Raw genomic sequence first — 144,179 nt, forward strand, 5'->3', positions numbered from 1 at the left:
TACCCCCCTCCCCCGCCCTGTCCCTAAAATTATCAAAGAACAATATTTGAAACTCCAGCATATATAGAGCGCGCTCTCTCTCTCTCTCTCTCTCTCTCTCTCTCTCTCTCTCTTTCTCTCTCTGTGTGTGTGTGTGTGTGTGTGTGTGTGTGTGTGTGTGTTTAAGCAAGCAGTATGTGTGTTTTTTAAAGCAAGCAGTGTGTGGACCATGGAAGACTTTGGAAGCAGGTTTTGAGTTTATACTTAAGCATGAGAGCTTCAGAGATTCATGGAAGGGGACTGCCATGGTCAAATTTATGTCTCAGAGAGATCATTCTTGCTGCAATTTGGGGAAAGGAGAATAGCCCATGGCTGTGGTCCTTTTGTGGTAATAAATACATATTCGCATGGGACATCTTATCTCTGCATAAACTTATATAACGGGAGGAAAAAATCTTCTTTTGCCCATTAATTTGTTTTGTTTTGTTTTTTGATTGCTGTGTGTGTGTGTGTGTGTGTGTGTGTTTGAAAAAGTGAAACATGAAATTAATATAACAGGGTCCTTCAAAACTTGCAAAGATGGAAATAACATTGCATGTACTTTAGATTTATTTGTATAATTAGTGCTTGCTAGATCATAGCAGAGATGGGCAAAGCTTTCTAAAATTTAAATGACTCTGGCCAGAACAAGCATTTGTCTAAATGCAAAAAGTTATCTTAAAAGAGAATTGATCATCCTCATAACCCCAGGCAAAGGGAAATAAGCAAGGCAAATCCCGGTGTTATGATTCAACCACCATCCAGGAGACATAGTGTTGCCCAATGGACTTTGGGCAATATGGCATCATTACAAAACCATTTCTGTTGTGGAAAGAAATATGTGTCACATAATGGTCTTAACCCCAACTGACCAAGAGAATCACATGTAGAGTTTTTAAGAAATAGTACTACAAATGCCTGGCCCTAATCTTAGATCTAGGACGGATCCCAAGCTTCTGAAAATTTCGTCAAGTCCACTGGTCCCAGAGACCTAGCCTGACATTGGAATTAATTTAATCTTTTTATACTGATTCCATGCTCACCATACAATCTCTGGGTATAGTTTGGTTTAAAATGTAGGTCTCTGTACAGAGAAAGAATGTACAGGTTCTTGACACACAAGTATTCCATTTCAAATAATTATTACATTTCCTCTTGTGAATTGATAAACTGACATTGGCAATTTACACAGCAATCTTAATATACCTCATCAATATAAGGATGTCTTTGAGAGAATAATAGTTCTCCCCTGGGTAATGACAAATCAGGTTTCAGAGACTATAAGCCTAGAAGACTAACTTCACCAAGATAACAGCATCTGTTACTGACTTCTTTTGTTGTTGTTGTTAATCCTCACCTGAGGATATTTTTCCATTGATTTTTAGAGAGAGTGGAAGAGGGGTGAGACAGAGAGAGAGAGAGAGAGAGAGAGAGAGAGAGAGAGAGAGAGAAACACCATGAGAGAGACACATTGATTGGTTGCCTCCCTCACATGCTGTGATCGAGCTTGCGACCAAGGTACATGCCCTTGACCTGAATCGAACCCATGGCCCTTCAGTCCAAGGGCCGACGCTCTATCCACTGAGCCAAACCGGCTAAAGCAGTGTAGCTAACTCTTCATTAACCTTACTCAAATGGTTTAACCCCTACCCCCACCCCTTCCCCTGAAATTATCAAAGAACAATATTTGAAACTCCAGCGTATATAGTAGTCGTTTAGAAGTAAGAATCCAGGTATTGGGACATTGAACACATTCCTTAATGAGTCCCCTGATTGTACTTAAACTAAAAGCCCCACTTACCTTAAAAATATTGTTTTCATCATCAAGGGAAAGTATTCCCTGCAGTGTATTAAGCTGCTCTGGGGCCAGAGGGAAAATATTAGAATTTAAACATGGAAATGAATATAAAACATGCATCATAAACTTCACAGGTCCAGCAGTGGGTACTAAAAGAGGTCTTTATTTTATTGGAATATTAAAGGACTACTCAATGGAATAAGTGGGACTGAAGCTGAGCCTCCGTTGGTATTGTTGTTGGTATTGTTCTGGCTTTCCAACAAAGCTGCTACCCTTTTTCAAATGTAAATGGAGAGTATCTTTTGTCACCAACAAAAGTTACAAGGAACAATAGAGAATGGAAGAAATGTCCTAAGAGCAAATGGGAGAAGGCACAGAGGTGGATAATTCAGCTGCAGCACCCTTGAAAACATGCCAGAAATCCTTATCTCCTGAGGGAGCTGCAGTGGAGAATGAGAAATCTCTTACCCCAGAAAGGAGGGCTCCTTGTTTGCCTGTGGGGAGGGCATTGGGCCAGAGTAGCCATCCATCCAGAGGAAAATAGATCACGGTTTGCTAGAAGGAGGCCCAGGTGAAAACAGAGGGACTTGGGAGTGAAAAGGAAGAAGACAATTGCTGGCTGTTTTCCAGGGTCCCCTGAGGCAGGGCGGCACTAATGCAGGCTGGGCGCCTGAGGGTCCCTGGGGCTTCTGTAGGAGACACCCCCAGTAGCTAAAAGAAAAGCTGACACCTCTGCGCGGGCTCACATAGCAATAGGAAGCTGGGCCTCTGAACAGTCCAGCCATCCGGGCCCCTTTACTACATAGTCGGGGTCTGCGCTACAAGGGTGTTCACATACTGTACCATACCATAATGTATTTTTCTCCACTTTTTCTTCACTCTCCATTCTCAATTGATTATAAATTTGAGCTACATTTTAGAGAAAATAAGAATGCAAATAACCAATCGGTGTGAGTCATGAAGGCAGAAATCATATCTATCTTGTTCTCTGATAAACCCATAGCCAGCCTCGTGTCTGATTCATAGTAGATCTCTACTCATGCACTTATTCAGTCAGTCAGTAAGTCAGTCACTCCACAAGTATTTACTGAATGCCAACTATACACAAGATACTTTTCTAAGAGCTTGATATACAACAGGGAACAAAATAGATAAAGTCCCTGCTCTCGTTGCATTTACATTCTGATGGATTGATTCAAACAAGAAACCAATAAAGATAGAAAATGTCAATTATTGATAACTACTTCAGAAAAAACGAAGCAAAATAATGTGACAGAAAATGTTGGGCATGGGGGAGCTAGATAGTGAGTCTAAGGTGCATATTGTCTGAGATGGTCAAAAACCTCCCTGACAAAATGACATTTTAACCAATAAACTGAGTCAGGGAGTGAGTCATGTAGTCTAAAGCCAGAGTGCCCAAGCAAAGGGACAGCTAATCCAAAAAGTACTGAAGAGGGCCTGTGCTTTATATGTTGACAGAACAGAAGAATAGTATAGTTGGAACCAGCTATAACCAAGCCAGGGTGGACGTAGGTAGACCAATGGAAAGACTGATAAAATACCAAGTCAGAGGAAGTAACGCATGAACCAGGGGAATGTAGGAGAGTGGTAGGAAGTTGTTTGATTCTGGCTATATTTCAAAGATAAAGAGCTGACAGAATATGTGGATGGGTTGGAAATGGGGTGTGAGAGAAAGAGAGGAGTTAGGGATAACACTAAGATTTTTACCCTGAGCAACTAGAAAAGTAGAATTGCCATTTCCAATGTGGGAAGACCATGGGAGAAGCAAATTTTGGAAGCAGAGGCAGCCATGTGAAATTTGAGTTGTTCATTAGACACCAAATGTCTATTAAATAGGGGGTAGAATATAGAAGTCTAATGATGGAGTGGTCTGAGACAGAAGTATAAATTTTAAAGTTAACATCATATGAAGGGTATTTAAACACACAAGACTAAATAAGTAAATGAAAAACTTATTGTAAATAGAGAAAAACACCAAGAGCTAAAACTAAGGACTAAACCCCACAATTTAGAAGTCTGGGGACTGAGAAACAGCAAACGGAGACCAAGAAGAAATGGCTGGTGAGATAAAAACAAACAGACAATAGAGAGGACTCCAATATTTATTTTTGTTGAACACGAATGAACAAAATCATGGGTTCTCGGGCAAATACCAAGTGTGGTCATTCTTGTGTTGCTTCGTTCATATGGTCTTAAAAGGACAAATATAATCATGAAGGCCAGTATTCCTAATAGTAAAGTTTCAAAGACGAACTATCCCAGGAAACTCACAGTCCCAGTTCTGGGGCTCAATCTCTCAGCGGAAGCTGTAAAGCTTCTCAGTTAAGAATGCAGGCACTGGAATCATCTCTGAGAGTTCTCATTCCAGCTCTACTATTTACTAACTATATACTTTGACCAAGTCATTTAGCTTTTCTCTGCCTCAGTTTCATCATCTGTAAAATGAGCATTTACTGGTATCGATCTCACAGGACTGTCAACAAGATTAAATGCCAAGGCATATGAACCCTCGGAATGGTCCCTGGCACTCAGCAAGTACCCAGGTAGCTGTTATTACTATGTGGCACATGCCAGGTGATCAATGACTGGTCCAAATTTGTTTTCATCCAAGAATTCCCTCAAAAGAAAGAAAGAACTAGAAAGGTCATTGTGAGGCATTCCAATGGAGCCCCAAATTTTCTGCTTAGGAATATTGTATGCCTGTTTTAATTTTTAACTTTTTTTCTTTTTCTTTTTTGAATTTTTATGAGTTTATTTGACCCAAACTGGCAACATAGGCTAGACAGCAAGATCTCAAATGCTCCCTGTTTTATTTTTTAGCAAATGCCATACCTAGGGCCCTTCTGCTAATTTGATATTTCTATTTGCATCATGTACATACTCCCCATATTTTAAAAAAATCTCTTATGGGTGCTAAGGAAAGCCCTTGTGTCTTATTTTGTTCAGGCTGTTAGAATAGCATAGCATAGACTGGGTGTTTATAAACACAGAAATTAGTTTCCACAACTCTGGGGGCTAGGAAGTTTAAGACCAGGGCTATTGCATATCTGGTTTCTGGTAAGAACCCATTTCCTGATTCATAGACAGCAGTCTTCTTGCTGTATCTTTACTTGGCAGAAGGGTTAAGAAAGCTCTCTTTTATAAGGGCACTAATTACATTCTTGAGGGCTCCACTCTTATGACTTAATGACCTCCCCAAAGGTCCTACCTCCAAATACCATCACATTGGGGATTAGGTTTCAACAAATGAATTTTGGGAGAACATAAACATTCAGTCTATAGCATCTTATTAAATTGAAATGCCACACTTTAAAATTATCCTCCCTTGCTTTGCCAACATATTAAGGGTTAGATGTTCCTAAAAAAACTAATCTAACAAGAATCAGATCTTTTTTCCATTAGGGAAGAAAGGGGAAATGAATATTTTTTCTATGACAAATGGAGGTGAGAAGAAAATCCCATAGTAATACTGCTTTCTATATTCTTTCCCTTCACTCCCACTGAGTACTTTAATTTTGTTTTTCTACTTAGAATAATTTTTCCTTGAAAAACCACTCCTTTCTACTTGTTTTGCTTCATCTCATAGCCAGGGAAGGCAATTGAAATTGAACCCTATATTCCTTCTTACATGTGTGGTACACAAAGAAAATTCAATACACAGATTATCTAATCAAGCAGATCAATCAGAGGATGATTTGCTTTCTAAATGATTCTTTTCAAAAGAAGGTTCCAATAGAATTTCCTTAAATAGTTTTCATCTGCAAGACATTGCTACTACAATCGATTGTTGAGAACTTGGTTCAGCACATAGTAAATACTTAAGGAATATCTATTTTTGTTGATGATTATGATCTGCATAGTACTAGAGGTATTGTGTATATAACTGTCCCTCCCCTGGAATCAGAGTGGCAAATGGATTTTATTGCTTGTTCCAACTCAGATTGATTGGAAAGAGATGCCTAGAGCATTTTGTTTAAAAGGATTTTGAGACCAAATCCAGGTTCAGACAGAAGGAGCACCATGATCGATTAGAAATGTCTAATGTGGGAGCAAGACAGGATACTGACTACACATGTGTTTACCAACCTGCACTAGCAGTGAGTATCTTCAGGGAAAGATATTATGCATCTTTGAATTACTCAGAGAGCATAGCACAATTTATGGCTTGTGTACATGTAGTGTATAGTCATTAATTCAATTAAATGGAAGAATCATGACTTTCGAGACTATTTGCAATAAATCAAGTGTCTTCCTTATTTATGTCTCATGCTTTTGTCACCAACCAACACAGCTATTGAGCATCTACCAGTTGAAAGTTCCTCTATAACTGCAATGTTAAATTTCTTTCCTCCCTCCTTGAAAAGATCAGTGTTCTCACACACACACACACACACACACACACACACACACACACACACTCAAGTCATAAACTCATGTTAACGGAGATTTTGATTTTGCTGTATGCTTGTAGAACCTAGGTGACTCTAGGACTATGCCTATAGTTACCTGCCCTAAGTTCATGATCATCCATGAGCCCTTTTGTCTGTTCTATTTACCAGAGTCATGACAATAGGCAAATAAAACACAAGTAAACAGATCTGGCCTGGAGGTTGTATCATTACCATGTCACACCTCTGCCTTCTGCCTCCTAAATTAAAGGGTTTTTGTAGCCCTTTAACTAAACCAGATCATAATCACTGAAAAAGTATACAATTCAAAGGCTTTCAAATCATCAATCAAATGGTCACAAGATTAGGAGAATTTTGACAATAATAACGATGATAAAAATTTCTGTTCATAAAGATACTCTAGCCTTTTAGCAGGAAGCTTCCTATCTTGGGTGACATGATGAAGCAATGCATAAAACTCTGGGTTAAGGTCAATAATCATCTGGGAAATCTTATAAGTAGCACATTGCATGCTTTCTTTAGCAGCGTAAATGTTTCTTAATTTCACCCAAATATATCACAAAGCTGGGTTGCATGAAACGCCTTCTGTGAGTGTGTGTACATACTCTAAAATTTCAAGCAAAGTGAGTGCATTTTTTTGAGAAGAAATTCCAGAAAGAAAGCCAAAAATTAATTAAGACTTCCTACAGGGCCTTTACTTTGTAATTCATGACCACCACCACCCTTTCCTCTCCTCCGTGCTCCATCTTCATGTATCTTAACTCCAGATACAATCTGTGAAATTGTTAGTTTTTCCCAAAACATATACTATTTATGTTAAGGAGGAGAGAGTAACAGGGTCATATCCCATATAACTATCTTTTCATCACCCATACTAAGCCGAAGGAAGTGCTCAGTAAACAATTGGTGATGGAAGGAATGAACCATCTATTTATAACAGTGGAGTCATTGAGCTGTTAAGTAAGATGATTATAGGCCTCTGAGTTAGGGTTTGATTTGGTGTCACTGTTCACAACTTGACTTTTTTAGGAGCTACAGATGAAGGAAGGAACTCATTCTAATTCTGAATTTAAGTATTACAATAGATAGCAATTAGCACAGACATCAAAGGAGTGGGAAAAATTTCATCATTAAGAGGATAAGGATGTCATTATCATAACCAAAGAAAGATGATCAGATGCAAACCTATTATAGAAGTTGCTAATAAAATAAGGCTTTATAAAGTGGGTTAAATTACCTCCTTATTATTATAAACACACGGTTTTACAGAAGTATCTTGCTGGAACTGAAATGAGGGCAAGTCATGGCACATTAGCTCTCCTGTTCCTGCATTCCATGACAAAGAGAGAAAATAAATAAATAAATGTAGTAATGCTCATAGCAATATTTATGGAGCCTCATTCACCAATAGCTTTCACACATGTTCTTGTTCCTTTATTAGACTAAAGGGAATATCAGGTCAGGGTCTGGGTGTTTAAGATTCAAATGCAGAACTCACTGGAATCTATAGTTATTTTACTGATAAGCTATCACATGCAGCCCCTGGCAATCTTTGGGGTTAAGACCTTGCCTCTGTAAGAAGGAGTGTTAAATTCTCATCGCATTTCCTTCTCCCATAGACACATGGATCTCTGTGACAAAATCTTCATGTCTCAGTGTCATTCTTTAGCACTGGAGGGCAAGTAATAAGGTTCTAAAATAGTTCCCACATAGTATGTCGGAACAGCCTTTCATTCATGTGAATTACCTGAATTCATACAATGTCTTAACTGGTCAAAATTATTATTGAACTCAGCAAAAAGTACATAACCTTTCAAAAGAAAGAGAAAAATGGCTTACAAATGAGGTGACATCTCTGTTTAACAGCCAAGGGCAGCAGTGTAAAATAATTTAGGTTGGGAAGCAAAGCCTACCTTATCCAATGGAAATGTGCAGGGGAACTCAAAGTTGTCAGAATGCAATTCTCCCTGCTGGAATTGGGTGGGCCAGCATCTGACACTTCCAAGTAATGCTATAGGCTCTTTTAATGAACATGAGGCCTCCAGATAATGGATTTTACCTCAATTCAAGGTATAAAACCTGCACCCTGAGTATATAGAGTGCAGCGATGTTAATTAGTTCACTGCTGTCAGGTTCAAAATTGTCCTTCTAGAGATCAAGGGGTCTAAAGTCTTCATTTCACAGAAGGAAACCGAGGCCAAGAGAATATCACACAATAAAGAAATGAGTTAGCAACTTTGCTTTTTTGTGCTCTCTTTTGTGCCCCTGAGTCTGCAGTTCCCTCAATTCAATTTAATTCAACAACTATTTATTAGTTCCTGCACTGTGCCAGACCCTTCACTGGGGTCTTGGGAATTTGTAGATATGAAGGATACTCTTCTTCCTCAGTAATAGAATTCCTAAATTTTAGCTGGGTATGTGGATGTCCTGAATCAAATCCACATTTCCTAACTGTGTTTCAGATCAATCTAATCACGTGACTAAGTGTCAGCCAATGGATATAAGCCAAGTGTGTCCAACTTCTGGGAAGTGTCCTTAAGCGATAGGGCATGCCCTCCAAGCATTGGTGAAGAAGGAAGATCCATATTATACCCTGAGATGACACTGAGAATGGGGGCTCATGGCAAGAGATAGAAAGAGCCAGGGTCCCTGACACCATGGAATGTCATAGGACCTAGGATAATCTAATTGGACTTTTACATAGAAGTCAAATTTCTAATATATGTAACCCACTGTGCGTTTTTTGTTTTGTTTTGTTTTTTGGATGTTGAGTCACTTGCAGCCAAAACTAATTCTAGAATACATTAAGTCCTATGCTCTTTATACTTTGTTCCACGGCCTCCAGTTTATAATGTCTTTGAATGCATTATTCTTGCCAGGTGGAACTAGAATTTTAAAGGACATTGCATCCTTAGACTGAAATGCTACTATGTGAAAGAGTTTGGCCCTGTGGCAGGCTATGAGAGCGATTTGTTTGGAATGCTCATTTCATCCGACTCCACTGGTTGATATGGCGTTATGTCATCATCTTGATTAGCAGTGACAGTAGCATTACTATTGCAGTAATAGTGGTTACCATTTATAGCAGCGGTTCTCAACCTGTGGGTTGCGACCCCTTTGAGGGTCAAACGACCCTTTCACAGGGGTTGCCTAAGACCATCAGAAAACACACATACAATTACATATTGCTTTTGTGATTAATCACTATGCTTTAATTATGTTCAATTTGTAACAATGAAATTGGGGGTCACCACAACATGAAGAACTGTATTAAAGGGTCGAGGCATTAGGAAGGTTGAGAACCACTGATTTACAGGATGCTCACTGTCTGCCTAGCAGCGTGATATCTAATTACATTCTCAAAACTGCAGCAGGGTTGATTATCTCTATTTTACAGATGAGGAAGCTGAGATCAGAGATATCAAGTGACTTTGAAATAAAACATGTGGCTTGTCAATGACAGAGCTTATCAAAATCCGAATTTCAATCCCAAAGCCCAGTCCCTTAAAAATTGTACCTTACTTCTTCCCACCGAGTAGGACCTGGTAAAAACAGGCTTGTATAAAGTTGATACAACTATCAGCAGCCAGTAAATCCATTCATAAATGTTTATTTCATCACTGTAACAAGCTATCACAAACCTCAGTAGCTTATTTGTACCAATGTCCATATTATATCTGATGATTTTGTGAGATAAGAATTCAAGCAGGCTTAGCCAAGCAGTTCTTTCACTACACATGGCATTGACCTGGGTCACTTGATGGCCTTCAGTTGGGGATGGTTTGGTCTGGAGGTTCCAGGACAGTTTTACTCACATGCCCAGAATCTTGGCAGGGCAAACTGGAAGGCTGGGCTCAGCGGGGCCCTTCTCCATCGCCATGTTAGTCTCACGCCTTTCAAACGATCTCTCCAGCCAGGTGGTTGGACTTCTGACATGGTGGCCCAGGGCTCCAAGAGCAAGTGTTCCAAGAGATAGGAAGAGAAAGCTAAAAATCTATTAAGTCCTGGACCCAGAAACAGCCACAGTATCTTGTTTTATTCTGTTGGTCAAAGCAGGCACAGGGTCCACCAGGATTGGGGGATTGATCCCACCTCTTCATGGGAAAACTGTCAAAGAATTTACAGTCCACTTCAATCAATCCCAATACTAAAACTACTGAAGGAAATTTTACAGAAATAGAAAGGCAAATAATTAGGCAGTTTGGAATATATATATATATATAAGGCCTGTTGCATGAAGAGATTCGTGCAATAGGCCTTCCTTTCCCCTGGCTGCTGGCACTGGTTTGCCTCTGGCACCCGGGGCCCAGGCCTTCGCTCTGGCCGAGTTCTGGCCGGAGCCGGCCCCGGAAACATCAGGCCTCGTTGCTCCACCGGCCCCGGAAACATCAGGCTTCACTGCTCCACTGGCCCCGGGCTGTCAGGCTTCACTCTACCGCTTGGAGCCTACATATGCAAATTAACCGCCATCTTTGTTGGTGGCTAATTTGCATATCGTGCTGATTAGCCAATGGGAGGTGTAGCAAAGGTATAGTCAATTACCATGTTTGTCTATTATTAGATAGGATATTTGTTTTCTAGTGCTGCCATAACAAAATACCACTGACACTAACTGGATGGCTTTAACAACAGAAATTTATTTTCTTACAGTTCTGGAGGCTGGAGATCCAAATTCAAGGTGGCAGCAGGGTTGGTTTCCTCTAAGGTCTCCCTCCTAGGTTTATAGGTGGCCACTCTCTTGCTTGTCCTTACATGGTCTTTCCTTTGGACACAGATGTCCCTGGTGTCTCTCTCTTCTTATAAGGAAGCTAGTCATACTGGATTAGAACCCTACCCTAACATCCTCACTTTAACTTGATCATATCTTTAAAGACTCCCATCTCTAAATAAAGTTATATTCAGAAGTAGTAAGGATTGGACTTCAATATATGAATTGGGGGTGAGGAGAAATACAATCCAGCCCATAACCAATGCAAATCTAATGTCATTATATAAATGGAAAAAACTAGGTCCAGAGAGAGGACCATTAGCCAAGGTCAGACAAAACAATTAGCAATAGAGTCAGAATTAAGAGTTCTTTCCAGGGTAGTCCCTTGCCCAACACATCAGATGATTCCTGATTTACAGGAGGCAGGAAACAGAGGCAGGAGCCACCAAGAAAGACCCAGTGTGGGAGCCAGAGAGTCCTCCTTTTCTCTCAAAATTTTAAGCTTTTTACAATTATCTTCATTCCAAATAACTGGGTTCACCACCCTCTCAAGCAGACCCAGATCTCTGGCTAACTTGTTTCTTTTCCCATTTCTTAGCTGACATTTCTGGCATTCAGGTCACTATTTAGATTCTGAATCACAGTAATATTGGAGAATATGATGTCCTTGTTTCTGCCTCAACATAGATCTGTCAAGACTTTGGGAACATCTCTTCAGGGATTTGTAAACTCAGACCCATTCTGGGACTCTGAGTCATCACATTAGTGCCCCCTAATTTGCAGTGTATACCCCATCTTTGATTTGTAGCTCTTGGATTTCAAGAATAACCTGCATCTTAGAAAGGAACTTGCCTATGTTTTATCTAGGCTTCTTCTAGGATGCATTTGCTACTTTTTAGGATGGAGGTGGGGGAGGGGGAGAGTCCAGAAATGGCTTAAGACTTCCTGAAACATAGTGCAATTAGTGTTCAATACTCTTCCAGTCTCACCTCGCATTCTAACCTATATTTCTATGTTGCATGAGGCTAGAAAACAAGTCTTCCCAGAGATAAAAGGAGCAGTTTAATTCTAATTTTTGTAGCAAAATTATATTAATCTTCAATCATATACCAGCCACAGCATAGCAGATGGAGGGGACAGTTAATTCATTGAGATTGGCTTGTCACAATACTCTAACACAAGTGGACTGCAATAAAAGTAATAATGGATATATTAAGGAGAAAGAAGGCAAGGAGGAGTAAATTTAGTCTAATGATTGAAAGCATAAGCTTTGGAATCTGAAAATCCTAAGTTTTAATTCCGACTCTATCGCTTACAAGCTGTTTGACTTTGGGAAAGTTAGTTAACCTCTCCATATTTTTTCTCCAATAACAGTCATATTATTGAGAGGATTAAACAGAAAAATGTAGATAATGTCTTGAACTCAGTGCCTGGCAGAGAGTTAGTGCCCAGTGGATGGTAACTATCATTTTAATCTGTCTCCACTGCGGCTATCAGAATTAAAAGACCTAAACTGTTGCCCAGCTGGCATGGCTCAGTGGTTGAATATCAAGCTATGAACCAGGAGGTCATGGTTCGATTCCTGGTCAGGGCACATGCCTGGGTTGTGGGCTCAATCCCCAGTGAGAGGACATGCAGGAGGCAGCTGATCAATGGTTCTCTCCCATCATTGATGTTTCTATCTCTCTCTCCCCCTTCTTCTCTGAAATCAAGAAAAATATATTTTTTAAAAATAAAATAAATACAAATTTAAAAAGACCTAAACTCTTGATACCCCCATCCCTCACCTATACTGTAAATCTGCTTTCCTCCAAACTTCTCCACTCAATAAATGATTCCTTCAAACATGCCCTTGCTCATGCTAGAATCCTCTCTCCTCATTCCCAATGAACCAATCAATAACCAAGTCCTTTACCTCCAAAATATATCTCATATTCACCCACTTTTCTAAGTCTAAGCCTTCATTATCTCTCACCTGACCTTTAATAGACTCCTACCTGGATTCCATACCTAGACTCTTCTAATCCAGTCTTCATAGGGCAGCCAGAGGAATCACTTTAAAATGTAAAGTTAATCATGTAACTCCTTCAATTTTATGGTTTTCCAAAGCCCTGAGGACAAAAATCCAAAAAGATCTATGTCAGGGTCCAGCCCCAGCGAGTCCAGGGGTCCCCAAAGGTGTGGACAGAGTTGGCGAAGAAGGAATAACACAGAGGCAGCGTTCAGGTGATCATCATAGCCAGGTTCTCTTGTCAGGGTCTCTAGCCAAGTTCTGTTCAGGATCTCCACTGAAGTTCTGGTTCGGATCTCCAGCCAGGTTCTGTATCCATGTTCTCTTGCTAGGTTCTCCAGCCAGGTTCAGTCACCAGGTTCTAGTCAGGTTCTCTTGCCAATTTCTGTAGTCAGGTTCAGTCCAGGATCTTTTGCCATGTTCTCTCCAGCGAAGTTCTTCTGTCTCTAGGTTCTGTGTAGGTTCTGTCTTCTAAGTTCTGTGTGTAGGTTCTGTCTTCTAAGTTCTGTCTTGTTACATCTGTATTTATACCAGTTGATTCCAATCCTATCAATCTCTATTCCAAAGGTTAGGGCGTTTCTTATCTCCATTCCAGGGAGTAAAAATTATGTAGCTTAAGCATGATTGTTCATAGTTAAAGTGATTAATTACCCGCCTGGCACTTAATTAAGAGGTTTTATTCCTTCCCTAACTTCAGGGGAAAATCCCTACCTGGGGAAACAACCTTTCTCAGAGACCTTGGTTAAAACACATAGTGCCAAGAAGGTGAGCAAACATATTAAGAACAGTATGCCATATATGCCAGGTCCCTTGAAACAGCAAGCATGGACCGGCTCCCGGCAGATCTACAGGCTCTGCATAATCCAACCCACATGCTTATTTCTCCAATCTCATCTTGCACGCCTCCCTCCCTCTTCCACTCTGCCCAAGGTGCACTGCCCTTTTTGGTATTATATACAAGTCAAAGTTTTTCCCATGTGTGGTAATTTATAAAATTCTTTGATAATCTCCCATTTAATAGATGAAGTCTAATTTTATTCTATTTGCAGGTAGGCCAGACTTAGTGACTCACTTTTAACACATAAAATGTGGCAAAAGGGAACCTGTGTGACTTCCAAGACTAGGCAATAAAAAGGAGAGCATCTGCCTGCCTCTTTTCCTTGGACTGCTTGCTTTGGGGGAAGCCATATTGTGAGGACACTCAAGCAGCATGAGAAGAGGTCCACGTAGAAGGAATTGAAGCCCCCACCAACAGACAGCACCAATTTACTTTCCACGTGAATGGCCTGGAAATGGAGACCCCAGTCTCTATCCAATCTTCAGATGATTGGTTTCCTGGCTGAAATCTTGACACAACCTCATAACTGACCTGCTTGCTTCACCTCCAAGCCAGAACTGCCAAGCTAAGCTGATTGATAATTCCTGACCCATGGAAAACATGGTGTAATAAATGATGATATTAATTTAAAGCTATTAAATTTTGGAGCAATTTGTTACACAGCTCTAACGAATACCGTACCTCAGGGGCTTCACGGAGGTTTCTTTCTCTTTTTGGAATACTTTCCTCTTCTATTCCTTGGGCTAATCCTTATTCGGGATGCAGAGGGGTACAAGGTAGTATGGAAGTGGAAATTGAAAATCCCATGTTGTACCGGTGGAGGCAGAGACAGAGATAATAGCATGCATATGGGGCCTTATATCTTTCAAGGAAAAGCTAGAGAAAACTGCCTCCTTCTCCTACTTGCTTTGCTGAATTATTTATCATTAATAGCAGCCTGAGAGCACTTAAAGCAGTGGACCTAGGGCAAACCCCTTCCCAAAGGTTGTCTTATTGAAAAGACACAGAACTAAAAGCTGAATTTTGAAAGAGGACTAGAGTTCTCAGTGAACTCATGATATGACTGATATTTTCCAGACAGTTCATTGGGGGATTTTCAAAGTTTCTGGAAAGTGTATGTATTCCAATACCAAATAAACAAAACTACATAATTATTAACCCTATGAGCTCTATATTCCTCTACTGAGAAATGATGGTGTTGACCAGCAAGTCCTCCTCATCTCTGAACTTCAGGATTCAGATGAAGGATCTCTTATGCAAATTCATGGGCAATGCTTTTTTTCTATCAGCTGAAAAAGAGAATGTTTCCCAGGCCTGGTGCAGAGGATAAAGTAACTTAGAGGAAGAGCCCTGAGTATTGTAACTGATTATTTACATTTCTTTATTGAACTAGTGGAAAAAGTACCATTTAGGGATAAAGAGGAAACAGAAATGTGATGTGTTACAGAAGCAGAGTCCTTGAGTCTGGGGAATGCCGGTAAAGTTCACCATGTGTCCTGAGTGCAGGGCTTCATAGGATTAATTAATGCCCATTTGAAATGTTCTCAGTGAATAAAGAGATAAGAGTCCCCCCTGGCCTACTCACTTTCTGTCTCTCACTTTTTTCCTGATCTAAATCCAGTGTTTACCTATCCTTTGTGACTAGTGGAATTTTGCCAATAGAAACACTGCTAACTGAGGGCCTTTAGAAAAGCTACAGCCATTCTTCTGGCCTTCATTCCTTGCCAGAACCCTTCTACTCTTGTTTCCATAAGGCACTCTTGTCTCATCCTATTACTTCCACCACTTTTAGAATGTTATCACCTCAGTAAGGTACCATCTTTCTCTCCTTACAAAAGAAAACAGACCTAGTTTCTTTAACCTTTCAGCAGAAACAAATTCCCCAAATCCCTCTGTCATTCTGGTTGCCTTCTGCTATGCCTTCTCTAGTTCCAAAATAACCTATTTATAGAAAGAAGACCAGAATGAGCTCAGGACTCATAATATGACCTAACCATTCCTCTTTGCATGACTAGAATAATTTTCCCTGACTCCTTTGCAGATTTGCAATATGCCCAAAATATTCCAAGCTGATTCTCTTGTATTCCAATACTTTTGAAATGACAAACATTCAAACTATGGCCAGTCCTATTGATAATGAGCAGTTGACATCCATTGTGTTCAGGAACTTTATAGAATTAATGGATTCAAGAGTGAGTTTTTGATTTGTGTAACATTAAGTTTAAAAGAATGGGTCTCTTCTTCAAATTATTTTTTGTTGTTTGCCATTCACTTCAGTTAATAAAGGGATTAGCTCATTTTCGATGAAGACATAATGTAAATGATACCATAGGCTGCAGCAGAATTTGCAAAGTATGGTCCAACCTAATCACCTGGGAATTTCGTAAAAATGCCAAATCTTAGTGGGCACCCTAGACTCAGATTCTGCTTTTTAACAAACTGCCCAGGAGATTCATGTGCGCATTAAATTATCATAAGCATTCTTTAGCACCTGTGAAATTTTTCCTCCAGATGTTCTCAGCAGTTTAGATCTCATACATATCTAGTTAGGTATCACTGTGATATAGACTCTACCACTTTTGTTAGTTTTCACTTGCCTTTCCATGATCTTAAGTTATGTGATTTTCTTATTTTATTTGATTTCTAATATGATCTTACACTTAGCTAAGTATATTTTCTTGCAAGTCCTGACCTGACATGTTCTTTATCTGTCTTGATCTCTGATCAACTTTTCATATCAGCAACTTCACTTCTTACCTACTAGCTAACCATACTTCATCTCTTGTCTGCAAAATGGTTTAGAAAGAGTCATTCAATTCTTTTTTTAATATTCCATGTGGTCTTGCTTTGGCCTCATTATGGGGTTGTCTGGTTTTCCTGAAATTGAGTTAAGTCATGTCCAGATCTTCTGTCTCATGCTTACTTGTCGGCTTGGGAATGCACAGAGGTTACTACAACTAAATCACCACTTCTCCTCATCACTTTTCCAAGGTTTTCTTTTGCTTGCATCTTTTTGATGCTCTGATTATTTTCTTCATAACTAAACTAGGTTTGTAGATGGAAGATTCCTTGAGTTCTTTTTAAATATGATCTCAACACCAGGTTCTTGGCAATCATTGCCTCTTCTTGTTTTCAAAAAGCTTTCCAAATTGTGCATCGTGATTCTTTGCCTCTCCTTCTATAGCCTGTGGAGAACCATTAGAGATCAGGAAGTGACTAAGAGAGCCAATCTTTCTTCCTACCTGGTCAGAATCACTCTTCATATCATAAACAGAACTCTTTTGCTATCTGTTTTTCAAGCCTCTAAAACAGCAGTTATGCCACTATCTGAAGCCTCTCTGTGAACACTCTTCTTCATTCACTATAACAAACGATCCTGAGTTAGTGACCAGGAGAAGGCACTATGACATTTTGGCAATAATTAACCAAACATGCTTCAATTATATAATCTTCACCTTACTTCCTAAGTCTTAAGAGATTAGATCTTGGGTCCATTCAACTCTAAGATTCTTCAGGGTAGGGAATTGTTACTATACAGATCACTAGTTCCTATCAAAGTGCCTGGCATAGACTAGGTACTGAAGGGGAGGAGAAATAGGAGTAAGAGGGAAGAAAGGAAATAATCTATCCAGTAATTTACCCAATGCAAGGTGAGATGGAGAGCCTGGTAATTAACTACAACCAAAGAGGTTTGGAAAGAAAAGATGGGAGGAAAAAACACAAGTACTATCTCATCACTGCTGCCTTGATATGGGGGAGAAAGTACCCAAACCATTCCTTTTAATGTGACTTGCTGAATTGCCTTTTAAAAATCAAGAGAGTAGACTTTGTCTCAAGAGATATTCCAAGTACTGTTAATTCCTTAAGAAAAAAGAAAAGTTCTTTCATTTCTGATTTTTTTAGACTACTCTTTTGTTACCTGTCTCCCAGTAATTCTGACTCTTCACACATCTACTTAATGTTATTTTTATGTCTCCTACTCTTTTTAAATTAAAGCATACAATATTATATTATTTTCAGGTGTACAGCATAGTAATTCGACATCTATATACCTTGCAAAGTGATCACCACAACAATTCTAATAACCTTCTATCACCATACAAAGTCATTATGATATTATTGACTGTATTCCCTATGCTTTACATTACATCCCCACTTATAACTGGATCGTGCCACCTAGTCTTGATTAGCCCATAATTAGTATTTGTACCCGTCTTCATAAAGGTACAAGCAGAGGACAAGCTTTCTAACTATGGCTTTGGTAGAAAGCTGCATGTGAACATCAACCAATTCACCTAAGGAACATAATACTCATGGTTTAAAAGCAAAAATCCTTCCTTCTCGGTTATATTAATACACTTTACTTTAAATTTGGCTACATTGTTAGGTAATGTTCTTTAAGAAACAAGAGTTGTTTACTGTTCAGTTTGAAATGCTCTTCCCATTACTAAAAATGAATGGGGTCAGGTAAACCTGGAGAAATGTGATATCCATATAAGATTGTGTGGAGAAAATGAGATGACCTCAGGAATAAGCGCTCCTGAGTTTAAAATTGTGGCAGGTACAGTGGTTGGCATCTATCTCAACAAATGAAATGACTACAACCTTTGCATATAGTAAACACTGCATTTCATCAGATGGGGAAAGAAAGTAAATATGTGAGTAGATGGAGATAACAAGATGGAGAGCTGGTACTGTACCAAGAGGAGAAAATTCTCCCTCAGATCATTGAGAAATCGAGAGAGGGAAAAAAAAGTGTGTCACCACCATCTCTTCACTCCTCTTCACAACTCTCTATGGCAGGGATGGGGAATGTCTGGCCCAAGGGCCATATAAAGACTGAGAAATCATTTGGTCTAGCATTAAGACTGAGTTAATGAAATGTTTGACCAATATAGCAGGCTAATTTTTAAGTTGATAATTTTATATGGCCCATGAATGATGTTATAAATATGCAAATGGCCCTTGGCAGGAAAAAGGTTCCCCACCCCTGCTCTATGGCAATTCTCTATTTATATAGCAACTCTTACCCCTCATCTTGCTTCATATATTGTAGGTGTTAGTAATGACTCCAAGAAAGAAAGACAATGGTCAAGAATATTCCTTGGGAACTGTTTTTAGTGCAATCATATGTGGTCTAAATAATTTCAAATGAATTAGTCATTCATGTTCTGAATCCCTGAGCATCCAAGCTAGCAATTCAGGATACCCCATTATAAAATGGCATTAATTTTCAGAATAAAGACCCACCAGAGAATAACTGATAGTCCCTCTATAGACCACAAACTGTTGAAAAGAAGTCAGATAAATATGTTATATAGATGACAGTGGGGAATAATTATGTCCACATAGTGGTCATCTACCTATGTTATTTCCAAGATTTTAGATCTATACTAGAGTCACTGAGTAGGCAAGGGAACTTAATTATAGTATGATGTATTATGTATTATACTCTCAGGAAACCAGTTTTGTCCACAAAATCTATACCCCAAGACCTCTGAGGATGGCATGTGCCAGCTGTCCCAGTCTTAGGGCAGCATCTGCTGGCTAACTCATGGATCAACAAAAAAGTGGCAGTTTGTGGGCACTCTGAGCAGTCCTTTCAGTTGAAGGGGACTGTTGCACTGGTTATTGTGAGGATGTCTGGCATCCTTCCATGATGACCTACCCTAAGTCTCCAGGAGCCTGGCAAGTCTAGAACTTTCCCTACTGAGGTCTGGCCAGCATTTGTCTATATGTACCTTGGCTGGAACCTAGAATAAGCTAGGTTGGTTCTGGAAACATCTATAGAGCAATCTGAACCAAACACTGAACTTACTTATAGTAATAATAACCTGGTACCAATGGGAGCTCCAATGAACATAGGTCCATATACAGAATTAGGAAGTACAGCCTGTTTTCCATAAGGAAGGCATTTCTGGGATGGGAAGGGGAAGGGATCATGACCTTGAAGTAGCCACTAAGTGCTAATGTTCTGTTGCTTCTGATCATTCTGTCCTGTAACTGAGGTTTTACACATAAGGAAGCACGAATGACACTCAAGTATAGCACTTTTGATTGGCATAAAGAAACTGGAAATGGGAAAGGGCTTGGTAGTCTGAAACTTAAGAGCTATCCACCATCTTCGGCAGCATCTATCTGCTTCATCCCTGCAGTCAATAGCTTCGCAGCCAGGGCCTGTGACGCAGTTGGGAGGCTCTCCTTCGTGGGAACCCGGGGTGGAGAGTAAAATAGTGGTGATGGTGCCAAAACGACGAAACCTGAAATGCGTCTAGAGACTTCCCAGGGCATTTGCGCTCCTCGGAGCAACCGGCATCTCCATAACAACTGGTTTACAGTCATCCGCGGTGCCCATGCTCAGCTGTGCAAGAGCCGGCTGGAGGGAGGCAAAGGGCAGCGTCAGTGGAAAGATACCTTGGGTTAGCGCCTCCCGAGGCTGGGGAAAGTTGCCAATGATCGACTTACACTTTGTTGCCTGAGATTCCCCGAGTTCTCCCCAGGTCTCCAGCAGAGCGAGGCTCCCTTCTCCATTTCTCCCGCCTTTACCTGTATTTTACACCCGGGGGAGAGAGCAGTGATGAAAGGGGGTGGGAAAATGACTTGTTTTATAGTGCTTTTTTCTCCTGGAAGTTCATCTTTTCCCTTCTAAGTTACTTTCTGCCAACACGTGACCTCCCCACTTCCTAGCCTGCGCAGCCTCTGGTGGGGAAGCGCGGGTGCCAACCGCGGGGCTTCCTGGGAGAGCCCCCTCCCGCTGCTCGCAGTCCCAGCCCTGGCTCCTCCTGCGCGCGGCTCCGCTTCCCGCCGCGCTCACCTCGGCTCCCGGGCGGACCTGGAGCCCCCGGATGATGCGGAAGCGACTCCAGGGAAGCAGCACCGGGCGGACGCGGAGCGCCCCGCCGCTGCGGAGGCACCCCTCCCTGCCTGTGCCTGCGGCTCCACACTCCGCGGCTTGCCTGGCCGACCTAGCTGCGTACCCGGGCTGCTCACTCGCCTTGGAAAAGCCCTCACCCACTGGAACGAACGCAGTTACAACTTCATTCAATGCAGCCGCTCCAAAGCTGGGTTTACACAGGTTCCCGTGGGCAACTAGTGGCTCTGCCCGGTGCCTCTCGCCTAGTCATCAGTCCCTAAGACGGAAAGGGAAAGCCGCCGGGCTGATGGAGGCGCGCTGGAACGCACGTAGTTGTTCCCAAGGACAAGTCACTCACCCCCCCCCCCACACACACACAACCTCCCCCCGCCCCCGCCCCCGCCCCCCGCCTGGCCCCCACCCCCACTCGATCAGCACTCACGACCTCATCAGCAGGAGACCCTTAGTCATGATGGGGGAGGGGGAGGGGCACGAACTTTTCTTAGAAGTTTCCCTTATACCAAGGGAGTCACAGTGAGCTGGTCACGTAAACAGGACAGAGAGTCAGTCGTCTTCGTGGCCGCCCCCCCCGCCCCCCGCGCCCCCTCCCCGTGCGTTTTTTCCGGCTTTATTATTAAAGCGATAGCCTGCTGGCGCTGTTCAGCAACAAGTTCCCCAGCGGTCTTCCCGCCCTAGCCTGACGAGACGAAGGTTTTCTTACCTGGCGACAGAGACAGCTCCCCAGCCGAGCTTAGCTTTGCCGGAGCCCCAAGTGTGACCTGAGCAGGGGGCAAGGGAGCGGTGTGCAGGCTGGGCTATTTTTATGAGGGTACCCTGAAACGCCTCACTTTCCCTGGGAACTTTCTGTACCAGGACCCAGTGACGAGCGGTTGGGAGGCAGCTCCAGGAACCAACCACTATAGAGCAGGGCAGTTGGGCAGTCATTGGCATCCTCACTCATTCATTAGAATCACGTAAGAACTCAAAAGGGAACGTGTCTCTCCGAGTGAGGACGTTTGCGTAAATCTATAGGTTTTTCCACATCGATCCCAGTTGCTTTGTCTTCTGTAGTCGCCAAGGTGGTTGAGAGTTTAAGCTTGCGGATATTGCAAAGGGTTATTAGATTCATAAGTCACACCAAGTGGTGGGCGATCCACTGAGCAAAGCCGAACTTCTCACATGATGACTTCAAACAAGACACATTACCTTCCAGCATCTGTTGGGGAGACGGGATTTTAAGACACTTGAGTCTCCAGGACAGCAAAGGCACAATGGTGAGTAGCAATACACCCTGCATTATAATTGAAAAATCTTGACATGTTGCTTAACAACGGGCACACCACAGCTCTTCCGGGCATTTCACACGCCAAAGAACAGCAGCTACTCAGGCCAGGAGAATCGGGTTTTTTACACAGTGCAACTTTAATTGGAATCATTTGCGATTTAACACAGCAATGTGGAACTGCGTGGAACTAACTTGGAGCTGGAGAGGGGTGTGTGTGTGTGTGTGTGTGTGTGTGTGTGTGTGTGTTATATTGGCTGTTCAAGGCTGATGCTTCTCTTCCAGCTTTCCTGCATTTCATTCTTTGCCTCTATGTGTGGTGCATGAGCATATTCTGTGATTTATAGATGGGCATGTAATTGACATTCGCGAGGGGATTAATTGCCATCTAAAAACAATAATGTTATTAGAGAGTGGGGTTGTGGAGGAGTGGGGGATAAGGATGGGGTAGAGACTGGGAGTTTGGGTGTAAATGGGGGTGGAGTTGGTGGGAGAAAAATAAGTCAGAAGAGCTTATCACTGATAAGGAAACGGGTAATCCTCTCATAGAAGAAAAGGGTCTCATCAACATGTGATCAACTATTAACAGGATGGCTTTGGCAAAGCCGTCCGCACGTGACAAAACGTAAGGAAGTGAAAGAAACCGTCCAGAGTAATATCAAGTGTCACTTAATTAGGGATTTTTTTAGCCTTTTCCTCCTGCTGCTCCCGGTGTGTGTAATCGAGGAGAGCCGGGTCCATTCAGCACCTTGGACAGAGCCAACGGGTTTGTCCGAGGTGGTGGCACTCTAGGTAGCCGGCTTGGCCCCACTGTAAAGCCAGCCCCGTGCCGCCCTTAAGAAGCGCCTTTTCTGAGGTTCAGCTCACACTGAAATCGGGACTGAAGAGTCGGATTTTGGAGCGGAGCATTTGGAAAGCGAACCCCAGTTTGGTCCCCTCATTGAGCTCGCTGAAGTTGGCTTCCTAGCGGTGTAGGCTGGAATAGACTCTGGGCAAGCTCCGGGTTGGTATACTGGGTTAACTTTGGGAAATGCAAGTGTTTATCTCCAGGATCTAGCCACCGGGGTGGTGTAAGCCGCAAAGAAGGTAAGCACCGGGGCGGGGACCCCGCAACCCCAATTCTTGAGCTATTTTGATACTCGAGCTTCCCGAGAGGACGCGTGGTGGAGGGGAGGAGGTAGAGAGGTTGAGAGGGGGGTTGTTTCTTGGTATTTGCCCAGTTTGGATTGCCCTAGGTGAGAGCCTTGGGGTAAAGAGAGAAGGGGGGGAATGTGCTGTCTTCCTGTGAATATAATGAGTTTAGTTAACTTGGACCTGCAAACGTCTGATTTCAAATGTAAGATTTCTCCCTCTTTCTCTCTCCTTCATCTCCCTCTTTCCCGTTCTCTTTGCGGGTGTGTGTGTGTGTGTGTGTGTGTGTGTACAGTAGATTCATTACTAATTATGAACCTTTTACACAAGATCCGGTTTTCTAAATTTTTACTTTGTACCATTTAGAATGAGGCGGTGGAGGTTATGTGCGGTGAGGAAAGAGGAGGTTGAGGTTGGGGAGAGGGTAGGAGGTAACGTTACATTTCCAACACAAAATGAATCAAGGTAATTTCAGCTCCTCTAGTGAGAAGGATTCATTCTGTATCCCTCCCTCCCTCCCTCCCTCCCTCTCCCTGCCTCCTTCTCGCCCCCCCCCTTCTTTCACCCCGCCCCCTCCTCCAGCCTCCATCCCTTCCTTATTCTTTCTCTTCCCCTCCATCGCCCTCACGCTTCCCTGGATGTTTCTTTTCCTTTTTCCCTTCCCTCCCCACGAGTTTCGGACACTGCCCTAGAGGGCTCCCGCTTTCATTAGGGAAGGGGAGCCGCGGAGACTGCGCTCCGCTCCCCCGCCTGGCCGGATGCCTCACTGAGCCCAAGTCCGAGTCAGTCGGGGTAACTAAGGAAAGGGGGGCCTCTGCTTGAGAGGAGAAGGTCCCTTCCGGGCCGAAGAGCTGGGAGAGGGCTGGGGAGGGGACCCGGGCGGCTGGAGGAGAACGCTCCGCGCGCAGGCTGCACAGAGCCACCAATCAGCTGGCCGTGCAGACCGCCCGGCCACCGCGAGTTGCTCCGGGAGGCGCGGGAGGAGGGCGGCCGCCTCGCCGCGGGGCCGCCGCCGCCGCCGCCGCACCGGTGGGCCGGGGGCGGAGGAGATCGAAGCTGCTCAGAGCCTCCCAGCCTTCCGTTCCACCTCCCCCGCCTCATCCCGAGGGGACCCGGCGCGGCTAGACCGCGCGGCAGCTTGTCCTCCCCCCTCTCCTCTGGGAGCCCTGGGACTTGTGCGTCCTGCTCGGGGGCCACCGACCTGTCCACACTCCGATCACCCTCAGCCCACTCCTTCCCCGGCCCTTTGTTCCAGTCGCGGAGCCCGGCCCCGGGCAGTTTTCTACCCCAGGGCTTGGGCGTTTTGAACTCCTCCTTCCCGGATCAGTCCTTCTTAATTAAGAGGCCAAGGCTCGGGGTGGGGGGAGCGTAGGGGGAAACTCAAGACCTGACTCGGCTAGCGAGCCAAAGAAAGCATCTCCTCTCTGCTCAGGTGAAAAGGATGGATTCGTAGGTAACGCGAGGATATTGTGGAGATTTAGAAGGGAAAATAAATAAATAAATAAATAAATAAATAAATAAAAACAGGCACTAGGATCAGATGACGGTGATAGGCTGCTCGGCACACAAAGAGAGCGTAGGGCAGGGTTTACGGAGCCTGCCTGCAGTGAGTGGAGCACAGATTGTTCCGAGATCCAGTCGTTTTCTCAGTCACAGCTACGCGAAAGGAGGGGATGGGAGGGGCGGGGCGGGGAGCGCGGCGGGAGGGGCTGGGCTCGGGGGCGGGGGGATTTCTGATCAGTCTGATGCAATTCCAAGCGTGCTGCAAAGGAACTCCAAGGAGTCCGCATCACCATCACCACCCACCCTTCCCAGATGGTGCTGTTTTAAATACGGATCTGCAGGGCTGAACGCAGAACTGGGAGATTTATTGCAAAATCCCGAGAAGGGGGGAGCACGGGGAATGGTGGGGCAGAATTTAAAGGTGCAACGCTTGCTTTTCCCCAGTCAAGCGACAACCAGTCGCATCTTTTTTTTTTTTTTTTCTTTTCCTGTCTGCCAGTCTCTGGATTCTAATTCACCAAGGAAGAGGTGTAAATATTGTGACATTTTGAGGCGTCTTGATGGATGAGAAAAAAAGCATCTGTCACTCTAAATTGTAGAGTTCCCTCTCCTCGCTAGATTCCTTGCTAGCGAATACTCGCTGCTGCCTAATACAGTTGCTAGGGTTTCGAATGAATGCACCCTTAAGGGAATATTATCCTTTTAGTCGACTTGCCAATTTATCTGACAGCGGAAGTGAGAAAATTGTAGATTTCACGTCTCTGGGAGACAAGGAGGGGAAATGCTTAACAGTCTCATTCTTTTAACTTCGGGATTTGTAACAACTTAAACCTCAAAAGTGTCACGTCATCCTCTCTCTCTCTCTCTCTCTCTCTCTCTCTCTCTCTCTCTCTCACACACACACACACACACACACACACACACACACACATCCTCGACTTGTGAGATGAAATGGTTTCACCTAAAGTGTCCTGGAAATGGATGTCACTTTAAAAATGGTGCACCTGGTAGTCACTGTTTATGTATATTTACATAGAGCTTCTCAGCATGAAGGCAAGACATTTCAATACGTAGTCCTCTGAAATCAGGCAGATTAGAAGGTGATAAGAACAGGGGAAATAATTGGAGGGGGTATATTTTTAACCTAAAAAATAATAATAACAGTAACCTAGCTTACTTTTGTCCCCCCTGGTCTTGCATATTTCTGTGTGTGAGATTTTGGCTTGGTCTAGCTTCCCCAATGGAATATATCAGTATTAATTCAGGTGGAAATATATTCACCCTGCCTGTAGCTTTTTCATTGTCAATGATAGTAAGACCTACAACACAGCAATTTTTGGAAGATAGAAGGGAATGTCTGAAAAGGCTTTGCAAAGCAGACACTCCATAAGTGGGAGGTATCACTATGACACTCGCTTTGCATTTTCATTTGACTGAACCAGAAACTAGTTATTTTTAAATATTATCTACTTTGTATGGTCAAGGCAGTAAATGGGGATTTTAAAAACAAGGTGTTTTTTTTGTTGTTGTTGTTGGCTTGCAAAATATCATTTGTCAATTGCCTATCAGGGTAAATTGGAAAGATGACATTTAAAAGATCTAAAATCAACCAGCATACATAAGCTTCTTCATTCACTTGCCTATCACTCTCTCCCTATCACATCTCTGATCTAAATTCTTAATAAGAGGAGAAGCTACTGAATTTAGCTTCTTTCCTTTTCCTGGCCTGTCCTCTAGGGGAAGCTTTAGTAAGAAACAACACTCCCAAATCAGGCAATGTGAGAGGCAAAGGCCTGGATGACCACAAAATAGCTGATCAGCCACAAATAAATAAATAAATAATAAAATAAAAATGAGACAAAGTCGGCATTGAGGCATGACTCACAAAGGATTTTTATTTTTAATTCTGTGATTGAGAGACCAGGCTCCAACTTGCTCAAATAACATTCACTCTATCCAATTGCTTACAATCTGTCAGTTAAAATGATGTCTAACTGAACATATTTTTTATAAAATATACTTCTACCAAATGCCAGTGAAGCTAATCTTTGCTTTTAATTAGGACAGACTAATCCAACCATTTAAATGATTCTAACGAATATGAACTGATATCATCTGATTTTGAAATTTTGCTTAAAACTAAATTTGTTCTGAAAAGCACTGACTTGCCAGAAAAATATTTATTTTTGTAGCTTTCTCTTCACTCTGTGGATAATTTAATGAGTTGCCTATTTTAATTTTACAACTGCTACCTCAGAAGTATCTCAAATTATCTTTCTTTGGCTGGTATCTTTCTCTGCTGAACTGCTACTGCTTATGTGTGTGTGTGTGTGTGTGTGTGTGTGTGTGTTTCCTAGTGGATTTAACAAGCAGTTAGTCTCAAATTTATATGCCATAATCCATGTAAAGAACAGGGAGTAGTACTTTATATATAAAAATAAACATTAACATTTAGTGAGAGCTTACCATTTGTTGAATCTTAAGGAAATGGAAAGGGGGGATGCCTTTATGGGAGAAAGATTAAGTTCTTGAACAATAAAAAGAAATTTCCTCCCCCCCCCCCTTTGGCTTAAGAGTTACCATAATTTTTTTAAAAATGAAATCTTTCTTCTTTTACTTTGGAAGTTAAAGCTACTGCTTTAACAAGTGTTTCTTGAGAAAGATACATGTGTTCCATAGAGACTAACATCCCAAAACCCCACAGTGCAAAAATCAAGATGTTAATTCTTTCTCCCTGCCTTCATTCTCATTTGGCAATTTCTGGAGTGTTCATTCTGAGTTTCTTAAAATTCAGATTGACTTTTTTTTCTCTCTTTTTCTAACATTCCAAAAGAGTTGTGTAAAGGTATAATGCAGATTTTATTTGTATTTCCTAATAACAATAGCTTATATGCATAGAGTGCTTCAAAAGCTCTTTCCAGGTTTCCTTATTTAATGTCTTCAGCAATTGTGTGAGACAGGAATCATCAGTCACCTTTCACTGATGAGAACACTCAGGTTCAGAGTTGCCTAAGAACACATTGCCAGTAAGAGGTGAAGACTGACTTGGAATCTATTTCTTCGAATGTTAAAGACTACCTGTTTCTCTCCAGACCATGTCTCAAACCCTGTTCAGCCATCTCAGGGGGTTATGGGAATTATTTCCTCCTGTCTTGATTGTCTTAATTTTTTTTTTTTTTTAAAAGTGATCTACAAAGAGTTTCCCAAATTTTGCATGCCAAATGAAAAGTTTTAACCAGCCATTCTTTCACTCTTCCACACTTAGAGAGTCAAAGAAGGCAGGAATCTTCCTGGTGCTGACACACCATCTAAGGCACAGTCACTAATTCCACCCCCAAACAACACAGAGAATAAGAAGAGCCAAAGCCAAGAAGTACTTTACTTTTTTACTTGTGAGTCATAGAATCTGAGGGCTGGGAAGGTTCTCAGAGGTCACCACCCCGCACATATCTGACGCATGAATTCATGCTGACTTGTTTCCTTGGAACCCTCTGGAACTTGATGCCAGTCTTGGATGCCTGGGATCTTGCTTATCTTGGTAGATACCCTGACACCTAAGGGAATCATGAGTTTGATTAGCCCAAGAGGTATACTTTCTATAGAATCTAGCATTTATAATTTTATTTCATAAGCATTAATTGACAACCTATTATGTGCCAGGAGTCTGGAGATTCAGCAATGAGCAAGACTGAGTGGCACCTATTTTAGTGGAGCTTACAGCTTAGTCATGATTGGTCCTTTAATTTGCTCTGTTCTCCAGAAGCGGGAAGGCTTCTGGAGTCTTACCTTTTTTAAGAGAACCAGATTAAAAGCCTGAGTTCAAGCTTTGCTCCCAACTAGTTGTCAGTAGCTAGAAAAATCAATTAGTCCCTCTCAATCTCTATTTCCTCACACATACAAGGAGGATAGCCTCAGGATAAATTCTAAATACCACTTTAGCCCTAAGTTTGGGTGATATGATGGCTACCTATTTCTTGGTGGAAAGTAAGGCCTAAATCATCCTAACCTTTGATGATTTACAATTTTGGGATGCCATCAACTGGTGAAGAAAACATTATGAAAAATCAAAGCAGCTTATTTGAACCCAGCATGGAGAGAATCTAGATATTGAACCTATTGTTCTGAGGAATGATGACTTGGAAAATCTTAACTTGAACAACGATCTCAAAGGTCCACAGATTCTATTTTAAAGTGATGAGAGACTCCCTATCACAGCGGTTCTCAACCTGTGGGTCGCGACCCCTTTGGCGGTTGAACGACCCTTTCACAGGGGTCGCCTAAGACCATCCTGCGTATCAGATATTTGCATTACGATTCATAACAGTAGCAACATGACAGTTATGAGGTAGCAACGAAAATAATTTTATGGTTGGGTCACAACATGAGGAACTGTATTTAAAGGGCCAGAAGGTTGAGAACCACTGCCCTATCACATGCCTACTTTCTTTGTGCAAACAGAAGTTCTAATTTTTCAGGTCATTTCCTTTTGAAATCAACTATAATACTTCCTGAAATTGTCTGGGTTTCATGAATAATGCATTATAAACACATGATAATAGACAATTAAATAGACCAACCAGGAGAAACATGAAAGGTAGCTGGTAGCTCAATGATTGCAGAAGGTGTGTGGGCATTTTGACATCCAGGAAATGCTATAGATCTGTCCTTAGCTAACTCAGGCTGGTGGAGATAATTAAGAGAAACTGTGGGTGTAGAAAGGCTGCAAGCCATTCCCTAGGATTGGCTGGCTTGCTGCAGTGGTTCAAAACCAATTGGCACAGCCGCCCACACTGGACATGATTCCCCTTTGATGAGGCAGCTATTGACTCTTAGAAAGATGCCATATTTAAAACAACTTCTGATGTACTAGGCATGACAGACATCATTCTTGGATTCTATTTTAGACAAATGGCAAAATATATTTCAAATAATTAATTTAAAAATAAAAAGCTAGTCTAGTTTCTAAAAAAACCCCAGCAGTTTAGCAACATGTGACCTCTGAACTTAACAGCTCAGTCTGAAGTTAGGAGATACATGTGGCCTCGATGAGACATTTTGACCAGTCGTGGGCATTTTCTGGATTACCACAGGAGACAGAGGGTGCTCTGCTAATTTTTCAACTCTGAGTTCAATGCGCTCCAAAATCTTCTCACACTGGAAAAGGGAAATCTGATCAATTGCCCTAAAGAGCAGGAAAAAAAAATGCTCTGTGGTCTTTGTGCTCAGAGTGCATGTTAGAATGTTACGGAATCTAGAAATTTCTTCAGAATATGCTAAATTCCGAACACATCAGAACCACAAGGAGTTAGAACTGATTTACCTTATCTCCAGCTTCAAGAAAAAATATCAACTACCTACTCTCCAGAGGTAATAAAGTGACTGTGGGAAGAAATACCCAAATTGGGTGACTAGAGAGAGGCTCCACAAATATCTAAAGCCTTTTGAATAGGATATTGCAGAGTGAGTGAATGGAAAAGAGAGGGACTGTGAAGAAAATTAAGCAGAGACATAAAAAGGAAACCAAAATAGGGTTAACATTTATATTGGGTTTTTGAATTGAAGAGTCCTTTCTGAGTATTCCTCAGGGGGCATTTGTCCATTGAGACTGATCTCTACTGTCCATGTTCGTTATGGTTCTGGTTAGTCTGGTAGAAAACAATGGTTTCTTCTGCTTTTATCTCCTCCAGTAAGAACTTCTTTATCCCCCAACTTCCATAATCAGTGTTTCAGAATGGCCTTGTTATTTTTCTCCTTGGGGCTTTGTAACCACTTTTGTACCAGGGACTCCACTCTTGGCAGTTTGGTCAAGTCTGTGTAAACCCTTTTCAGAATACTGTTTCTAAATAAAAATAAAGAATAAGATTATAAAAGAAGCCAATTATATTGAAATACACTTAAAATATAAAAATGGTATACTATGTGACAATAATTTAGTGCTTTTTAAATGCACTTTAAAGGTAAATATTATGATTTGTAAGTGGTGATAAGCATCATTATATTTTAAAATATAACAACTGATATGTGACATGAAGATGTCTGTAATTTCTATTGGTGACAAAATCTACAACTGCTATTTAGTTTCCCAAACATAGTTGACAACAGAACACTTGGGCAGGGGAGCTTGTTACATAGCATAGGTTCAGAAATGTTCATTTAGTCTCTTGTTACCTTTTGGAATTGGCCATTGAGTTTTCCTTCTGGGTAAAAGGAAACTGGCATTTGAAAAAAAAAATGTTAAAACTCACTTTTGCCATTAAACAAGTTGCCAAGTGGAGAACAAACTGAGTGATGAATTGGTTAGGGTATAATAGACATGTTTATATTGACTGAACTTGCTATTACTCTAATGTTTATACTTTTACTATTAGCACTGTCTTAGAAATCCATCACTCTATTGAAAAAATAGAAAAATTCAGACTCTGCTCATTAACTCAGTGAACCTTACCATAGATATCTGGCATGACTTCACTAACCTCAACAGACTATAAAGACATCATTTTTTGTCATCATTATACTACGAAGTATATGCAAATTATGATGGAATGGGACAACATTTATTTTGCATTTGCCCAGCACCAAGTTCTTTGCTTTGCATTTGACATATATTAATTAAACCCCAAAGCAGCTCTCTGAGATAGATTATATTCTAATTGTATAAATAAGGAAACTGGAGCTCAGAGAGTTTAAGTAATTTACCCAAAATTATATAGCAAATATTAATTGGAAAAGTTAAAGTTCAACTTAAAGTTTTCTGGTTCCAAAGTCCATTATAAAATCATGTCTCCCTCTCTAATAGCTACCTCACAGGTTTGATTTGGGTTTCTCATTTTTAGGTTTGCACGTACATTTTGTTACAAGATCTTCACCACAACCCTATGAGATGTCTGAGAATCTCAAAATTAGTGGCCACAAGTGCTGTTTTAGAATTATACTGAATCTTTGCTAACTAATGAAAGACTTTCAAACCACTAATCGTCACCTATAATTTTTGAAGCTCCATTTTCACAGTCACAAAATTGAGAGAGTGACAATATTTAAAATGTTTTGTAAGGGTCAAATAAATGAATAATAAAATCTAACTTTATTGAGTTCACTGTGGTGAGCATTCTACATTTTCATAGTTAATTGAACCCTCACAACAGTCTTTCTAGGCAGAGATTATTGTTATTCCCATTTTAAAGATAAGGAAACAGAGGCATCTGTTAATAAATTAACTATTCCTAAATTAGCAGAGCCATTAAGTAGCAAAACTTGACTCAAACCCAGGTCCGTATATTGCAAACCCCTTTCTTTTAATCAGTAAGTGTATCTATAAATCCCTGTGTGATCTTGGCTGTTATTATTATCATTGTTGACATGTTTAAAACACTAACAGGAAAGAGAATTGTTCAGAAATAAATATATACTCACTGAAGAGAAAGATTAGTATCTGAAACTCTTCACCTGCACATTCTTCCTTCCACTTTATTTTATCAACCGAATGGATAATGTCTAATTCCTTTCTTAACTTGTTTAGGGCAGTTCCAAGTTAATTGACTCCTGGGAGTTATTGAGTAAGAAATGTTATAAATTGTTTACATTAGGATTTAGAGAGTTTAGAGACCATTTCATAAATTTGCCTTTTCAAATTGTTAGTGACTATAGCACTGCAGATGCTGTGAGGAACGCCCTCTCCAAAAACACAGTGAATGACAAATCTCCAAAGCTAACATGTTGTTTACAGATATGGACAAGAAGAGGCTGGACAAGCGCAAAGCTAAACATAATTACAAGGTTCACAGTCCCTGCTGGGGACTGAAATGTTTATTGGATTTCCTTGTGCAATTCAATGTTCTTCCTTAGAAGACTCCACTCCAAACTTGGAACTTCTCTGGAAATAGCATCTCATTTGGGAGAATGCCAAGAATTGGTGTCTGGGTCCTTTGTATATTTGCATCAACTCAGAACTCAGAACACCAACTCTAGAAACTAAGCTGGGACATAGTCTGGGTAAGGGAGTTACATATCTACTTGGGCATCTTCCCGATAAATGTCATCCATCTCCCTCCTGGAAAGCAAATCCTAGAAAGATGTGGTTTTAAACGAGGGATTGGATGCATACTGGTAAGTCTTGGATAGCACAAGTCAGTGATGTTTGCAGAACTGCCAAAGTCATGTAAAGAATCAAAGAAGAGTATGAATCCTTACCTTGGCTTGAGGCTCTAACTTTAGGGAAAATAATTACATAAGATCCAAGTTTAGTTTACCAGATGATATGCAGTTCCTGAAAGGAGTCCAAATTTACATAGCAAAAAGCACCTTAGAGATGATCTAGCTCATTGGTCATCCTGGTGCACTAAAATCACCTGGGTCATCTGTTCTTTCTGAGCTAAGGTCTGAATGTACTGCCAGACTTGACAAGTGGTTATAGCTAATAGCCCACTGCCCTCATTTTATTGATTAACTGAGGTGCACAGCAGTGAAGATCTCTCAACTTCAACCACCATGTCTATGGAACTTACAGTATCTATGTGAACAAGCTTGGGTTAGTGAAGTGACTTGCCTAGGTCACATGGCCAGAAAATAATAGAGTTTAAATGAGGACCCAAATTCTCTTGACTACTATTGACTACAATATGGGCCTTAAAATCATATTTTATTGATATTTCTTCTGTTTTCCAATAAAACATCTTACCTAATAATAGACAAACATGTAAATTGACCATCCCTCTGCTACACTCACCAGCCAATCAGGAGAGTATGCAAATTAAACCAACAAAGATGGCGGTTAATTTGCATATGTAGGTACAAAGGGCAGAGTGAAGACTGAAGGCTCTGGCCAGAGCAGCAAAGGCCTGGGTCCTGTGCCTGAGGAAAACCAGTACCGGCAGCTAGGGGAAGGGAAGGCCTATTGCACGAATCTCTTCATGCAATGGGCCTCTAGTCTATATATAAAAGGCTAATATGCTAAGCGTCCAACCATCCCACTCGTTGCTATGACATGTACTGACCACCAGGGGGCAGAAGCTCAATGCAGGAGCTGCTGAGCTGCAGTGACTTGGCAGAGACGGTTCTTGGGTGACCCACCCCAAAATTAGAGAGGAAGGAGCCTGATTCCTCACAGGGCCACGCGATTCCACCTTCGACCCCCTGGGTTATGTTTTTGCTGGGGCACTGTCGGCCCCAAATCTGGTTTACTGCACACTTGCCTTTGCATTCCACACCCTGTACAACAGCAACTTTGCAGAGTGCCCTCTAGCACTCCAGGACCCCTCGGGGGATAACAGAGAGCCGGTTTCGGCCTGATCCCTGCAGGCCAGGCCCAGGGACTCCACCTGCTGGAGAGACCCCTCTCATTTCACAGATCTGGGGAGGGACCACAGGAGGTTGGCTCCAGGGCCTGTCTGGCTCATCTCGCCCAGTCCTGCCCCACTGGCCACCTTCTAATTAATTTCCTTTCAATGTGCACAAATCCGTGCACCGGGTCACTAGTAAGAAAATAATGGACAGTCTGTACAAGACTTTAAGTATTTTGATTTTCAAAATAAAGTGTTTTGTATTTAACTTGGATTAATTACTAAACTGTAAGCATAATTAACAAAATGTCAACAGCATGCTAAAAAAATTAATTTCAAAATGATAGGACAAAACTAATCATAAAGTTCCTCAACTCTCCATAGTTACTTAATGATTTTTGAGACATTAGCTAAGATTAATTGAAATTTCAAGTTTTCATTAATTCCTTTACTATTCTCTGTGTTTTGACTTACTTCATTTGGTTCTAGATTCTTACCTGATATTTGACAACGACTTTATTTATTTTTCAATAACAAAATTCTTGTAGCTTCCTCTTTTCTTCCCCTAGGAAAACAAAACAAAAAAATTTACTTATTTCTTTCAAAAAGATCAAGAAATAAGGGAGGCATTCTAAAAGTAATTATACTTATTAAAATACCTAGTCTTAAAAATGTTAGGAAATGTTTACTAATTTAAACTTTATATATTTTTAACCCATGTCACTTTCCAAAAAATATTCTTCAAGTCTATTTCTTTGTTCTTCATATGATATCCATACATATAATTCCACTTTTATGATTAATTTATATTATTAATTACTGTTTTGAAGTTGTGTCCTTTTAAACATCAATTAATTGGAAGGTAAATTAGATACTTTATAAGTTCTTCATATAAATAATAACTATAAATTACAAAAAAAAACCCAAAATAATATTAGAACAAATTGGTAATTAGTCAAGCAAATAGTCAAGAATATGTCAAACTTCCAGATATTTTTTCAGATAAATTGGTATCATGTAGGTGAGTTAGCATGATTCTCTTTAATGGAATTCAACTTATTTTTACTTTAATTAGTTTTGTGTGCAGATAAACTGGAAGGCAATGGAAATTTGGCTTGCTAAGTAGTTCTAAGATGATCAACATCCACAATCTGGTTGTAATGCCGTAAGAATATGTTTATTATGTGACAATGATAATTCAAATTAGCATTCGGTATAGACATAAAGCAATGAGCAATGCAACTTAACTTCAGTTGTTTATCCTGAAAACACTTTTTTAAACTAAAGAGGTTAGAAATATATGACTTTTTTATTAGAAAAGTCAAATGTGTGATAGTATTGGCTCACTCTCCCCAAGGCTTCCAGGAAAACTGTACTTATGATATAAAAGATTCTCAATGCTAACCCACATTTGCATGAAGTATGAAACTGGTTATAAAGTTTGGGGTCTTCATTTTTCTAATTCAACATGAAGGTTGTCTTGAGGAAAGCTGACTGTGGTCTGAATTTACATCCCAAAAATACTTTTAATTTGTATGATATAATCAACACCTGACTTCCAAAATTTGATATCTGGCCATATACACTCTCACCTCACATGCATTGTCCCCTCCCCCAGGTCCAAACAGAGAAAAATGAGTTTCCCTGAGTACATATACACAATGACTTAAAAAAATTTTTTTAAATATATTTTTATTGATTTCAGAGAGGAAGGAGAGGGAGAGAGAGAGATAGAAACATCAATGATGAGAGATAATCATTGATCAGCTGCCTCCCATTGGGGCTTGAGCCCACAACCTGGGCATGTGTCCTGACCAGGAATTGAACTGTACTTCCTGGATCATAGGTCAATGCTCAACCACTGAGCCATGCCCAGTAGGATGCGGGGGAGGGAGGGTTGAAAGGAGGTGGAGGGATGTCTTGGAATTTAAGTGCAGGTGCTCCCCCATTCATTTCCCATTTTACCCCATCTCTCTATCCCTCTGTCCTCAACTTTATGAAGCATTGTATTTGTCCTGTCCATCTGCATCGACATTACCCTTTCTGAGGTCCAGCTAGACTCACCACTCTGTGGTGCCCTGCACTGGTAGACTAAGGATCCAAAAGTGCCTACTTATGGCAAACACCCTTGGTCTACTTTTGGTCTCAGAATCCCTTGACAATTTCTCAAAATAATATTATTAAGGGGAAGTAAATGTTCTCCTCTCTTACCCAGTATCTTTTTTGGAGTGCTGATTTTGTTCCATGTCTGGCCTAATTTCTTCTTGGAACTACCTGCTTGATTTTTCAATTACCATTGAATGCCCTAAATATGTCCTAAACAGGCAGCCATGAGTAGTGGGAATGGCATTTCTGCTGATCCCATGCTTTCAGCTAGGCCAGTGGTCGGCAAACTGCAGCCCCTTGAGTGTGGCTCTTCCACAAAATACCACGTGCAGGCGCACACGTACAGTGCGATTGAAACTTCGTGGCCACACTCAAGGAGCCAAAGAGCCGCATGTGGCTCGTGAGCCGCAGTTTGCTGACCACTGAGCTAGGCTATCAAGAATTAGAATTTAGGAAAAAAGTTCAAACTTTTTGTAGACCTTACCTTCTGAAATAAATTATGCATCAAAATAAACACTAACAAAATTATATCAAATTATATTAAAATTATATGAAAATGAATGCTATCCAATTTAACAGTTAAAGGCCCACAACTTGAGAAATTAAGTGGAGTACAGAAAAATCACTTGTTCTTAAGCAATTTTATTGAAAGTAAAAGAAGTAAACGCAAATGTCCCAATCAAGATCTGTTTATTTTGAAAAACGCTTCCTCCAAATACTAAGGTTAGAAGATACAACTTTGACATAAAGGCTCATCTTTTTATGAAACAACCACTTTTGTCTCCAGGTTGCAAGAGGATTTGTCCATCTGATTGAATCTTCCCTTAGTTTTTCCCAACAGCTGTGTTCAGATAATTCATGACTCCCATGTTTCCTGAGCCCTGGATAATTTCACACATATGTCTAGTTTGGGACTCCACGTTTTCAGAAGAATATGGAGATCTTGGAGGAAGTCCAGGGTAGACCAAGGGAAAGATTAATGCATTGGAAGTTGGAGTTTATGAAGAAAGGTTGTGAGATCCGATTTCTTGCTATGAGAAAAGTCTGAGTGGTGACTTAGTAACACCAGGAGGTTAGTAAGCAGCTGTTCTCCATCTTCACTAAGGTTGGATGAAATGTAATAAGATATAAATTACAACAAGAACAAAAATGTGTTACAAGTGGGAACTTCCAAGCACTAGAATTGCTGGATTCTTAGAAAGGTCCTCAGAAAATGGATGAGTAGTCTACTTCCCTGATCTGCAATGATAGGCCCATGAGTAGTGAGGAAGATGAGATGATCTCTTAAGATCTCTTCTGAATCTACTGTTTTACGTCTACCTAATCATACTCAGAAAAAGTTATTTGCCTGAACTGTCTCATTTTCTCCCTTCTAGTCCCTCCATCACCCCCCCCCCCAAACCCCAACCCTTTATCCTTTGTCTATTTCTGTAAAACATTGCTAACCAAGGATAGTTAGAGCCCTGGTCAAGGTGGTGGGCCTTTCCAGGTGTGGGAACAAGTTTCTTGCCCATCACTACTATCCCCTGGCCACTAGGGGCATGCTGATGCTCATCTTCCAAACCCATGGCAAAGCAAAACAAAACAAAATTCCTACCTTTAATTGACAAGTGGCCCAAGTGGATTAAAAAACAAATCTTATATTCTAGAATTTGAGGCCCTAAAGAGTTGAAATGTATTTTATTCATCTGCCTGTATCATTGTCCATAGAATAGTGTCTGGCTGTAAGGTGCTCAGCAAGTTTCATCATCTGAAGGACTATAATTATGAAGGTATTAAACTGAAAGTAAACTGCCATTGAAAAAGTCAAGAGTTTCAGATGTTTCCAAATGGTTCTGAATACCAGACAAATCTAAAGGCTGATCCCTGCTACCACACATATGCTATTGGAGATTTTAATTCCACCATGGCTGTGCTATCTAGGAGACTTGCACAAGAGAGAGCCAGTTGCACATCCTGCCCAGGTCCTTCATCAAAAAGACCATCAAAGACAGGCACTACATTGCCAGTGTGGCTCAGTTGGTTGGGCATCACCCTGTGCATGGAAGGACTGCCAGTTCAATTCCCAGTTTGGGGCACAAGCCCCAATTGTGGGTTCAATACCCAGTGTGGGGCATTCTGGAGGCAGCCTGATCGATGTACAGTGGGGCCTTGACTTACGAGTTTAATTCGTTCTGAGATGGAGCTCATTAAGGAGCTCGTTAACTCAAATTACTCTGTCAACTCAATGCAAAAAATCGGTGGAGAGAAAGCTGATATCTCAAAAACTCATTAGTCGGGACACTCGTAATTCAAGGCCCCACTGCATTGATGTTTCTCTCTCTCCTCCTCTTTCTTCCCCTCTCTCTAAAAATTAAAGATCTAAGAAAAAAAAAGAAAGATAGGCACTGTGTAGATTCAGAACCACATAAAAATAGGCCGAATGTGATTCTTTAATATGACTTTGGGAGTTTCAGTTATTATTTTTTTCTAAATTATCTTTTTGCAAACCTTTCTAGCTTTCCCCATGAAGAATACAAATTTAATGTGAGAAAATCTCTCACCCCAATCATCACACCACCTCAATAGTTGGCTCTCAAAAATAAGATAATCTACTCCTTATAATCTGTTTCAATATCCTGAAACCCTTTGGCTTAAACTTCCTAATTCTTTCCATGGCTTTTCTCCCAGTAAAACCAACCAATACCACAATCATTTATCATTGTCAGCTCTAACTTTTGTCCTAAATTCGCAATCACATCTCTTTTGACCATACTTACAGAAACATCACAACGTGTATTCTTCACCATTAATTTTTAAATGTTCTCAGGGGAAATCTGGTAATGTGGAGGGTTACAAGCTGATGACTCTCATGTGTTTGGGGGTTCGTCTCAGTTGTTTTGTAATGGTTTTTGTGCTGAATTTCTTGACCCAACTCACTATTATTCCCAGATGGGACCGATTTTTGACCTTCTTGTTCTTTTCTCCTAATCTTGGCCCTTCTAACATGGTCTCACTGTGGTTCCTTTCTTTTGTTTGTAAGTAATGGCCATGCCTGGTTACATAGTTCCTGTAACAGGTGTTGACCAATTTGGACACATCTGAAGATGCCATGGAGCTGTCATGCTACATTAAAAGCTTGTGGAGGAGTACACCTCACGCGATGGTGCCGTCTAATGAACAGGGATATGATTTCTCCCTTGAGATTTTTCTCAGGACAGGCCTCAGTAATTTGGAGGATTGTGAGCAACATAGCTCAGTGTTGGATTGGGCCTTTGACATCATCCAGCATGAATTTAAAAATACCTTTGTCACTCTGCTTAGCAGGAGAGTTTTCTGTTTGCTTATTATTTTCCTTATGCTAATTACTTACTCCAATTTTCAGCAGTTTTGAGGTCATTTGATTCCAAACAACTCTTTTTTCTTTTGTTTTGCAAGGAGACTGAAGGCAGCAGTAACTAGGAAGCGTAAATAAACATAATTAAACATAGATGCTTATAGTGGTACTAAAACTGACCTCAGCCAATTAAAATTATTAATAGAAAAAAGTATGTCAATGTCAAATCTGAGCTTACTGACCCTGTTCCCACTTGGATAATGAAGATAAGTATATATTTCCTGACAAGAATAGATGGGAATTCACGTTTCATCCTGAACTTTGTCTTTCTAGAATACTGGGTTAGCATAGTATTAGACCATAATAAAAAAATAAGAAAAGGTCAAAATTCAAAATTAATTTTAAACCCCAAAAGTGAAGTAGGGAGCATTTTCTTTTCAAGCAGTGAAGCTTTTCCTCAGTATCACTCTCGATCACAATGGAAAAAAAAAAAAAAAAAACTTGTAAAAAGTTTGACCTCAGACCTTGAACACTCTAGATCAGTGGTTCTCAACCTTGGCTGCACATTAGAATCACCTGGGAATCTGTTTAAAGTCCTGATTTCTGGTCTCATTCTCCGGAAATTGTTTCTTTGTTATGGGGTGAGGCCACAACATTAGTAACAAAGAAACAGAATTTCCGGAGGATGAGGCCCAGAAATCAGGATTTTAAAAAGATTCCCAGGTGATTCTAATGGGCAGCCAAGGTTAAGAACCACTGCTCTAGATGTTACCTGAATTAAACAAATAAAAACATTTAGAATTCCATGCAAGGCACTGGTACAACTTTAGCTCATCTTGCTATCATTGCTTTTGAATTTAAGATGCACTTTTAAGGCAAGTGTTTTAAGTCTGGTAAAACACTGTAATTACAACTCAAAGTTTGTAAGTGCTCAGAAGTGTCAAGAGGTCTGATTCATCAGAAGGTTTATCTAAATTGGCATTTGATTTTTTTTTTCCTAAATATTCCAGCTACTTCTGACTCCTCTGCCTTTTCCTCAGTGAAACTGCACCACACACTGGAAAGTAAAGATACAAACATTTATTTGAATAATGTCAAGGGAAAGTGGAAATAAGAAGATTGACCACAGACACAACCAGAGTCTCAGAAATGAGAGCACTTTTTTTCCCTTCTTCTTCTTCAGCAGAAATGCAGCTGTGGCAATGTGAATTGAAAGGTAAAATATTTGTCATCACTTCTAACTGAGCAGCACTGAGAAGGCTGCAAAGATTCCTGATGTCCACTTGCCAGATATTTTTCAGGAAGGGAGTAAATTGCAACTGAACTTAAAAACCTGGGGCAAGAACTCATTTCCAAGCAAACTTAAAGTTGGAAAGTAAGCATCGGTTTGAAGCTATCATAAAGTTTAATAAAAAACAAAGTTTAGGGTAGGACTCTTCCAGTATTTTATAAAGTAGTACAACTATTTTTCATTTACTTATAAAGCTAGCCTCTTAAATTGTCTTTGCAATATTAAAAGAAATTGTGTCTGCCGTCAGCCCACACCCCTAGGAATCAATATAGAGGTTCTTTGAGGGGGGCAAGCTCAGATTCATGCGCTCTGTCCTTTATTGCTTCTGGATAGCCCGCATATTTCACATACATTGACTGTTCCCCAATAAACATCACCATCTGTGCAGTAGGGCGGTTTGTATTGGTCATGTGCTCGGTCAAGTTGACAGAGGTGCAAAGCTAAATGTGTAACACTCTAAGAATATGCATATATTTGAATAATTTGACTATTCAGTCCAACAATTTGCCAAGATGCTCTGAATGATCACACCTCCTGATAACACTTCCAAGGAGCTTCGCTTATTTTGGAGTGGGCATGTTCTAGCTGGAGTTCCTGAGTTCATTGGCATTCAGTCGTGTGAACTTGGGCACATTTTTTTTTTCTTCGTGACACTGAGCTTCTGGTTCTTGGTTTATAAAATGAGAATGATATTTTCTGTCACTGGTCGTTAGACGCTTTAAAACAGCTAATAAAAGTGAACTCATTTTGTTAACTGTAAACCCTTAGGTAAACTGAACTGAGTATATATTAACATTATATATTCGGTTCAACAGCACATTCTTGATAACCGCAAGAGGGTCCAGGAAAGGAAACTGTTTATAAATCTTTCCCTTTCCCCAAAATAAGGTTGGAGTGTTTAGGGAAATTCTTACAGCAATTATTAGGTCAAACCTCTTTGAGAGTACAGAAAAAATGCACATACACACAAAACTGCCTACCCCAATGTGGGGGGTGGGGGAGATTCCTCTGACTCCAATTTGTATCCTTTAAGAAAGAGTATTTCTTAAAGTGTGACCTCAGATTTTCTGCATCTTAATTGTTTGTGGTTCTTGTTCAATCTAATCCCTGGACCCTGCCCCGCCCCTAGTAAATCACCTTGTCTGAAAGAGAAATCTGCATTTTAACAGGCTCCCAGGTGATCTTTCTTCTGGGAGCAGGTCCAATGACTCCAAGTTAAGTACTGCCCTCTGGTTCCTTGTTCTGAAATTTAAGGTCTGTCCTCGTGCGTAAGGTCGAACTAATGGGAAGAAAATTCAGCTTTAATGCAGGAACCTGTGTAGACGCTTGACAGCGTTCGTCCAATGGCAAACTGAAAACGGTCCTTGGACCCTAGCCACTTTCATTCTCTCCAAGGGTCTGGGCCACTGGCAAATATGAACCGGAAAGACTGTTTGCTAGCAGAAAAGCTAGGGGGAGGGGATGGGCGAGAGGAGGATCAACTGAGCCAATTGCTCCCTCCCTCCCCACCCCCCACCACCCCCTTAAAACAGAAGGCTTTTTATCTTTGCTGCCCAGGTTCATCATTAAAAGGGTTGGTTTATGTGTGTAAGTTTGCAATGGAGGGAAGTGAAAACATCTGCAAAACCATGCAATGCCTGGAACGGAACTCTTCTAATAAAAGATGTATCATTTTAAATGCGCTGAATTTTGATTCTGGTAATTCGTGCACTAGAGTGTCTATTTCGAGGCAGCGGAGGTATCATATGACAGCGCACGTCAAGGCACCGTGGAGCCCTCTCGTGGACTCCCACCCACTTTCCCATTCACCGCCGCGAGGGCTGCTGGCGCTGCGGCTCCCCCCGGCGAGCTAGCATGAAATCTCCCTGCCTCGGCCGAGATCAAATGGAGCTCCTCGCTCAGGGGGTGCGAGTATTACCTCCGCCATGCAATTTCCACTATCAATAATTTAACTTCTTTGCTGCAGACCAGAAGGAGTACAGACCGGGCACCAAAGACTTGCCCCCCCCACCCCTTCTTTTTAACGAAAGGGAACGTGAAAAAAAAAATAGTCTGGGAGTTTTGGGACGGAAGTCTTCCCCAAAGCAGCTGCCTTGATGTTTACTTTGACAAGTAGTGACTGAAAAGGTGGGTTTCTTCTATTTTCCTCTTTCCGTATTTTGTTTGTTTCCTGTTTTGTCGGCTAGAAAGCATGTGGCTTTAGTGAGGTCTGTCATTGCCTTGGCTTCCTGGCTGGAGCAAGTAACTTGGTGTAACGTTATCTGGGGGCGTTCATGAATAAGGAATACCGTTATTATCTTGATTGAATTCCTATTAGGCAAACTCCGGAGAGGTCAGTGCGCGAACTCCGGTTAAGCCGGCGTGTGTAAGGCAGCGGAGTAAACCTAGAGTCCCCCTGCTCTGTGCGCTTTCATTGTGTGCTCGCGTTGGCAAGCTTCGCGGTGCGGGAAGGTGTGTCTGTGGCCGGGAAGCGCACGCCCTCTCCCGCAGAACTTGGGTGCTGGGATGGGGCGGAGGGAGTTTGCAGCGAGGAGAGCCAGACCCCAGGGCGCCGAATTTGCACCCGCTCCCTTCCGCCCCCGCGCGCACTGCCGGGGTTTCCGCCTAGGCTAGGGCGCGGGACTTGGGGTTCCCCCGGGCGGGGGTTAGGGCTCCCTTAGGAGTGACGAACACCGCGCGTGCGTCCTGCCGAGGTGCCCCAGGCGGGCGCGGGACTCGTGGGGCTCCGTCTCAGGGCCCGGGGCAGGCGGCGCGGGGCGCGCGGGCCGGGGGCGCCTCGGGAGTCCCGGGGGTTGAGCCGGGGCGAGGAAAAGGCGCGGCGTTCCCTTTAAGCGGCCGCCGTTCCCTGGAAGCGGCCGCCCCGCACTGGGATCGGCGGCGCGGGGGAGCCGGACGGGAGGGGAGGGTAGTCGGAGGAGGGGGCGGGGTGGGTGGGGGGGCGGCGACGTCGGACCAATCCTAGCGCAACCGAAGGGCTAAATGATGTCTGACCCGAGCTCCGGGCGCAGGCAGGAGCTCTCGGTCGCCGCTGCCGCCGCCGCCCCCGGGCGCACCCGCCCGCTCGCTGTCCCGCGCACCCCGTCGCGCCGCGGGCTCCCGGGCGGAGCCGAGTAGCCAGCGCTGCGCGCCCCCCACATCCTCCGCGCGCAGCTTTGATGAGACACCTGAACCGCGGCTGCCACCCCTGTTTTGGGGCGGGCGGCGAGCGGCTCGGCGACGGGGACCGTGTCGGGGCGCAGGGGCCAGAAGCGGGACAACGATGTGACTCGGCCGCCGGGGACCCGTGAGCTTTGTATGGACCCCGAGGTAGGCGAGCTCCGGGCACGGGGCTTGGCGGGGCGGCCGCCGGTCCGCGGGGGAAGTTGCCTGGGGGCCCCGAAGTTGTGGGAAGAGACCAGAACTTTCATCCCCTCCAGCAGAAAGGGGGGTGTGGAGTTGTTCCTGCGCAGCTTTCTTCTCCTATCGCAGGACCCAGAGGCACAGCCGGGACCCCCGGGGGTAGGGACCCCAGGAAGCCCCGAGGTGGGGGAGCGAAAGCCTAGGGGAGAACGGAGCTGCCCGGTGGGAGCGAAGACGGCGCCCCGGGGATCCCCAAACCCTCTCCCAGGAGAGGACGGGTCCCAAGAGAGATTGAGGGCTCCAGCTGTCGGGGGCTCTAACTGAGGGGACGGGGTGGAGACCGGCATATGAATCTTTCCCGTGGGCTGGGCGGTCCCCGCGAAGATTGGGGGGCTCCCCTTGCTCCCTCGGCCCACATCCTGACCTCAGGGCTCCATCCCGGCGGCACGGTGTCACCTGCTCCCCAGGAGTTGAGACCAAAGAGGACTGATACAGGTCCTAAGACGCCGACGTTCGTGGGAGAACTTGAGACACCCCCGCAGCTCGTAGCTTAAGAGGCTGCGGAACTCCGGGGCTGGTGCCCACACCTCTCCTCACCCCGCGCCCCTCCTTTGGGTCACCTTCCCGGGAAGGAAAAGTTTTGTCTTTTTCGGGGGGCCGGGGAGGATGTGCGGGTGGGGGGGATGCCCTGACCCGGGTGTGTCCCTGGGGATGCAGAGCAGGGAAGAAGGAACGGGTGAGTGAGCTGTGCCTGGAAAGAAATAGCCGAGGGTTGGGGGCTTATGCCCGACGGGCAGAGCAGGAGGATTGCAGACGGGGAGGTGGGGGGGGGGGGAAGGGGACGGGGAGAGAAGGGCCTCGCGGCCGCTGGGATGATCCCGGGTCCCAGTCGGAGGATGCTGTGTTTGTGTGTTGGGGTGGAGCGGGTGGAGGAACGCGGGTGGAGGGGCGAGGAGGAGGAGGGGGCAGGGAGAGCGGCGCTAGGAAAGGTAGAGGGTGCCCTCTGCCGGCCGAGCTGCCCTGAGCGGTGGCTGGGGGCGGGAGCCCGGGGGTGGGGAAGTGGGAAGGGAAGGCTGTGCGGGATCCCTTCGGGAGCTGGTAGGAGGGACTTGTTGAATGATGCTTTCTGACTCCCGATGAATTTTGACTCCTCGCGCGTATTTGGCTTCATGTTCCTCGCCGGTGGAGCTTTGACAGACGAAGGTTGTTGGTGTATTTGGGCGTTCTGGACCTTATTTTAGGGTTCTCCAGGTGTCTTACACTTACTCCTCAATGTCAGCAGTACCTAGTGAACATTTTCTGACAAGAGTGCAGGCATGTTCTTGGCCAGAAGCAAAGAAAAGCATATTTCTGAGTGTGTATTAATTCTCCTAGCACAGTTATCTTTGAAAGCAAAGCAACATATAATAGGGAACGTTGGTTTTTAACTGCATATAAAACGTGTTACGCTATCATGAAACCTACAAACTGGCCCAACTTCTTGGAAAATAACTACTCTCTATTTTTATCCAAAAATCTACTTTTACATGAATTTGCGGTAAGGTCAAAAGTAATTTTGTTTATAAAATTACATTTATATATACATATATTTTTTTACATTTTTATTTATTGAGGTATAATTCCAGATTTAATTTGTCACTGAATCCTCAGTGTTTACCACATGCAACATTATTATTTTTAGGTTGGAGGTATCTGAGATTATGGCATATAGTGCTTTAAATTATTAAACATCATAGATCACATTGCAGGTAAAAGTTATACTACAAAGTTTTGGCCCTGGGAACGAACAGCATCCCTTTAAAATAATTACTAACTCCTGTTCCCTGATTTTGCAAATACCTTGCTTAAGATTTTTCTTTTGTGAATTAACCTCTGGACTAGCAGTAGAGGTAAGAGAAAGGAAAGAGACACTTGTTGAAATGTAACCATAACCTTTACTGGAATTTAAAACATGTTGGTCACCATTACTGGAATTCCAGAGCCATAAAGTCGTTGTGTATTTTTTTCTTCTACTTTATTTTGCAAAATGTGATAAATGGTGGTAAATATAGACCGATAATAAGTATTATGACAGGAAAAGTGTTATGTATGTAGGGCTATTTTAAGTTGTTACAAAATGTTTCCTATTTATAAATGATATAAGCAGAAAGAAATGGTTTCCAGATAAACAAGACTTGCGTACGTATTTTGAAACATTAGAACATTGCAGACACACTTAGGCATCACATTTTTTAAAAGCAAAATAACAGTAATTTTTCACATACCTTTGGAGCCTTTCACAGCCCATTCAGAGCTGAATTAGTGCCCGGAAATCATATTTATTATAAAGTGATATTTAAGGTCATTTAAGATGTAAGTCAACATTCAAGTATGGAGAAAATAAAACATTTAGGAAATCTGTTTTAGGATGTCCTTTCAATAAGTGTAACTTTTACCTGCAAACAAAAGGAACCAAGAAAGTGATTATTTTGCCTAAAATACAATGATCACTTCAAATGATTCATTTATTCCACGTGAGTTAATTGCCTAGGTCTCATAATGGCCAAAGGGGGTGGGGAGGTACTACTGGCTCATTTTCATTTACTGGTGTGTGTGTGTGTGTGTGTGTGTGTGTGTGTGTGTGTGTGTGTGTGTGTTGGGGGGGGGGGTGTCTGTAAATGATGCTATTTTCTAAAATCCTGGCTCAAAAGTCCCTGGGTTTTCTGCTTAATAGGGCACCATTTGAATGTAAGTTATCCCTTCCTTCCTGGAAGCTTTGAGTCCCAGCTTTTCAGTAGTGAAAATGCAGATGATTGATAATCTCATTTCTTGCAAACATAAATAGCTCTGGTTTGTAGCTCAGCTCACACAGCAAGCTGAGCCCGCCCACCTAATAGTATAGCAAACAGCTTGTTCACATTTGTCTTTACAACCTTCTGTAAATAGCGCACCACACACTCACCTATTTCCAGGTGGTAAACTTGTGGAATGTAACAGCCAGCAGCTTTGGGTCTCAATCATAGACTCAATCTACTAAAAGCTTCAAAAATATTTAAGATGTACATAATGCAAAGGTCTTATACAAAGTAGTTCATTACCATTTTAAGATTTAGGAAGTTTGTCCTAGAGTAGAGAAAAGAACAATTTCAGACTTCCTGAATGAAAACAGCGTGTAGTTAAACCCTGGACATTTTTAAAAATGAAAGGCACTCTCATTTCAGATGTTCATAATACTGAATTTCTTGTGATGGTTAAAACATCATTTCAGCTTGCCTCTCCTGGCGGGGAAGATTTCAGTTTGGAGAGGGGGCTAAGCGTAGCCCAGTGCAAGTGTGAATACGTCCCTCTAATAGGGTAATTGCTGACTTGTCTCAACTTGTTTTCAAACGATTGTTACAGAGCACTCAGTTTCCACTAATTGCAAAATTGCTGCTTAATTGAAGGACTCTCAGCCCTCTAGTGCAGCCATTCACCCACTGGCAGGCTCTGTGATCTCCCACTGTGAAGTGCATTTTAAATAGGAAGAGAGGAGAGAATTCCGGGGAATTCTAGGTTTCGCTGCTGGCTGTTGTTCAGTGGAGGAAGAAAACATTTGAACAAGAGTTACATTAAGTTGCGTGGTGATATATTCTCTTTATTAGCATGAAAAACATGCCCATATGGGCTTCAAAAGTGAATGAGCGAACTTACCAGTTACACTCTGCATCCATTTACTCTGTTCGGTATGGAGTAATGTTAAACAATAAATGATGTTGGCAAATGAAATCCGTATGCCGTTTGCGTGTGGGGTTGAACCCTGGAAACAGAGGAAGGCTTTAGTATTTTTAAACTCAGGCATATGTGTCCTCAAAGTTTCCTTAAAATTCCACTGAAGGCATAGAATTGTTTAATCCTAAATAATTTTATACTTAAATGCATCTCTGGCTTTCCAGAATGCTGACAGTCAAGCCTTGGGAGAGTCATGGGCCCATTATTAAATATATGGAACCACCCCTGGTGACCGACATGAAACAGTGGAGCTCACTAATATACTGACTTTGATAAACTTCTTTAATGGGTGTGTTCTCTAAGTGCATCAGGAAGGTGTTCTCATTTCTGTGGAAAAGCATGAGTGGTCAGAGAAGTATGGAAGCTTTCATTTAAATGCAAGTTGAGCTCTAGCAGGTTGGGCTCAGTTGAGAGAGCATTGGCCTGTGGACCGAAGGGTCCTAGGTTCAATTACGGGTTTGATTCTGGTCAAGGGCACATCCCCAGTTGTGGGCTCCATCCCCAGTGGGGGGTGTGCAGGAGGCAGCCAATCAATGAGTCTCTCTCATCATTGATGTTTCTATCTCTCTCTCCTTCTCCCTTCCTCTCTGAAATCAATAAAAAATATATAAATGCAAATGGATGACAAAGTTGAAGGGATTGAGAAGTACAGTGACACAATAGTCATGGAGATGTAAAGTACAGCATAGGAAATATAGTTCATAATGTAATAACTATGTGTGATGCCAGGTAGGTACTTGAAATATCAGGGGGAACACTTTATAAAGTATATGATTGTCAAAACATTATGCTGCACAACTGAAACTAATAGAAAATATACTGAATGTCAACTGTAATTGAAAAAATTTTTTAAAAATAAATGCAAGTACTCACGTTCAAGTACAAACTCTGGGGCACTTATGCTCTTGTTGAAACAAATATGTACAGATATCCTGGATGCTACAAAATGGCTCATTGCCCTAATGTCTCATTTACACGCTGCCTAAAAATTGAGGACGGGTTCCATTAGAGAGGAACTGGGGCCTGGGTGTGGGACAGGAGAGGACTTGGGGGTAGTGGGGGGAAGCAAAGTAAATTTTAAGCTCCAGTGACAGCCACAATAAAGTAAAAGTTTATCTTTAAAGAGCCCAGAGTAACGAACATTATCCAGTTTTCCCCAAAGGTTCACTTGAAAGAACTTACATTGGTTGTCATGGTAGTAATGTCCTGATTTTGAAAGCTCGCAGAACCTAGTAGCTCTTAATGTGCTTTCATCTTGTTCCCTTTGGTCTGACTGAAACTTTATGACGACCTTCTGTGTTTTTGACATGCCTCTTCATTTTTGGAGGGAGGGGGGCAGACAAAGGAAGATTCCTTAATTTGGAGACACTATAACTAGGAGATGTAAAACGATATTTAAAAAAAAATCACTTACCTTCAAATTGGCTTATTAAAAGAAAACTAGAAGGCAACCTGTCATTAAATTACAACTACTATATATAAAATTAAGAAATTTATAATGGAAAACAGGCATTTTTAAGGAATTTAAGCAACTCATCAAAAGTTGAAGTAATAGTGCCACCTAGAGAACAAAATCACCAGCTTTACCAGCCAAATGGCTTGTTTGCCATGTGAGCCATTTCCCAAGGCCACAGTTCCTATGTCCTATTCAGATTTGTGGGGTGAGTGTATTGGGAGGTTAATACACATTTGGGATTGTAGGTAAGATTTTAAAATAGGCAGAGTCACAAGTCAGTATATACACTTTTAGCATTTTAATATAGTAGCCAAATATAGACTAGCCTGCCAGGAATAGGGCTGGTTCTCTCGTTAATACATATTATTTTCAAGGATATGCACTGCAGCATTGAATGTAAAGGTTCTGATTTTATTCATTTACTACAGGCAATTCATTGCACTTTCCAAGATGCAGTAACACCAGATAAATTGAGTAGAGAAACCTTAAGAATTTTTTTAAATCTATGATCTAATTCTAACTTTAATGATTTGGGAAGATTTAAGAATAAAATAAAGGTATATAAACACCAAAGAAAGAAAGGGGGGGGGTGGGAGCACAAGGAGAAGGAAATTATAAGAATTACCTTAACCTTAAAATAGCTAAAGATATGCATCTGGGCCAGAACCAAAACATAGTGATGCAACCAGGAACCAATCATTACAAATTAGCTTAAAATGCTTTGATGACAAAATCTGTATTTTATACATTCACTTCTGTATGTTCCCATATTAGCATCTAAAACAGCACTGGTAGCAGAAGAGGCACTTTGACAAATATTGTTGAATGAACAAGTAGATTGATTAATAGTGGCTTCAGATCCTGGCTAGCAAAGTAGACAATGAAGCTTCATAATTATGGAATATATTTGTTTGTTTTGCTGGTGAAAAGGCCAAAATTAGAGAAAATATATGTGATAATACTTGCTTCTTCCTAGTACCTATGATAAATGTCCTTTAGTTGACTTAGTTCTAAACTTTCTTATGCACAGTTTGGTTCATTCATAAAATTATTTGGAACATATGGAATGTTAAAGTTGATTTAGACAGTAGCAAGAATAAACTTACTGGTGGATTTTCATTTAAATGGTTTCAAATATTTGGATGCCAGTGGTGATGCCAATTATTATACCTCAGGAAATGGAAAACAGTAGACATTAAGTTTGTGCCAATTTCTGGTAAGCACAGAATCAAAGAAAGTCATCATATTGTCTGCACTTTGTATCATCATAGAAGCGATCAGTTGCAGAAAACTTTATTGTTCAGGAAAAAATATTTGAAACGAAAGTGAGAGAGGGAAGAAGTGGTTGGAGGGGAGAGAGAGAGATAAAGAAGGAAACTCATTGACTAAATTTTTGCCACATGGGATTTAGTCTAAATCAGTCTTGGTTTTGGAGCTGCTACCATCAGCATGTGCTGCATTTTTTGATGCTTTCTTTCTGCCTCTATGTGCTTTTGAAAACTGAAACTGTGCCCAAACTAAAACAAGTTTCTCTCTTTTCACATGCTCACTTATTTCTTGAATTATGGGAAGTGTTTTTAAACACAGATAACTTTCTTTTACATCATGCGGAAACTGAAGGTTGAGAAATTTGCTCCATGCTGCTGGAAGAGATGCTTGGCGGAGTCCCAGGCCACATTCCTAGACAAAACTGTCGAAGGTGTTCTCTCTTATGCAACATTTGGGCAAGGACATCCAGCATTAACATGTTGGCTGATGGTGTATCTGAAGGCACAGACGATGTACTTATCATATGGAAACATAAAGCCAGCAGACCTTCTGTTGAACGCTAGAGTCTGGATCATTTACATTCACTTCAATGAAAATACTATGATTAGGTTAAAAATCAATTGTATAAGTAGGATAGAATAGGGAGTTGATACAAGGTTTTGGGGGATGACTTAATGGACTGTGGAAAGGAAACCTAGATGTCTTAAATAATGGAGGGTTCCATGTGAGCCAGTGATGTGACTAGGGCCAGTCGACATAGCTACTGGTCTATACTGGTAGAAGCATAATACTGAAATGGAGAAGTTAATAATTCTCCTCCACTTATTAAGTAGACTATTAAAAGAGTGTTGTCTTCCGTTCAAGGGTCTGAAATAGGTTCCTTTAGGTTTATCATTGACAGATTGATCTGTATTGAGATCATTGTGACCAGGATGCATAGGGGATTTGGGGAATGGTTGAGGGAACAGAGAACGTACAATGGGCGGCTTGGGACAAGAAGACTAGGCTGGAGTGGCAAATGGTTTTGTCTCCCTTAGAAACTAATCACATGATGGTAGCTAGCTGGAATGCTGAGTTAAGAATTCTGGAGCTCTCCAGGCTCAATGAAAAAGAACATTCTAGCCTGGCCAATGTTGCTCAGTGGTTGAGCGTCGACCCTTGAACCAAGAGGTCTCCGGTTCGATTCCTGGTCAGGGCACATGCACAGATTGTGGTCTTGATCTCCAATAGGGGTGTGTAGGAGGCAGCCGAACAATGTTTCTCTCTCATAGATGTTTTTATCTCTCTAACCCTCTCCCTTCCTCTCTCTCTCTCTCTCTCTCTCTCTCTCTCTCTCTCTCTCTCATCGTTAAAATTTTTAAAAAGTGTTCTGATTGTTAATGCCTGCCATGGCTGGGGAGGTTGGAGGGGCGGCATGTGTGTTAGAGGACAGCTTTCACAAATGTGAAGATCTGGCTGAGGGAGGAGGTTTGTTTTATATTGCCCTTGAGAGCAGATCTAGGACCAGTGATATTAACGTAGGTACTGTGTGTAGTATCTAGAACTTGTAGTTCCATTTAATTAAGCAAACATTTAATGCTTACTGCATGCAAAGCATTTTATTAAGGGGATTTATAATCTAACAAAGAAAAAAGGCTTCTTTGGCATATGGTCAGTTTCCTCTTGTAGATGTTTAAACAGACTGAAATTCTTTTAGGAAGTGTTATATATGAACGTGGGAGGTTGGAACGAGGTATACTCTGCAGTACTTTTGTACTCCTAAGTTTTCCAAATATATTGATATCATAAGTATGCTCTTTATTTTTAATTCCTATATAATCTTAGTGGTGACAATAATATATTCTCTCTTTGAATCATCTACCTGAAATATGTGCAGCTTCATGAACTAAGTCTCAGAAATCCTTCCCATTTCCTTGCAAAGTGCAGTACTTTTACTACTTTCTGTACTTACCTATGGATTCTCAAAAGTAGTTATTTTTATTTTGGATCAGACAGAAGGGAATGTTTAAAAAAAATAGTTCTGATCAGATTCAGATGATTGAATTGCTCAAGAGATTAACTTTTGACATTAGATTTTTTTTTTAAGAGTTCAACAGCTAAACTAAAAAAAAAACCAAACAAACAAACAAAAAAAAAAACCACCTTTCTCTCTGGGAACCATAAAAATCTTCAGATGATTAGTTTTCCAAAAAGTTCTTCTTTTTAAATGTAAACTGTCAAAGAGGTTGACCCCTCCCCCAATCCCATTAGGCTTCGCCATGAAGAGAGCTACTTTTTCATAATTTATTATAACTTACCTTTACTCGTCTGTAAAATAAGGTGGAGATTAACCAACATGAAGATGCCATTAAAATGCAAATGTAGACCATCAGATGCATAGCTTACTCCAAGTCCTCACGAATATTTATTCTTTATGATCTCTCATACAGCTTTCAAGTATTCATATTGTCAGCAAAGCAATTTATTATTTACATCCCCTTTTTGATATATCTTATAGTTTATAGCCTGCATGTATGTTTCCCCCTGCTTCAAAGCTTTTCTTTAAAAAAAGTAAAGATATTATACACTGGAAATGATTATTTTACTCATTAATTCCCCAAGCATGAATTGAGCGCCCAGTGAGTACCCAGCACCAGGCTAGCTAGTTTCCCCCCACTGTATGGAGCCATCTGTCTTCAGCTGCTACTTGATAAGGAACTCCGTTGATTCTCCCACATAAACCTCCCATGACCTCTTTATAGACTCGCTTCAAAAATCTAGAAAAAAGTTCTTTTGAACAAGTTCTCCGAGTTATTTCTGAACTTCCAGCTCATACTGTGGACTGGAACATTTTGGAAAAACTCATTGACCTTTTTTTTATGCCCCTAATTTTCAGATGTCATTCTGCATTCAAATTAAGACAATGAACATGCTTGTTAGACATTATCTTCAACATCTTGTGTTTGCAGATATTCCATAGGAACTCTTGTAATAATGCTGATAGAAGCCACAATAGAAGGAAATCTCTGGACTACTGATTTTACGATGGATTCCCCCCCCCACCCCCACCCCCTTAAATACAAGGACGTATTTGGGCCTCTGAGTATTCAGGAATCTGTCTTTCATTTGACAGTGTTTATAAATCCTGTGTGTTTTCCCCCTAAAGAAACTTAAATTGTGAGACTGCTTTCATTTACTTTACTAGAAGCTAGTTTCATGATTATACTAAGGAAAAGAAGACAAAAATCCGTTCAGTGACTACTAGCTTGCCTTTAAACATTAGTCAAAACGTGTTTAAATTTTGTAATGGTATTCCTTTAGAGTTTACTAAAAACCACTTTTCAATCCACTGGGTCTCCTTTCGCTGTGAACTCAGGGAGGTGCTTTTGCTCAAACGTGTGGTATAAGTAAGAACCCGTATGTGGTCTTCATGGATCATGTAAATATGTCAATATAACCAGAGCACAGTCATCCACTCAGAAATGTTTAACCTCTTGATATACAACAAGGAAGCAAATTTGCACATAGTTCTTTGTGGATCTAAAAAATAAAATTAAATTAAAAAATCACAGGACACAGGAAGTTGTAATAGGTCCCATTTTCCTTCAAATACCAAACCTATAGCCATGGACTTAGCCTTCTCTGTCACTCCTGAGGAGGGCAGTTAGAATAAGTGGTAAATAAATAGTGCCAGAGACCATCCTATTCTTCGTTTCAGACAAAATTGGAGGGATAGACACAACCTTCAAATTAGTGGTATAAATACAAATAAGTAAATTGTGAGACTGTTTTCCTCCCTAACAAAATCTTATATGGAACTGCAATAGTTAAAATAAAAATAACCAGGTCTGTTCTAATTGAGCTACAGGTAGGAGCATCCTGCCCCCTTGACCCAATTATGACCCTTGCAAGGAGCCTCTTAACATTCTTCAAAACCCAGTTGGGAAAATGTTGTTCTAGGTCAAAAGTCAACAGGTGGAAATCCCAAAGTCCTAAATCTTCCTTCCTTGCCCATGAAAATGCCCATTCCTGTCATCATTTTCTGGCATTGAAAGCTGTGTTCATCTGCTTGGTCAGTGTTCACAATGGTAACCTGATAAAGTAGATGTTTCTATGGGCAATGTTTCTCATTGCATCATTTTTAGAAATAATTATAGATGTATAATGCTTGAGAAGTAATGCAGTAGAACATTATCTTAAAGATTTTATTAATCATTAAAATTTATCATCATTAGTAGAATTTATTTTAAAATGATTTTTCTAAAATACCAGTATGTATATTTTTGGTTTTCACATCCCTGACAATGACGTTCTTAAAACTTGGAAGTATCTATTATTCCAGAACCTGTGCTTATTCTTTTTTAAAAAATATATTTTTTTTTATTTCAGAGAAGAAGGGAGAGAGAAAGATAGAAACATCAATGATGAGAGAGAATTATTGATTAACTGCTTCCTGCATGCCTCCTACTGGGGATTGAGCCCAAACCTAAGCATGTGCCCTGACCAGGAATCGAACTGTGACCTCTTGGTTCACAGGTTGGAGCTCAACCACTGAGCCACCATGACCAGGCCCAGGCTTATTCTTCAGAGTCAGTCTGCTGTAAAAACTTAGGGAACCCTCAGCATTTCTGTTCCACGCAGTATCAGAGGTTCTGAGGTCTTGTACTGGTGAAGCACCTCAGTAGCATTGGTACTGAAACTAAAATTCAGCTGGTTGGTCATCACTAACATTCCTGCATGATTTTATTGGCTAAAGTCATATCTAGACAAGATTGTACATTTTAATAATAATCTTTTCCAAAGGTGTAGTGTTGCATACATTAAAAATGCATCCACATGTCTCATTCCATTTGATCCTACAAATAACCTTTGAAAAAAGATTGGACAGATATTATTCCTATATAATAGATGAGGAAACTGCAGCTCAGAGTAGCTAAATAACTTGATCCAAGATGCACAGCTTCTAGAACAGGAGTGAGGATTACAGCCAGGTGACTTCTAACGCAGCCGCCTTACTGTTACTTTGGCTATCTACAACTGTGACTTGCAGTATTCAAGAAAGAAACCATATTTCACTCTTGAGGCATTACTGTGAGTGCCTGGCACAGATATAGGCCAATATTGTCACCCTGGCCTAGTGACCACTCTCTCCCTAGAGCTGAGAGAACTTTTATGTGTCAAGGAAGAAATGATAATAGGAAGATAAAAAATGTTTATTCTGATTTTTAGACTTTAGTGTGTTTTTTTTTCTTTGGAAAAAAGAGGAGAAAGGAACATATAATTTTTGATGTCTTGTTCCTTGAGCTCCAAAGTTGTAATTTTGCTTAAAGCTGAAGATCCTGGTCAGTGAATAATTGAAGAACTTAACTAGAGCTGTGGTGTTTTTTTAAAAATACAGATATCGGATCCTAGTTCCTGAGATTCATAGGTGTAGGACAGGGCCTGAGTATATGTTATGATTAGAAACTTGTACAAGTGGTTCAGATGTACAGGAAAGTTTGAATTGCTGTACTGGAAGCCAAATAAATGGAATATCTTGTGATTTAGAGAGACATCATTTACTTTATTGTCTCAATACTTGGATTAGAGCATGGTTAGAAAGAATTCGCAGCCTTGTAAATAATCAGAAACTCAGAGGTTTCGAGAGCATGGACTGCTAAAGAAATTCTTCTGCTCTGGCTGGTTGCTCAGTGATTAGAGCATCATCCTGCTCAGGGCACATACCCAGGTTGTGGGGTTGATCCCTGGCCAGGGTATGTGCGTGAGGCAATCAATCAATGTTTCTCTCTCACATTGATGCATTGATGTTTCTCTCTCTCTCCTTCTCTTTTCTTCTCTCTCTGGAATCAATGAAAAATATACAGTTCCTAATCAGACACTTTCACCTGAGAGCAAAAGGCCTGGGGCATTATTCCTGGGCCCAAGGATCAAGTTAGATTCCAGGTTCACCACTTACTAGGTCTGTCACCTTGTACAGTTTATTTCAAATATCTGGGCCACAATCTCTTCTCAGGGTAATGATAATATTAATACATGTAAAGAAGTGTTTAGACAAGTGCTGGGCACAGTAAATGATTCATGGACATACTATTATTATTATTGGCACGTTCCAGTCCTAAAAGAGCACCTTTATGACTTACTATCAAGACAATGAAAAACTTGGTCAGCATGCTTTATGACTAAGTTTGCTTTACTTTGTACCAAAGTTGACAAAACCAAAAATGTTTTGTTGTAATCCTTGTCATCTAATTTGTTTACTCATGACTCTCTCCTCCTTTCGTTCATCTGAATCCTACTAATCCAGCAAGACCCAGCTGTAGTTCTACTTCCTCTAGAAAGACTCCTGCCCAGAATAAACCTGCGCTATCTGAATTCCTAGGTCATGTATGGTCTCTATATCAGAACTGGTCGTTAATTATATAAGCCATTATACAATCATTAAATCATTGTGGTGTGTCTTCCCTGTGACTGGATATGATGTTCTAGTCTAGAAAAATATGCTGGAATATCCTACTTGGGATAGGTAGTCTTTGACTTTAAAGAAACAATTTCTAAACGGAAACTTCATGAGGCAATCTAAGCCAGGTTCCTGCATTCCTGGGCCCAGTGATTAGGTTTAATTCCAGGTCCACCACTTACTGGACCAGTGATTTGGGGCAAGTTACTTAAGTTCTCTATGCCTGGAATAAAGTTAAGGGAAGTTCTTTCCCCCATGCTGTGTTCCCACAAGGGGACTTGCTTCCTAAAAGAGAACACTAACAGAGGAGCTTCTGGACCCTTCTCCTGTCCCCATTCCTTGCTCCTTTCCGTGAGAAGAAGAGTGAGTAATCCGACTGGTGAGACCCACTAGATCAGTCATCTGCTGGACTCTATGGCGTGTAAACCAAAGCAACAGACCACTGCACATTGGTTGAGCCCATTTCTCTTTTGCTCTGTGGACCACTGTGTCCACATCTGTAGTTTCTTGGCATTCTAACCATTACACAGGAAGCAGCAAACCCAGGGATGGTTGCTTGCAGGCCCTGCCAAGATCTTTGCTCTCTCAGTTCCCATTTTTCTGCCTCTAACTGTGTGGATTCCAGGACACTGGTTCAAGATGGTGGGAAGTGGGCTCCACTGTGTTTTTCTAACACAGCTTTGTTAGCATGAGGCTGGACCCTGTATTATGACTCCTGTTTGGCAATTTGTTTCTATTCTGATTTCAATTCAGAGTCCCGAGGGGAGGAAGCATGGTTATCCCAAATATGAAATAGTAGGAAGTTGAATAAATGTAATTTTTTTCGAAGTTAAATGAGATATGGTGTTTGTCTCAAAGAAGCTGTCATATAAGTTAGCTTTTTCTCTCCCATGTATTTTAGTCTTCACTCTGCAATTAAAATAGTATAAGCCCTTGAAAGCAAAAACTATGTCTCCTATATTATCTTAGTCCCCATAGCACATAGACAACTGATGGGCACATTTGTAGTAGGCAGGGCCATAGGTACTTGCTAAATAATTCAGCATGTCCTCCCTTCATGGAAAGATACAGATTTCAGCATTATCATATTCAGCTCCGAAAACATTTCGAATGGCATATCAGTTCTAGGTAAGTATTCATAAATAAGTCTTTTAGTTTCCAGCTTATATGTCCCAAAAGCTCACCAATATTGAACTCTTCATGGGTACTCTGTCTTGCTTTATGGGTTGTAGGTGCTAAGAGGTTAACAGATCAAGTAATCTAATCTTTTGCGCTGCAATATATGATCTATATTGAGAAAAATACTGGGCCAACAGACTCCTCTCGTCTGTCACCTTCCCTCTACCCCCTCTTTTCATTTCCTCTTTGGGGGATGCCCTTTTTTGTCAATTATAACATGTACTGCCTTGAATGATAATTACCGGTTTATGTGTCTAATCCACTATCCATCCCCTGTCTAAGCAGTGAAGTCTCCAAAGGCAGGGATTCTGTCTCATTCACTTTAGTGTCCCCAGTACCTGGGCTCAGACAATGTCTGTTAAATGAACACAAAGCTAAAAGATAAATTCTAGGAGAAGGCTAAGTCACAGTCATGACAAGTTGACATCCAAATGCAAGGCTTTCACGGATAACCCAGCCACAGAAGAATGGGCGACCCTTCTAGCTTTGAAGGGAGAAGAGGCAGAAGTGGAGCTTTAAAAACATGTGTGGGGTTTTCTTCCCTCATGGAATAAACATGGGCTACCCCCGAGTTGCCTTCACATGAGGGAATGACAGAAATGTAGCTGGTTTTGACCTTCAGCTTCAACTGAATGCCCAGAGCTCTGCTGATGAAACATGAGCTTATGCATTGTCCCTTTGTTCCCGTGAACATTTTTTTTTTAAGACTGGTTTTTAATCTTGTGAACCTTTATCTGAATGGTTAACCATGTAAAATTGACCATTTAGAGTAACACTGAAACACTTCCCTTGAAAGCTACTGGTAATTGTCTGGGAGTGCACCCACCTCCATGGGTCTCTGAGTCTCTTGTTATACTTGAAGATCAGTGATGATTTAAACTCAGGATTTAGCCACTTGAAAAATCCATTAAGAATACACAAGTTAATTTATTCCTGCTTTACATGAAGCAGCCTCGAACATAATTTTTCTAAAGCAAAGTGCATCTACACTTGCTGAGTTCTTAATAACTTTTTCAGAATGAATAAATGAATTATTAACTAAAATATAATGTGTTATTTTTAGTCGGAGATAGTTTAAAAGGCCTTTTGTGCAAGAGGAGACACTGCTTTGAAATAATATAAGATAGTAGGCCTCCTGGAGAAATTTTTGTGAGGGAAGATGGTCTTCTGTGAAACATGAAACTGGAGGTGAGAGGATGTTGTATTTGACCAAAAATGGCATTGGAGCTAGTGTCTCAGCATGGACTAAAGTCACGGTGCATCGTTTTATTCAGAGGTGGTCCCAGAATGCATTGCACCTCTTAGACTACCTACATGTAGCTGGAACCAGACACCTTGCATAAGGACCTTTCTTAATCACAATAGAAAGGAGTTCTTTGCTTTCTTTTTCGGAGTTCCACATATAACCTTCTGGTTGCCTAACTAGAGTCTAGATAGCAGTACCAAGTTAGGGCACCTCCAGTGAACTTCCGCCTGTGGTTACCTCTCGCCTCTCGGAATTGTTTCACTTCAGGAAGATGAGGAAGGCCACCCTGCGATTTTCATGATGGGTTTAACATCACAGTGCGGCTTTGACCAGCCATTTAATGGGAAATCTGCTTTCCAGATGACGGTGCATATGAAGATGAGAAGTTGGGTGTGTGTTTTTGCCTTTTCAAAGAGTGTTTTTTCATTCAATTTCTAAGTGTGGGGTGACAGGTCCCCTAGGGAGCATTTTCAGAAGTGTATGAAGTTTGCATCTGATTTTGAAGGGAAGTTGGAGGCTTACCTGTATGTACAGGCACATGTCCTCTAACAACTATATTGATTACAAGGAATAAGGGCCATTCTTTTGGATCATTCATTTGACATGGACCTTGCATTTGTATTCAAGTCTGTAGTCATAAACTTTGCTCCAATCTATGTCTCCCCAATTTTCCTGTTAAGCTTCCAGAATTTGCAGTATGTTCAATTGCAGATGACCACATAGGGAGTTATTAAACAGCACCTCTCCCTCTTCAGGTCTTCTTTGTCAGCATGCCCTTGTATTTTGATTATGTTTAGATTCCATCTTTTTGGAAGTTTTTATCCTTCCCACCATCTCAGTGTCTCAGACACTTTTGGGAATGAGTCTCATTCCCCTCTGGGTTTGGCCAGGTCACCCCTCTGACTGGTGGTGTGTTCCACAACAGTTGCTGGAGTTCCTCAACATTGCCCTTTACACTTACAGAGACCATTTTCATGGGTCCATGAGCCTGGGCAAGATGCTGTGACTCAGGCAGGGCAAGAACTCTTATCCTCATCACAGAGCTGAGGCAGCCATCCTTGGGTTATTTCACCCATAAAGGAGCCCCTATACATTGGCCCAATTTGTTGGTTAAAAATGGCCAATTATCAGCCATTTCAGAGTGTCAACTTAATAGCAAGTGGGAAATGCAGGACCAGAGCTTGGGTCTTCAGCTTCCAACTCCAGGGAGTGTCCTCTATACCCAACTGTCCTATCTTGTACCTTTTTCTCTAGGGGAATGTCCCAGAAATTGGTATGGCACCCACCAGACTCCTTGACTATAGCCACCACCAGGACAACAAAGGAACTGGTGTAACTCTTGTCTGTTGTGTCAGAACTGTGTGGGACAGTCTTTGGGACCAAAAGTACTTTTTAAAAATTTTTTTGTTATTTTTAATTTAATTTTTAGAAGTTCATTTATTTACATTATCCAAAAATCGAACTAGTAGTAAAAAGTCTACATTAAGAAGTCTTGCCCCACCTGCGTCTTGCCCACCGATTTCCCCACCCAACACATACCATCTATATGTGATCATTTGTATTAGTGTCATGTGAATCCTGTGTGTGTTATGGAAATACAAGTAAATATAGAGACATATTGTTATTTCCCCCCACTTTTAAACAAAAGGTAGTATGTCTTGCATACATTGTTCTGCACCTTGCTTTTCATCACTTACCAAGATGTTTCACAGAGTTTTTCATTTTAGCATATGGGGAGCTAACTTGCTTTATAGTTACATGTATTCTACTATAAGTATGTACTATAGTTTATCTGCTTTCCTGTAGCTGGAAATTGGGCTGTTTCTAATTTTTTTGCTATTGTATGTCTTGTTGCAATTAATTACATTATATATATATATATATATATATATATATATATATATATATATATATCACTTAGGTATATGTGCACCTTCCTCTATGTGTATATTTATTCTCAGAAGTGGAATTGCTGGGTCAGCCGGAAAATTTATAACTTTGATAGATGTTGCCTAACTATCCTGCAAAGGGCTTGAATGGTTTGTGCTCCCACCATTAGTGCATGAGAATGCTTGTTTCTCCACAGCCTCACCAAAGAGTGCATATCAGTCTGAAAGGTGAGAAATGGGAGACGGATGCCTAAGTGACGACTTAGTGTCTGACCTTGCCTGGTTTGCAGTGGGCACACTGCACAGTTCCAGGAGCTCGTGTGGACTTTAGTCCCAGTGGAAATAATGCCTCTTGGTGGCCAGCTCTGGTGACACACATGGAATGGACCCACGTTGCCACTTGCAGAATTTCCTGCGGTGGAAAGTTGAGCACGCATTCATTATTCATCTAACCAGTAATGCTAGATCCGAGGAGCCCCGCAATGTTTGTTGGAACAGAAAAGGGAATTGTACCACCACAGTGCCCTGTGTACCAGACTTTCAATGCTTGTTTTCCAGCTATTCACATTAGTTCTGGGGACTGAGGTCAAGAGAGATAGCCCAAATCACTGAGGAAGTCCCGTTAAGCTTGGAACTTTCATACCCCAGGGGGTGCTCTTTTAAAAAATGATTCTGTACTTCCCCCGTGATTTATAATGAAGCAATTCATACTCTGTAGGAGAAATTAAAGCTACCAGGTACAACATCAACATTGAACTATGACGCAATATTGCTGAACTTGTCCCTTAAAGTTGCCATGCAGTTTCCTACACTGTACAAATAGGGCATCCTGTAAAAACAGGATTCATAGCCTAAATAACATCTCTACATTTTGAAAAACATATATTCCAGGTCGTCCTCCCATAACTCCTTACCATTCTCATGCAAAAGACTGATTTTCAACCTTATTTTTCTCAGAGGACAGGGCACTCTGTTTAGAAAAAAATTCCCATTAGGTTCACCGCCTAGGAAAGTGTGCTAAATGGAGCCTGGCAGAATGGTTCTGTGATCCAAACTGAATGTCTTTTTCACAGGATTGTTGGTGGGGCCACTTTAAAGGGGAAAGCCACTCCTCTTCTGCTATGAGGACAAGTTGCACTTGGGGAGTTGCACTGATGACAGTATCTGGCCTACACCAGAAATAATTCCCGGGCGTAAGGGTGGACTGCCAGGAGCTAGCTGACACACCACTGACACGCAGACCTTGTCTTTTGTTAACACCTGGGAAGGCTTTCCCAACAGGCATTTCCAGTTTTATTCTTAAGCTCCTGGCAGCTGCTTTTTTAGAAGTCTGCTCTCTCCCAAGAACTGACTATGGGCAGAAGCAAGGTGTTCTGTCTTCTGTGCCATCTTCATCTAACCTGCCACAAATATTCAGGATGACAGCCCAGTTATATGTTTTGCATCAATTCATTCTGGCTGTAGGGTCCATTTTGCCTCTGCTGTTTCTGCCAAGGGCCTCTGGAAACCAGTTTGGTGGCAGAGAGTCCGCGTGAGGTCTCCACTCCATGGCCCTTGTTCCTTTGGCTGTTTCACCTCGGTTGCTCTTGTTGGCACAGTCTGTGAGGATTGGCTCTCTGTCCACACTGGCCCATCTGTTCTGCCTTAGTGGTCCTAACAAGCTGTCTGAACTACTCCTTCAGAATAAATGTGAGATTGTCTTGCCATACATTTCTTTTACTCACATCTCAGACCTTCAGCTCTATTCTTTCTTTTTTGTAAAATTTATTTTAGAGAGAAGGAAAGAAAGAAGGAGAGAGATAGAAACATCGGCTACCTCCTGCACACCCCCTACTGGAGATAAAGCCCACAACCTGGGCATATGCCCTGAATGGGAATCAACCCGGTGACCTCTTGGTTTATGGGTCGATGCTCAACCACTGAGCCACACCAGATGGGCCCCTCAGCTCTATTCTTAAATAATAATAATTATAGGTCAAATGGAGTGGGTGGCCTAAGGTAACAGGCCTCCAGACTTTGAGGGGATTAGGTTAGGGTACAAAATAAAGATTTTATGTCACTTGGATCTTGATTGCAATCATTCCGACTCATGTGGAGTTGATACCAGAGTATTTGTCAGTTGTGGTTTTTGGTATGAATAGCATGTGGTTCTGTCTCAACACCCAAAGAGATCTTCTTGGGAGGAAATGTTCTGGCATTTCAAACAAATTACCTTCATGCATAGTTTTGACACTATGCCCTATGAAGTATGCATGCATGGTCAGTCCCTTGAAGGAATAATTTAATAGTGGGAAGAGGGGAGTAAAGAAGGAATATTAGGGTTATGTTTGACTCCTGTGGAAATAGTGTATAAACAAACTGCTTGTCAGGAATGGTCATATGGGGCTTTGCTTAAATAAATAATTCATGCACTAGGTCTGCAGGATATCTCTGCCAAGTAGACCTCCCTCAGAATATAAGCCACCACGTCCACATCTGACCCCATGTGGAAAGAGGCATGGAAGCCAGGCCTAAATCAAATTCCATTTCCACCACATGCTGGGGGTATGGGCTCAGGCAATTTACTGAACCTCTCTGAGCCTCAGCCATCCCCATGAACTGTGGCTAATTAGATTATTTACCTCATAGCTAATACATGTCAGCTATTATTTTTAACCATTTTTAACACATCCAGCTTCCCAGAGCATCTTCCAAAATCCCCTCCATACATACCACCACCACCACCACCACCGATACTGAACTTATTTATAAGTACTATGTAGAAACACAGCCCTCGCTCCATTGCTTAGACTAAATATATTGCTGTTTCAAGTTTGCATATTTTCTGTAGGAATCAATGCTCAGTGAAAAAGGATGGAGGCAAACAAATATTCTCAAGGCCCTGATACTCGTGGAACCACAGAATTGAATGTTCCCATATAGGTGCATGCTATTGGCTTAAGTGATGTGGATATTTTCTGACCAGCCATATGGATCTTTTGTCATCTGAGATGTTAATATTTTCCTTGTATTTTATAGTAGCTCTGGAGCATGGCCAGTTTCTTAAATAGGGTCCACATGGCTCATTATGCACAGGGCCTGAAAACTGGCTTACTTGTGCTATTCAGATGAACAGGACACTCAGAAGAGTTGGGGGCTGGGGTAGGACAGTGAGCAGGGGGACATAGTCAATTATTTTTGCTCCTGCATTAAGCTACAAACAACTATCACTTCCCTGTGCTTTACAGTAAGCAATTAAAAGAAATTATAGAGTTGGATGCAAAAATAACCCGAAAGACAACTGGATGTGTGGAACCACCAGTTTTCTCTATGTGTGCAGGTTAATCCTCGCTAATGCTCAGAACATTGAGTTTCTACAGAAAGAGTTGCGTGTCCACACATGTTCTGGCATCTACCCACACGCTCTGTATGCTATGACTGTGCATCCCAGAAGAAGGGCTGTGCTATGTGCCTTTGCACTTCAGTGGAATTTAACGAACTGATTCCTGAAAATGGTCTCATCAAGGTGAGCAACAGAGAGCTGATAGCCTTCTCTCGCTAATTTTACCTTTCCCCTAGGATTTCTTGGTAGTCGTTTTAAAAGGAATGCTATTCTTTTGTCTCTAGAAGCAACTTATCTTTCCCGTTTCTACCTCCACCTATTTTCACCTACCTTTTGATATATAATTTCAGAGAGGAAGGAAGAAGGAGAGAGAAACATTGATTGGCTGCCTCCTACACACTCCCCACTGGGGATTGAGCCCACAACCCGGTCATGTGCCTTTGACTGGACTCGAACCTGGGACCCTTCAGTCCACAGGCTGATGCTCTATCCACTAAGCCAAACCAGCTAGGGCTCTTTTGCTTTTTTAAAATATAATGTTCTATGTCCTTCAGAGGGGGGCTCAAATCTAGAGAGGTCTCTTCATCAATGAGCATTATCCATCCCATTCTCGCATTAGCCCTGCTGAATTAATGATGCTAAAGCCTTCCAGTTGGGACCTTCCAGTTTGAACCTACCTCTAATTATGTACAGATATTCTTTCTATAATGGGAATTGCTCAGGTAACTAATTAACCACAGCTATGGAACATTTCAGGAGCACCATCTGTGGAAAAACTGAGACGGGCATGCCTTTCCCACAGCTCTGGGGTCCATTAAGGGTGTGTTTGTGTGGTGATGGTGTCTAGTGGGTGTTGGCTCACAGCTGTCACAGTTCCCATTGCATCTCATGGCAGGAACTCAGGATGTCCAGCAACACCCTAAAAGCAACCTGTTGATATAAAGTCGCCAATTCTGAAAACGAGATTGGAATGGGACAGACTAGTCTTAACTTTCTTTGCATTGTGTTATTTCTTTAATTGAGATCATTCTGGCACATTCCCAATCTCCACATTGTGGCAATTTTCTTTTCTTCAAGGGGATCCCCTTTATCCTCTGGTCTCAAAGAGTTCCTGCATGTTCTCCCCTGAGGGACAAGGAATGCAATTGGGTCACCCTTGCATTTTTTTTTTAGGTACAGAGCAGGCTTATTCCTGGGTCTAGGAGCTTTGAAGGCAGTGCTCTGCTCTGCTTTCGCAACACCTCTTGGCGGTATAAGTGCACATTGTTTGTAATTTGGAGGGGACACCCCCTTATCTGTGTTGGCATCTGTACTATGTAGGACTTGAGGTGGAACCCAATAATACTTGGGGTACTGCCTGGGAAAATAGTGTTCTGTGTCATCGCAGCCCTGCCCACTTGCAAATGATTTAACAGCAACACTGCAAGGTTTCCAGTAGGAGTCATTTGCATCTGTACTGGTGAGCTTGGTGACTTCTTGGTGCTTGGAAACTGGCTTGTCTTTGCAGTCCTTTGTGGAAAGCCTACTGGACCAGTTTCCAGTCCTGTTTATGGAACTACGCCCATAACTCCCTCATACAGTGTTCAACTCAAAAACGTTTATATTTTTCTTTGGAAATTTAGCTTTTTTTTCTTTTTACCATTTTGGGTACTTTAGTTTTGAGCCCAAATGTTGGAACCCAACTGAGAAATTGGGTTGCCTGTAGAGACTGGTTAGGGTTGGAGAGGGGATTTTGATGCTAGATACTTACACTAATGTTTTTTAAGGTTTTATTGCTGTTGCTGTTGTTTTATTTTGAGTTTTCTTTTTTCTTTCTTTTTTAAAAAATTTCTTAGTACTTGGTATGAGATGAAGTTTCTCTGTTTTAGGACAAGTCTAGAACTAAAAGAATCTCCATTGAATGTATGAGTCAGTTCTGCCTGCCCCTATCTTCCCACTTCAGAACAGAGAGAACTTATAAGGTTCAGATACATTGGGCTACAATGTATGTGCCTGGAAATGTACCATCTGCTGTAGCTGGCGTGTAGTTTCTAGTGTGATTCTTATTGAGTGAGTGATGTTAGGTTGTGTAATTGATCAAGGAAGCCAGTTATGCTTGCGCTTGCCTTATAGCATTGAGATAAAAATTAATGACTAAGTGGAAGGCCAGATTTAGATTAGTTAGTATTCTATAAATTCTCATTCATCCAATCACATTTATAGGTATCTTGTACTTTATGGTATAAATACCATAGTGGAAAAGCCAGTTGACATACAGGGAACCCTGGTTTTATTTAGTACCATTACAAAAGCAAAAATGTTTTTTCTACGTAATAAATGTTCCAATAAAACAAGTCGAACCAAGGAGGAAAGATGACAGATAAGCTTGTGGTATACTCAGAATGTACCACAGTACTTAAGGTTGACTTTAACTCTTTCTTTCCTTTCTCTTTATCATTTAGTCCATTGCTTCTCAACTTTAATAGTATCTGAATCAATTTGAATATACGAATCTTGTCAAAATGCAGATTCTGATTTAGTGGATGGTATAGGTGGGGTGGAAGAAGGGAAGCTAAGATTATGCGTTTCTCATAAACTCTGTGGTGGTGCTGCTGGCCCATGGACCACACTTTGAGCAGCAGGCTTTGTTTAATATTCATGCATGGAAGTTTGTCCATATGTACATTTCCTAAAACTTATTTCAAGCCCCGTAAATTTCTCTTTTTGTCGTATTATTTTTAGTCACAAATTTGAATTGCATTAATACACTTAACTTATAAATGCAACACTCAAAAATTACCTGAAGTTTGACACTTTAGGTTGCATAAAATAAACTCTTACTCGGAATTTTTCTAAAAATTGAAAGTCTGTATGATTCAATGCAATTAAAATGCCTGTGCAACAATGATGTCTGTAGCTCCCTATTCAATACTTCCAGAGTCATTGTTCTTTTATGGGAAATTTCCCCTGTGGTTTCACAGTAGCTGTAGACATCCACCCTTATCATTAAACATGATGTATACTTGATAATTTTTCTAAATCTCACTGACACTTATGGAACCAGGTAGGTGGTATCTTCTAAATTAAAACTACAGTCTACCGTGTATGGGAATTTGATAAATAATCCATTGTTTTTGGCAATTCGGTAGTTAGAACATTGTTTAATCTGAACTTTAGTTCATTATAACAAATCCCACCTGAAATTCTAAAGAAAACAGAGAATCCTAATTAAAGAGGGCACACTTTTTTATTGAATGCTGACTGCCATTTGGTTCTTATAACCTACAAAATAGTGGTTCTAAAATATATTTTAAACAACATTTTTAGACAGCCCACTCATTTGATATGCAAGTGATTTGTATATATGCTTGATGCTAAGACTTCCTTATCATGGACTAGAGAGGTGCTCTGTTTGGACAGTGTTTACCCTGAGGAAGAGGAGAAGATGGTGAGAACATGGATAGGACTGCCAGCTCTGGGTGGCTCTAGCTTTCAGGGATTAGTCTTTAGTTACAGTGGAACAGTAGGTTTCCCAAGGAAGTAGTGATGGAGGAAGCACTTAAAGATCTTTGGATGGTGACAGCTGTGCCTGGGATTGGAATGCCAGGTGGGGTGTTCTCTGCCCTAACCTGGTCCTTGTTCTAGGCATTTACTATCCCTTATTCCAGAATTCATTCCATCATTACAGTTCACTTTACCCAATTTCTATGCTAATAGAGAATATGGTTTAGTTTAACTTTTGGGAAAGGTAGATCTCTAACCAATAGAAAAATCCTCATTCTTTTAGGTATGGGGCAGGGAATACAGGGGGTTAATAGAGGACTAGAGGTAAAATGCTTTCTATTAAAGATGTATGGAAATTTATCTATCAAATTAATGATTCAGGGAAATATACTTTTTTTTCATGGTAGTTACATGTATGTATTGCTCTGGGTATGAACTGAGAACCAGCAGTGTCTCTGGCACTCTTAGTGAGGCTAAGAAATGTCTGCAAGTGTCCACACCGTGAGTGTACCAGGGAATCAGCAAGTACTCTGGTCTGCAGGACTATTTTGTAAGAAGTGTAATTGGATACCATGGACATAACATTATGGTTAAAAACTACATTTTTAAAGGCACTTCCTTCAAAGCTTTGGAACAGCTGTATTATCAGACATCATTTACTAAAATATTTATTGGTTTCAATTGGCTGGTCATTCAGGTAAGTAGGTGAGCGTCTATAATGATCATCTGCTCCTTCCTTCCCCGCCCCCCCTCCACCATTTTGGTTATGGATTTCAACTACCAATTATTTTCTTTGAGGAGTGTGAAGTGTTTTTTGGTTTGGTTTTGTTTGTTTCTGTTTTTTAGTCTTCTTAGCTAAATAATGTATACCTAATGGGAAAATACTACAGAAATAGCTTAGAGGGATGGAAGAAACTAGTGACTGCAGCTGAAGGCCTAGTTTTCCTTTGGAATCTGAGGTCCTGACCTTGTTCTATCAGGGGAATCACAGCGAGTAGAGGAGTTGATTAAAAACTCTGGTCCTTTTTTCCTCCAGTACGAAACAGGGATAATTATAGTTACCTATACCTCCAGGGTCCTATGACTCTTAATTACTTAATATTTGCAAAGTGTTTGGAGATCTTTGAATTAAAAGTGCTGAGCAGTGGAATCAAAGTTCAGTGTAATTATAATTGGAATGAAAGTTTATATTCCCGCCTTCCTTTCACATTCCAACATGCTGTCTTTTTGGCCAAGCCAAACAGTACTCATGATTACCACTTAGCCCACTTCTCTCTCTAACCATGTTTCTTTTTGTAACTCACTTCAGCCTAAAAATGAATGAATGAATGAATGAATGAATGAAGTTTAAAATCTATCCAGATCCTTAACCCCACCCCCACACTTAAGTAACTATTTAATATTTCTTATTAAAGTTCAATAGCCAGTAGGAGAAAAACCAATAAATTAATTCACCTCTTCCAGTCTATCATTCTTTTGGGTCCTCCTACACATGGTGATGAACTGGGCTTCCTGAAGCATTCTACTCAGAAATTGTCAGCAGTTCTTTTGTGCCTGTAAGGCAGGGGCCAAACTCTTTAACATCATCCTCAGAGCCTCCCAAAATCTGACAATCATTCGCTCTTATCTCTCACTATTTCTATCCAGAACTCTTCTCTCCGGAAATGTACTGCATGCTTATCAACCTTCATGCTTTTAACCAAGCTGCAGTCCATCCACTGGCATCTTTTCTGGATATGCTTAAATCCTTTCCATCCCTTGCAGTCTTCTTCACAAAGCAGTCTTCATTCTCTAACAGGAAGTAACCTCTCTCTCTTTATGGAATTTTATCTATACTTGTCCTGGGTCGCTTCTACCTTTATATTTTAGTTAATTACATATATGTCCTAACTCCTCCCTAGACTATAAGACTTGAAAATTAGATTCCATGTCTATAGAATGAACAAACAAAAGTAAGGCGAATATAGGCACATAGTTAAGCTGGACAAAAATTAAAGATTATATTGATTTGCAAGATTTAATTAAGGTGGTATTTTGATAGGTTTGCATTATATGTGTAAGGAATTAAATTGATAATTTCTTTAACATTACCATTATCCTTATTGCTTATAGGACTAAGATGAGCATCCATATCTTTAGACTGTGTTTGATTACATGCTCATTGACAAAACTCAAAGGGACTGGGAACAAAGCTTTGCATTTTTCCCCTGTATGCCGAATTATTGTTTGGTTTTCCTTCTTAGCTTTTGCCATAGGAACTTGGTTCTAACATGTCAATTTTTTTGCAAAACTTTCTTTTAGAGAAAAATTGCATGTTCTAAAATTTCAGTCACTGAAGTAATCAAGCCTTAAAGTTGAAGGGTCTTAGAGGTTATGTATAATCCACTACTACAAAGTAGTATCTACATGGTGCTGCCTTTAGAAAGTTGGGCCCCAGGATACACACAACTGCAGACAACCGTGTCTATATTGTATAAACTCGTGCTTTGACCACTCTTTGTAGCATAGCTTCTCCGTATTCCCTGCAGTTGAATATTCCAAAACTGCCAGCGTGTCTTGATGGTAAAAGCTTGGGCAAGAAGACAGATGACCTATTAGCTTTGTGATACCTGACAGTTACTTAACCTTTCTGAACCATAATTGCCTCATCTGCATAATAGAGACAACAATACCTGTCCACTCTCCTTGTAAGAACCAAGTTAGATGATACTTGCGAATGTTCTCTAGTCCTTTAGACAAATACAAGGTATTTGTATAGCAGGAGAGCATGCCGTCATGGGTAGTCATCTAGTTGAATGTTTAAGACTTATGAGTCATATTTAAAACTAACCTTTATTCCTTCTGTATGGATTTCCTTTTTAGCCCTATATACCATATTTAATTTTTGAGAGTTGGTCTAAAAAAGACCTTCCTAGCATTTTAGAGATTTGGTTGACTGGATTGTGATTGTGCACTGTTGTAAATGTTGGAGCAGAATTACACGGCACCAATGAATTTATTATTTATAAACAGATATATAAACTCATGCTCTCCTTAGCAATATTGTGCAGCCTCTTTGCCTTTTATGTAATAAAGACTCATCTGAATGGCTAATACATAAAAATTATCTTAGAAGCTCTTAAACTTTTATCATTTTTAATGCAGTATATGAAATTATTGAAGAGGTCAGTTTTAAAAAAGGAAGTTAAAAGACTGAAAATTCCCCATTTTACTATTATGATTATTCTTGAGTACTGTCCAAGTCTGCTATTGATGTCAGAAACACTGCTACTCAGGAAGTAGTAGGGACAGTTAGTATGTTGTAGTGTTATTTGCTTAATTATTCAAGTAAGGTTTTACCCTATTAGAGAAACTCCAGAGATTGCTCATGGGTGATAATCCATCAAATTTCTTAGAGCTTATAATTTGGGTTTAGCACAGCCTGTGCTTGATCTAATGATTTCAGTGAGTTCACTGATGCCTTCTAAAGGACATCATGAAATGATGTCAGCACTGTCTTTTCTCGTGGTTTAATGAGCTCATCACGTTTTTACTGGACACTATTACATTATTCTGTGTTAAGCTGATGGGAGATCAGACATGATCCATTCCCTCGGAGAACTTATCATTCAACTAAAGACTGACCGTCATTGACAAATACATTCACAATGAACAAATGAGTAGGGAATGAAGTGCTAAATGATATGTAATGTGGAATTTTAAAGGAGCAGGAGGAGAGTGTGTGTAGGAGTAATTAGAGAAGGTGTGCACACATGATTTAATATCTGAACTGGGTCATGAAGGATAAGCAGGATTTAGTCACACAGAGAGAAAGGAGTTTGCCAAGAGAATGGAACAAGTCACTTACAGGCAATAATGTGTATGGGGCTCCCAGGACTTTGGCCTGATCAGAACAGCAGAGATGAAACAATTAGTAATATACAAAGTTAGCTAAGTAGGGTGAGGCCAATTTTGAATACAAGATAAAAGAGACTAGATTTGATCTGGTAGAGGGAAAAAGAAAAACGATTGTAAGTTTTTGTATAAGAGAATGATAAGATGAGCATGGTTATTCAGGCAGTAGTTATTAGAGTTGAATGGAATAGAAAGGATGTCAAGTACATCAGAGGAACATTGCAGTCACACAATGAGATGGTGAGGGCTGAGCCAAGAAGGTGGCTGTGGGCTGGAGAGAGAGGGGTGGACAGGAGAAGTGTTTTAAAGGGAAAATGAGCAGGACTTCTCCACTGACCAGATTTGAAGGCTGTACAAGAAATGTATTGTCAAACATGATTTCAAGATTTCCAGCCTGTGGCTCGGTGGTCCAAAGTATCTAGAAACTATTGTCAGAAACAGAAAAGTTAGGAAGTTACATTGCTCTGACAAAAAGTGTGGGTTTGTTGTCAGGTACACCTGACTTCAAGGCTTGTGAGTAGGCAGTTAGCATTGAAGAAGTGTCACTCATGGGGGCCTGGGGATGGACTTTTTCACCAGGTGATTAATTACTAAATCTATGCAGATGTTCTGCTTTGAGGGATGCCTGTGTTAGACTTCAGGATGAAAGCCAAGTAATATTTATTCATACACTTGTTGTCCCTCCGATATTTGCTTGTGGAACTGATGAGAAAATGATATATAAAGAACTAACCATTTTTTCAACCAAAAAAAAAAAAAAAACAATACAAAGGAAATGAGACCAATGAAAGGCAGGATAAACTTCTTTAAGGCTAGTATAAAAAGGGTATCATTAAAAGATTCATTATCAAAAATAACCTTAAGACTTGTTACTACTATGTTAGTGGTAATAAAACAATTTTTCAAATCTGTAGTTAAGATGCCTCAGTACTTTGTGCCATTTAAGCAGTTAGTGTGGACACTTAATAAATACTTATTAAAGTTACTCTGCAGAATGGCTACCATCAACAAATCAACAGACAACAAGTTCTGGTGAGGATGTGGAGAAAAGGGAACCCTAGTACACTGCTGGTGGGAATGCAGACTGGTACAGCCATTATGGAAAACAGTATGGAGTTTCCTCAAAAAATTAAATATGGAACTGCCATTTGACGCAGTGCTTCCACTTCTAGAAACATATCCTACGAAACCCAAAACGTCAATCAGAAAGAATGTGTGCACCCCTATGTTCATAGCAGTGCAATTTACAATAGCTAAGATCTGGAAACAGCCCAAGTGCCCATCTGTAGATGAGTGGATAAAAAAGCTGTGGTACTTTATACCCTGGAATACTATGCATAAGTAAAAAAGAATGATCTCTTACCCTTTGAGACAGCATGGAGGGACCTGGAGAGTATTATGCTAAGCGAAATAAGCCAGACAGAGAAAGACAAGTATCACATGATCTCACTCATATGCGGAATCTAATGAACAAAATAAACTGATGAACAAAATAGATCCTGAGACATGGAAGCATGGAACAGACTGAGGAATCTTAGAGGGAAGGCAGAGATGGGTAGGTGGGTGGGAAGAGATCAGCCAAGAACTTGTATGCATAAATCCATAACCCATGGACATAGACAATAGGGTGGTGAAGGCCTAGGGGTGTGGGGAGGGCTAGAAGGGGCCAATGGGGGAGAGGGGAAGAAGAACATATGTAATACTTCCAACAATAAAGATTAAAAAAAAAAGAAACTCTGCTTCATTCGCTCTAAGATGCACTTTTTCTTTAGCATCTCTGAATTTGGATTGTGTCTTACAGCTGATGTCATTTTATTGTTCTTGTTGGCTATGCAGCAGTCACAATATAATTGCCATTGCCTGAGCCAATTTATTTTGCTTAATTTTATTAGATACATACAAAAATTACATTTGAGAAATCTATCCAAATAAGTGTAAAATAACTCTTTTGAGTAAATATACAATAATAGTTCTAAGTGATAAAATAAACAGTAGTTTTATTGGCTGCATTTTTAATTTCTTAGTGGTACATGAAATGGTATATTTTACAATGATAATATCTTAGATTTAATGAAATATAATATTAAAAGAGAGCTGATCACCGCGAATCTCTACCAGTGTGCTAGAGATGGCTGGAGTATATTCTAAATTTGCATCCTTTCACCGACCTACATTAGAGGTGTCCCTTGGGTTATTTTCATTTGGACTGGGAACATTAGGAGGAAGGATTTTCATTCAATGGTGTAAGTACCGCCTTGCCAGGAATAGAAACCTCCTTGGAGGATCCATTTCTTGATGGTACAGAATCCAGAACATTCACAAAAGTCCAGGTATTAGCCGAATGGACATCTGTGTTTTACTCAAACCAGCACACCCTTCCTAACCTCAGACCATTGTGCGCTGCAAGCAGTGCTGAGCAGGCTTGTTCTTCGTGCGAAGGGAGAATGAATCTATGCGGGAGTTGGTTGGTGCTTGGGGATGATAATAAAGTCTGTTGATGGTAGAAAATGTGATCTCTTGTAAAAGTGGAGAACAGAAGCATTTGTTTCTCAAGGCCAGAGTTTTCAGCCATCTCTGCAGTGTGACATATTGATGAGGCAGGTTGCCTTTCCAGTCAGTAACACTTCATGGACAGGAAAATGATCCCTTTCCCTGTGATTGGCACATGTGTGTCCTCTTGCAAGTCCATGCTCCAGAACTGAATGCAGGGATAAAGTTAGAGTGGGCTTCTCTTACTGCTGAGGGACCTGATGCTTCAGGTAAGTGGCTCTGAAGTCCTTCACCATCTGACGGTCACCTTGGGTTGGTCTGTAGGTATGTTTCATTTTGCTTGTTCATCCATTCTAATTGGCCTCCCAGAGCATATGTGTAGAAGTAGAGCCAAATTTAGAGGATAGCAACCCTCTGGCAAACAGGAAAAGATTAATTTCGTGGTGTGCTGTTAAGGGACTTCCCAGGAAACTTCAAAAGCACAGAAAGAAGCACTGGCTGCCTATTCCAAAAACGTGCAAAATGCCACTCAGCTTTTTAAAGGTATGATAAACTCAGGGTGCGCAGATGCGCAAGCGCGCGTGCGCACACACACACACACACACACACACACACACGACCCCATTTCCAATAAAAGAGAAGCTGCACTCTCTTAGATCGGTTCTGTATATAAGCCTGAGAAATCCAGGGGTGAGGGGCTCCAAGAATTCTGGAAATAAATGTGGAGCCGCCTATGGGAGTCATTTGAATGGACTTCGGTGCCTTTTTGATCCTGACTTTTCCAGTTTTCTCTTAAGCAGACACTGTGTTTTCATGATATCAGCCTTAGGCATAGACACATCATTAAAATCAATGTGTAGAAAATGATTTCTGTTTGGAAATAAGCAAAACATTTTCAGTTCTGACCACCCAGGTGCAGTAGGAAAACCCTGGAGCTGGGGTTGGGGGCCCTCATTCTACTGTAATCTTTCTTCGTGACATGAGACAAGTCCTCTGTGGCCTTTGGTCTCCTTATTTGTAAAACAGGATGCTGGATCTTCTTTGCTGTAATAGATTATTATGGGAGAAAAAACGTCAATGAAAAGCCCCCTTATAACTCCCTGACTTCTGTTTTATTGTGCTATCTGTGCCTAGTTATCACATAGCAACAAAGGCCCACTCGGACTCCACACCCCCACACCCCCCACCCCTCCCCCCACACCCCCGCCCACACACTCCTGCAAGAGGACCCTGTTGCTAACTTGGAGAAAAAAACAGTACTATTACACTTACAGTTGTTGCTTAGTAACATTTCTGATGTTGTGTTCCTTGTGACAGCCTGAGCAGAGATCATTAAAAATTTAACTCCCAGAGCTTCTAAAGCGAGAGGAGAAAGGCAGAAAACTTGAAGCCACAATCTTTTTCACTTGCTTGGACGCCACCAAATCTCGGGGTTAGATGCTAAACCTCAGAGAAAACATTGCACGCCTCTGGTTTATATTAAACCACGTACAGCACACTCCTGACATTAACTTGTGTCTGGTGCAGCTGGAGTTTATCACCGATCCATAAAAAAAAACACCAAACCTTGACCCTGCAGAATGGCCTGGAATGACAATCAGATGGGCTGCATCGTATCCCCCTGCCAAAGAAAGCCCTAACCACTTTCATGCCCTGTTTCTGCTTTCTCCCCACAGTTCCACCAGGTGAGAAGAGTGATGACCATCCTTTTCCTTACTATGGTTATTTCATACTTCGGTTGCATGAAGGCTGCCCCCATGAAAGAAGCGAACGTCCGAGGACAAGGCAGCTTGGCCTACCCAGGTGTGCGGACCCATGGGACTCTGGACAGCGTGAATGGGCCCAAGGCAGGCTCCAGAGGCCTGACGTCTTTGGCTGACACTTTCGAGCACGTGATCGAAGAGCTGCTGGATGAGGACCCGAAAGCCCGGCCCCAGGAAGAAAACAGTAAGGACGCGGACTTGTACACGTCCAGGGTGATGCTCAGTAGTCAAGTGCCTTTGGAGCCGCCTCTTCTATTTCTGCTGGAGGAATACAAAAATTACCTGGATGCTGCAAACATGTCCATGAGGGTCCGGCGCCATTCCGACCCGGCCCGCCGCGGGGAGCTGAGCGTGTGCGACAGCATTAGCGAGTGGGTCACGGCCGCGGATAAAAAGACTGCAGTGGACATGTCGGGCGGGACGGTCACGGTCCTGGAAAAGGTCCCTGTCTCGAAAGGCCAGCTGAAGCAGTACTTCTACGAGACCAAGTGCAATCCCATGGGTTACACAAAGGAGGGCTGCAGGGGCATAGACAAGAGGCATTGGAACTCCCAGTGCCGAACTACCCAGTCGTACGTGCGGGCCCTCACCATGGATAGCAAAAAGCGAATTGGCTGGCGATTCATAAGGATAGACACTTCCTGTGTATGTACACTGACCATTAAAAGGGGAAGATAGTGGCTTTATGTTGTATAGATTATATTGAGACAAAAAATTATCTATTTGTATATATACATAACAGGGTAAATTATTCAGTTAAGAAAAAAAATAATTTTATGAACTGCATGTATAAATGAAGTTTATACAGTACAGTGGTTCTACAATCTATTTATTGGACATACCCATGACCAGAAGGGAAACAGTCATTTTGCGCACAACTTTTCAAAGTCTGCATTACATTCCTCGATCATGTTGTGGTTTGTTGCCGTTGCCAAGAATTGAAAAACGTAAAAAGTTTTAAAAAGATAATAATAAATTGCATGCTGCTTTAATTGTGAATTGATAATAAACTGTCCTCTTTCAGAAAACAGACAAAAAAAAAACAAAACAAAACAAAAACCGACAACAAAAATTTGAACCAAAACATTCCGTTTACATTTTAGACAGTAAGTATCTTCATTCTTGTTAGTACTCTGTTTTACTGCTTTTAAAATTCTGATAGCATTGGAATTAAAACAATGTCAAGGTGCTGTTGTCATCGCTTTACTGGCTTAGGGGATGGGGAATGGGAGGGGTCTATTTTTGTTTGTTTTGTGTTTTTTTTGTTTGTTAGTTTTTGTTTTTGTTTATAAGTTCCCACAGGGAGTAGGGATGGGGAAAGAACCCCTTCAATATGTATTCTGGTTGATAAAAGACTCATTTTTATGTTGTAGAGATGTTTGCAATATCAATCAGATGACTAGAAAGTGAATAAAAATTAAGGCAACTGAACGAAGCGCTCACTCCAGTTCCCACAGTGCACCGCCTAGGCTCTCACTCACCCTTTGGGCCTTGGTCACAGGGAAAGCTTGTTTTGTTGCAAAGACCTACATTAACTTAGAGCACATTCTCCCCCTCTCCCCCCCCACTCCCTCTTTGGTCCCTTCTTGTTTTCTCTTAAGGAAGAAAAATCAGTTCCGTGCTCTGAAATAGTTTACCACTGCTGTGAATGTTTGAACAAATGTCACATTGTGGCACTCATAAGCATGGAGAATAGTGACTTCCTTCCTTCCTTCCTTCCTTCCTTCCTTCCTTCCTTCCTTCCTTCCTTCTTTCCTTCCTTTTATAGATGAGAAAAAGAACAAAACTTAAAGACAAAGATTTTTTTAAAAAAAAAATAAGAGGTAAACAATTTGGGTAAATCTTGTAAGGCTTAAAAGAAAAATCATGGTAAGGCTTAAAAATGTCTTGCGAGCAAAAGGTGGAGTTCTGTATGGACCCAGAGACACCTAGATCAGAACAGGTGCCCACACGGCCGGTGAAATGAGACTGAACATTGGCCATATGGTGGCTGTGTGGAGCTGACATATTTTCGGGCGGCGCAGGAGGAATTTCTGAGTGGCCATCCTGAGGTCTAGGTGGAGGTGGAAAATGGTACTTGAGACATTCCAAAAGGGAGGCCTCTGAAGGACCCTTCAGAGTTGGCTCTGGAATGACACATGTTAAGTTGCTTTGGACCTCCCGCTTTAAGTGCCTACATTACCTAACTGTGCTAAGAGGTTCTCTCTGGAGGACCATGCTCAAGCTGACTTAAGGCCCTCCACCCCTGGATAATTGCATAAAGCTGGCTTAGCCTGGAGCAGGCTCAGAACCAAGTGCGACATTGTGATGATGAGACCTACGCTATGAGATACAATGCGTTAGCTACCTGAGCACTGACAGTTTTTAAATTAGACTTGAGGAAACCAGGGTTTTGTCTTTTGAAGGGGGAAGGGGGAAGGGAACAGGAAAAGACCCCAAAAACTCAGGTTGAATGATCAAGGCTACCAATAGGAAATCTTGTCCAGAGACAAGCTTTGGGAAGGTATCTGCACAGCTAGGACACCAAACACTCGAAGGTGCCTTGTTCAATGGAAGAGGCCAGGACAGAACTGGTAGAGTTTTGCTCCCCAGTGAAGGCCACAGCCACTTCCTGCCCATCCTGTCTGTTCATGAGAGAGTCCCTGCCTCACCTCTGCCATCTTGGGTTAGGAGAAGTCAAGTTGGGAGCCTGGAATGGTGGTCCAGGCAAAAATGGACTCCAGTGAAAGTTAGGGCTAAGCCTATTGTCCCTTTCAGCCCACTGTCCAAATCTGAGAGTGTCCTGAACCAGTGTTCTTGAGTATCAAAAAACCTCAAGACATTGCTGTCTCGTAGTAAGGTGAGGGATAAGCTAAAGGGAACGTCCACCATGACCCAGGGAATGAAGATACTATCAGCAAATAATTTCCCTTTGTTCAGTCTTTCATTTAGAATGAGCCTATCTTTTACAGTACCATCTGAATACCTGTCATTGAAGGAAGCATTTCTATAGCATAGGTTTGTTTTGTACTGTTTGAAAATACTGTCTTTGTAATTATTTGGAACATGTAATGAATATGTGGAATATCCGCTGTATGTTAACTTTTTGCAGCACCGTTTTGAGGGATGAAATTATTTTAAAAAAAACAAAACACAAAAAAGAAAAAGAAAAGAGTCCCCATCACAATCTCCAAGAGCTCAAAGGGCAGGTCTGCTGAGTGGTTGAATAAGAGACATTCAGCAATTGTGTGGTCAGTGGCTCTCTCTTACCCAATAAATTACATCACAGTCACACGCTTGGTGGTTTCCGTTGACCTAAGATTTATTTTGTTAAGATCGTTCTCTGTTGCTGTTCATTTTTGTTCTGTTCCGTTTTGTTTTGTTTTAAAGTCTTGCTGTGGTCTCTTTGTGGCAGAAGTGTTTCATGCATGGCAGCGGGCCTGTTGCTTTTTTATGGTGATTCCCATTGAAAATGTAAGTAAATGTCTGTGGCCTTGTTCTCTCTATGGTAAAGATATTATTCACCATGTAAAACAAACAAAAAATATTTATTGTATTTTAGTATATTTATATAATTATGTTATTGAAAAAAATTGGCATTAAAACGTAACGGCATCAGAAGCCTATTGTAAATACAAGTTCTATTTAAGTGTACTAATTAACATATAATATATGTTTTAAATATAGAATTTTTAATGTTTTTAAATATATTTTCAAAGTACATAAAATCTGGGGGTTCTGGGTTTTTTCTCTTCACTATAAAACAAACATGAAAACGTGTTTTATTATAAATACGTGTGTTCCTTGCTTTAAGACCAACCTGACTGGTTTTAGCAGTTGCACAAGCCCTCCAGAGAGGATGCTTACTTCAAAGCATGGGAGGCCAATCCTGCAGCCTGAGCTTCCAAGAAGCTCGAGGATTGGGCCTGTCTTCCACAGTGGAAGGCGGGAGTGTCATTTTCTAGGACACTTGAAAACCTTCCCCTTTGAAGTGATATACTTTCATCAAGTACCAACTATGTATCCTAGCAACATCAGGATCCAGGCCTGGCTGGCTCTATTTGATTATAAAATAACTGTTAAAAAAAAATCAAAGTAGGTTTACTTAGGGATAATGAGAATAAATTGGCCCAAATTTAGAAAGTCAATGACTGGGGGAAAAAATAAAATTCAATATTTAGAGGTGGGTCATGTACCCTCGGTTTGGAGACGGTGCCATTTGCATTATGTGTTTGTATCCGTTGCACTGATTTAATTTTTGTACATGGAGCCACACAGATTTTATGTCATTGTACCCACAATCTAACAGATTGCTAGGATTTCTAAAAAGATTTGCCTCTGTGATGGCTGCCAAGCCGCTGGGTAATTTAGTTAAAGTGTTTAAAGTTATCACTAAATCTTAGGGAAATAAATGGAAGGATTTTAAATGAGAGAAAGAGCCATTAAGGAAAAAAAGCATCTGTTCCTACTCTTCCGACTCTCCATTTGAACAGTCAACCCATCCCAGAACGTGGTGAACTATATCTGCGCAATGTATCATTTCTATTTCAAACACACACACATGGTTTCCTCTTGTATTGTCTTATAAATAAGGATCAAGAAAGTCATAACAAACATTGACTTGTGTTGTGTAGATGGAGGAGCGGATCGAATGAGATGAATTACTCAATCCTAATCTGACCAGTAAATTTGCAAAGTACTCTAAACTCTCAGAGCAATCCGCCACTGCCAACCAAAGCCTGAACCCGGCCGTGGAATTAGAACTCTAGTAAACTTCAGGCTTAAGCAATTTTCATTGTCAAGGAAGACTAAAACATTGTTGAAAGGGTAAAAAAATAAATGACAATAAAATGTGAATTACTTGAAGTGAAAGGAATTTGGTAAACATTATGAAGTTTTCATTAAAAGATGAGGTCAAAGAAAGAAACAAAAAATAGAGGCATCTACTAAATCAACCAACTTAAAGTTAGTGGGAGTAGCCAACTTGTATTCTATTCCCTGGTACAAGCAGTTAAACCTGTTTAATCATTAAGATGCCTGGAAATAACCCAGAGCATTGCTTTGACCTATTGTTTCTTAGTAAGCCTCTGTGGTCATTAGTGGTGTCTATGGAGTTTTCTTTTTATTAGCTGTACTAACTCTGTGACTACTGTCACAGTTCTGAGTGGGAATGGGAACTAAATTTTAGAATAGTTCAGTGTGGAATTATTCCTTATTCATTTGGTGGTTACTAGACTCTGGGTAAAATGTCAAACACCATAGGCCCGGCAACCAAAGGCTTCAGACCTGGTCTCAGTTAAGTAAAGAGTGTTAATAATTGGGATAAGAAACAATATGTCTACATAAATGTAGGTAGAGTATTTAGCCTAGAAAGAGTCATCATCTATGGATTTGATCAAACTTCAAAATGTTGACCAGCAAAATGAATGATGGAATCTGGGCTTTTTCTTTTTTAAGCTGTGGGGTGGTTTTTTTTTAAACTTGCTTTAAAGGCTGTTGGTTGATTGGCTAGTTTAGGGAAGTGGTCGGCAAACCGTGGCTCTCGAGCCACATGCGGCTCTTTGGCCCTGTGGCATAGGCCACGAAGTTTCAATCGCACTATACGTGCGTGCCCGCACATGGCATTTCATGGAAGAGCCACACTCAAGGGGCCAGTTTGCCGACCACTGGTTTAGGGGGAGGGCGAGTAGGGAATCTGACTCTTGTCTACATTAAGCTCACTGGTGGTTGTTTCTGTAAGTCCCCACCTAAGAGCCAGCTCAGTGACTGGAGTAGGTACAGCCACTCCAAAGCAGCCGGTGTTTATGTCCATCCACCGAATGAATGAGCCACCTGCCCATCTGTTTCAAGTATCTATCCCAAGTACCTCCATCTGTTTCCTCAATTCTAGCCACCATTTTAATTTAAGACAACCTCCTTGTTTTTTGATATGTGAATAGATGCCTGAGGAATATGTTTAAATAGTAACAAAAATATTGTGATTTTGCACATTATATTCCTCATTAAAAAGAAAAAAAGAACCATTTATGTGACACGCTGTAGGATTTCCATAGGTCTTTACCTGAAGCCCTTTAATGATTTACTAGGTATAAAACACTAGATCAGGACATCCCCGACCTGGTATTTGCTTGTCTGAGTAACAATACTGATATGCTTGCTACTGTCGGTAGTATGGAACTGTAAAAGCTGGTCTTCCAATTAATTAAATCTACTCCCCTCCCCCAATCCCCCTCCCCTTCTCCCACACGCTAAACAGGACTTGCATTCATTATATATTTAAGTGTTGGTTGCTAATTTTTTACATCTAGAAAAGCAAAAGTACTTTTCCTTTGGAAAAATAAGTTCCTGTCCCCAAATACCCCCCACAAAACACTGTAGTTAATGACAGAGCATGTTGTAAGCCTGTAAGTGTTGAGAGACTGAGGTGGAGGTGTGTGCTCTACACGTGGAGGCCCTCCCGTGGGTGCTCCTGCAGCACACTGCACTTTGGGACTGTTCTCTCCAAACGGTTCCTTAGAACCCAGGAGCAGGTCTGTGTAGAATGGCTGAACCCAAGGGAAATATTTTTGTCTAGCTTTAAGTGCTCACATTGTGGAAAAATCCGTATCAAGTACTGCAATACACATTCAAATTTATTTAGTCAACTACATTCTCTATTGAGCCCTAATATTTTTTTCTTTAAAGTTTCTGAACCGGAATTTAATGTATATGGGGGAGGGGAGAGGAAACAGACACGAAGCAAACCAGAAACCCTCTAAACAACAGTGTCCTTCTTCCGAAGCTACCGAGCAGTGTCTACCTGGATGGAGCAGCACCCATGCTCTCTCACTGGACTCCTGCAGTGGGCCTCCCAGCATCTCCATATTCTCATGTTAGACATCCATATTCTCAGGCCCCCAGACTTGTTGAGTCAGAAGCTCGGGGGTTGGGGCCCAGCAGCCTGTGTTTTTAAACAGGCCCTCCAGGTGGATGGTGACGCCCACTCAAGTTTGAGAGTCATTGGACTAAGGGCCATAGACAACCAGCCTGCCATGTACTCTAGAGAATAGCAAGATAGGGCAGCTCCCAAACTTAGAACTGATATGGCCCTGAACACATTCTGACGATCTAGATTTCCATTTCCTAAGAAACAGGAGAGCAGACAGTGGGTATCCCTGGAGGAGCAGGGCTCAGAGTTGGCGGAGAGCACTGGTGACTTCCAGGCACCTGTGAAGTGTGTGCCGGCAGAGCTCACTGCAGTGCATGGGCAACGTTTTTTCCTTTCAAAGCTACAGCAGTAGTGGATTCAGGACCCAGAGCATGTGGTCGTTTGTAACACGTTTGGAACGACTGCGAGAAATGTGAGGCAGCATGCAGCAAATTAATAAGGAAAAGATTATCCCATCTGGGGAGCTGGGCTCTGCACCTGCCAACACGGCCCTCTCTCTGTGAAACTGCTATGTTGGTCACAAATTAAATAAGCTTCCTGAATTCATCAGCTATTAACTTCCAGCGGGGGAGTCCCAGGTTCGCCCCTCCAGAATGACCACACTGTGACTACAAAGGGCTTCTCCAATCTTCATGGCCAACCTTTCTCTGATTGTAGGAACTGGTGTCTGGAAGTAGGACAATGACATATACTTTGTGTGTATGTGTATGTCTGTGTGTGCACAGTTTAGACACTGCAAATGGCATTTGAAGATTTTCTGTCTATGGACTGGGGTGGAGAGTGTCCACATTACCCGTCTCAGGTGATATGGCAACCTGAATTCTGACCACCCTGCCTTAGGAGCCAGGAATCCTGGTAGGTTAGCCATTAAGTCAGTTGCCAAGCCATTTCCAGTCTTAGCCTCCAGCCTTTGTCTGTCAGAGGGGGAGACTGACCTGGAAGGTGTTAGAGGTACATTTCAGCTTTCAGAGTCTATCATTCATTCTTCCTGCTTCATCTGTGGTGTTTAAAAAAATTTAAAAAAAGAGAGATTAAAGAGATTTCTCAGGCACCTAAAGGCTGGGGACCATTCCGAGAATTCACTGTTCATCTCCTGCCTCCTCCATCATTGATGTTTTCCTGTTGGGTACTCGTGACAAGATTGAAATCAGGAGGGGCTCAGGTCAACATGGGAGTTGGGGAGGCGGGGAACGTGCCCCAGTGAAGGTTTTCACTTCATATGTGACTATGAAAACGTTACCAACTGTTTGACAATCGGGCCTTGGGGAACGTGTCCAAAAATTCATGGTGCAAACTTTCTGCCTGGCTCTGAACGCACTTTCCCAGGCAGACGGTATTGGCCTGTGTTTGCTGTCACTCCCTATTACACGGCACCTGGCAAAGGGAGATCCCGTGTGGTGTCGAGTGGCAGAGTCAGGAAAACCTGGATCAAACCATGGGGTTTGCATCCTGGGGAGCCACTGTTTATAGCAGCTGTCTGAACCGAAAGGGGCTTGCACCTCAGCTCCTTGCGTTTCATGACGTCATCAAGAACATGCAGCCTTCAACTTGCTTCACTCGTCCCCATCCCCAGCACTATGGATGTATGTTCTTTCTTGAGACAATGGCCTTGAAAACAAGGGTGTCACATGATCAGTTAGGGCAGAACCACACCCAATAGCAGAGTTCTTCAAAGCAGACCATAGGGAAGGCCATGCTGAGTGGGGCTTTGGCCAGCGCAGGAGATAGGCCTCCCTGGCACAGCAGGGTCCAGGATTCCTCATTCCAGCCACCCCCAGGGCCCGAATGTTTGAGAAATCTCCATTTTCTTTCTAGCTCAATCCACTTTGGCACCCAGTGCACACCCTGGTGATCTTGGCAGTCTGTTTTTTTCTGGCATTCAACTTCTCACCTCCCAGAAGTTGAGAACTAAGAGTATAGGTGCTCGAGTCTGAACCCCAGCTCTGCTACTAGAGCTGTGTGACTGTGGGAAAGGTACTTAACTTCTCTGTACCCCAATTTCCTTACTTATAAAGGACAAGTAAATAAATATTATCACTTACCTCATAGGATCTTGTAAGCATTAGATGAGATAATACCCATAAAGCACTTAGAAAATTTATGGGTCCCGCGGACAAGTCTCAAAAAGTGTTCACAGGCTCTTCCTCTGCTGACAGATAAGCTGGGCCCACCTAGTGCAGGTACCTGAGACTCTTCTCTGACCCTTACAGGCTGTCTCATTTCCCCTGTGTTCTACCAGCATCCAGGACCACTCATCTGTTCTGGAAGATGCAAAGAGGCATCTTGTTTATTCACTGGTAATATTCCTTGGCAGTTAAGATGCAACCACTACACACACTTAGGCAAATGGAGAAGGAGATACACTGCAATAAAAGACATTTTTCTAGACTGTGCATTCCAAACGAAGCCCATTATCCTTACGTGTCCCTCCCAGCTGAATGGAAATGACTGAAGCCATGGTGAAATGGATGAACTCGCATGGTCTGAAAGAGGAGCAAGAAGCCCCAGTCACATTTCTAAAAACAGCCGTGGCCTATCAGGAAGGTCCTCCCCCACTATTCAGCTGCCTGTCATCCAGCCCATTACTCAATTATAATGACCGGTGCTCACTGTAAGCAGGCACTGTCAGGGGCACCCGACATGGATTCACTCACTTATCCTTACAACAATCCATAGTCCATGTGACAGTATTTGAACTCCCATTTTATTTTATTTTTTAATATATTTTTTATTGTTGATAGTATTATAGATATCTCCCATCTCCCCCACTCCCATACACTTCCTCCCAGACCCTAGCCACCCACCCAGGTTGTACTTCTGTTTTATAGATGAGGAAATGAAGGCACAGTTCAATTAAGTAGCCAAAAGTCCCATAGTAGTGAGTAGCAGAGTATCCATGCAGTTAGGATATGGAGCCCCTCTGCTAACCACTGCAACATGGAAACCGTGTGAAGCTGGAGAATTGTGAAAACAGAAGAAATGGAAAATAGCTACATGCCTAAGAAGATGTAGCTTCTGAGCTTCCATCAAAAAGGAGGAGCGCTCAGGGTGTTTACACTTTCTAGCTTTCCAGAGAACATAGGCTGGCTCTCTCAAGGGTTAACGTGCAAAGAGGCTCATGTTGCATGGAAGCCCTTCCAAAGGTTGGCACAACACTGCCAGGTGCCGAACAATCCAGGGCAGGGTTTCTAGAGCTCTGTGCCAACTGTTCCAGTGCCTGGAAATGGGGCAGCTGTCACCCCTTCTACCTTAGAGCAGAGCAGAAGGGCTTCCTGTGAGTTGCCACAACAGTATTCTGGAACCACTTCCTAAATTCAGGAATGCCCATTCCTTCCCAGGTCAAAAATTTACTGAGTTGTTTTGTGTTTGGAGTTGGTGGAGGAGAGAAAGAGCAATGGTCCAGGCCTCTGGATCTGCTGTCATCCTGGACACCAACATTGGCAGAGGGGTGCCATCTCTTCCTCATTCTCCCAGGGAATGTCACTCATGATCTTGGTTGGCTTAGTTTCAGCCTCAGACCCTTAAGGCTGTGCTCTATATAGCACTACCAATTGATTAGAACTGACCCAAAAGATGAACTAGGTTTGCTATCCTCATTTCCTAGTTTCTCAAGAACAGATCCCATAGGTGGTGGGCTAAGCAGCAAAGTCAAAGTGTTGAGGACTGGGAGTGAGCAGAGTTTTGGTGAGAAAAAGAGTAAAGAATATTCTACAGACATGTTCATAGGGCGAGGCATCCGAGGGCCACAGGCAGATAATCCAATTCCAGAAGCCCAGTAAGGAGTAATTACTCAAGGCATCGGTTGAGCACAAGAAAAAGAGTTTGGCAACAGGCAGTCACATTACATCCCTATTTTGTACCAGATGCCATGCTAGATGCTTTGCATGCTATCTAAAATCCATGTGAACCACGCGATAGGAGTAATTTTAGAGACAAGGGCACCGACAACACACAAGGCTAAATGACTAGCCCCAAGGTCACATAGTTAATAAAAATAAAGTCAGGTTTGAAGCACATCCATATAATCCCAACGCCCCCAATCTTTTTTTTTTTTCAAATCAGCATTGTTTTATTTCCTTAAATTTCCCAAATGTTACCTAAAATCCTTAGTAAATTTACTGCTGCCCCTATGTTAATAATCTCTTGATATTCTTTGTATAATTCTATATTTTCTGGCATCCCCTCTGAGCTTATTGAGATATAATTGGCATAATATTGTATACGTTTAAGATGTACAATATGTTGATTTGATACATTGCAAAATGATTACCACCATGTTAGCTAACACGTCACATCACGTAATTACCGTTTCTTTTTGTGGTGAGAACATTTAAGATCTATTCTCTTAGCAACTTTCCAGTATACAATTCAGTATTATTAATTATTACCATCATGCTGTGCATTAGATTCCCAGGAATTATTCATCTTATAGCTGGAAGTTTATACTCTGACCAGTATTTTTCCATTTCCCCCACCCCCCATCCCTTGGAAACTACCATTCTAGTCTGTCTCTATGAGTTCAGTTGTTTTAGATTCCACAGTATTTGTCTCTATCTAACTTCACTGATTTCACTTAGCATCAATTATATCCTCCAGATCCATCCATGTCATTGCGAACACCAAGATCCCCAATCTTAACCACCAGACCTGTGGCTCTCGATCCTGATCCATACATTTAAATCACTTAGGCAACTTAATAATAAAAAAAAAATCTTTTCCCAGACCAACCCCAGATGAGTTAACTCAGAATCCCTGAGCTTCCCAGTGGTTCTGTGACCAGCCAGGCTAGAACCACTGGCCCAGACTCCTCTTCCTCCAGGTAAGCACCAGTCAGAGGTAGCAGAGAATTCTGCTCATGGGAAGCAGAGTCCTATCCTGGTGGCCAGGGATTCTAATGCTGGCGATTGACTAGCTAAGACCTTAGTCCTACAGGGAATACAAATAGGAGCCCAACCACAAAAACAAACAAACAAAAAAACAAAAACAAAAAATAGCCTTTGATATTAAAATCAACCTTCAGAGTCAGAATGTCAGAATGGGATGACCCCAAAGCTCCCTCTCACACTGAATGCTGACCCGGGATTCTCACGTTTCTTTACATTCCCTGGAACAAGAGCATTGCTACCTGCTAGGGGAGGGCTCAGCCTGTTGGTGTGCGTCACCTGTCCCAATGGTGCAAAGAACAGAGTTCCAGGGGCCAGAGAGCAGGCAGGTCATCACCTGTGCCACATCTCACCAGCCTGATCTGAGCCAGAGACAAGGTCCCACAGAGCATCTCACTAATGCCCATCTTACTCTGCTGGACTCCAGAGGACTTTACAAAGTCCAAACAAAGAGAAGAAAAACAAGTCATCCACAAGGATCATTTGTCATGTTTTCTCTGTTTTTATAAGTAACCATTAGGTTACTTGTTGGCTTTGTCTTTGCTCCTTCTAATACTTTTGTCTCTCCCTGCCCCTACCTCAAACTGCCAACCAGTCAGTCTGGATTGACACTTAGTAGGAAAGAAAAGGGCTCTAGTCTCACAGCCCCTCCCTGGAGGCTTCTTTTAGCAGCCGTGCAGGACATGCTTGACTGAGCCAGGCCACGGGGCTAATCGACGTTGGCAAACACTCTGAGTCAGCAGGCACCAATGTCTCAGGTCAGCTGGTGAGAGGGTAAGTGGGCAAGTGTCTGGCTTCTTCCTTGCGTTTTCCAAACAGGAATCTGAGTCCCAGTAATCACTAGCCTCTGGGACCAGAGGCTATTTTGGGCCTTTCTTTATCCAATGGAAAGTTAGGGGTGGTGTCATCTGAAACTGCCATGGCGCATCCGGTTTCACCCTCATCCAGGACATGTCCCTAGAGGAAATGGAAGCAGAGTCAAGGAGCCCGAAATGTGGGTGTCAGAACTTCCCTTTGTTTTTATTTGTGTCATTTCTTTCCATTCATCCCTCCTATTTTTAGCTCTGTTTTCCACTACTCTGGTTCAGGTCTACCTCCTTTGTCATCTGGACTTGCACAGCAGCCTCCTGGTGGGCTCGCTACCTCTGACCTGTTATCCCACCCCAATCTATCCTCTTAGCAGAATGATAGTAGAATCTGTCATCATAGCAGAATGAGCTCCCTGAAGGGTCAATGGAAATAATGAATGCAAACCCGCTTAGTAACACATGATGCAAACAGCAACACCCACCTACACACAAATCAACTGACTTGGCAAAAGACAGGGATGCGGTTTATACTCACTGGTGAGAACACGGGGATAAAGTCCAGTGCTTTAGCAAAAGGATGAAATGGACAGACTGAAATGGCTGTTTTAAGGTAACAAGGGTCTGAATCCCTCCCTACATACAGTCCTGGAACCTTCAAACAAGTTCTCAAGAAGGCATTCAAGGTGGCCTTGTCTGCTCAACAGTTGTGTGATTTGTTTGTTTGGTTGGTTGGTTGGTTGGTTGGTTGCCTTCTGCAAGAGCCTGACCAGGACCCAGGCTGGGGAGGAGCCTGCAACCTATGTACATGCCCTTGACCAGAATCGAACCTGGAACCCTTTGGTCCATAGGCCAAGGCTCTATCTACTGAGCCAAATCACTAGGAGGTGGGTCTAGGTCAGGGGTGAGCAAACTTTTTGACTCAAGGGCCACAATGGTTTCTTAAACTGGACCGGAGGGCCGGAACAAAAGCATGGATGGAGTGTTTGTGTGAACTAATATAAATTCAAAGTAAACATCATTACATAAAAGGGTACAGTCTTTTTTTTTTTTTTAGTTTTATTCATTTCAAACGGGCCGGATCTGGCCCGCGGGCCGTAGTTTGTCCACGGCTGGTCTAGGTGATTTGTTAAACATCACTTAGCGAGTGCAATGCAGAACAAGAATATAAATTTCTAACGTGTCACATTGATGTAGTTGATGAATGGATAGAGGGAGCATATGATTTCCCTCTCCTTAACGTATGGAAGAGCTCTCCATTGCTGACAGAGCATAAATCGGTGAGACTGGCATATGTAGCTTCCTGAGATCTGGTTTTAGATTATTTTGCTACCTCATTGCTCAGACAACTCCCAATACTGCCTGTACTGCATTCCCACCTTTTCCCTCCCTATTCCCCAAATACACCTTGAACTCGGCCTCTTCTGTGCCTTTGCTCACTTCCTGTTTCCCTCTCTGATTGTAAAAACCCCACTCAACCTAACCCATAGTTGGAGTGCCAGATAAAAAACAGGATGCCCTGTTAAATTTGAATTTCAGATAAATAATGAATAATCGGTCCATATAAGTATGTTCAAAAACTGCATGAAACATACTTAAATTAAAAAATTATTTGCTTACTTAAATTCAAATTTAACTTGGTGTCTTGTAATTTATTGGATAAATCCTTCAACCCTACCCATAAGCTAATGCCCATATGCATCCACGGGTTTTACTCTGCCCATCCCAAAGTGGGATTTGGCACTTTTGTATATTTTCTATACACAATTCACTCTTATCAAATCAATGGTGAACAATGTGTATTTACTGCAAGTTTCTTAGTAAATATGAAAGATGGGATTTATCTGACTAGTACCTACCATTTTGTCTAAAATAAATTCTTATTAAAAATGGCCTCATTGCCGAAACCAGTTTGGCTCAGTGGATAGAGCGTCGGCCTGCGGACTGAAAGGTCCCAGGTTCGATTCCGGTCAAGGGCATGTACCTGGGTTGCGGGCACATCCCCAGTAGGAGATGTGCAGGAGGCAGCTGATCGATATTTCTCTCTCATCGATGTTTCTAACTCTCTATCTCTCTCCCTTCCTCTCTGTAAAAAATCAATAAAATATATTGTAAAAAAAATAAAAATAAAAATGGCCTCATGAGCCTCTCTTCATTTGACCTCTCCCCTACAAAGCATTCAGCTACTCCCCTGCTCCCACTCTACTATGCAAAGAAGCCTCCATTTTTCCACGCCCAGACACAGGCTCTTTTACACAGGATGGTGGACTTATCAAAGCAATTTTTCAATCAAGCATGAACCGAAACCAACCACCCAGAGAAAAACCAAGGTTTCCCTAGGAATGGCTTCCTCCTGGCTTAGATACATTCCACTTGAAGTTCTTCCAGCCGCTGCAAAGCAGAATTCTTTTTAGTGTGTGTGACTGTAAATAGATGGGTTCTTAGAATGGAGACTTTGAAAAATAAGGATGAGCCCTAGCCTGTTTGGCTCAGTGGGTAGAGCGTCAGCCTGTGTACTGAAGTGTCCCGGGTTTGATTCCAGTCAAGGGCACATGCCTGGGTTGTGGGCTCAATCCCCAGTAGAGGGAGTACAGGAGGCAGCTGATCAATGATTCTCTGTCATCATTGATGTTTCTATCTCTCTTTCCCTCTCCCTTCCTTTCTGAAATCAATAAAAATATATTTAAAAATGAAATAAACTAGATATTAAAAAAAGAAATAATGATATGAATGAAGTGATTTGATATTTAATATGAAGAAATTCACCTGTTTTTGCTGTTACATGATTAGCTACTTGAGTGGTGCATTTAGAGTGAGCCAACAAGTAAGGTAGCCTGCAGGCCTTCCCCACTTTCCCTCCACAGCCTCATTTCCACCATCTCCATCAGTGAACTGAAGATCCATGGCAATGGCCCTTGGAAGAAAAGATTTTATTTTAAAAATTGTTCTCTCCAAGGAAATGCCAACAAACTAGACATTCTTCTGAGGAGAAATAATGACATAAGGTTACTATTTCATTGTGTGACCTTAGGCAAGTCATTTCATGTCGCTTAGACTTAGCCTTCTCATCTACAAAGTGACGGGGCTGAACATAATGATCTCTAAGCTCCAACATTTTGTGATTCCATGTTGTTATTCTTCCCTTTCTTCTTTTAATATTTCAATATGTGCCTTAAGGCACCCAGTGAGCAGAAAAGTAGAAACATGACCCATATAGAATGCATTTGCCAAGTCCAAAGAAGAAAACATAAATAAAAGCTTTTTTCTTATAGATTTATTATTCCCAATACTACTTATAAATTTGAATAGTATTAGTGGTAATAGCACCTCCTTTACATTTAATACCTTTGCATTTATCCAGGGCTTTTTTAGATTTTCAAAGGCTTTCACCCTCATTGTTAAGAGGTCTCCAGACTATGTAAAAACATTGTGACAAAAACATAAAAGACAGATGCACAGAAAGCCTGAATTTCCATCTGTATATCTAGCATTCATTAGGCACCCATCAATTCTAAGTCAGGTAAAGGAACTTGAAAGACACACCCTAGACTCAAGGTGCCACCTAAAAGGTAAGACATGCGAACATATGCACTACAAATTAAGAGCATAAAAGTACTGTGCAAACAATGACCTGCCTAAAACATCCTGGGAACCAGGCAAAGGCCAAAAGGTCATTCCACAGTTTTCTGCCTTAATAATAATAATCCCTTTTAAGTGTGTCGTGCCATCGAGTTTCCAGAACATTTCAGATGCATTCCTTAATATAATCCTTAGCACACACACACCCCACCACCTGCTTCTTTACTTTTTTATGCAGTACTCCATTATCCTTCCTTTCCAGATGGGGAAACTGTGACTCAGAGCTATAAAAAGATGTGCCTTAGGTCAAGAAATTAGTATAATGCTGACACAAGATTCAAATCTTGGTCTTCTGACTCCAAATCCTGCTTTCTTGTCACGTTTTAAACCAGCTCCCGAAACCTGGTGTCCTCACCGTGAAATGAGGCTAATCACAACCGCGGATAAGATCTTGTGGTGTATATTAGATGAAATGATTCCTGTGACACACTCCATACACACAGGAACTGTTCAGGAACTACTAGCTACCAAGATTGTTTGCTAGCTATCACTGCTTCTCTTGACTACCTTCCCTCACCTTTTAAATGCCTTCTCAGAAAGGTACAAGTGAATCTACGAAGATGGGAAAAAAGTATAATCACGACTGCCTTTGGTCCATAGATGCAGACATGGTGGATGGGGCAAGCTTCTTGGATCAGAGGGAAGCACTGGTACAAGTGGAAACCATACGGTTCTCCCCGTTGGAAATTTGAATTAGGATTGGGAACAATACGACAAGTTTTGCCAATTTTGGAACTATTACATGATAACCTGAGAGCTATGGGATGATCACAGGCCACCCTATGAACTGAAGAGGCAAAGACAGTCTGCAGAGAGAGAGAGGATGAAACCAGTCTGCAGAGCAAGGCAGTCACAAGAGAGCTTATTGCCTGTGTCCCTTCCAAAGACCCAGCAATAACTCTCCTTGGTGGGCTCCACATCCACATCCTCCTTGTTGCTTAAGCTGGCTCAAGGAGTCCCACCTATTGCAGGGTGACTGTGGCCCTGTAGCCGTTACTCAACCCACACTGTGCAGAAGCCAGAAGCCAACTCTCTTTCTAGTCGGGAAGGCTGCTTCTTTAGGAAAGAGGACCCTGAAGCTGCCTACCCAAGTAGCACCCAGAGGGACACTGAGCCAACCTGTGTCTGTGTAATGAGCTTATTTCAAATGATTTGCTTTAAGGACCTGAGATAATACGAAAGACTGCCACCCAAGATTTCAGGGATCCCAACTGGAGTCTAAGTCACATCCATCACTGAGACCCAGCCATGCCCAGTGTGGGCAAGATAATTGACTTTGCACAGAAAACTTAATCTAAGGGAAGAAGGCATTCGGCAGGCAGTCTTTTTTTTTTTTAATTCTTTATTGTTTAAAGTATTACATAAGTCTCTTTTTTTCTCCCATTGACCTCTCCTTGCTACCCCCACCCCCAGCACATGCCCTCACCCCCCTACTGTCTGTGTCTATTGGATATGCTCATATGCATACATATAAGTCCTTTGGTTGATCTCTTACCCAATCACCCCCACCTTCCCTCATAGGTTGGACAGTCTGTTCAATGCTTCTATGACTCTGGTTCTATTTTTGTTCATCAGTTTATGTTGTTCATTATATTCCACAAATGAGTGAGATCATGTGATATTTATCTTTCTCTGACTGGCTTATTTCGCTTAGCATGACGCTCTCCATCCATGCTGCTGCAAATGGTAGGAATTCCTTCTTTTTTATACAATTCCATTGTGTAGATGTACCATAGTTTTCGAATCCACTCATCTGCTGATGGGCACTTAGGCTGTTTCCAAATTTTAGCCATTATAAATTGTGCTGCTATGAACATAGGGGTGCATATCTCCTTTCTGATTAGTGTTTCTGTTTTCTTGGGATATATTCCTAGAAGTGGGATCACTGGGCCAAATGGAAGTTCGATTTTTAATTTTTTGAGGAAATGCCATACTGTTTTCCACAGTCTGCATTCCCACCAGCCGTACAAGAGGGTTCCTATTTCTCCACATCCTTGCCAGCACTTGTCGTTTATTGATTTGTTGATGATAGCCATTCTGATAGGTGTGAGATGATACCTCATTGTTGTTTTGATTTGCATCTCTCGGTTGATTAGTGACTTTGAGCATGTTTTCATATGTCTCTTGGCCTGTATTTCCTCTTTTGAAAAGTGTCTATTTAGGTCCTTTGCCCATTTTTTTTTATTGGATTGTTTATCTTCCTGTTGTTAGGTTGTATGAGTACCCTGTAAATTTTGGAGATTAAACCCTATCAGAGATAACATTGGCAAATATGCTCTCCCATGCAGTGGGCTTTCTTGTTGTTTTGTTGATGGTTTCTTTTGCTGTGCAGAAGCTTTTTACTTTGATGCAGTCCCATTTGTTTATTTTCTTCTTAGTTTCCATTGCCCTAGGAGCTGTATCAATAAAGATATTGATACGACAAATGTTTGCTATTTTGCTGCTGATGGCTTCTTCAAAGATTTTTGTGGTTTCCATCTTATGTTTAAGTCCTTTATCCATTTTGAGTTTATTTTTGTGTATACTGTAAGTTGGTGGTCTAGTTTGATTTTTTTGCAAGTATCTGTCCAATTTTCCCAACACCATTTATTGAAGAGACTGTCTTGACTCCATTGTATGCTCTTGCCTCCTTTGTCAAATATTAATTGAGCAAAATGGCTTGGGTCAATTTCTGGGTTCTCTGTTCTGTTCCATTGGTCTATATGTCTGTTCTTGTGCCAGTAGCAGGCAGTTTTAAGAACAGTGGCTTTGTAGTATAGCTTGATATCTGGTATTGTGATCCCTCCAAATTTGTTCTTCTTTCTCAAGATTGTTGTGGCTATTTGGGGTCTTTTTTTATTCCAGATGAATTTTTGGAGAGTTTTTTTCTAGGTCTTTGAAATATGCCATTGGTATTTTAATGGGGATTGCATTGAACCTATAGGTTGCTTTGGGTAGTGTGGACATTTTAATGATGTTGATTCTACCAATCCATGAACACGGTATATTTTTCCATTTGTTTATGTCTTCCTCTATCTCTTTTTTCAGCGTCCTGTATTTTCTGAGTGCAGGTCCTTTACCTCTTTGGTTAAATTTATTCCTAGGTATCTTAATTTTTTTGTTGTTGCAATGGTAAATGCGATTGTTTTTATTTGTTTTTTTTGTGTGTGTGTTTTTTTTTTTTAGTTTCTCTTTCCATGAGTTCATTATTGGTATATAAAAGAGCCACAGATTTCTGGGTATTAATTTTGTATCCTGCTATGTTGCCGAATTCATTTATTAATTCTAGCAGTTTTTGATGGAGTCTTTAGTGTTTTCTATGTATAGTATCATGTCATCTGCGAATAATGACAATTTTACTTCTTCTTTTCCAATTTGGATGCCTTTTATTTCTTCTTCTTTTTGTCTGATCATTATGGCTAGCACTTCCAGTACTATGTCGAACAGGAGTGGTAAAAGTGGGCATCCCTGTCTTGTTCCTGTTCTTAGGAGAAATGGTTTTAGTTTTTGCCCATTGAGTATGATGTTGGCTGTAGGTTTGTTATGTAATGCTTTTATTATGTTGAGGTATGATCCCTCTATCCCACTTTGCTGAGAGTTTTTATCAGGGAAGGGTGTTGGATTTTGTCAAATGCCTTTTTGACATCAATTGATATGATTATGAGATTTTTGTCTCTCAATTTGTTTATGTGATATGTCACGTTTGTTGATTTGTGGATATTGTACCAGCCTTGCATCCCTAGAATAAATCCCACTTGGGCATGATGTATGATCTTTCTAATGTAATGTTGGATCCAATTTGCTAGAATTTTGTTGAGGATTTTAGCATCTTTGATCATCAGGAATATTGGCCTATAATCCTCTTTTTTGTAGTATCTTTATCTGGTTTTGGGATTAGGGTAATGCTGGCTTCGTGGAAAGAGCTTGAAGGTGTGCTTTCCTCTTGGAATTTTTTGGAATAGTCTGAGGAGGATAGGGTTTAGTTCTTCTTTGAATGTTTGGTAAAACTCCCCTGTGAAGCCATCAGGTCTAGGGCTTTTGTTTGCTGGAAGTTTCTTGATTACTGTTTCAATTTCATCAGTAGTTATCGGCCTATTCAGGTTTTTTTATTCTTCCTGATTGAGTTTTGGAAGCTTGTATTTTTCTAGGAATATGTCCATTTCGTCAAGGTTGGCCAGTTTGTTGGAGTAGAGTTGTTCGTAGTATTTTTTTTACAATCCTTTATATGCCTGTGGGGTTGGTTGTTACTTCATCTCTTTCATTTCTGATTTCTTTATTTGGGTCCTCTCTCTTTGTTTCTTGGTGAGCCTGGCTAGAGGTTCATCAATATTGTTTATTCTTTCAAAGAACCAGCTCTTGGTTTCATTGATCTTTTGTAATTTTTTTCCTCTATGTTGTTTATTTCCACTCTGATCTTTATTATTTTCTTGCTTCTGCTTACTATGGGCTGTTCTTGTTGCTCTCTTTCTAATTCTTTAAGTTTCAGGATTAGATCATTTATTACCATTTTTTCTTGTTTTTTTGAGGTAGGCCTGTAGAGCTATGGCCTCTCAGGACTGCTTTCACTGTGTCCCATAGATTTTGGATTGTTGTGTTTTCATTGTCATTCATTTTCAGGATGTTTTTAATTTCTTCTTTAATCTCTTTGATAACACAATCATTGTTTAACAGCATGTTATTCAGCCTCCAAGCGTTTGAATATTTTTATTGCAGTTGATTTCTAATATTATGCCATTGTCGTCTGAGAAGATGCTTGATATAATTTCAATCTTGAATTTGGAGAGACTTTGCTTGTGACCCAATATGTGGTCTATCTTTGAAAATGTCCCATGTGCAATTGAGAAGAATGTATATTACGTGAAATATTCTGAAGATGTCAATTAAGTCAATCTGATCTAGTGAGTCATTTAGGAATGCTGTTTCTTTGCTGACTTTTTGTCCAGAGCATTTATCCAGTGATGTCAGTGGGGTATTAAAGTCCCCTACCATGATTGTATTGTTGTCGATCTCTTCCTTGATTTCTTCCAGAAGTGTTTTTATGTATCTGGGTGCCCCTGTATTGGGTGCATATATCTTTACCAGAGTTATATCTTCTTGTTGTGTTGATCCCTTTAGTATTATGAAGTGGCCTTCCTTATCTCTTGTTATGGCCTTCACTTAAAGCCTTTGTTATTGAAGGAGAGGGGCAAACCCTGGCTAAGTATTATACCTCCAGCCCAGTTCCCCATGGCATTTTCTCTGGGCCTTATGAAGCAAAGTACAGGTATATATAGAGGCAGAAGGCTGCTGCGATAAAAACCAACCAAGCTAAGACTCTAAAACGATGAGGCTACATGCAGTTTGTTAGCCATGCCGAAACACAAAACATGAGAGAGGAGCATCTGTTGTAAGCACCACTGCATGGAAGCCCATATGACCTTGACACCTCTTGGCGGTGGTGTCCAGTAGGAGATTGGGGTGTTCAGCACACTTTGACAGAACCGGGCAGATGCCATGCAGAAACCCAGAGGATAAATATCTGATATCCATGCAGCCCCTGAGGGCTCTCAGAAATAATCCAGAGAGGAAAGACTCTTCAAACAAAACCCTAAGTACTGCAAGAGCAATTAAGGGTGGTGGGGAGGTGGGAGCCATAAAGCACAGGTTAGAAATGGCAGTAACTCCTGGGACATAATTATATACTCAGGCAACCACAAAGATTGGGACCAGATGCCTTAAAGAATTTGATGGGGCTGAAAACTCAGGCGAGTGATGTATAGTTCAGATGGCTGCTGAATGCAGGTCTGAGAGCCTTTTAACCTCTGAACCTCAATGCACAGGGCAAGCTCCGTGACATATAAAGCAGTTTCTCCTCTCCTATTTGAGTACCATATAATGCTCATTCAGGATTCAGAGAGAAGAGAAGATGCCAGCCAGGAGAAGAGAAAAGCAAGACTCCAGTTGGAGTTTTCTGGTGTCAAATACAGCAGTTGGTAAAATATCAACTCTGCGGGGCCTGCCAGAGCCTCAGGTTCCCTGGAGAAGCAGGAATGCGTGGACAGTCTACTCATAAGGGGACTGCATCCCTGGGGAGGCCCATGTGGTAGAAAGGCAGGGCAAAATTTTATGGTCGCACGACTAGGAGGCAGGGAATCCCGACCTCAAATTATGTTGCCACCACTTACAACGATGTGACACTGAACATGGTAACTAACTTCTCAGGTCTCCAGTTTCTCTTTCTGCAAAACAGGAATAACAATATATCAAGGCAATAGTTATAAAGCACCTTTTACTTTTCTTCTTATAAACTAGGGCTCTCTTTTAGCCCCACTGTGATTTTTTTTCCTACTCTCTCTGTTAAAACTCAAATGCTCAGGGGACCAGGCAAATAACCTATGTGAGTGTGGGGTCACATGGGGACCAGGACATAGAAGACAGTGCCCACCCCATCCGAAGAGATTTTCTTAGATCCAGCTCCCTCTTGCAGTGAAAATGCCAGCCAAGATTATCTGATGTGATTTTCCTAGAGAAATCAGAAATGTGCAATTTCATATGCGGTCAGTCTCTCATTTGAAATGCTGCAACTAATTCCTTTTTTTTTTTTTTTTAACAAACACATTATAAGGCAAATCTACAACAGGCTATATTCAGCCGTGGCTGCTACTTGTCTTGAGAGAAGAGGTGACCATGAGATCTCAGCCTTAATCTTTCTCAGAAACTAGTTCACACCACCCAAGGCATCATTGGCCCAAACAGAATACCATACCGAGAGAGGGAAAAAAGCAAGACCCAGGGATTGTTCCTGTGGCTCTCTAAAGGTACTCTTGGTTATCTACATTGATCAAGGGCTCCCATGTCTCACCTGTAGCTCCCAGAACTCCCAGGAGATGTCACCTCCTCAGCTCCCATCTTCCTATGCTAGGACTCAGGTGTTATGTGGCTGAAATCCCTCCCTCCCTGCCCCAGGCATGAGATTTCATGTTCTATGAAGGGTTCTGATGTCCTGGTTCTCTCCTGGGGTGAGGAGGGATGGGGAGAGGGGTGCTGGCTGCTCCTGAAGGGACTGGGCAGTAAAGATCCTCCTTTCTGCAAAGATGAGGGATGCTATTTACAAAGCTTGTCGGTGATTGATGGATTTTGACATTATCTCTTAGGCTGCTCAAGCTCAAATGAGAAACAAATCATCTTGGGAATCAGGTAGAGGAGGAAATGTCACTGTGAGAGACAGCCACAAATGAATGCAGAGTGAGGTCCCGGGGGGGGGGGGGGGGGCGGTGATGGCGGCAGAGGAAGTCAACACATTACAATAAGTTCACAGCCTCCATGGATTAGGAAGCTATCAAATTCACAAAGAGCATGGTGGCAGTTAAATCCCGGCCCAGCAGAGAGGAAATACTCTTCCAGAACTTTCTCTTCAATAAGCAGTGATTTTAAAAGCATCTGTGGCCGAAACCGGTTTGGCTCAGTGGATAGAGCATCAGCCAGCAGACTGAAAGGTCCCAGGTTTGATTCTGGTCAAGGGCATGTACCTGGGTTGCGGGCACATCCCCAGTAGGAGATGTGCAGGAGGCAGCTGATTGATTTTTTTCTCTCATCGATATTTCTAACTCTCTATCTCTCTCCCTTCCTCTCTGTAAAAAATCAATAAAATATATTTTTTTAAAATAAATAAAAGCATCTGTGGCTGGTACTGCCAGGAGAGTGAAAGGAGAGGACTCAGGTGTTAAACACCTAGTATTATAGTCCATGAATGATGGTTATATAAGGGTGTCCCCCAAAATGTGTACACACTCTGAATAATTATTGATTCTGATCGGTTAAATCTGAAAGGAAAGACACATCAATTGAGCGATCAGCTGTTAAGGTGAATACATTTTGGGGGGACACCCTTTATATTCTCTAGCTGTGGGATGCGGCACAAGTTCCTTAACCTGACTGAGACTCAGTTTGCATCTGTAAAATAAGAATGATAGTGGAAAAAAAAAAAGAATGATAGTGGGGGGAAAAAAAGCTCCCCTACCTTGGAGGATTATTATAGGAAATAAGACAAAGTATATGAAAGCCCCTGGTACATAATAAGTATTCAATAAATCATCACTATCCATATCTTAGCATCTCACTGATTCCTCACAACAGCCCATGGATATTATCTGCATTTCACCATGAAAACCTAAGTGCGCAGAGGTTACTTGTCTAAATTGTTTGCCTGAATCCTTCTAGCTAGTAAGTCAGGTAGCCAGAATTCTAATTCAGGTTTGCTTTGGATGTGTGTGCGGTTTTTTCCCCTCCAAAGTTATTTGTCTGGTTTAGTGATATTAGCAAGCCAATTTTCTAATTTCAACCCAGAGGTATTTTTCTAAACCCTCCCAGAGCCCTTGGTTCACTGTTAGGACTCCCCTCCATCACCCTAGACATTTCACAATCTGATGCCTGGGGCCAGACCCTCTGTGGTCATCAGCCCCTCTGGCCCGGATCTTGGTTTTGGGGTATCCATCCCAGGCCAAGTCCCTCACACACCACGCAGTGGTCGTCTCACGCAGGATGACTTCCTGGCAGGTCTGCACCTCCATGGTGGGTTCTTACTCCCCACTTTCTTGCTCCTCTCATTCCATTCCTGAATGTTGTTCCTTGTCCTCTATTCCTTTGCTCCTTCATCCTGACATCTGATTTGGCTTCTCCATTTTGAGCCTCAGACCTCTGTCCAATATGGTTTCTTCTGTCTGCTTCCACTCTTAGGACCCACAGTTGTCCCCACCCATCCTTGATCGGGAGGAGAAACTCAGTGAGATTGGGCCTAATCATGGCCTGGGACTGTGTTAGTGAAAAGGGGGGGTTGCGGGGGGGGGGGGAGTATGAGATCCATAGTGGGGGCGAGGCACTCCGGGAGACTGCTTGCTTCTTGAATTAGGACTCAGAGGTGAGTCTAACTTACCTTTCACCTAATGCATATTTTGTCACATGTAATAGTAGAGCCCACCACTTATTTACCAAAAGCTTACTTTGTGAAAGAAAGGCAGATAGGGGTGATAAAACATTTCAGTGTTAATAAATGTGAGTTCAGAAATATTAAAAAATGTTTTGCATGTGAGTGTGTATGTGTGTGTATGTGAGTGCGCGTGCATGCGTCTGGGTGTTTTAAGGCAGCAGGAGTGTAAGTGTGTGTGTTAGAATAAAGGAAGTATATTACTACAGTTTGATGGAATTTAAATTTTACCCAGAGTGAGTCTTAAAACAAAGGGTTTACCTGTGAATAAGTAAAATCAGAGTCTCTGTTTATTACCAGTTTGCAGAAAGGCAGGCCAAGCCCTCTGCTAGGTGCAGGGATACAGGCCTGAGGAAGTTACTGTGCTTCCCCTCTGGAGTTCATTGTCCGTAGGAAGATACAAGCTCATATATGGAACATGTCACCATAATATGTAATATATTAAGAAGGGGCCTGAGCCCTTAACCCAGCCTGGGGTCTCAGGGACGGTTTCTTTATGGAGCCCTCACTTAAAGTGGCTATTGAAGGATAATAAAAATAATGACTGACATTGATTAAAGAAGTATTTTGTGGTAGGCACTGCTCTACTGAAGCTGGAAAATTAATATCCTCAGAAAACATATTTAATACAAAATAGGTTGTGAGCTAGTTTGGAATAGCAGCCACAAGAAGGAAGTCATGTAGCACCCGGTTAACCATAATAGAAATTACTTAGCCTAGGGCCTGTTAGACTGCAGGGGAAATAAATAACCAAGACAGCAGAAATAATAATAGCATGCAATGAGTAAGAGTCACAAGATGTAGAGCTCTATCCCTGTGCACCAAGATAACTTATTAACGTGCATTCTAGATGTTTTCAGCCCACAAAGCAAACAACCAACACACCATCTCTATGAAACCAGACGAGGTGACCCCAGGCAGAAGGGAAACAGATGACTGAAAGATGAAAATTAGCTTTTTACCTAACCAGGGCCCAAGCAGAGAGATCCAAAACTCCAATCCCCTTTCTCATGATGACTCATGATTTTTGCCCTATAAAACTTCTAGTCTGCAAGCCATTGCGGAGTTCGGGCTTTTGAGCATTAGCTTCCTCATTCTCCTGGGTGGCGCCATTCATAATAAAATAGCCTATCTTTCTCCACTGCAAAGCCAGGGGTCAGTTCTCATTCACTCACTGTGCACACAGGTAGGCACAGACTCACTTTTGACTCGTTCAGTTTCACGAAGTGCTTTCTGTTCATTACCATTGAATCCTAAAAACTGTTTTATGAGATAAGAATTGTCACTGTGCTACTGCAACAAATGTGGAAACTGAAGCACAGAGAGCTTTAGAAACTTGCTCAAGGGCACACAGATGTACTACTAAGTAGAAGAGGCAGGACACAAACCCAGGAAGTCTGAGGATTATAAGCCAATCAGGAAAAAAGGCACAGAGGAGTAAAACAATATGGAGTGTGAAGGGGACTCAGAGTAGCTGGCGCCTGCCGTAAGTCCACAGATGGATACTGGTTACGGCTCTAGAACAGTGTGTGTTCATGGACTCAGAAAACACATGGCATGTAGTATCATTGCAGGAAATCTGTTTATTCTATCCCCATTTTGTACCTGAGACCTCGAGTGGGAAGTGACCTGCCCGTGTCACTTAGCAGGTTGGTTGTAAAGCTCAGGTTCTTGTTGCTGGAACATTAATGGTGAGAGTCCTACTCACTACTCACTGAGGAGCTCTGAGGAGCTGCTTAGAATAAGTTTTGCACCCACTACACCACCTTTGTCAAACTCATGAAGATAAGCTCTTGAGGAATTCAATTTCAGGCTCCGTCTTTCTTGAAAACCAACTTGTGGTAACCAACTCACCACAGCCGACCAGAGCCCAGTGTAGGAAGAGAGAGCTATGCTGCAGTTTGCAAATAAACCTGAGTGTTTAATTCATTAACCACTTAATCAACACAGTCAGTTAACTTCTTGAAAGCAGTGATAGAAAATAATAGCACAAAGACATGCACACACATGCATAATACAGCATAGTCTGTAATAGAATCAGCCTGAGAATCCATCAGTGGAGCAATACCCAACGTCATGAAATAAAGTAAGGTTAATCTAGAAAGGTTTCTATGCTGTACTAGGTGAAAAAGGCAAGTTACAACTGCCCTTGTTTAAAAAAGAAAAGCTTATGTGTAGATAGGTATTTTGCTTTGTAAGCACAAGAAAATTCTAGAAAGATAACCATCAAACTAACAGTGTGTGGTGGATTAATTTTTGGAACATTAACTTGTATGTGTCCTCCTTATTTTTCTTAATTTCCTTCGTTGCTAGTAGATGGTCAGGCCTTTTTGTGGTCCCTTGCCACAAGGGAGATTTTTGTTACAGAGTCAGAAGCCAAAGTGATCTGCAAGATACTTCTGATCCTGGAACAAAACCTTATAAAACATAAACCCTTTGAGGAGATGACACTTGGATTCTGGGAGGAACAGGAGAAGGGAAGGCCTTTGAAAGGGAGATGGGATAGAAGTTGGTGAGTCCTGGAGCGCTCCCTGGAGGAGGAAGGCCTCAGATGGACTGGCCTACAGCCTGGGAATTCTAACTAAAGATTGTCCCAGCTTTATAAGAGGCAGCAGAGGAGTCAAAACTGGAAGAGATCTCGTGATCTGAGACCATGGACACCTCCACAGTAATTATCATAGACTAAGTCCAATGGCTTAAAGAGACCTCCCCAGGAGTTGGTGCTACGTAAAACAAGGGATCCTTGCTCACCCTGAGGGTGACAGTAGCGGCTGAGATTGAATTCCCAATAACCTTATAGGATGAGGAGAGTGGCTGTAGGCTCAGTATTGGATATAGTTGATGTACAATAAAGTACTATTTCTTATACATCTGAGTTTGAAAAAATGATTCATATTCTCTACAAGTAATTGGGCTGGAGATTCAGAGGGGAGAACTTCACCTGTTATGTCATGTAATTTTCAGGTATTAGGATTATGGATAGTTTTGATTTTTCTTTTCTTTGTCTTCCCCTCCCCACCTCATACTTGTATAGTAAACGTGTTTTTAATGCTTATTGTCATCCACCCTCTTCATCTGCTGGTAACCTCTCCAGAGGGACAGAGCCAAGCATCATTTCTGACCCTGAGACATGGGTCCTGCTGGTTTGTTTGAACATCACTTGAAAGATCCACGTGCTCAAATGGTTGGTGACACCTGCACAGACAGGAATGCTCACTCTCCCGAGGCCTGAATTTCTGGTTCTCCTGGACTCTCGGACTTTCTCTCTTCTCGCAGAAAGGAACCCCCTCCTACCATCTCTCCACCCATCTCCTGACTCAAGAATTCCCCTCAAAGTTTGTCAGGTTGTGAATTTACTTTCACATTCATTTATTCTCAAGATTTCCTTGATGAAACTCTTTTAAGATTTCTTTGGAGGGCTTCCCTCTTAGGAAGAGAAAATGCCCCTTGGGGTGAGCAGGATGGAGAGAGGGTATGATGATGGCTGGGCACAGCTGCAGACAGTCTGACCTGGACTCTGCCATCAGAGTGTGACAGAAAAGATGAATCCGTTTTCTGTAACATGCAGTAATTTCATCTAAGCCCCCTGCATGGAAGGGAAAGGAAGAAGCTCTTTACTACACATCACTTCTTGGGTCCCACCAATCCATCTAGTCTTAGAATCCTCTGCTCTCTGACATACAGCCTCTCAACTAATCAGGCTAGGACTCTCCATTGATCCTCTCAAGGGTACAGGTCCAATTTTCAGATCTTTGTACAAGCTGGTTGCCCTTTTGGATGAACCACTTCTATACTAGCTGAAGTGTATTTATCTATCCATGAAGCTTCCTCCTGACCACAGCCACTTTCTCTGAAACAGATGTTACATATACCTGTACATACCTGTATCAGCCAGCGTTCTCCAGAGAATCAGAACCAACAGATCTTTTTATTTTATTTAAAATTTTTATTGTTTAAAGTATTATAAGTGTCTCCTTTTCCCCCCATTGACCTCTCTCCCAGCCTCTCCCAGCACATTCTCTCACCCCCCTACTGTCTTATTGGTTATGCTTATATGCATGCACACAAGTCCAATTGATCTTATAATATATATAGTGCAGTTAACAGTGACTGTAGGCACAATACCACTTACAGAATGTCTCTGTTGTGGTAGGACTGAAATGTCTCCTGGCTGTTTTTGTTCTTTCCCTGAAACCTGTCATCTCCCAGAAGGATGGTATATAATACGTTAATATTTAATGTAAATAACACATACAAGTACTACTTCATCTGCCTGATCATGTTCCTAGAAGCATATTCCTAGAATTTTAGGCTTTGCTAACCATTGTAGATTTTGCCAAATTTTAGTCATTGAGTGAGTTGTGTTTAAACATCTGTTGACTGCAGATGTTAAGTAGTGTGAAATATTCTTTTAAGATACCAAAATGCAATTAAAATCACAATATTTTTCTTAGTAACACATCATGCTACATCAAAGGAAATTCAGGAAGGTAAAGCACAATGAACAATGAGTGGTGGTAATTCTCTAAAAGTCATCTGTGGCAAGGGAGAATTAACTTTTAACTAAATTATGTTAAATTACCAATGTCAATTGGCCCAGGCCTTGAAGAGAGCCTTTTTTATTTTTCAAACTAGACAATGGTCAGGTGGAGTAAAATGCAGGAAAGGGCATTTTTTGGTTCAAAGGATAAAGATAATTGGATATCCAATTTTTCCTTACTTTCGGCTGGGCCACTGGACCAGTCATTTAAAACACTGAAATGCCAACTCTCCTCTTGAATGTCAACATGGGGGTGTCTTATTTATACCTGGGCTCAGGACTCAGAAGGTATGTGGAACACAGCCTGGACATGCCGCAACCTGGGTGACAAGCTCCACCCCAAGCAGTGGGAGAAACACATCTGTAACATGAGCAGAGGATTCCTCTTCTGTGTGTCCTAGTGTTTTGGTTGCTGGGGGGAGGGGCGGGGGGGAGGGTAAGTAGGAGCATTATTGCAGTTTCCAGAGGAAGGAGAGAGCTACCCTTTAGTGTGAATTAAGCAGTAAAGAAAGGCCTCACAATTCAAAATAGCTCTCTCTCCTGTCTGAAATTCCACTGCCTGAGCTTTTCTTTAGGTTTAAAATCTTGAAAGCTCCATAATGTTCCTGAGTAGAACAATAAAGCCATTAGTAGCCCATGTCTCTCTTTAATTTTATTTTTCCATTTCAATTTCAGGTCTAATTTTATCTGCTTCCTAAAAATATGTCCCATATTTTTTCAAGGATTGGGCCTACTTAGGTAACTGGTTCAAACATCTTAATTTGTTGACTAAGTCAGTTCAAAAATTAGTCACGATTCTTTTCTGGACAAAAATGAATTTGTCAAATTTGGAGACCCACTGTTTCTTCAATTCATCACTGATTGATTGAGCAACTGTTATGTGCCAAGCCCTATCCTAGTTCCTGGGGCAACAGAGGCAAAGACCCATCATCTTTGCTTCTGGCACCTATCAGCTTGATGGGGACATAGACACACAACCAGACCATCCTTATGTAGTATGGTAAGTGGGAGAGGAGGCAGGAACAGGGTGCTTTTGGGCTCAGAGCTATAACCAACCCCATCCTGTGTATTCATGACTATATCCTCGAGTTTCCAAATACATTGAAAAAGTATAACAAGGGGCTACTAAATGACTACAGAGTATTTATATAAAGTTCTACTGCGTGTCTGCTCCTGAGCCAGGTGTTTGGGGTTGAGAGTGGATGTTGGAGAATAGAAGTTGGAAAGGAAGAAAACACTTTCTCAGTCACCAAAGAGTTCATTATTTAATTGCAGGCAACAAGATGGAAGTGTAGGGAATTATGAGAAATTAAGACATTCTACACATTTGTGAAGTGTAAGCATCAAGGTGTCTAGGCACACAGTAAGTGGTGTGGGTGTTGAGAAAGGGGAAAGAGTGAGTTAGGGTGGAATAGTCTCAGCAAGATCCTTGGAGAAGAAATGGGCATGAGGTATACATGGAAGGACTGGTCCAGTTTACATGGGTAAAAGCAAATGGCCCAAGCTACCTATGCAGTGGGGGTAGCCGGGTCAAGTATACAGAGCTGGCAATGAGGGAAATGTTTTTGTTGTTGTGTGGGTGATACAGGAATGGTGTAAGGGGCTTGTGCAATGAGGGACCAGAATAAAAGTCTGAAGTTGAGTTTTTTGCAGGGTCTTTTCTACTCACCTATTATCATGCACTGGGCTACATACTAGGATACAGGAATAAACAAATTCTTTCCATCTTTTTTTAAAAATATATTTTATTGATTTTTTACAGAGAGGAAGGGAGAGGGATAGAGAGTTAGAAACATTAATGAAAGAGAAACATCAATTCAGCTGCCTCCTGCACACCTCCTACTGGGGATGTGCCCGCAACCAAGGTGCATGCCCTTGAACAGAATCGAACCTGGGACCCTTCAGTCTGCAGGCTGACGCTCTATCCACTGAGCCAAACTGGTTAGGGCAATTCCTTCCATCTTGAATCTTGCAATCTAGTCCTAAAAAAAGACTAAAGGGGTTTCTTGGATCTTATAGTGTGCTGGTGTGTATGCCCCTTTCATTTCATCTTTCAGATTACGTCTACCGAATGAAATGTCCCTGATCTGTTCAGCCAAAATAATTTATAATGACAATTATAGGAGCTGACATAGTTAAGTAACCCCTGGACCAGTGTTGTGCTAAATACTTGGCATGTCTTATTCCCAATTAATGGTTAGCATCTAAGTGTTTAATGTACCAAGTACCATGTTATATTCTTTGCAAAGGTTGCATAATTTAACCCTTACAACAAAACCTTAGAAGGATGCACTATGAGCATCTCCATTGTTTATATGAGAAAACCGAGGCTCTAGAGCAGTGGTTCTCAACCTTCCTGATGCCGCGGCCCTTTAATACAGCCCCTCATGTGGTGGTGACCCCCAACCACAAAATTATTTCCGTTGCTACTTCATAACTGTAATTTTGCTACTGTTATGAATCGTCATGTAAATATCTGATATGCAGGATGTATTTTCATTGTTACAAATTGAACATAATTAAAGCACAGTGATTAATCACAAAAACAATATGTAATTATGTATGTGTTTTCCGATTGGTCTTACGTGACTGACCCCTGTGAAAGGGTCGTTCCACCCCCAAAGGGGTTGTGACCCACAGGTTGGGAATCGCTGCTCTACAGGATTAAATACCCAAGGTCAACCTTAACTTCTGGGGGGAGAGAAAGGATGCTTTGAGAGTGGGATAACCAAAACTGCGTGCCTCCTGATGTGATGGAGCATTTCAGCACGCAGCACCATTTGATAAGTATGTTTGTCCAAAACCACTGAACATAGAGTGAGATCTTTAGGTCTAACTTTTAGTTTATTGAACATAGAAGGATGAAGGATGAGACAAATGACACTATAAAGAAGTAAAATAAAAATTGAGAATTTGGGAGTATAGGGACTGGAGACCAGCTGACCTGATTTCTCGACATGTCTAATAGAACTTGGTTTGGATTCAGTTCATTTAACATGTGGGTCTTGTTTGGTTCCTACTTTGAGTAAGCCAATTTTTTAAAAAAGGCATCCTATATAATACAGGGCTAATATGCAAATGGTTGTCACACCCTCACACCATCATGCCGTAACGGCTCAGACACTCAACACTGGGGAGAGAGGAATGGGAACCAGCAAGGCACAAATGAGCTCACGAGAGAGGAATGGGGACCAGCACCTGTGGCTGCAGCCTGGGCGAAGCCAGCCCAGGTCCTGGGTTCCTGTGGCTGGCCAGAGGGAGGGAAGCCCGGGTCCCAGGTGCCCGCGACTGGCTGGAGGAGGGAATCCTGGGTCCCGGTGCAGGGCAAGGCAGAGGTGGTTAGGGGTGATCAGGCCAGCTGGGGAGCAGTTAGGGGCAATCAGGCAGGCAGGCAGAGGAGTTAGGGGCATTCAGGCAAACAGGCAGGTGAGCAGTTAGGAGCCAGTGGTCCCGGATTGCGAGAGTCAGTCAGACATTCCCCGAGGGGTCCCAGATTGGAAAGGGTGCAGGCTGGGCTGAGGGACAACCCCCCGACCATGCACGAATTCCATGCACCAGGCCTCTAGTTTTTAAATAATAAGAAAAATTTGAAAGCGGGTTGGTTATTGGAGGATACCAAGGAAATATTCCTAATTTTGGGGGTGTGATCATGGAACTGAAGTTATGAAATGTAATGCTAATATTTGTGAAGATATGTACAAGCGAGTTAGGAGGATATCACATACAATCTTGGATTTGCTTTAAACATTATCAATAATAACCACAATAGAAAGGGATAAATGATTCAAGAACTGCAAATGTTTGCTAATTGTTTAAGTTGAGTGATGGATATATGGAGGATCATTGCATTAATTTCTCAATGCTTCTTTGTGAAATTTTTATTTTTAAATAAAAATAAAATAATAATAAAATTTTATTTTTAAAAATGCATGGCTTAAACAGTCTGTTGGGCTAAAAATCAATCCTCATGTACCACAGAGTCCTATTTTTTTGCCTATAGCAGGTGCTCAATAAGTACCTGGTTAGTTATTGGAATCAGAGGATGGAAAAGAGCCCCAGCAAGAGAGAAAGATGCCTTTGTGCTGCTAGACATACAATCAGAAGCATGGGCTCCAGGCCCAAAACCCCCGTTCTCTTCCAGAATGCTGAAGTTGCTTTTCTTATAGAAGAGTCTCCTTTTCTCTTTGCCTGCAAGGCTGCCCTTGATGTTAACTTTGATCAAAATTCACATAACATTGTAAATGTGGGTCTTTGCAGTGTGGGTCACCTTATGTGCCTGGCGTGCTTGATTATGGAAAGCTTTGGATGCAGGCTGGGACTTCAGCCTTGTCTCTGAGGGTAGCAAACAGCAGCTACAACTTAAACATGGACATGATGAAATCAGTGCATTGTGATCAATTCCAGCTTCTCTGCTCAGGGTACCTCCTAATCTCTTTCCCAATGGCATTTCTCTTGTGCTGGGGTAAAAACACCCCAACATTGTGACTGCAGAGGAGTGGGGGCTACAACAGGCAGAAAGACACTTAGACTAATCTACCGTTTCGAACATGACCAGGCTATTTTTCCATATCAAATCTGCAGGGAATAACAAAAATGATGTCAGCAAATATCCTCCCAGAAACTGACTTATTAGATCAAATATGAAATTACTGATACTTTTCCAGGGGAAAACAAGACAGAAAGCTCTGCATACAGCCTGTTTATAATAAACTATTTGTTTCTCCCCTCCAGAAGCTGGCGATTGAACTCCCAGAAATGAACTGGCACCAGTTCCCATGAATGAAATGACTATGAATCACTTCATTCTTTAAAATTAAACAAAGATGTGACTTAACAGGTGATGAGTTGGGTGGATGCACAACATTTCCACAAACACTCAGGCACAAAACGTGCTTATAGTATTGGTACGGTTCAGAACCCTTTCAACATTCCTACATCTGAGTCTTATGACAGAAGAAATTGAGCATATCTGTTTAAACATGCTTAACAAATTATTTTTGTGGAAGTCCATCTTTCAGTGTTTCAGATGAGGTGATGTATAATTTTTACAGCATAGAATGTCTCGTGTAGCCAGGGCATCCTATTGGAAACAAGTTTCTGCTTTTACATAGTTCCTTCACCAACTTGAGAAATTGAGGGAGAGAGTACAAGAATTACCAGTCACTTCCTGACTCCAGGGGAGCATTATGCTGAGTGAAATAACTGGCCACTCAGAGAAAAAAAAAGTACCATATGATTTCACTCATATGTAGAATGTAATGAACAAAATAAACTAACAAACAAAATAGGAACAGACTCATAGATAGAGAACAGACTGACAGTTATCAGAGAGAAGGGGGATTACAGGGTTGAGTTTAAAAGGCAAAGGGATTAAGCAAAAAGAAAACCCCAAAACTCATAGACGCTGATAGCAGTATGGTGATTACCAGAGGGACAGGGGGTGGGGGTAGCTAAAGGAGGGCTATCGAGGTGATAAATGGTGATGGAAGGAGTCTTGACTTGGGGTGGTGAATACACAGTACAATATATAGATAATGTATTATAGAACTGTACACCTGAAACCTATAAAATTTTATTACTAGTAACCAATGTCACCCGAATAAGCTGAATAAAAAATAAATAAGAGAAAAAGGAATAAGAGGGTGTGACATGAAGGTGGGAGGTAGGTGAGCACCTGCTCACACAGGACCTTATACACCATGATCAACAAATATACTAATCAATAAACTATGCATTTATATAAATATTGTTATTACTTGTATTTGAACGAACAGTTATAACAGAGAAAAGGGCATACGTATGCACAAGCATATAATATAGAATGTCACCTAGTTACCCGGGTCTTTGAAAAGAAGGGTTTCCAGGTGGAAGAAAACAGTTTTTTCAAAGTTATGGAGATGAGAAAGACTATGGTGTTTTCTGGAAAGAGATAAGGGGAAGATCAAGAGAAAAAGTGAAATTGTAAACTTAAGTTTTAAAATGACAGGGTGAATGAACTTTACCTGTTATGCAACAAGGAACCATCAAAGATTTTCAGCAGGGAAGGAGCAGAATCAGAACTTTACTTAGAATGATCCATCAGGTGGTAGGCCATGGCCGAGGAGAGAAAATGGATATTAACGTTTGAATTTCCTGTTGTGGCCAAAGGCAGGTTGTACTAGATTCTTCATGTGAGGATAAAAACTTTAATGAGAAAAATTATTCAGCAGGTAAATGGAACAAAGCTGAAGTAAGGGAAGGTTAAGAATGGGAGGTACTGGGTGGGGGGGTGGGGAGAAGTTGAGAGGATGTGGTTATGAAGAGCCGGAATCTGAAAGCCAATGAGAGTGAGAGGGCGAGTTGGTGACCTCTCCACCAACAACATCTATATTGCCCTTTGGAGAACTGCCCCCACCTCGAGATCACTGCAGCTCCTGGTTTTAGTAATTGGCTCAGGAACATGCAGGTAACCCTACTTGGTTCATAAGAAACAAGGAGACATTTGCTGGGAAAGAAGCTTCTTTATGGTTCCCTAGGAGCTACCAGAGGAGATGACCTTTCTCCCTCTGGAGAGAGTGAGTAGGATAAGGATATGAAGGCTGAAATGGCTGCACGCTTTTGCTATAGGATGAGGAACCAGAATGAGAATAAGCCTGTCACAGGGGAGCAGAGGCAAATGAATCACAAAGAAGCAGGCCTAGCACCTAATGACACTGAGACTCTCTATAGTCCAGTCACGAGCCAACAAATCACCCCCTTTCCGTATAGGCCAGTGTGTGCAGGGATTTTGGTAGCTGCCACCATCACAAAAGGGCTAAACAATATAGGAAAGGCAAACAAAAATGAGTTCACTTAAAAAAATTTTAAATTACAGTTTATATTCAATACTAGAGTTCCGATGCATGAAATTCTTGCAAGGGCTCTGAGGGCTGAGGCAGCAGTCCTGGCCCTCACAGGAGCAGTCCTGCCTGCCACCTTAGCCCTCACAGCCCTGGCTTCATTCAGAAGGTCATCCAGAATGTCGTCCAGTCAAATTACTATATTACACTTTTATTATTATAGATTATTTGATACTAGTGGCCCGATGCATGAAATTCGTGCACATTAAAAGGGAATTAATTAGAGGAAATTTTTTTTTAAATATATTTTATTGATTTTTCACAGAGAGGAAGGGAGAGAGATAGAGAGAGTTAGAAACATCGATGAGAGAGAAACATCGATCAGCTGCCTCTTGCACATCCCCCACCGGGGATGTGCCCGCAACCCAGGTACATGCCCTTGACTGGAATTGAACCTGGGACCTCTCAGTCCGCAGGCTGACGCTCTATCCACTGAGCCAAACCGGTTTCGGCTAGAGGAAATATTTTAATATTGCTATTTGCCCTTTATAATAGAAATGTCCAGCCAGTCCCACCCCCATTGGGCAACATCAAGACCTAGCTGGCACCACCCCCATCAAGGCCTGCCAGGCAGGGGACGCAGCCTCACTTCCCAGTGCCAGGGTTGGGGGCATGGCCTCAGGTTCCCCAGCCCAGCTTCGGGGCCAGGGTCACAGCCTCAGGTCCCCCAGCCCTGGCGCCGAGGCAGGGGGTGCAGCCTCAGTTCCTTCCCCCCCTGCCCCAGGGCTTCCTAGGGTCCACAGGAAGGATCTCCATCATCAGTGCACTCAGCACCCATTACCTTGAATTGGTGTCATCTGGGTAGGCCCTGGGGTAGGGGGCACGGCCTCAGGTCCCCCGCCCTGGCCCAGCGCCATGCAGCCTCAAGTTCCTGCTGATCGGTTGTTACAGCATCATGGCATGATGACCATTTGCATATTAGCCTTTTATTATTAAGACTAGAGGCCCAGTGCACAAAAATTTGTGCACTCGGGGGGCAGGGGAGGGGGTCCCTCAGCCCGGCCTGTGCCCTCTCGCAGTCTGGGACCCCTCAGGGAATGACCACCTGCTGGCTTAGGCCCGCTCCCCGGGGGATTGGGCCTAAGATGGCAATCAGACATCCCTCTGGCAGCCTGGCAGCCCTCGGGGGATGTCCACTTGCCAGCGGGGAGCAGGCCTAAACTGCAGTTGGACATCCTTAGCGCTGTTGAGGAGGTAGGAGAGGCTCCCACCACCACCGCTGTACTGGCAGCCATCAGCCTGGCTTGTGGCTGAGCAGAGCTCCTCCCATGTGAGAGCTCCCTGACCACCAGAGGACAGCTCCTGCATTGAGTGTCTGCCCCCTGGTGGTTAGTGTGTGTCATAGTGACCAGTCATTCCCAGTCTTTCTGCTGTTAGGGTCAGTTTGCATATTACCCTTTTACTATATAGGATAGAGGCCTGGTGCACGGATGGGGGCCGGCTGGTTTGCCTGAAGGGTGTCCTGGATCAGGGGGGTGGGGTCCCGCTTGGGTGCCTGGCCAGCCTGGATGAGGGGATGATGGCTGTTTGCAGCTGGTCACACACCCTTCAGGGTTGGGTTCCCCACTGGGGTACCTGGCCAGCCTGGATGAGGGGATGATGGCTGTTTGCAGCTCGTCACACACCCTTCAGGGTTGGGTTCCCCACTGGGGTACCTGGCCAGCCTGGATGAGGGGATGATGGCTGTTTGCAGCTGGTCACACCCCCTTCAGGGTGGGGATCCCCACTGGGGTGCCTGGCCAGTCTGGGTGAGGGGCTGAGGGCTGTTTCAGACTGGCGGGTGACTGAAGCTCCCAACATTTCCTTTTTTTCTTTTTTTTTTTATTCTGGGATTTATTTACCTTCTATGGCTGTCCCTGGAGCTGAGAGCTGGCTTTAGCTCTGAGGCTCAGCTCCAGCTCTGAGACCTCAGCTGCTAAAAGCAGGTATCTGGGTTTGTTTGACTTCTATAATTGAAACACTGTTGCAGCTCCAGCTCTGAGGCCCGGCTGGCTGAAAGCAGGTTTCTGGGGTTTGTTTAGCTTCTATAATTGCAACATTGTTTCTTAGAGTGCAGCTCAGAGGCCAGCAGTGGCAGGCGGGGAACCTTGGCTTCCTCCCTCACTGGAGCAAGCAAGCCTCCTGTTCGCTTCAGCTGCGTGGTTGCTGGCTGCCATCTTGGTTGGCAGTTAATTTGCATATCGCCCTGATTAGCCAATGGGAAGCATGTCAGAGGTACAGTTAATTACCATGTTTGTCTATTATTAGATAGGATTGGTTTCAGGAGTACAGCATAGTAGTTAGATAACCGTATACTTTACAAAGTGTTCCCTTAGATATTTACAGTACCAACTGGCACCATACACAGTCATTACAATATTATTGACTATAATTCTTATGCTGTACTTCACACCCCCAGGTAGTAACTATTTTGTAACTATCAATCTGTACTTCTCAATTCCTTCACCCTTCTCACCTATTCCCCCCAATCTCTCTCCCTCCCTGCCCTCTGGCAACCATCATGAGTTCATTTTTTAAAAATAGAAAATTAATAAGAAATTATCTTTGGACAGGATTAATTTTATCTCAACTATATGATCATATGAGAATTGGCTTTATAATAAAAAGTAGATTATAGTCCATAAGTGATTCAGAAGCACATAGTATTAAAACCAAAGATCCCAGTTAAAGCCATGTGTTGCTGCTGCTTTTCTTTTCTTTTTTTTTTAGAATTGTTGCTTGCAATTATATATATATATATATATATATATATATATATATATATATATCTACACTAATAAAAGAGAAAAATGGTAATTGGCGTACGGTGATACCGTTTTCATTGGCTAATCAGGGCTATATGCAAATTAACTGCCAACTAAGATTGGCAGTTAACTGCCAACAAGATGGCGGCTAATTTGCATATGTAGGCACAATGCAGGGAGGCGAAAGGGAAAGCAGGAAGAAGCCCCCTGCCACTGACAGTGATCGGAAACCCAGGGGGGAGCTAAGAGGTGGGGGGCAGGGCAAAGGCGGCCCTGGGGCCGCCTTTACCCTGCCCCCCAGCCATGATCGGAGAACCAGGCGCCTTTTCCACCCTGGCCAGTGATAGCAGGAAGTAGGGGTGGAGCCAGCGATGGGAGCTGGGCACGGTTGAAGCTGGCAGTCCCAGGAGCTAGGGGTCCCTTGCCTGGGCCTAAAGCGAAGCCCACGATCATGGCGCCCCCCGCTGCCACTGCAGGTCCCCGCTGCCCGGGCCGGACGCCTAGGCCAGAGGCGTTAGGCCTGGGCAGGGGCGGAGCCTGCAACCGCGGGGAGCTGGGGGTCCCCTGCCCAGGCCTGACACCTCTGCCGGAGGCCTCAGGCCTGGTCAAGGGGCCGATCCGGTGATTGGTGATCGGAGGGTGATGAGGGTCAACTCCTCTGGCTGAGGCATCAGGCCTGGGTGGGGGGCGGAGCCAGGGATTGGGGGGATATGATGGTCCCCTTGCCCAGGCCTGAAGCCTGGGTCAGAGGCGTCAGGCTTGGGCAGGGGGTGGAGCAAGCGAACAGAGGGAGATGGGGGTCCCCTGCCCAAGCATGATTCCTGGGCCAGAGGCCTCAGGCCTGGGCGGGGGCCAGAGCCAGTTATCGGGGGGAGATGGGGGTCCCCTGTCCAAGCCTGACACCTCTGGCAGAGGCATCAGGCCTGGGCAAGGGGCCGATCAGGCGATCAGAGGGTGATGGGGGTCAACGCCTAAGGGCTCCCAGTATGTGAGAGGGGGCAGGCTGGGCTGAGGGACACTCTCCCCCTCTCCCCCACACCCAGTGCACAAATTTCGTGCACCAGGCCCCTAATATATATATATATATATACCAAAAATTTAAATTAAAAAATTTAAAGAAACATATTTAAAAATCACTGGTAACTGCTATTAACATTTAGGGTCTATACAGCCATTTTTTCACAAACACAAATGTATTTTTACAAAATTAGGAGACTAATGCATATACTGAATTATAACCTGTTTTTGCACATAATGATATGTAACAGACTTATTTCCATGTCAATACATGAACATTTATATCATCTTACTAGCTGTTTCACATTTTACATGGTGTTTTTTTTTGTTTGTTTTAAATATATTTTATTGATTTTTTTACAGAGAGAAAGGTAGAGGGATAGAGAGTTAGAAACATCGATGAAAGAGAAACATCGATCAGCTGCCTCCTGCATACTCCCCACTGGGGATGTGCCCACAACCACAATACATTCCCTTGACCGGAATTGAACCCGGGACCCTTGAGTCCACAGGCCAATGCAATATCCACTGAGCCAAACTGGTTAGGGCCACGTTTTACATGTTTTTGCAAAGAATATCCTTAGGATGATAAAGGAAAATAATTTAAAGTCAAAGTACACACTCAGATTCTGCCTCTGCCCCTCACCTGTCAAATATTTTCTGGTTCCTCACTTCGGTTTTGCAGTTTAAATGAAAGGATGCCTCTGCCTTCCATATTACAATGCCTGGCATAGGATAAACTTGATCATAAGAGTTACTACTATCACTTTTAAATTATTAATAGACTATGTGCTGCAGGGGCCAAAGTGAAGAGCTATAAAAGATATATATTAGATATAAAATAGAATTACACCCTATCTATACACAATAGAACTAATAAAAAAGAGAAGTAATGAGAAATAATCAAAATTATCATATTCCTTCATTACTAATTTGAAGGTCAATAATTTTTACAGCATGATTGATATAAAATTTGAGCAATGAGATCATTGAAACAACCGAGCCCTTAAGCCCCCTATTTCATTCCTTCCCACTTTCCACAAATTAAGATATACAGGAACATAAAAATGGAGTTTATGTGCTGGGGTCCAGCCCCATCAGGTCCAGGGGTTCCCAAAGGTGTGGGTGGAGTCAGCGAAGAAGGAATGACACAGCGGCAGCGTTCAGGTGATCATCATAGCTAGGTTCTCTTGCCTGGTTCTAGCCAGGATCTCCAGCCAGGTTCTGTGTTTTATTGTCTTGTTACATCTGTATTTATACCAGTTGATTTTAATCCTATCAATTTCTATTCCAAAGGTTAGGGCATTTCTTATCTCCATTCCAGGGAGTAAAGATTATGTAGCTTAAGCGTGATTATTCATAGTTAAAGTGATTAACTACCTGCCTGGCACTTAGTTAAGGGGTTTTATTCCCTCCCTAACTTCAGAGGAAAATCCCTACCTGGGGAAACAACCTTTCTCGGAGAGGTGACCTTGGTTAAAACACATAGCGCCAAGAAGGGGAGCAAACATATTAAGAAGAGTGCCATATACACCAGGTCCCTTGAAACATATGCTGTGCAGATGTTTCTTCCCTACAGTGACTGTGTCAAGCAGCAAGGATGGACCGGCTTCCGGCATTTATGGTCTTTATGAAAAAGTGATTTTCTCTGTGTCCTTAGGCGAAAAGCCTCCAGTTGATACAGGCTCTGTCTGCACTGCAGGCAAAACTGCACATTCTTCTTTTTTTTAATTGTGTGTTTTTAAAATACCATTTGGCACCGACCCTAGAAAGCTTAAAAATTAGCTTTTGAAAAAAAAATCACCCAAAATGTTGCCTTGCATGTAGAGGCAAGCAAATTCAATTCTTAAGTAAATGATCCTTAAGAAGAGTCTTTAAGTCCGTATTCCAACAAATGCATTTTTAAAACCACATATTGACTTGCTTTGCTTTTTAAATGCTAGTCTCTCTATATTTTCTTCTTCTTTTAGTAAAGAATATTTAGAAAATTATGCAAGTATATCTTGCATTAAGAAACCTAGTAAATGAAAGTTTCTATTTGCATCATAGAAAAATTAGGGAGTCGTTATGTACTCTTTGAAAAGACTCTGAAAATAATTCAAAGTAAAACTCCTTTAAATAGAGGACTTGCCAAGGAAATTTAAGACATGATTTAAATTTAATACAACTTTTCTGAAACTCATCTACTATGCACAGTAATAAAACAATGTACATGAAAGAATTGTTAATATATCCTCCATTATACTCCCAGCAGTATTATTTATATCTGTAAATATTTTGATCTAGAAAGAGATGCCAGCATCTGTAGCACAAATGATGTTGGTGATACAAAAAAATGATCATATCCAAGGCATATTGGCAAATGGTAATTATAGGAGTCATTTGTTTAATGTGAGACCTTACAAGACAGGGACTATGTCTTATCCATATATATTAATGTTCTTTTTCCTATAACATGTTGAGTATTTGCATTCTAAAACTCCCATCTTGTGAATTATTCAATACATAATTGGGTTAACTAGATGGATTTAAAAAAAATACTAATAAAGTGAGAGCCCTACCACACCCTTTAATATTTAAAAATTAATTCCACCTGGATCAAAGATTTAAACAGAAATAATTATAGACTTCCATTTCAACAACATGAGAAACTAGGTCCTTAGAGATTCCTTCAAGGTACAAAACACCTAAACATTTGAATTAAATTGTTAAAATATATTTTAATGCATGGAGGAGCTGTCAGGAAATTAAAGGGGATTTTCAAAATCCTTGAGGCCAGATCAACAGTAAAAACAAAACAAAAACAAACTAGTACTGAAACTGCTATTCCTGTAGCCCAAAGTCTTGGGTTTTTGGGCCACACATGAGGTGCATTTGGAAGAGAACAAAGCAGAATGAGAAAGTAAAGCAGAAACTCTAGAATCAGGAAGGGATTCCACACACCAAATGTTGACATCCTCATTAGATGAGAAATGAACTTGCAACAAGAAGGAAGCATTGGCCTGTCTCAGACTTGACTCTAAATTGAGTTGCAGGGGAAAGGAGGGTAGGATACTTCACCCCAAATTCCTAACCACAGGCTCCCAGTCACATTAGTTGGGGCATGAAATTAATATTACTTGTGTACCTTTCCCCTCAAAACAACCTCTAGGCAAATATTTAGTTCAAAAATGATAAAAATAATTCTTGGATTACTTAACAAAATTGTATTTAAATCACAGCCGGGAGAATAATAATGATATGGAGGAAAAGATAAAATTGTGTTCCTACCTCACACTGTACACAAAAATATCAATTCTCAAACGATTGATGACATTTGAGAAAGGCAAAATTTTAAAACCTTTAGTAAAAAAATATAGAAGAATACATTTGTAAACTTGGGAAAGTAGCAAAGGATTTCTTAAACAAGATATAAAATGTGTAATTAAAAAAATATTGATAAATTTGATCTTTAAAATGAAGAACTTATCAAAAATATCATAAAGAAGAAAAATGACAATCACTAAAACAAAAATTATGATAAACTTGGAAGGGAGTCTTCCAACAACTACACAATAACCCATCAGTCAATAGATTTTATTAATATCACATTAACATTAGTATCAGTATCTATAACTCTCTGCACCAACCCTTATCTGCTCACCCAAGAATTTCAATCCCTTGCAAAACTCCCACACCAATAATGTAATTCTGGTGGCTACCAAGGAGGTATGGAATCACTCATTCCACAGTTCCACAGGCCGTCACTTAATTGATGCAGGCTCTGTCAATGTTATTATTAGAAATATAAATTTACTAAAGGCCCAGTGCACGAAATTCATGCACTGGAGGTTGGGGGTCCCTCGGCCCAGTCTGCCCCCTCTCACAGTCCAGGAGCCCTCAGGGGATGTCCTACTGATGGCTTAGGCCCACTCCACAGCAGTCTGGCCACAGAGGCTCATAGCAGGCGCCGTGTGTGTGTGTGTGTGTGTGTGTGTGTGTGTGTGTGTGTGTCCGCTGGGGGCCTGCCCCCAGCTGCGCAGCAGAAACTCTGAGCAGGCGCCCCTCTGTGTTGATCTCTCAGGTTCCAGACTGCACCCAGCCCCTCCTCCCCAGCTGGTCGTGACCTTTACAGAGTCCTGACCTCATTTGCATATTACTTCTTTTTAGATAGATAGATAGATAGATAGATAGATAGATAGATAGATATAATGTGGTGAGCACTAAGTCCCTAACATATATCATTTAATTCTATGAGATACTCCATGTAGTCTTTAACTCTGAAATATATCAACATAAATAGTAATTTATATACGTGTGTGTATGTATTTTTCAAACTACAGCTTAGAGTAACTAATTATCCTAGCTAATTACCTTAATCAAAACTACTTTAGGATAATTAATTAATATTCAAAAGGTTCTAATCAGGAAAGCACACTCTAAGGATAGCTAGATAGCTGTTGGAGGACCCCATTGGAATCACACATTTCAGAGGCAATTACTGCAAAACTACTTTAGTCTTTTATCATGATCTCTGGTCAATACCAAATGTTAGAAATCATTTTTCAGTGGTGAAATGAGGAGGGTTTCAGGTGTTGAATTGGCTAAAATAGAAAATAGAAGTCTAGTAACCCAATAGACCAATTGCTTCAAAAGGAATCTTTAGGTTCAGGGTTCTGAAGAAAGGACGGTATTACCTGGCTCCTACTAGAAATTTAAGCAGAATTCTACCTGTAATAATTGCCATAGTCACCTGAAGAGAATCACAGAGAGCTGACTTTGTTACACTTTCAGAATGGATTGTATGACTGTTTTGTGCCTACTTGTCTGTGGCAGAATTTGGCCTAAGACTGCTTTCCTTACAAAGTAGAAGCTGGTAGAGAGAGTTTGAAGGAGAAAACCGACAGCTCCCATCTGCTTGTAACTATTACAGGCTACCTACTCTCTACCAAAAAGAACCTAATAATTTGTGGATCTAATATTTGTGAGTATGCAGATAGGCTTGGGTCTATTTGCCACAAGTAGGTATGATTATCTCATTTTAATAAGGTTTGAGATATTAAGCCACTTCACCAAGTTCTCAAAATGAGTAAGTGATGGAACTGTGATTGGAAAGGCAGGTTGTGTTTGTTTCCACAACCTTTATGTCAGTCACTTAAAAATGATATAATTATGAAATTCTGCCTCTTGTCATTGAACTTAGGGTCATCTGTTACACTCTAGACTTTGGGGATACACCTTGGCTCTCAATCCATGGGGGAGTTGCATGCACATTCTTTTTGAGGCTTACCATTCAAGAATCCACACTCATCCTGTGAAGCCTTCCCTCTACATTACCACTCCCTGGGCTTTGGGCTTTCCCTGGCATGTTTTGGGGTGTGCAGGTGTTCTGGGCAGCAGATGTGGGCGTCTTCTTCAGCGGTAGCTTCCTCAGGAAGGAAGATGCAGGGCTCCCTGCCATCCTACTACTTCCCTAAGACACTTTTCTCAGAAGGATTCGGAACGGAATCCTGCAGGGAGAAAATTGTAGGAAGGAAACAAGTTGCTAATCTTATTAAAACAGTCCGATTGTTTGAACTCAGATGCTTGACGGCTTATGAATGTGCACTGATCAGTTTACAGTCTGGTTAATCCAATCCACATAATGTTCTGCCTAAAAAAGAGACTGCTCAGCCCCTCTCTGGTGGCAGCCCGGCTGGGAGCTTTCTGGTGAAAGCAGCCAGCAAGATGGCCAGGCCAGTGGTCTCCAGCGCTTCATCCCTGCTGTGTAGGACGGCTGGCTTCTCCCCATGTTTGGATATTTGTGCCTTTAGAGCCACGCCCCGATGACACTGCCTTTCTGTTTACTCCAGGGCTGCACAGCTAACTGATGTTCCACTCTCCATACTTAAGCCTTTGAGGTCACCTGTACAAATGGCCCCAATGCTCCCTGATTGGTGCTTGGTGTCAAAAGAAAGAACTCACTTACTTTGGCAATAATAATAAATAATAATAGTCTTACCTAATAATAGTCAAACATGTAAATTGACCGTCCCTCCACTAAGCTCACCAGCCAATCAGAAGAGTATGCAAATTAATCCAACAAAGATGGCAGCTAATTTGCATACGTAGGCTCAAAGCAGTGGAGCGAAGACAGAGGCTCCGGGCCGGAGCGAAGGCCTGGGTCCCGGGTGCCGGAGGAAAACCGGGCCGGCAGCCAGGGGAAGGGAAGGCCTATTGCACGAATCTCTTCATGCAACAGGCCTCTAGTATAATAATAATAATAATAAAGCAACCATTTCATGAGTGCTTATTATAAGCCAGCTACTAAGTTAAATTTAAGTTAAATGTTTTACTATATTATTCTAGAACAGCGGTTCTCAACCTGTGGGTCGCGACCCCTTTGGCAGTCGAACGACCCTTTCACAGGGGTCGCCTAAGACCATCCTGCATATCAGATATTTACATGATGATTCATAACAGTAGCAACATTAGTTATGAAGCAGCAACGAAAATAATTTTATGGTTGGGTCACAACATGAGGAATTATATTTAAAGGGCCAGAAGGTTGAGAACCACTGTTCTAGAAGATCGCACAACAGCCCTTTGATAGGGTTATTATTATTATTATTATTATTATTATTATTATTATTATCATCCTGATTTTAAGAATAAGGAAACTGAGGCTTAGAAAGTTTAAATGACTTGTTGGAGCCAGAAAGTAATCTGTGTCTTATTGACATTTACCCCTTCTCTTAACCACTATTCCTGCAAGCAGTTGACCCCCACAGTATATTTTGATAGCAGTCACTCTGTTTGAATGTGTTTGCCATTTCTTCTGAAGAAATAAATAGTGCTCCACCTCAATATGCTAAAAAGGGCAGAGTATGTGGACTCAGGGGACAGGAAATCAATCCTGAGTCTATTATTGGCAAGCCATCTGATCTTGAACAGATTGCTTTCCCAAAGTCTGGTCTCCCTATCTGTAAGATGGAAATGATAGAAACATCACCCATCCAGTGTGAATCAAATAAAGTAACAGCTCCATAATGATCAGTTCTCTCCCTTCCCCACATCACTTAGCTTATTAGTGGCTATGCTGGGATCCAGATCTTCTAACTACAGCCCTCTATGCTTTCTAGTTGACTGGGGAATATGTTGATTCTCCAGTTATTGTAATTTGCTAGGCCAATGTCTTTGGCTCTTGTCTAGTTTGATACATTGGAGAAATCATAGGCTTACTGACAGCTGAAAGCCTACTATTCAGCGACAAAGCAGGAGGAAAACTAAAACACAGGAGCAGGGACAAGAAGCAGAGGCCACTTAGCACTGGGACAAATCCCTCAAGAAGTCCTGAAAGCATAGCTCACAAAACTGCATTTATTTAAAAATGCAGATAATGGTGTAATAGGTTTTCGAAAGCTGTCCACTATACATGCTCAAAATTTAAAATAAAAGAATGTACTTCCTAGTAAGACACACCTGCTGGCTTGCACCTCAATCACCCAGAAAAATCTTCCAAAGCTTCTCTGTCCATTTTTTCAATAATTATCAAGGCACGACAATCATCTGCCAAACACTAAAACTTTAGGTAGGGGACTAGGAAAATCCTAGGGAAGTGACTTCTTGATTAAAGACTTGGAAGAAATGAGGAAGCTTGCTCTTTCAATGTTTGGGTAGCATAATTTTAGGACAAAGGAAAGGAAACATCACAAACTGGGAGCATTGCTGGCTTGTTTGAAGATCGGCAAGACCAGTGGAGCAGGGATACAATTAGAATGGTAATAGTGAGGGAAATAGATCAGATAGGTAGGGTCTTGTAGGTCACACCAAGAACTTTGGCTTTTATTCGGCATTAGGTAATCTGAATATTTACAAGATCACTCTGGCTGCTTATTGAGAATAGACTACCAAGGGGCAAGGGCAAAGGTGGAGACACCAATTAAGATGCTAGTTTAGTCATTCAGGCAAGAAGTGATGATGCTTGGCCCAGAGTGTGGGCAGTGGGAGTAAGGAGAAAGAGTTGGAATATACTAGTATCCATATACTGGTACTGACAGGATTGATGACAGACTGGATACGTGATCTGAGTGAAACAGATGAGTCAAGGATAACACTGAAGTTTTTTGCCAAAGCAACGAAAGAATGGTGGGATGATGTCAAGACAAATCCCAAAGCTCTGTAGTATGGGAGGCAGCCCCCTTTCACCAACTCCTGCTCTTCACTCCTTATGTTTCTTTTGCTTGGACCCATTTTCAGATCTCTGGACTCATCGATGCTCTCTCTTGCCTGAAGGTCTCCACACATGGCATTCCTTCTTTCTGCAACACTTCTTAGCCCTGAAAGAGGAGAATTATCTTCAGCATGTGATTGGTAGAGTACAAGCAATGAACGATTAAACAAGTACCTAATGATTTCAGGTAACTGAGGTTTTCCTCTAAGATAGTATGGTCCTGGATAGAAGTCTGGCCAAGGCTGAGAGGGAAGGCAGCAGTGAAGAGATTGAAGTATTTCCAAGGGTATTGATACCACAATCATGGAATGATCTGGGTGGATTGAGGTGAAGTAGACACTAGAGTGCTGTGTTCAGGTCCCCTTATCAGGGTTAAAGGGCCCTCAGCTCTTGGGAATATTGGCTGAGTCCCCTACTGGAAATTGTCTCAGCCACAGTGAACCACATCATCCAAGGTGATGCCCTCTTTCAATGAGCAGTCTGTCCAATGATGAGAGGATACATGGTTCCTGTGACTCAATTTGGGACAGCTCTGAGCTCTCCATAGGTGGCTGAGGCTGACCACCTTGTGGGTCAGCCACCCCCACCTTCCTCATTTCCTTACAAGAGTATGTCCTGATACATATCTTTCCAAAGGACAACTCCACTGTGGGCTTCAGGAACTCGATTCCTCTGTGTATCTCAGGGGCTCAGGGAGCCATGCGGGCTGTAAGTGGTGAGACAGCTGTGAGGCTGAGACCCTGACAATTGGAAAGGTTCATTAGAGAAACTATGAAGTATAATTTCATAGAAGATTACTCTATCTGGAGGCTAACAGATGGCTCTGGAACCAAATTCGGGACTCTAATTCAACAGAGAGATTCTGCTGATGTCACCAGCACTTGAGCTGTATGTTCCAGTGTGGGCTTTTCAAGGGTTTTGGTTGCCTATTTTTCCCCCCTTCCACAAGCAGCCATAGAGCCTCGAGAGTTAATTCAGCCTTGTAGTCACTCCAAGGCCATCTGTTGTTCAAATTAAAATACATATTTTTAACTTTAACCTTTCAATCTCTAAAGTTTTAAACCTTTGCAATAGAAACAGTCACTTTGCAACAGCTTTTCAGCTTCCTGATTCAATGACATCAATGAAAGGGTAATGTCAGTTTCAGGGACGTCAGAAAGAAACGTTGGCAGGGCTGACATCGCTAGAGGGACATGGAGAATTTAGCCGGCTATTTTCTGTCCTTGCATGACATGGTAACGTGCTATGCTCTTGTTAGCTGAGTTAATCAAAACTCTGAATAGATTTCATGAAGGATAATTTAAGAATTCACATTTATTCTGAAACATCAATAAATAAAAAAGGATCTAGAAAAAAAAATACAGCAGAGTTTAGGCTCCTTTGCTGGCTCTATTAATCTGCTGGCATATTCTAGGGTAGAGGCCAGAACAAAATATACTCAAAATGTTAATTTCTTTGTGAATATTTTTTTCTTATTTAAAACAAATCATGCAGTATTATAGAAAATATGGAAAATCTAGAAAATTACAAGATACTAACAATCCTGCTGTCTAGACATTTTGGTGTTTCATGTTCATATTTCAAAAGGTAATTTAAATACCAAGTGAGTGCAGAGATAGGAGAGGGTCATTAACCCTGTGATGTGTCGTCTGTGATATTTAAAGATGCAATTGCTCAATATATGTAATCAGTTGGAAATAGATTCATCATCATGGTTTAAATAATTGGGTCGAATTATTTTTTCAACCATACTGCCATAGACATTTGGAGTAGGTATAATAGTTAAGATTTAAAGGGCATCCCCCCCAAATGTATACACACTTTGAATAATTATAAAGGCAGTATTTATTTTATGAATATATAAAAATAAAGATGCTATTGCTAAACCCTAAATAAAAGGGCTATATATCTCAAACCTATTTTATCTTATTTCTTCCCACCAAAATTCATGATTTTTGTGCCAGTCAATGCATCTTACCTGTGACAAATGTATACATTTGCTAAAACTATTTGAAACTACACCAGTTAGAATGATGTATGACCATTCTTAGTTCAATTTAATTCAACAGTTTATGATAGGTGCTATGTAATGTGCTGGGAAATATAAAGATGAGGTGGGATAAGGAGGTACAAATGTGAAGACCACACAGTTCCTGATTCTAGAAGTTCATATTTTTTATTCATGGAACAAATATTTATTAAGCACCTACTTTATGCCAGACATTGCCCTAAGCATTGGCAATATAGTAAAGAACAATGCAGACAAGGTTCCTACCTTCATGGGTCTTTCTCCTATTGGAATAGACCAAAAAACAAAACCCATAAATACGCAAAATTATTTCAGATAGTATATATTAATCATATTTTTTACTTTTTGTATCTTACGAATTTTTTCTTTTTAAAAATTAATTTATTTATTTTTATTATGTATAATTGACATATATAGTACTATATTAGTTTCAGGTGTAGTGATTCTATATTTGTATATACAGTTGACCCTGGAACAATCCAGGTTTGAACAGTACAGGGTTTTTTTTGGTGTGTTTTTTTAATGAATACAGTAAATGTATTTTCTCTTCCTTGTGATTTTCTTAATAACATTTTCTGATCTCTAGCTTACTTTATAGTAAGAATACAGTATATAATATGTATAACATACAAAATATGTGTTAATTGACTGTTTATGTTATTGGCAAGGCTTCCTTCCAGTCAATAGCAGGCTATTAGTAGTTAAGTTTTCGGGAAGTCAAAACTTATATGTGGGTTTTCTTTTTATTTCCTGGGGGACAAGTCACACATACCTCATAAGGAAAAGGCTCCTGGGACTCCCTCTCAGGTCCCTTCTTTGCTTTCTTAGAAGATTCATTTGGATGCCAAAATAGTAACATCAGCATAGAATGTTACCTGACACTAAGAGGGTGTCACAAATTTGACTTGAGCTCTCTAGCAACCAATATGAAAAGGGAAAATTAGCCATCTACACAGTTCACGGGGTGGTAAGATAAAACCCAAGCAGTTATTCAGAAGCTCACATGCTACTGATACTGAGGTAGGAAAGAAATGTCTCCTGAGTGTCTCTTGGAGAGAAGACTGATATGCAACAAACAACATCCTTAGGGGCTGAAACAAGTCCCACAGGAATTTTCTCATCCCATTTTTCATGGAGGCCTGTTATTTCAGAGAACAGTCACAAAAATAGTTCTGCCAGAGTCTACTGGTCCAGTGAGAAGCAGAGTCCCACAGAGCGCATGGTAGGGATAGTGAATGCTATTGGCGTTCAAAGGAGAGCGTCCTTGCTGAGGGTCACTGGTCAGGAAAGTCCTTGGGGCAGCAGCTGGAGCTCTCAGAGAGGTAGGATTTAGATTCTTGCTTGGCACATACCGGACACTGGGGAAATATTTATTGCATGAATGACTGAATAAATAGGGGAAAGTATAGGCATTTCATGGCCAAAAGGAGAGAGAGTATTCTGAGGGGCAATCTGGCTGGAGGATATTAATCAGGACTTTCTTGGTGGCACGAAAGTGATAGAGAAAACAACAACTAAGTTGACCTTGTTTGGCAAAAATGGGGATGTATTGAGAGCATATTGGAGTATTCCATTAATTAAGAGAGAGTGAGGCATTAAACACAGGGAAGGCAGGCTGAAGGTGAGCCTCTGTGATGGATGTGAGACGAGCTTCCCAGATCTCTTTCCACAAAGGAGGTGTTGTACCAGATGTTGGCCCTAAGGTCAGTCGACAGCCTGGGGCTATCTGTTACTTCAGGGTTTGCTTCAGCTACAGAGAGTTGCCTCACTAAAGAATATGCCCTTCCATGGGCAGCCCATATCCAGCGACTGGTCACTGGGGAAGTGTAAAGGCCAGGTCACCTCAGCCCATGCAGGATGATTCATAGGTCGCATATGATACAGAGCTCTCTGGGTATCAGCCAAGGCTTTGTTAGACCTGCGTGGCCATTCAGTTTCTCCTTCTACCCAATCCTACTTCCTCACCTCCTTTCCCTGAGTGTTGTTCCCTAATAAATGTCCTGGGCCCCAAAGTCCATCTCAGAATCTGACTCCACAGAACCCAACGTTTAACAACATAGAACCAAGGGCTCAAATGCCACCGGGAGACTCTCTCTGTTGCTCATGTCTTCTCTCTGCATTTTTGCTTCTGCCACTTCCACTCCAAATACTAGAAACTTGATCATGAAAAGCTTTTCATCGTTTTTATAACAGAAATGGACAGGTTATTATTGTCTAGTTTCTAATTTTTAAAAAATGTTTTAAATCTCAGGAAAGGGCAATGAAGAGCCCAGCTAGGGTCAGAAGTCCACCTCGAGCAAATCAGTGCTGGCCTGGAGGTCAAAGCCATTCTAATTGCCCAGACTAGGGTCAAAACTGTTGCTCAGGAATAAGATCATATAAAAACAAACATGGCAGCCCTCTCAGAGCCGTGGGGTTTTGGAGAGGATTGCTGAGCCAAACAAATATGATATCATCTCCATTTTGGAGAGTAATAGCAATGGCCTTTGGAAAATGTATTGGTGAATTTAAATCTCAGATGTAAGAGATAAGACATCTTTATTGGTTTTCAAATAAATACTTAAAGCAACAGGGTTCATTTTCAAGCAAAACTTAACTTGAGAACACCACCGTAAAAGGCAGATAACAATAGAGCTGCTAATTTGAGAGGAAACAAGGGTCCAAAATTCAGTTTCTTGATATAATTCCATTTCCCAGCAACCAATGAGTCACCTCCTTTATTCATTCACTCATTTTACAAATATTTACTGGAAACTCATTCTGCCCCAGGCATTGTGCTAGACACTGGAAACACAATGGCTGAATAAAAGTAAACACAGTATCTGTTTCTGGTGAATACTGTGTGGTCCTTAGAACGCAGTTTGAAGCCCACTACTGTGGGGAAATTTTGTGGAAGTAGCAAGATGGAGAATAAGGGATGAAGATAGAAGAGTGGCGTAATCAAGATGCTTCAGAAATACTGGCCTGGTGATTTTATGTATGGTCAACATGACTTGGTGCAGGCTGGCATATTGATTAATTGGGAGACTAGTGCAATAGCCAAGACATAAAATACTGGGTTTAAACTAGAGGAAATGAAAAAGAACCATGAATACAAGAAATATAATGGAAGAAAAATTGGTGAGTCTTGGTGACAACTTCTTCATGAATCTGTCTAGTGTCTATTAATGCATAATATTAAAACAATCCCACATGCATTTTTAGGTAATAGATACCTACATACATACACACACACTTTCCACTCAATTGTATGCACACTATATTCTGATCCCCATTATGGCACTCAGGTATTAATCATTCATGTGTTCTTGACGGCCCATTTCAGTCCCATTCTTTCAGCACCCTGACCACTCACACATATTTCTCATGTCTCCAAGTACAACACTCTCCCCTGACTGATAGCAGCCCATGCCATTCCTTATGTCTTCTTTGCATTCAACTGTAATCAATATTAAATTCCTGAACATTTAGAGTTCAGCTAATATCAATACTCCTTTAGCCAAGGCATTGTTCTCTAGTTGTCAGGGATTTATTTTATGTTGTATAATTTTTTTTAAAATAGTCCTTTGCCTGTTTCAAGTTCATGTATAGTTCAGTGTGTGATTATATGAGATAAGGTCCATTTTTTTGGCTGCATTTGTGATGACTCAGAGTGTTTTTGAAGCATCTTTGGGCTAAAAATGCTTGTACAATTACTCCCTTATGCATTCACTTTGCAATTTAGATTTTCTAAGAATTTTATGAGATTACCCCCAGAAAGGTCCTATCAGTTACCACTTCAGTACCCAACCCCACTCACTGATTTTACTAATGAGGAAACCATCCTATAAAGGTTAAGAGACTGTATCCTGGACTTCTTAATTTCAGTCCTGTTCTTTCTCTACTAGAAGGTGATACAAGAAAAGGTAGGGACATGTATGTTTTCTTGTAATTGTCATAAGGATTAGAGTTAGCGGTTGCTGAAGACCTGGTCACAGGAAACTCACTGGGGCAAAGGTTTAATTAAATTTAATTCTTTGTGATTGCCTCTTTTTGTGTGTATTAGAGTTTTATGTGCTCATTCCTAACATCCACCTAGGCTGCAGGCTACTTGAAGGCAGAGGCCATGTATTATGTGTCCTTATATCTCACACACTATTTTATTTGATACAAAGATCCTAGGTCATATTATTGATTCATTTGACAAATACTGATTGAGTACCTACTGTGTGTGTTCCAGGCACTATTCTAGGTGTTGGGGATATAGTAATAAGTAAAGAAGACATAGCCTTTACCGACATGGGACATATTATATAGAAAGAAAATAAGACATTGAACAAGTAAGATCTAGTAGAAAAGGTAATATTCAACAAATAATAAGAAGTCTGATGATATTTATAAGAAGGAAGGTTTAAGTCTATGGGAATAATGATCAAGAAACCCCCACCAGTGCCTCCCCTTTCTTTCCAAGCTCCTTCTCCCCCTGCCTCACCCCTCTCTGGATCAGTGACACAAAGCTCCTATCACTCCATGACTTCTGGGGCTCCTTCTATTGGTTAACATAAGTTAGTATCTCAGAGCAAGTTTTATTGATAGTGGTTCTCAGAAGGGAACAAGTAAGAGTGACGAGCTTGCATTACCCATTCATTTATTGAGCATTTATTCTGTGTGAGGAACTATGAGCAAAAAAGTAGTCACTGCCATTGTTGGGGAGCACATGTTTTAAACAAAGGAGCATACAACTAAAGGTAAAATTACAACATCAACAAACCCTACACTGTGCTATATGAAGTTAGGAGTGTATATAACAAGGTCATTTGACTTGTCTAACATCTTAGACACAATAACCTGCAACCCTGTGATTCCCAAAACCTGAACTCTCAAGGGGTATGTCAATATAAGTCATCTATTCCATGAGCCTCTCCAATCCATTTTTCTACATTCACTCAACATCAATTATTAAAATGTTCCTCCTTCTATGGAACCTGGATGGACCCTCAATGTTCTAATCACTGCAATTACACATAAAGTTGACCTCACATTTATTCAAGTGTTTAAAAACAGCTGCAAGACTTCCCCACTTCCCAGCCCTGGAATTTCAAACATTCCACCCTGTGATATGCTAACTGATCCCCATACAATTTGCCACTGCACCCAGATGAAGCCTCATACTCTATTTCAACATAGCAATCTAGGCAACTATAATCAAAGTAGAGGCCCGATGCACGAAAATTTGTGCACTCAGTGGGGTGTGTGTGTGTGGGGGGGGGGGTGTCTTTCAGCCCAGCCTGCGCCCTCTCACAGTCTGGGAGCCGTCAGGGGATGTCCAACTGACAGCTTAGGCCTGCTCCCCATGGGCCTAAGCCACAGTCTGGCCTCTCTCTGCAGGAGGTGACCGGCAGGCAGATTGGGGGATGGCACTGGCCAACGAGAGGCTAACCCTGCCCCCCATCACCCCGCTGCCATCCTCTCCCTCCTCTCCCTCTGCCCATTGGCACCCACATTGGCTGGTCTGGCGCCGCCCTCTTGCTGGGCCCTCCCCCACCCCCCCAACTGGTCGTTCCACCATTTGGTCTATTTGCATATTATGCTTTTATTATCTAGGATAATAGCTTTTAGTATGAGGGTTGAAATCTTTTGCCATCCAAGCCTAGCAATGTCTCTCTAAAAGTGAATTATATTGCACTGAATAACAGGCTCTAGCACTGGGCTGTAGGCTCCCATTCTAGCCTCCTTCTGAAGATTCTAAACTCCATTATTAATGCTGACTATTCTAGGTATCCCATTACCTGGCATGTTTTTTCAAATACAATGTGGAGTGCAGAGACCCAGACAGATGAGTTCATATTCTCCTGCCACTATTTACCACTTTCTAGCTTGGATGACTCTGACTCCTAGAGCAATTATAGTAACACTAGTACCTCTGTGCATGAATCCATGCACCAGTAGCTCACCAATAGCTCGTTGCTGCCCTCCAGTAGCTCTCTGCCAGTTGCCCTGCCCTCCTGTAGCTCCCCCACCCCCCTCCCCACTCATAGCTTGCTGCCCTTCCCCCTTCTGTAGCTCTCCTCGTCCTGCTTGTAGCTCGCTGCCCCACCCTCCTGCTGTGATCCGGTTGTTATGTGGTCGGTCATTACACTTCACGGCGTAACGACCATTTGCATATTACATCTTTATTATATAGGATTTCACAAACGTTTCACATACCCCCTCAAATAAACAAATAGTTAGAATCAACCAGTATGTGAGGAAAGGAAAACCCAGACTGGAATGGAAACATTAACAAATGAACCAACCTTTGAGGAGAAATTGGATTTACATAATCTGAAAGGATCTCTCCCAAAATGTTTATCAATTACAAAGGGAAAGGTAATGACATTACAGTGCAGACACTGGTCAGACACCAACTTAAACAAGTGATCAAGGTAAAAATATCACCAGCAATAATATGTGTCAACTTCATAAATCCCTTGATATGATACACTGAGCACTTATGTATACAAGAGCACTTCTGTAATATACTTGTCAAAAATGTATGCCTTCCATGTAACCATGAAAAAATATCATAAAAATCCAAATTGAGTGGCAGTCTATAAAGTAACTGACTAGTATTTATCAAAAGTGTCAAGGTCAGCCCAGCCAGCATGGCTCAGCGTTTGAGCATTGACCTATGAACCAGGAGGTCATGGTTCGATTACCGATCAGGGCACTACCCAGGTTAAGGGCTCAATCACCTGTGGTGGGCATGCAGGAGGCAGTCAATCAATGATTCTCTCTCATCATTGATGTTTCTGTCTCTCTCTCCCTCTCCCTTCCTCTTTGAATTCAATAAGAAAAATTTTTTTAAACATTTTTTAAGTGTCAAGGTCAGAAAAGACAAGCAAAGTGAGAAACTTTTATAGACTAGAAGATACTAAATTGAAATAACAATTAAATACAATGTGGGATTGCCCTTAGGATCCCACTCTGAAAAAATAAAAAAGACATTAATAGGGAAAATGGGGAAATTCAATAAGGTCTGTAGTTTAGTTGCCAACATTGTACCAATAATAGTATTCTGTTCTTGATCATACTATCTAATAAAGAGTGAATATGCTAATTGACCCTCACACCATTGTAAAGATGGCAGCTCCCACAACCAATAAGGAGGGAATATGCTAATTGACTGCCCTGACCTCAAAGATGGCAGTGCCCACAGCCACCCAGGGCCACCCGAGGCTCAGGTAACCAGGGCCAGCCAAGGCTTGCACTGCCGACAGTGGCAGCAGCAGAGGTGTGATGGGGCTCGCCTTCCCCTGATCGCCGGGTCATCTCCCGCCCCTGAGGGCTCCCGGACTGTGAGAGGGGGCAGGCCGGGCTGAGGGACACCTCCTCCAGTGCATGAATTTTTATGCACCAGGCCTCTAGTTATACTATAGTTATGTAAGATGGTCATCTTAAGGGATGTGGGGTGAGGGATATAAGGGAACTCTGTACTGTTTTTGCAACTATTCTGAAAGTTTAAAATAAATAGTCTTTTAAAAAATATCACACACCCCACCTCACCCCCGAGGAGGTTGATGGGGTCTTTGGGTCTTAAGGTGTTAGGAATCCCAGCAGGACAAGAGTCCTGATCCTTTCATGTCTGTGCCCTTGTGTGCCTCTGTGCATACACAGAGCTTCAGCCCGGCCTGCCACAGCTCTAAAGAAAATCACCTCAGCTCTAGTGGTGAGGATGAAATAATTACTGAGCTCTAGGGCTCCCATTTACCATTCTGCCTCCTCACTGACGTGAATAATAATAAGAACCACATAGTCTGATACTAATTCATAATGAATGACCATCTGACCTGAGCTGAAATTTCACTGTAGAAAGATTTTACTAAGAGAAATGTGAAAGATAAGACAGGTTTAGCTTGTTCTTTTTTTCGTAAGACAAAAGTGCATTGCAGCATTCTTTAGAACAGCCATTATTTAGAAAATTAGTGTCCCCAACTAGGAGGTTTATTAATACCTTATTAACACATTAGCATGCCAAAGAGCAATTAAAAATAATGTTGACTATTCAATAATATTCCATATCATGTTCCCCAGAAGTTAAATGAATAGGTTAAAAAAAATAACATGTAAGTGAATATATATAGTCTATCTCTCCATACACTTACAGATAGAGAAACTAAAAGAAAATTTAGAAAAATGTTCTCTAAAATGTTAATAAGAGTTACCACTAGCTGGTGAAATTACCAGTAATTTCCCCCTTTGTTTTGTTTGTTAGCTTTTCTGCATTTTTGAACATTTCCACAATAAGTATATGTCCCTTTCTAACTTATAAAAATGTTCCTTTAAAAACAAAGCAAGGGTCCCTGACTGGTGTGGCTCCATTGGTTGAGCATTGTCCTCTGCACCAAAAAGTTGCAGGTTTGATTCTGGGTCAAGGCACATGGCTGGGTTGCAGGCTCAATCCCCAGTAGGGAAAGTCCAGGAGTCAGCCAATTGAATATTTCTCTCTCTCCCTCTCCCTTCCTCTCTCTCTATAAATCAATAAAGCTTAAAAAAATAAATAAAGCAAGGAGACTTCTGGTTTTAAAATTGTGGAATACTAGTAAAGTCATCTGCGTCCCTTCTCCAAAGATAACCTGCAACAATAAACAGAAGGAAAATAGATATGCAAGCTTTATCTTTGACAAAACTAGGAAACAACTAGGGATCTGAACCATGATATGTGAGGAAGGGGCTTCCCAATGCAGAGACCCCCAGGATCCCATGGAAGACAATGTCCAGACCCTCCTAAAAATGCAGAGCTCAGGCAAAAGCTGAAAAATACTGGTTCTCCCAAGACACGAGAAGCCCTGAGGAGAAAAGCCACTACTTCCTTATTTAAACAATGATAATGAAACATACCTGCTTATAATTGAAGCTCCTTTGGTCCTCACTTGTCACCTTAGAGAAGCAAAAAGCTGGGGCTAAAAGCAGAAACACACAAACATAACCTCCTCACAGGAAGCAGTCTACCCAAGAGATGAGGCAAGAAGGAGAAGACCTTGAGATGCAGCTGCCACTTTTTGTTTGCAGTGGAAAATCAAAGGCGACAGCAATTGTCTTGCCCACCCACGTACCCATACTCATTCAAGCAACCCTGTGTTATAAAAGTTGTATGACTTATCAGTTAAGTTCAGTTATATAATCGAAAGAGTGGAAAAAAAAAAGCTTTAATATGATAGATTAGGTCTCTCTCATTTAAAGGGATTTCAAATATAGAATTTGTATGGCAGCTTCATAGTGTCATCAGGGAACCCAATCTGAACTTTCTGCTCCGCTTCTCTCTGTACCCTGCTCCCATCTCCAAGGCCACCTCATGGCGTAATGTGGCTTCTGGAGCTCCAGTCATTACATCCATATTCCAGGCTGCAGGGAAAAGGGAGACTTCATTTCCGCGCCCCCCCCCCTTTGGGGGAGCTTGCCCAGAAGCCATACTCAATGCTTTTGCTTTGCATATTGTTAAATGGAGTTTAATTACATGGACATAATCAGTTATAAAGAAAATTGGGAATTTTAGGGCTTTAGCTGGGCACAGTGACAATGAGTATAATCTGGTTTCTGTTATTATAGAAGAAGAAAGAAGTGCATGTTGGAGAACGCAATCAATAATCTCTGCCACAACTATGAACTGAAGAAAATCCTTTATAGCTCAGAAATATGACCTTGTTCTGTCTCTATGAACATCCTGCAAATATCTAGTCCAGAAAGAATTTATCTCATCCAAAGACATGCAGCAATTAAAAAGGAACCATGTCTCTATTCCTATTTTGTTCAATCAGTTTAGCTGTAGGGGGAAGGGGGCGTTGGGTGGGCTGGATGAAAGAAGGTGAAAGAATATGTAACACACAGACAACAGTGTGGTGATAGCCAGAGGAAAAGGAGGGTGAGGCAGGTGGAGGTGGGCAAAGGGGGGATAAATGGGGAAAGAAAGAGACTTTGCTTTGGGTGATGGTCACAGGATGCAGTGTGCAGATTATATTTTGTTGAGTTGTATACTTGAAATCTCTTTGGTTCTATGAACCAAGATCACTCCAATAAATTTTTTACAAAAGCACCATTTTGCAAACTACAGGATGATGCCAAAAAAAGGTTTACAGTTGTGAGTACACAAAACACATTTTATTCTTGTATTATTATTTATTAACTAGAGGCCCAGTACATTCGTGTCCTGGTGGGGTCCCTTGGCATGGCCTGTGGAGATCAGGCCAAAACCGCAGTCCAGTGCTGCCTGCCACTCCTGCCTGCCAATCCTGCTCTTCCCAGACCTGCTGCACCTGCCGCCACTACCGCCACTTGGTAGGCTCACTGCTGCTCCACTGTGGTCTCCAGGCTGCTGTGGCCAGCCCAGCTGTGAGCCCTGTGTCTGGTGCCCCTCAGTCATCTAAGCGCTGCTCCCGCTGTGGGTTCATACTGACCACCAGGGGGCAGCTCCTGCGTTGAGCATCTGCCCCCTGGTGGTCAGTGCTTGTCACAGCAACCGGTCACTTAGGCTTTTATAGAGAGAGATTATTGTATTATTTTCCATATGAGCCACTGTAATCCTACTTTTGCCCCCACCTTCCCCTCTTGGTATATAAAAATATTACAAGAAAAAGAGGGAAAGAAACAGAAAAAACAATGGCAGATGAACATTCAGAAAACAGAAAGATGTTACCACCAGGCAGGTAAAATAATGATCAAGCATACTACCATATACCCCAAGAATTTTAACAACTTCAAAATGAATATGAGTTGGGGAAGGAATGAATAGTTATTACTGAGAATACTGTAAGGTACACAGAAAACTGCTTAAAAAAAGTAAGCAAAATGAAATAAATATGAAAAACACAACTCTAAAAAAGCCAAGGTTAAATGAAAATGTGCATAACTGGTATCCTTGGATTACAGGTGCTCAATTCTGTATATAATCAAGATAGAATTCAACAAATAAACAGAAAAGAAACTGTGTTCTAAGAAAATTAAAACAATTGACACCAAGATATACCCTAGAAAGTATTGATTTCAATGATAAAGAAAGAAGGCTTTGGCCCTAGATGGTTTGGCTCAGTGGATAGAGTGCTGGCCTGTGGACTGAAGGGTCCTAGGTTCAATTCCAGTCAAGGGCATATGCCCTGGTTGCGGGCTCGTTCCCCAGTGTGGGGTGTGCAGGAGGCAGCCAATCAATGATTCTTTCTCATCATTGATGTTTCTACCTCTCTCTCTGCCTCACCCTTCCTCTCTGATCAATAAAAATATATTTTAAAAAAGAAAGAAGGCTTTGGGCATCCAGGCAAAAGGCCAAGTCATGGATGTGGGGAAAGGAAGGGTGGGTAGGAACCAAGCTGACCTCTGACATCCCCAGCATCATTAAATATTAGAAGATAGAGTGCAATGCCTACAAATGTCCAGCAGTCCAAGCATTTTAAAGCCAGCTAAACCAGAGGTCAGAAAAGTTTTTCAGTAAAGGACCAGGTAGTAAATATCTTCAGTTTCATGGATCATACAATCTGTTGAAATTCTGCTATTGTGCCTGAAAGCAGTCACGGACAATCCATAAATGAATGGGTGTAGCTGTGTTCCAATAAAACTTTATGAACACAAACAGCCTGTGGGATCTGGCCTCTGGGCCATAGTCTTCTGACCCCGTGATCTACACTATCACTCAGGTATAAAGGCAAAAGGAAAACATTTTTCAAGTTGTGAGATCCTCAAGGATAATAATCCACATAATCTAAAGTCTTAGTATACAAGCATCAGTGGGGAAAAAAAAAAAAGATAAATGAAGAAATTGAAGCAAAAATACTGGCAAGAAATAAAAAGCTAAAATATGCTCTACTACCTGGAGAGCCTAAAAAGAGGCATGCCTCCCGGCTCCTTTGGCAGCATGAGCCTTAGAAGCCCTGTGACGTAAAAGGATAATTCAAGAAACCAAGACATCTGTTGAAAGCCATAAAAATTATGATCAGTTCTAAATAAAGAAGGTGATGTCACATTCACAGAGCCCTTTTAAAAACATCTCACAATTCACAGAGATATTTGGATTGTTAACCTGCAGTGACAGCTGAAGTAAGAGGGCCTCCATTTTCTCCGATGTAAAATGAAGGAGTTGAATTACATCAGAGGTTCTCAGTGCTGACAGCTCATTAAAATCACCTGAGGCTTTTTTATTTATTTATTTTTTTAGTGCCTATGCCTGGGTCTCATCCCAGAGCACTTGAAGCAGAATTTCAGGAAATGGGAAAGACAAGTATTTTTGAAACTCCCCAAATATTTAGATAGGTAGCCGTGATAGAGAAGCACTGAGTTAGAGGGTTATTAAGGTACATGTCATTTCAGATGTTATATATGTATTTGTGAAGAATTATCTCAAACCGGGAAATTTAGAAATTGTCACATAAAATAGTCTAAAAGCCATAGTCAATTTTAGATGTCTGTTTCTCTAACAGAACCTTAAATTCTGATCCACACTGGTCCAAATCAAAGAGAACCTAGAGACCTAACACCATCCTAATGTAAAGAAGCTGGTAATTACTCATGAATAAAGAAAGAAGTGCATAACTCTTCTGACAATGCAATCAATTCCTTATTTTAAAAAGAAAGGTGTCCTTCTCAAGTCAAATGTTCCTTTTGTTGCCTTGGGATGGTGTTTGCTTGAAGGTTCCATCTCCAGTCAGGGCACATTCAAGAGTTAGCCAATGAATACGTAAGCAAGTGGAACAACAAGTCAATGCTTCTCTCTCTCTAAAATAAATAAGTAAATAAAAATAGCAATTGAATAAGTCTAGTCCTTAATATATTTCTTGAATTGCTCATTTCTAGCAAAGTCAAGAAAAATAAATGAATCTCAATAGAAAAAAAAATATTTCCCAGAGAAACCAGGTAATCACTAATGACAGTAGTTCCAGTTTGCCAGGGCAGTCTTATGTATATCTGTTTTTCCAGAGTAATTATTAATAGTGCTTCTTTTCACTTCCAGACATTTCCTAGTGTAGGCAATACATTATCTGGTAACCCTACCATTGATGTTAACAATAGCAAATGCGCCTTATTTCTTCATTATAGCCGATGCAAAGATGTAGGCTTAGAAATTGATTAATGGATACTGTAGCCTTGTGAGAGGAGCGTGATTGAGACTCAGTCTTGGTCTGTACTGTGGGAGATGAAGCTCAATCACTTAGTCAGCTCACAGTCAGTATTTTCATAAAAGGATAACAAGAGATATTGAAAAATAAATTCTAGAAAACCAATTGGGAGTTGTTGAGAATGGAATCAGAAGAGTTTGGTTGGGAATCAGAAAGGAATTGCTAAGATGCTGAGAGAAAAGCAGGTCCCAGGACCCGGGTCCCTGGGATCAAACCTGATCAGGAACAACAGGGGAGTGAGAAGTCCCAGACAGAGAGGGTTTGGGGTAGGACAGTTTTGCCACAGAACTTCCTGTTGTTTCCTCCAACTTCTATTGACCTGGTCTCAATAGCGGTGTGTCTTAAAGCACTAAGTTTTGGCACTCAAGTAGAGATAAAATTTGTACAAAATTTTTTTAAATAAACTCTATTCTTAAAAAAATATGTCCTTAATTCAGATCTTTAATTCAAATAGTTCAATTACTTTTTAAGAAATTTTTGTGGGATCTGGCCTCTGGCCTCTGAATCAGGAAACCTGACCTTCAAATGGTTTTCCAAGATAATGATCATGAACTCGTGTCATTTGATCTTCTAAGATTTTCATGCATTATATGGAAAACTAGTGTTTACAGGAAACACAAAGATTAAAGGTCAGATCAGGCAAATCATCCTGTCAGTCAGTGGGTGACAAATGTCATTGTCACAGCTTCTGCATGCCCAAAAAGGAATATGTGGCAGCACTCTAAAAGTGAGACATTACACATTCATTCGACAAATATTTATTCAGCATCTACTATGGACATGACACTGTGCCCACCTGATTAATGATGGGGGTTTGTGAAGATGTGAAAATGTAACTTCAAGAGCAATAAATATTTACATAAAGAGTAATGGAAAAGCATGTCATGGGAATCTTTAAGCTGTTCATTCTGAGACTAGTTTATTGCTTAGGGTTCCTATAGAAGGCGTAGATTTACCCACCACGTTGGTAGCCCATGATCTCATAGAAGCAGAGAGGCCTCAGCTCTTAGCTTCCCATGTGCTGGTTGCAGACCCTCAAAAGCTCAGCTTTTTTTTCTTGAGTTTCCATAATTACATATTGATACTTCTAAACTTACTTTTATATGTTGAATTTGGACATTCATCTGTGAGCTTCTGAACAAACATTTCAAGCAGTCCTTGGGTGGCATTGTCTGTTTGGTTGGCCAAAATAGCTTAGTTTCAGCAATATAACAGCCACCTTTGCCCTCACTGCAGTGTTTATGCAGTTATTTGACTATTCTCTTACACTCCTGTGGTTATTTTCTAAAACGTGAGTGGGGAATAGAAAGATTAGTACCAAAGCTACAATAAGTAATGTGTTTCTTATAAGCTTATTACAATTAAAACCAATATTGAAGTCATTAGTTGTGTAAAAAATAGTGGATTCTTTGCCATCAATTTAGCTCTTTGGGATTAAGATGCCAAGCTGATGCTTGATTGTAAAAGAAAAGAATAATATTAAAGAAATAATATATAAAAAAGCAGAACATCAACTTTTTTTCTAAAAGTTGTGCTATAATTAAGGATTTTTACTGTTCTGGAAACAGAGTCCTCAATTATAATACCCAAGTCTGCTATTTACTCTCTGTGCACCTGATTTCCTGCACAGTCTTAGGAAACTGTCATATGCTAAAAGAATCGACTGCCTCTTTGACTAAAATGGCACTGGAGAAGATATATGTTGATGGAAAATCTCAACTCTCTTGACATCTACTAGCAGTCTTTTACAGCTCAAAGTAAACTGGTTAAAAATTGTTTTACTTACCTTCCTGACAATATCACCTCTGAAATAATAGAAGCAACAGCAAAGAGACTGCTATTTTGGACCAACTTCTCTCTAACAAGTAAGAAATGAATGGTTACTTTGTCATCTCAGAATTTGTAATAAGAAAGGGAAATATAGGGCAGAGGCTGACATGTGCTGAAAACTTTAAGAAAGTGGATGTCAAAAGCTTCAAAGGAAATGATGGAGTTGTAGCATTAGGGTGAGAGCTCAAGCTACAGACTCATGAAAATGTAGGTTTGCACCCTAGGTGTGCCACTTACCAGTTGTGTGACACTGAGCAAGATATTTACCCTCTCTAAATTTCAGTCCTTTGCAAAAGTGAGATAATAAGGAATGGCACAAACTTCCTGGGAAAATTACTTAACCTCTCTAAGCTTGCTAAAACAACAACAAACGAACAGGGGGAAAAAACATGCCCAGCCAATATGGCTCAGTGGTTGAGCATCAACCCATGCATCAGGAAGTCACTGGTTTGATTCCCAGTCAGGGCACATGCTGGATCCCCAGCAGGAGGCATGCAGTAGGCAGCTGATCAATTATTCTCTCTCATTGATGTTTCTCTCTCTCCCCCTCTCTCTAAAATCAATAAAATCAGAAATCAATAAAAGCAGAAAATCAATAAAAAACATTAAAGACTAAAAATAAACAAAACATGAATAGTAATTATACCACATAGATTTGTTGGAGAATTAACTAAGAAAAATTCATGTAAGATGTCTAGATCTGTGTTTGGTAAATAGTAAGCGTTTTTAGAAATGGTCACGCAGACACATTGCATAGATATTTATGGACTCTAAAATTCTAAGAAAATGAGGGATTCGTGAAGGAGACCAGTCTAACTATCTTCAATTTAAAATGAATACAAGATGAAATAAAGGAGGATATGACTAAGAAGGAACACCAAAGGCTATCACAAACCTCTAAGAATAGAGTTTTAAAGGACAGAGAAAAATGAACATTTTGCAATAAGAAGATGAGGAACAGAATACATGTACTCTTTTCATCTTTACCGAATGAAAAATAGATATAATTTCTATTTGAGGTCAACATTCTTAGCAAGAATGGTCCTCAACTAAAAAGGGAAGAGGAAGCCAGCAAAAAAAGAGAATGTACCAAAAATGGGTTAGAAGACAGAAAGGGAAGACCAAAGTAAGTACTACTTTACACGGATTCCAGTCTCCAGACCCATAGACTAGATGGTGACTCAAATTTTTCCCAGATCATAAATGCAATTGCTTGACATAAAAATATTTGTTATAGCAATGAAGATCTGAAATTATTCTGATAAAGAAGCACTGGTATGGAGACAGAGATATGCTCATTTAAATAAATTGGCCATTCGAATCTTTATAGATGTTATTGGATTTTATAAATCATACATAGTTTACTTTGATGCATTTTTATGAAGAACATTTAATTATTTAAGCCAAATAAGAGACTGCTAAAGCCAGTCAATCATTAGTAGATATCATCGATTGGAAAAATTTGCTTCCTCCTTCTGAAGACTGACAAGTAGATCAATGAAACTAATTCTTTTTTAAAATTATATTTATTGGAGTAACACTGATTAATAACATTATATAAATGTTAGGTGTATGATTTTATAATATGACATCTGTATTCTTCTGTGTGCTCTCTACCTGACGTCTAGTCTTAAACACCCAACAAATATTTGAGCATTTACTATGTTCCAAGTGAACTGGGAATCTAAAGTTGAACCCTTCTTTCTATTGAGTGAGGGAGACAATCATGTGAGCAGAGTGAAGTTCAAAACATAGTTTAAAAATAGCAAACATATGTACAAGCAAATTACTACAGGAACATAAAGAGAGGTGACAATAATTCTGAAATGAGAGATCAAAGAAAGAAAAGAATAGTAGGCAGAGTTGCTACTAAAAATGTGTAACAACTTAAATACCACCCATCAGAATGGACCTCTGACAAATCAGAGTAGATATGGGCATTAAGAATTCAGTGTAGTGATATTGGTGGGTGCCAGCTGAAAGTTAGCCCTGGTTAGGAGGAAGTTCTCATAAAGGCTGAGTCCCAAAAGATTTGTGGAATTTTATTTTCTTATCTAAGGAAGAAAATAAAAATAGGACAAAATAAATTGCATAATATATAACCAAAAACTTCAAATTCATTAGTAGACTAAGGAGGCTGCTTAATATAATTTGTGGAAAGACACGGAAGGAGATGTGGCTGGGAAAGCTATTGAGGATCACCTAGGACTTGCAATATTGCAAGAAGGAGTTTGAGATTAATTCTATAATAACCACAATAACAATTGCAATTTTTTGAGTACACACCATGTAACATACACTTAATTGGAGTATTTCATTTAATTCTTATAATAACTCTATGAGAAAGATGTAATTAGGGCCCCAACTTTACAAATTGAGGCTTAAAGATTTAGTTTTATGAACATGCCCAAATTCAGACAGCTGGCTAAGTGTTAAAATTTACATCCAAATCCATAGCTCTCTTACTCCAAAACCCATACACAGATGTCATATTATAAAATCATATACCTAACATTTATATAATGTTATTAACCAGTGTTACTCCAATAAATATAATTTTAAAAAAGAATTAGTTTCATTGAT

The 144,179-nt window shown here is 41.4% G+C and overlaps 1 protein-coding gene across 6 annotated transcripts; it reads left to right on the forward strand.

Moving 5' to 3' along the window:
* The first annotated feature begins 21,760 nt into the window (after positions 1 to 21,760).
* BDNF (brain derived neurotrophic factor) lies at positions 21,761 to 77,263 on the forward strand. 6 transcript variants are annotated; one of them, XM_081099576.1, is made up of 2 exons: positions 21,761 to 21,930; positions 75,987 to 77,263. In XM_081099576.1, the coding sequence occupies exons 1-2, from the start codon at positions 21,928 to 21,930 to the stop codon at positions 76,749 to 76,751; spliced, it is 768 nt and encodes a 255-aa protein (XP_080955702.1). In that variant the 5' UTR covers positions 21,761 to 21,927; the 3' UTR covers positions 76,752 to 77,263. The 6 variants fall into 6 exon arrangements, with proteins under 6 accessions (XP_080955702.1, XP_080955701.1, XP_080955703.1 ...); XM_081099575.1 differs by lacking the exon at positions 21,761 to 21,930 and adding an exon at positions 22,662 to 23,024 and having other exon boundaries at positions 75,987 to 77,257; XM_081099577.1 differs by lacking the exon at positions 21,761 to 21,930 and adding an exon at positions 22,662 to 22,941 and having other exon boundaries at positions 75,987 to 77,257.
* The last annotated feature ends 66,916 nt before the right edge of the window (positions 77,264 to 144,179 follow it).

Source organism: Myotis nattereri (genome assembly GCF_964212035.1).
Source record: "Myotis nattereri genome assembly, chromosome: 9".
Classification (NCBI taxonomy): domain Eukaryota; kingdom Metazoa; phylum Chordata; class Mammalia; order Chiroptera; family Vespertilionidae; genus Myotis; species Myotis nattereri.

Coding starts and splice junctions, on each gene's coding strand:
- BDNF (XM_081099572.1), top strand. CDS start 74,833: ATGCCACTCAGCTTTTTAAAG. Junction 74,854..75,986: donor TGCCACTCAGCTTTTTAAAG/GTATGATAAACT, acceptor TTCTCCCCACAG/TTCCACCAGGTGAGAAGAGT.